At 39.6% G+C, this 144,179-nt stretch overlaps 1 protein-coding gene across 7 annotated transcripts; it reads right to left on the bottom strand.

The window, feature by feature from the left end:
* Positions 1–33,741: 33,741 nt before the first annotated feature.
* BDNF (brain derived neurotrophic factor) lies at positions 33,742–93,091 on the bottom strand. Of its 7 annotated transcripts, XR_001623118.2 has the most exons (3): positions 85,204–89,038; positions 36,081–36,166; positions 33,742–34,763 (listed from the first exon to the last, which is right to left on the bottom strand). XR_001623118.2 is itself a non-coding variant. In XM_007497200.3 (2 exons), exon 2 carries the CDS (start codon positions 40,205–40,207, stop codon positions 39,467–39,469), a length of 741 nt encoding a protein of 246 aa, XP_007497262.1. In that variant the 5' UTR covers positions 40,208–40,228; positions 92,792–93,091; the 3' UTR covers positions 39,138–39,466. The 7 variants fall into 7 exon arrangements, 6 of the variants coding, with proteins under 6 accessions (XP_007497262.1, XP_007497266.1, XP_007497259.1 ...); XM_007497200.3 differs by lacking the exons at positions 33,742–34,763; positions 36,081–36,166; positions 85,204–89,038 and adding exons at positions 39,138–40,228; positions 92,792–93,091; XM_007497204.2 differs by lacking the exons at positions 33,742–34,763; positions 36,081–36,166; positions 85,204–89,038 and adding exons at positions 39,138–40,228; positions 91,195–91,557.
* Between the last annotated feature and the right edge of the window lie 51,088 nt (positions 93,092–144,179).

Here is a 144,179-nt window from a genome sequence, read left to right as displayed (position 1 = left end):
AAGCAGTTTCTGTGCTACAAATTCTGGCCACAGAGGAATGATGAGGATCTATAGGAATTTTCAGGAGAAGGTTATCTATCTAATTCCAGCCCTGAAGAGATGAGATGAGATGAGTCCTGGTGGCTGGCAACTCCCTGCTGAAGGGTACTGAGATTGTCATGTTTCAACATGACCTGAACAGCTGGGAGGTCTTCTCTCTTCTGTTTCTATCTGGGATGTGATGGCAAGTCTCCCAGACTTGTCAAAACTGATGAATAGCACGCACGTACAGTGATTTACATGGAGACAAAAGATACCTTAAGGAGAGGAAGTGTAGTCTGGCAGAAAGACCTGGACTTTGAATCAAAAAAGATTCAGATTTGAATCCCACCTCAGATACTTGCTACATGCATGACGATGAGTGCATCACTAAATTTTTCCCTGCCTCAGTTTCTTCATCTGATACTTAGAGCTCCTTACAGAGCTGTGATGCTCAAATGATATACAATTTATAAAACTTCATACTACATAAATGATAATTACTAGGATGTTGGTGTTATCAGAGGATGGGATTTGATCTTCTGGTTTAAGGTTTACAACATAGACTTAATATATATATGTATATATATATACATATATATATATATATATATTTTTTTTTTGGTGGAGAAATTGAGTAAGTATCTGAAGTCAGATTTGAACTTAGGAAGATGAGTCTTCTTGACCCCAGGCCCAGTACTCTCTCACTGTGCCACTAAATGACCCCAGACTTACTACCCATATCCCTTCCACATCACCAGTGTTCAGGGCATGATACCGATGATCTGGAAAATCCATGGAAGATTTTTTTTTTGCCTTCCCTTCATACCAGAGAAGTCTGAATTTTCTCTTTTTCTTTCTTATGAGGTGTTTACAGTACCTTATTGTAAAAACTGGGCTAAATATTTGGTCATAATGGGTTACGTTGTGCATTTCTGAGTTTCTAAAGTTTTTCTGTGTCATCTGCTGGCTTTCACATGTTGTCTGCAGCATCTGCAAAACTCCCAAAGAATTCCCACTTAATTTCTTATGCTGACCTGCGAAACAGGGAAACTGTAATGTGGAAAGTCATGATGTGGAAGGGATACCTGTGTATATATATATATCTTGTCTCATTGCCAAGAATGGAATGCATCTAATTAGGGAGTGGAAAGCATGTATTTGCCTGAGGACTGTGGATCTGATGGCTTTAAACTGAAAAAGAATCAATTTTCATGCTAATCGGTAAGCATTTAGAAAGTCCTTATCAAACAAAAGGCATTGTGCTAAGGGTTGAGGGTGCAGAGACAAAGACAGAATAGTCCCTGTCCTCAAGGAGCTTACCTTCTTCCAGAACAACAGGTATGACATAGGAAAAAAATAGCATTGAATATCCTCAATATCACATGAGATAGTGACCTGGAAGAGGGGCATTCATAATGCTTAGAACTTTAGATGGCCTTGCATAAATGTGACAAGTGTATAAAAATACAGTCAACTATAAATCTTAATCCAAGAAAGAAAATACAACCTGAAAAGTTATAAGTGATATGTGGTAAGATGTGACCTATGAGTATAATATAGCGATGAATGAGTTTGTTTAAGAAGAAAAGATTACATAATCAAGATCAGAGTAGCATTAAAAAGGAAGAAAGAAAGAAAAGAAAGGAATGAAGGAACAAAGGAATGAAAGAACATTTATTAAATGTCTTATGTGCCAGATACTATTAGTCTCTAGAGAAAAGAAATTAAAAAATGAGACAGTCCTTGCCCTCAAGGAACTTGACATTCTAAAAAAAGGCTGGCAGCATTATATGATCTGTTTTATCTCATATAGGGGAGTAATTTTGGTTTAAGAAACACATTGATACTGAGAGGACTCATTATAAAATGCCATGTCTTTCACAGAAGAAATAGCAGTATTGGAAGCATTATTGTTTCTAGAACAAGAGATAGAGAGTGGGTATGAGGATGGTGATGGTATGTATGTGGCAGCAGGGCAGATATCAAGATGTGTGGAGTGGATGTTTATGGAAAGGATGTGAAACATGGTCTTGAGCCCATTACATAGAGTGAATCAGGTATCTTCAGAATTTAAAAACTTAATAGATTGGCTTCCCTAGGGTAGATGGAGTGGGTCATGGTTTCTGGATGTTTTGTCTGGGAGGTACTATTTTAAGTGAGGAGGACAAATTAAGAGGATATATTTCTGTGTGGAGCTTCACAAACTGGAGGATGAAAGCTTGGTAGAGAGCACTTTGGTGAGAATCAATAGAAGGAGAACAGTGGTACTGTGAGTATGTTATAGACCACATGGACAGAAGGAGGAACTGGATGATGAATTCCAGAAAGAGATTGAGAAACTGGTAAAGAGGGATGATAAATGGTGATGGGAGACTTCAACTAGCCAGAGGTCTACTAGTGTTTCTCGTTTGTGAAAAAGCAAAGTAGCAGAGAAATCTTGACTTATCTTAATGAAAATATCTTCCCTTGAATTGTAAAGGGTGTAGTAAAGATAACTGCCTTTTTGGACCCATTTCTGAATAGTAAGGAATGGCTGATTCCTATAATGGAATTCCTATAATGGAAATGATCAGAAACTTAGGATACTGTGATTATGCCTTCTTAGAGTTCATGATAGTTAAAAAGAGGAGTGCCAGGAAATATATTCTGGGCCAAACTAATTCTTTTGCTTTTTTGACTGTTCCCTTTCTTTTTACAGACTTAAGTTTATTATTTAAATCTTCTTCTTGCTTCTCTGTTCATGGTCACTAGATAGGGTCTCAAATTGCCAATTTTATTTCTTTTTAGTTTCTCCATATGTTTTATTTTTATTTTTTAAAAGCTTTACTTTCCATCATAGAATGAAGGCTGTGTTTTGCTTCCAAGGCAGAAGAGCAGTAAGGGCTAGGAAATAGGGGGTTAAAGTAACTTGCCCAGGGTCACATAGGTAGGCAATAACTGAGTTCAGATTTGAACCTAAGACCTCCCATCTGCAGGCATGGTTCTCAATCTATTTAGCCACCTATCTGCCCCCTCTCCACATGTTTTGATTGCTTCTTGAGTATCATCTGGAGTTTTTAATGCATGGTACTCTTCATCTCCTTTCAGCAAGCACATCAACATATACAAATTTTGATGTCACTGTCAAAATTTTCTTCTCAATAACACATGTAATCTTAAGGAAATTCAATTGGTTTTAGACCATTCTATTCACATTATAACAAATCATAAAGAAAAAATATTTTCCAATATCTTGAAATCTGGCAGTTTCATGGACACACGATTTCCATTCTTTCACAAGTTTCTGTCAAAATCCCTAAATAAATTCTTCTAAAATAACTGACCCATAGTCTCAGTCACAAACTTTGAAAAGATATACCTTGTATATTGGATTATGGAAGAGCTGATTTCAGAGTTCACAAAAAGTTATGGCACAAATCCATGGCCTAAGGCTCTACTGGGGAAGTCAGTTGGTGGTATAGTTCTAGACCTAGTGGTCACATTTGTCCTTAGGCACTAGCTCTGTTACCCTAGGCAAGTCATTTAATATTTGCCTCAATTTCCTCAAATGTAAAATAAAGATCATAATGGCATCTACCTCCCAAGGTTTCATGAGGTTCAAATGAGATAAAAATTTATAAAGTGCTTAGCAAACTGCCTGGTATATAGCTTGCTTGCTTGCTTGCTTGCTTGCTTCCTTCCTTCCTTCCTTCCCTTCCTTCCCTGCTTCCTTCCTTCCTTCCTTCCTTCCTTCCTTCCTTCCTTCCTTCCTTCCTTCCTTCCTTCCTTCCTTCCTTCCTTCCTTCCTTCCTTCCTTCCTTCCTTCCTTCCTTCCTTCCTTCCTTCTTTGATATTCTCAAGAATAACCAAGAAAGCAGAGTTTCTCATATCTTGTTTTTCTTCTTTCTGTCATGGGCCTAAAAAAGGGAAAGCAAAAATGACTAATAGAGAGTCGATACTCATTGATAAATAAGAAAGTAGTAAGAGGGAACCTATTTGCCCTTGATGAATTAAAGTTGCTTGATACAGAAGAACCACATTCTTTAGTTCTGAAAGATCAGTAAGATGTGATTAGAGACCAGGGAAAGAAAATGCAGGACTAGAAAAAGAATAAATGCCCCTTAAAAAAAGTGTGTGGGGGAAATGGAATCTGCAAACCATAGGCCAGGCAAAATTAATTCTTGGCAAAATTCCGTAATGTATTATTAAAGGGATGATTAGTGAACACTCTTTTAGAAAAGGAGGCAGTAATCATAAAAAGCCAGCACGACTTTATCAAGAATAGATTGTGCCTGACTAATTTCATTTCCTTTATTAACAGGCTTACTAAATTTGTAGACCAGAGGAATCTTTTAGATAGATTTGATTCTGTTATTTATTTATGATAAAGTTTTATCAATATTTTCATTCTTATATCAAATTAATTTGCCAATATCAACCTCTCTCCATTTTAATCCTATATTTTAACAACAAAAAAGTTAAGTAAAATTTATCAACCAAGCAACTGCATTTGACTGTCCCCCATCTCTTACCAGGAGAAAGGAAGTATATTTGATCACCTGTATTAATTTTAGTTTGGCTGTCTATTAGCATTTTTTGAAATAGTTTTGATTGCTGTAGTCATTTGATATATATAATTCTGATGCTGCTTACTTCACCCTGCATCATTTTATACCAATCTTCCTGTATTTTGTTGAATTTTTCATGTTTTTTATTCACATATAATAATTGCTGACATTTCCCAATTGATGGGCAAACTTGTTTCTATTGTTTTATACTGAATATTTTGATATATGGAGAATTTTCTTTTTATTCTTGATCTCAATAATGGAATTGCTCAAGAGATAACACTAGTTTTAAAAACTTTTCTTGAATAATTACAAATTATTTTCCAAAATGGTTATAACAATTTTCCACCCACTCATCAGCATACATACATACATATATTGCTTCTTGGCCAATTAATAAAAAGAATCCTAAAAATTCAAAATATATATAGTGTTACTGTATGTGTGTACACACACACATATAATATTTCTATTGACAACTTTACTAAGACTTTTTGAGATAAATTATTTCTCTCCCATTAGCTTTGCCTATTTGAAAGCTGTTAGGTAAAACCTCAGATTTTTTTGTTATTTTAGTTTGTCTTATAATTAGTGATGTAGCAACTTTTAAACCTAATTTTATCTATTTTACCTAAAATTCCAGCAATATATTTCATTAAGTCCTTTACATTATTCATGTGGGAAATACTGAGATATGGTTTAGATGCTGATGCAATTAGATAGATTCAGAACCAAATGAATGGTTGGATGAAAAGATTAATCAGGGATTTGATATTAACTTGGCTTATTTATTCTTCAAGCCTTACTAAAATTAGTTCCTAAATTGAGACAATGTTATAGGGTCAGATTCTGTACATTTCCTTGTGTGATCTCGAATCTATGTTATATGGCATTTAGCTGTTACCTTCTCTGGGTATTAGGTGCTTTTTTCTACAAAACTCTCAGGGACAGCTGAGACTAGAAAGATGCAAACTTTTGGTGGACCTTAAGTAATTTTATCTAGGCCACAGTCTGATCACTGCCAAATCTGTCTGAATTTTTCAGGTTTTTGACTTCATTTTGGGTCTAGACAATACAATTGCAGGCTTGCCCATAGTTAGATCTCCAGTCAACTGTTACTGACTACAGACCCTGTTTACTAGTTTTAAGACTACAGATTCAGAGCAACAATTCAATTCGATTTATTAAACATTTATTAAACTCCTACTATGTGCCAGGCACTACTAAGCACTGGTTCACTCTTGGTTCACAGTCCACAGTCCTTGCTTTTTTTAATTCAATCTAGGTCTGCTGGCTGAATCCACAACCCTTCTCTAGGGTTAGAGTAGCAAAGGTTGTAGGCTCGCCTATGGTCATAGTCTCTGCCCTCATTACACACCTCTGTTTTGAATCCAATGTCTTAGGCTGGAAAAATGACCCATTGTGAGTTTTCCTTGGATTCCCAGCCAATACTTAGTCTGGTGCTCTTCCTTTATCTCTGATGAAATAGCTCTAGGAAAGAGCTGAGCAGTATTGCTTCCTCTTTCTCTGCCATCTTTGCCAATCTCCCTTCAATGTTCAATGTCAACTTGGAAGAAGGTCTCCAGGGGAGTACCCCAGACACCTGTGCTTGGATCCCCCTGCGCTATTTAACTCACTCTCTGTCTCTCTTTCTCCGTCTCTGTCTGTCGTTCTCTCTCTTTTTCTGTGTCTCTCTCATTCTGTGTGTGTCTCTGTGTCTCTGTGTTGTCTCTGTGACTCTCATTGATTGCTTGGTTCAAGGAATGGAAAGTCATGTTTATTACATAAGAAGACAACACAATGCTGTTGAGGGTAACCAACACAATGGGTGTGTGAGTCTGGCTTAACAAAGATCTTGACAGTCTCCAACATTACTTTAAAACTAATCAGGTGAAAAGAATAGGGATCAGGGTGTAAAGTTTTACCTTTCAGCCTAAAAAGTCAGTATCACAGAAACAAGATGTAGGGGAGTTAGCAGTTTATCTGAAAAAAAAAGAGGTGTTTTCTTTTCTTTTTCAACCCATACTTTCTGCCTTAGAATCAATACTAAGGATCAGTTTCAAGGCAGAAGAATGGTAAGGGCTAGGCAATGGGGATTAAATGACTTGTCCAGGGTCATACAGCTAGGACATGTCTGAGGTCAAATTCAAACCCAGGACCTCTTATCTCCAGACCTGGCTCACTATCCACTGATTCAATGAATTATCCCTCAATTGTGAGTGTTTTTATTGACTACAAACTCAATATGAGTCAACAGTGGGATATTTTAACCAAGAAAGTCAACATGAATTTGACCTTCAGTAAGAAAAGTGTAATTTCAGGACAGCTAGGTAGCTCAGTGGATAAAGAGCCAAGTCTGGAGATGGGAATACCTGAGTTCAAATCTGCCTTCAGATACTTCCTAACTGTGTGACCCTGGGCAAATCACTTCCTCTTCCTTATAGGTCCCTATCTTATTTAGTCTGGAAGTTCAGTGGTCACACTGACTTGACCTTACTGCTGATAAACATGGGAGCTCTGACCTGCTCCATTTCTGATTCCTGGTTCTGTTCACCCCTCCTTAGTCAGCCTGGTCATCCCACCACTCTCAGGGCATCACTGTTTGATGTCAGATTTAGAGTGGACATTCATTTGGATTTATCATTGCTGCAGCTCAGAGCTCCAAAACTCAAGCAATCCACTAATCTCAGCCTCCTCCATTCATGGAGATTACAAGCATGGACCATCATGCCTGGCCTCTCCTTGGAGGCCAGACAACCATTTGTCAGGTAGATTGTAGAGGGGATTCTTTAGCAGGCCTGGATGTCCCTGAGGTCCCTTCCAACTCTGAGATTCTGTGAGTCTGTACATTCTAATGACAAAAACAAATGATTCTGACAAAGGGGGAAAGGGAGAGCTGTCTGGGTAACTCATCGGTGACTCAGATTTTTTAAAAAAAGACATGGAAGCAAGAACAGAGAACAAGGAATGAATATAAAAGAGTGGATAGGACTCTAAGAAATGTCAGGAGAGTTGAAGCTCAGAATGAGCAGTGGCTTGCCATGAATGCTAAGGAGAACAAGGAAGACCTCTTTTAGCCATTCTGGAGACAAGAGGAAGGTCAGAGAAGGGATGGGTTTGCTGCTTAGGTGCAGAGGATGATGATAATAGCCAGTGGACAGAATGCAGAACTGCTTCATTCCCCCTTGCCTGGAAGGCACTCCTTCGCCTCAGTCTCTAGGAATTCTCTCCCTGGAGAGCTTATTTGAGCTCTGTTCCCTCTGTTAAGATTTTTTCCTTCCCTCCTCTACTAATCTTTAATTTACTTTTCTGTGCAGATGGTATTCTCTCATCCAACACCAAGGGATTGCAAGTTCCTTGAGGGCAAGACAATTAAACAAATGTTGTTTTGGCATCCCCAGTACTATTTACATGGCGGGCATCTCGTTTAATTTTGGGGTTGAATTAGAGGTCATGTGCTAAAAAGGGAAGACTATTGGATAGGGAAGCAAAGGGCATGAGTTCATATCCCTCAGGCAAACTATTTAATCTCTCTGGGCCTTGGGTTTATTGATTATAAAATGAGGAAGTTTGATCAGATGACCTCTCAGGTCCATATATTAGTTTTCAACCTCTCATTCTGTGAATTGTATGACAGTTCCTAGTAACTGCCTTACCTTTCAAGGATTCTTCTACTCCATTGGTCTTTCCAGTCACATAGGATTTTATCTTGATTGTAAGAAGAAATGCCCCTGGAAATCCAGGGAAAATCCTTAGTTATTGGTCCCCAAAGAATTCCTTTTTTTCCCCATCCTCAATAAAATGTCACTTATTGGGCAGGCAAGTCACTCTAGCTGAAGCAAGGAATCACCCTAAGGGGAAGCAGCTTGTGCAAAGTAAGTCAGATTTTCACTACCAACATCAAAATCTCCCCATAGACCTAGAAAATGACTATGAACTCAAGGACCTTGGAAATAACAATGCCCCACAGACCATCACTTCCACTTCCAGCCTGGGCATCCTCATAATCACCATGGAGAATAGGTCTACCTTCCTCAGCACCACCAATACCAAATGCTGACCAAAAGACACCAACTGGCAGGTCAGTCCATGAGCCCCTGGAGAGACAGTGCCACCTCACCCCATCACTGTTCATAAACTCTACTGCCATCATCAACAACTCTAATCAGCTTGACAACAGCTTTTGTTGGTTGGTTAGTTGTTGTCCTTAAGGCTCAAAGAGGACCAAAATAACATTACTGGTGATGTCCTTTAACTCATGCATAAATTGAATTTAAATGAGTCAGGGTCACCCAAAATTGTCAATCTCACTTCTTCTGTTGGTACTAGAGTCATGGCTACTGAAGACCAACAAATTGGTCTTACCAACAAAGTCCTTGGCACTATCCAATTGTTTGATACCCAAAACTGATATTTTTATATCAATGAGAATGACATTAAAGAAGATTCATTCCCATTGGCTTTGCTACCATGCACTAAGGACCATGGGACTTTTTCATCCTACTTGCTGTTGTACTATTTCCTCCATTCAAATGTGAACTCATTTAGAGTAACGATTATCTAACTTTCCTATTTTTATCACAAGCTTAGCACTTTGTATGTAGTAAGTACTTAATAAATGTTTTTCAGCTGTGCGACCCTGGGCAAGTCACTTAACCTTCATTGCCTAGCCCTTACTTCTGCCTTGGAACCAATATGCAGTATTGATTCCAAGACGGAAGGTAAGAGTTTTATTTTTTTTTAAATAAATGCTTTTCACCCATCCACCCACCCATCCTCACTACCATAAATCTATCCATGACCTCAGAGGAAATCCAAATCTTAAAACTCTACTCAGAAATTCAAAGGGAAAAGTAAAATGAAAAAATACATACATGCAGAAACATGGATATGCTAAGTATGCTTTGATTTAATCCTGATTGGTTTTATCTCTGGTTCCCTTCCCATTCTCTCTTCCTGGGCTGGTAGGTTGGCATTCTGCCAAGGTCCACAGAATTTAGAGCTAGAGAAGTATTAAAGATTGCCAGGACCAACATCCTCATTTTATAGGTAAGGAAACTGAGGTTTACCAAGGCTAAATATTTTCCTAGTGTCCTTCAGTCAATAAGTGATAGAGCCAAGATTTTCACCCTCTTGACTTCAAGTTAAGCATTCGATCCACTAAGTCACACTATCTCTCATGACTCTGAATGATTCTGTCACTTTATTATTTTTTAAACCTTTACCTTCTGTCTTAGAATCAGTACTGTGTATTGGCTCCAAGGCAGAAGAGTGGTAAGGGCTAGGAATGGGGGTTAAGTGACTTGCCCAGGGTCACACAGCTTGAAAGTGTCTGAGGCCAGATTTGAAGCTAGGACCTCCCATCTCTAGGCCTGGCTCTCAATCCACTGAGCTACCCAGCTGCCCTTGACTCTGTCACTTTAAAGTCAGTAACAGTTTACTGTGATTCCTTCCCCAAATATAGGGCCCATGGCAAGGTCTACTGATCTGGAGAGTACAGCAGAAGGACAGAGGTTAAATCCCAGGTTTAGGGAGTCTTAGAGCATAGCAGCAGAGGAAAGACATCACTAGAAGGATAACAAAGTGCTTTTACAAAGCACTAATCTCCATGATGATTCTTTGAGAGAAGCTTTGCAAATATTTTTATCTTCTTTTAACATAAGAGGACATTGAGGTTCATATAGAAATAATTTGGTCAGTCACATCACTTATCAACCTATTAGTAAATAGAAGAGCACATCATCTTTATCATTATTATTATCACCATCATTATCATCCTCATCATCATTATCACCATCATTATCATCATCATCTGCATCCTCCCCATCATTATCATCATCATTATCTTCCTCATAATTATCTCCATCATTCTTATTTTCACTATCCTTAACATCACCATTATCATCTTCATCCTCATAATCATAATTATCATATCATCATTACTATTATATTCTTCATCATTATCACATTACCATCATCATCATCATCGCCATCCTCATTATCATCATCCTCATCTTCATCACTAACATTATCATCATCATCATCACCATCCTCATTATCATCCTCCTCATCCTCATCACTATCATTATCATCATCATCATCCCCATCCTCATTATCATCCTCCTCATCTTCATCACTATCATTATCATCATCATCATCTCCATCCTCATTATCATCATCCTCATCTTCATCACTAACATTATCATCATCATCACCATCCTCATTATCATCATCCTCATCTTCATCACTAACATTATCATCATCATCATCACCATCCTCATTATCATCCTCCTCATCCTCATCACTATCATCATCATCATCATCACCATCCTCATTATCATCCTCCTCATCTTCATCACTATCATTATCATCATCATCATCTCCATCCTCATTATCATCATCCTCATCCTCATCACTATCATTATCATCATCATCATCTCCATTATTCTCATCCTCATCACCACCATCATCACCACCATGAAAAGAATACATTTGCATAGCATTTTAAAGGTTACACGGTGCTTTCTATACATTGTCTCATTATCTCACGGATCCTAATCCCAGGCCTTCTGATGCCAAATCTGTTGCTTCTCTTCTCCCACCACGGCCTTTCTATGATTACCTTGGAATCCTGACAAAAAGGGCGCATATAAAACAGAGGAAAGATTTATGTGTTGGCCTCTTGCCTGACTTGCTGGTTGGTGCTTTTATCCTCTTTATTTAGGGGTTTTGTCTTCACCTCTAGGAGGTAGGCACTTTCCCAACAAGGTGTGTCTTTGCTTCTTTTGAAGCACCTGGAAATGGTGCTGTGATCAGTCCATTTGTGCTGTGCAAATAGACACAGGGGTTTTCTGTTTGTCAGTCTTTCACGACCTCCCTGCAACTATCTTTGACTTAGCCTGGTAACCTCCTGACAACAGAGGTGAAAACCTTTGAAGAGTTGGAGGAAAAGCATCATTGATTGTGTGTATGGCATTATTCTTGCTAATGCCTTGAAAACTGTATTAATAGAAATGATAATAAGAAATTGAGAAATGAACCTGCTTTCATTTCTCCTTTAGTTATCTTTCTGTTGGGCAAACAGGGACAATACCTCCCCCCCCCCAAAAAAAAAGATAATTTAAGCATTTTGTTATCCTGGGGCCTTAAGGCAACCATTTGAAAAATCAAAAGGGAAGGAAAGAGCATCTCAAGATTCAGAACCATAACCTGTTGTTAAGGCTAGAAGGCATCTAGTTCACCTCCCCCTGCCCCCACCTCACCATTTGATTGGTAAGGAAGAGTAGAAGGAACACGGATTTCGGAGTTAGAGGACCCCAGTTTAAATTCCACCTCTTACACTACCTATGAGACCTTAGGTAAGCCTTGTGCCTTCCCTGGACCTCAGTTGTAAACTTAGTGGATTGGACTGGAGGACCACCATGGTCTCTTCCAGTTCTGGATTTGGGATCTGATGATTTTATGGCAATGAGGGGAAGACATTTGCTTCAGGTCACGCAGCTAGTTAGGGGGCAGAGCCAGGACTAAATTCCAGGCTTCAATGTTCTCTCCACTAGGAAAATGGAAATCAGAGCTCTAGCAGACCCCAGAGATCATCTGATCCAATACTCTCATTTTGCAGTTTTGGAAATGGGTTTAGGAGGAAGAAGGCACTTCTCCAAGGCCACACAGGAGTAAGTAATCCCATTCTCATTATGCCTTGGCTCTGAAGACCCTGATGTTTTTAACAGCATTTTCTTGGGAAGGGTAGGGCAAGTGTTGTTGTTCAGTCACATCTGACTCTTCATGACTCCAAGGACCACAGGACACCAGGTCCTTCTATCTTTTACTCTCTCTCAAAGGCTGTCCAAGTTCCTGTTTGTTGTTTCCATGACACTCTCCATCTCATCCTCTGCCATTCTCTTCTAGTAAACTTTAATCCAAAGAGTTCAGTCCTCTGTCCATTATAGAGATGAGGAAACTGAGGAAGGCAGAAAGTAACTCAATGGAGCAAGTGCAGGGCAGAAACCTCCAAGTCATTAGACATGTAGGATGATAGATAAAAAACTAGAGAGGATTTCAGATGCCACCTAGTCCAACCTCTTTCATTGTTCAATTCCCTTATTTTGCAGAGGAGGAAACTGAGAATGGAGGAAGTCAATCAATTTTTTATTAGAGACAGGATAGAAACCCAGATCCTACATCTTCATATCCAGTGCTCCCTCCCCCCATAGCATGCTATTTCCTGTTTTCCTGCTCTAATCAGTAAAGTACGTTATTGTTGTTCAAATAAATCATCTTAATGAAGAAATGCCTTCAACCGGAGTCTTACTGGAAGAACCTTAGAAGGATCTTTGGCAGCTCCCACATCTGACATTCATAGTGATTCCTTTTCCCTAAATGCTGGCAAAAGAAGCCTTGAACAGCTGGACTGTCCTGCTGACATGCTGTTTCAGTTCATTCAAGGCCCAGGGACATTATTCACCTGAAGGGAAGGGGCTGATCTTGCAAACTCCTCAGCTGCATATTTTCTTTCAAGATTAGGAAACAGGGGGACAAACATTTGTGGCTGGAATGTGGAATGGATTAAAATATTTAAATTCAAATGTAAACATATGTATTTCTTGTTTTTCACTCTCGAGGAGTCAAGTCTACCTAGAATCCCAATTTCATTCATGAATTTTGGGAAGTGAAGTTTGATCTTCATTTAATTCTGTTGCAAATTAGATTTAGATTCTGAACTTCATAAAAAGTTGTATCACTGAAAAGAGATTTTGGAGAGCCAATTTGGGCCAGCTCTTCCTTCTCTTCTCCTCCCTATCCCTTTCATGTCTCTTCTTCATGGTGGGATGCAAATGGAGACTTGAGCATCATGGAACTGAATACCATATATTACATATGAAAGGCAGAAAGCCCTGGTAGGAATAGTAGGTAGTTTGAATGTCTTGAAGACAAGAAGAGCTGGGTTCAGGTCTTGTTTCTAGTATGTATTGGGGAAAACGACCCCAATTAACTTACTTAATCTATCTCAGTGTCTTGAGAACCTTTCCAAGGTCATCAATTACAGATGAGATAGATCTTCATCAGTGAAGGATGTTTCCACACTAGGGAGTTCTCCACACGGATGAAATCACAGTCTGCATGCTATCTCATGCGTTTATTTCTATGTATCCGGGTATCAAATCTCTGTCTCTCTCCTCTGTCTCTCTGTGGTCTCTCCCCTTTGTGTGTGTGGGTATATGTGTGCTTTCTCTCTCTGTGTCTTTTTTTCTGTCTGTTTCTCTCTCTCTCTTTCTTTCTCTGTCTGTCTCTCTGTCTCTCTCTCTTTCTGTCTCTCTCTGCCTCTGTCTGTCTGTCTGTCTGTCTCTGTCTCCATCTCTATCTTTCCCTCCCCCCTCTCTGTTTCTCCTCTCTCTTTCTCTCTCTCTGCCTGTCTCTCTCTCTTTTGCTCTCTCTCTCTGTTTCTGTCTCTTTATCTCTCTGCCTCTGTCTGTCTGTCTGTCTGTCTCTCTTTCCATCTCTATCTTTCCCTCCCCCCCCGTCTCTCTCTCTGTCTTTCTCTGTCTGTCTCTGTCTCTGTCTCTCTGTCTGTCTCCTCTCTCTCTGTCTCTCCCTCTCCTCTCTCTCTGTCTCTCTCTCTCTCTGCCTGTTTCTCCTCTCTCTCTGTCTCTCTCTCTCTGTCTCTCTCTCTCTCTCTCTCTGTTTCTGTCTCTTTATCTCTCTGCCTCTGTCTGTCTGTCTCTGTCTCCATTTCTATCTTTCCCTCCCCCCTCTTTCTGTCTCTCTCTGTTTCTCCTCTCTCTGTCTCTCTCTCTCTGTCTGTCTCTCCTCTCTCTGTCTCTGTCTCTCTGTCTGTCTCTCCTCTCTGTCTCTCTGTCTCTGTCTCTGTCTCTCTGTCTCTCTGTCTTTCCCCCCTCTCTCTCTGTCTCTCCCCCCTCTCTCTCTGTCTCTCCTCTCTCTCTCTGTCTCTCTCTGTCTCTGTCTCTCTCTGTCTCTGTCTGTCTGTTTCTCTCTCTGTGTCTCCTCTCTCTGTCTCTGTTTCTCTGTCTCGGTCTCTCTCTGTCTCTGGGTCTGTGTGTGTGTATGTGTGTGTCTCTCTCTCTGTCTCTCTCTCTGTCTCTCTGTCTCTCTCTCTCTCTCTTTCTACCCCCCCCCCCCCCAAGAGCAGTATGGTAACTGGGAAGGAAAGAGGACAGGAGAGCCAAAGGTCTAACTGTGCTTCAGCCACTGCCCTGACTATGACCTTGTCAGAAAGAGAATGTCAGGAGGAAAAGGGTAGAGACTGTAGTTGCTCCCTTCCCCTAAGATACATGATAATGAAACGCCTGCCCTTAGGAGACTCTGGTCTTTTAAATTGTCAGTTAATTTTGTGTATTGGCCAACTGTTTACAAAAAAGATGATTTCTCAATTAATAACTTTAGGGAAGGTAAAGGATATAAAATGAATCTATACCAATCATTAGAGTTTAGGCAGTTAAGTGGCTCAGTGAAGTGAGAGCCAGGCCTAGAGATGGGAGGTCCTAGGTTAAAACTTGACCTCAGACACTTCCTATCTGTTGACCCTGGGCAAGTCACTTAACCCCCATTGCCTAGCTCTTACCTCTCTTCCATCTTAGAACTAATGCAGAGTTCTGAAGATGGAAGGGAATGATTTTATTTATTTATTTTTGAAAATTTTATTTAATTAGTCAACTTAGGACATTATTCCTTGGTTACAGAAATCATATTCTTTCCCTTCCACCCTCCCCTTGGAAGGGAAGGATTAAAAAAAAACTTACCTAGCATTTTATAATTTATAATTATTTAACAACCTATTACCAAAGGCAGCTAGTGGTACGGTGGATAGAGTGTTATGCCTGGAGTCAAGAAGAATGGACTTAGAGATTTACCAACTGCATGACTTTGGGCACGTAATTTAACTTTGGATTGCCTCAGTTTCCTCATCTGTAAAATAGAGATCATAATAGCACCTACCTTTCAGAGTTGTTGTAAGGATTAAATGAGGTGATATTTGTAAAAAGTACTTAACACAAAAATTGCATAGCACATAGTAGGGGCTATTAGATGTTTATTCCCTACCTTTCCCCTTATCTTATCTAACCTTTGTAGATTTAGAATTAGAATCAATTAGGAAAGCAACAGACATTTATTAATTATCTTTAGGTTAGGCCCATGAATGAAAAGACAAATGGAATAATCCTTCTTCACAAAGAGTTTGCATGCCAAAGGAGGAAATAGATGAATACGTACATGTAATTATATATTATATATAAATGTACATTTACATATATATGAGAAATACAACATTGATATCTATGTATAATACATATGTGTATATATAAATCAATGCAAAATGAACCTGAAGTAATTTGTATGGGGAGATAGTAGTAGCTAGAAGGAATCAGGAAAGGTCTCCTGGAGGAGAAGGTGACATTTGTGAGGAGCTCTGGAGGTCACGAGGAAGTCTAACAGGCAAAGGTGAGAAGGAGATGCATTCTGGACACAGCAACGGTCATTCCAAAGGCATGAAAATGGAGGTGGAATGTTCCAAAGACCTGAATGACTGGACAGAAGAGTGTGGGAAGGGCATCATAGATAATGAAGCCATAAAGACAGCTTGGAGCTCGTTTGTGAAGAATGTTAAGTGCCAGACAAAAGAGTTTGTATTTGATCCTAGATGTAATGGGGAGCCATGGGGGTCTAGTGACCAGGGAGTGATGTGGGCACACTGGACCTTGGAATATCCCTTTGGCATCTGAGAGGTGAATGGACTGGAAAGGGGAGAGATGTGCCAGGGAAACCAGTTCACAGGCTGTTGCAAGAGTCCAGGCAAGAGGAGAAGGACAGAAGCATAGATTTCGAGCAGGGATGGATGTGAGTCAGTGCCACCTTTTATGGGAAGTCCTTCTTGGTCCTTCCTAAAATGCCTGGCTTTTATTTTGGATTTATTCTTTCTCTATGTATAGATGAACATATTCTCTTTTATATACATATATACTTCATACTAAACATACTTATATATGTAGATATGCTTTTATACTATATATTTATATATGATTTTATGCTATATACTTCTATGCTTTTATACTATATACTTATATATACTTTTACACTATATATTATATATGCTTTTATGTTATATACTTCTATGTTTTTATACTATATATGCTTTTATACTATATCCTTATATATACTTTTATACTATATATTTATATATGCTTTATACTATATACTTATATATACTTTTATACTATATATTTATATATGCTTTATACTATATACTTATATATACTTTTACACTATATATTATATATGCTTTTATGTTATATACTTCTATGTTTTTATACTATATATGCTTTTATACTATATACTTATATATACTTTTACACTATATATTATATATGCTTTTATGTTATATACTTCTATGTTTTTATACTATATATGCTTTTATACTATATACTTATATATACTTTTACACAATATATATTTATATATGCTTTATACTATATCCTTATATATACTTTTATACTATATATTTATATATGCTTTATACTATATACTTATATATACTTTTACACTATATATTATATATGCTTTTATGTTATATACTTCTATGTTTTTATACTATATATGCTTTTATACTATATACTTATATATACTTTTACACTATATATTATATATGCTTTTATGTTATATACTTCTATGTTTTTATACTATATATGCTTTTATACTATATACTTATATATACTTTTACACAATATATATTTATATATGCTTTATACTATATCCTTATATATACTTTTATACTATATATTCATATATGCTTTATACTATATACTTATATATACTTTTACACTATATATTATATATGCTTTTATGTTATATACTTCTATGTTTTTATACTATATATGCTTTTATACTATATACTTATATATACTTTTACACAATATATATTTATATATGCTTTATACTATATCCTTATATATACTTTTATACTATATATTCATATATGCTTTATACTATATACTTATATATACTTTTACACTATATATTATATATGCTTTTATGTTATATACTTCTATGTTTTTATACTATATATGCTTTTATACTATATACTTATATATACTTTTATGCTATATATTTATATATGCTTTTATACTATATCCTTATATGCCACACATATATATGTATAGATTGTCTTATAGATATCATAATTCTTATATACTATACTTAGTATATTTACACTATTTATTTATATGTACATATTGTCATATAAATATATACATTATATATTCCTATATGCTTATATAGTATATATATACTTATAAAGGTATATATTGTCTTATATTAATGTACTCTATATTCTTTTTTTTGACATTTTCATTTAAGTAATTTAGAAATATTTTTCTGTACTACATATTCTTTAAAAAAAACAAACCTTACCTTCTGACTTAGTATCAATTCTAAGACAGAATTGCCGCAAGAGTTAGGCAACAACATTGGGTGACTTGCCCAGGGTCACATAGCTAGGAAGTATCTGAGTTCAGATTTGAGTCCAGGTTTCCCCAACTCCAGGTCTGGCGCTCCATCCACTGTTACCTAACTGACCCTTATATATTCTTATTCATATAGTATACAGACGATCTATACTTATATGTGTACAAATTGTCATATATACACCCCATATGTTCTTATATGTTATATTTCATGTACTGCAAACTATATAGTTATATATATATAGGTATACGTCATCTTATAAACACATTGTCCTATATATATATATATATATATATATATATATATATATATATATATATATCCTATCTATTCTTACATGGCATATTTATGTAGTATACATACTATATTTACTTCTGCATGTATTGTCATCTATTAATATATGCTATAAGTTATATATATAATGTCTTGTGCATAAATGTATGTGTGATAATATGTACATACAGAAGTAAAATACTATATAGTCATATACTATTCTTATATAGTATACATACTATATATACTTATATATGCACATATTGTCTTCTATAGATACTATATATTTTATATACTATATTGATATAATGTAGATACAATATTTACTTCTGTATGTACATATTATCACAATACATTTATGCACAAGATATTATATATATTATGTATACTATATGCTACATGCATACTATATATAATAAATGCACACAATTATATATACATATATATTTATACACACATACCACATACTCTCTATACATATATGTGTGTATATATACATACTTATACATACAAATACATATTTGTATGTATTGCCCAGTAAGGTGTTTTATCCTTGTCTTTGTGCTCTTGGTGTCCAGTATAATGCTCAGCACATAGTAGGTTCTAATAAATGCTCTGGATGGACTGATATATCATGTTACCCATTTGCCACATTCCTGTGAAATGTTAGGTAATACCAAGACTTTCTTCCTCATTTTTAAAGATGAATAAACTAAGATTATTGTGGAAGGTCCAGCCTCACACAATTAGTAGTAAAAGGGCAGGAAATCCAGATCTCCCTATCTATAGACCGATTGCTTTTCTTGCTGTACTAGCAAATATAAAATCTAGATCAAATTTGACATCCTCAATTTGGTTTTTAGAGCTTCTCATAACCAATTCCCTTCTGAACCTTTCTGATTTTCTCACATTTAATGTCCCTTCACACACTATGATCCAGTGACACTGACCTGCTTCTCAAAACCCTCCATCTTCCAGCCTTTTTCCTGGCTGCTCCCCATCCCTGGCATATTTTCACACATTTATTAGTGTCTTCTATCCATGATGCTCTGGAGGAGCACAGCCAAATGGTCTGACTTCCTCATTTTACTGATGAGGGAAAGGGAGGTCCAAAGAAGTCAAATATCCAAGGCCACAAAGATCCTAAAGGGCAGGGTGAGAATTTGAATACAAGTTATTTGTCTTTGAATCTATCCTTTCCATCACATTGTATTGGATGCTATTTAGAGATCTTCTTGGTCCACAGGGCTCACATGGCAACTCTCTGAAGCCAAACCAGGTTAAAACAGAACTGGAAAATATTTAATAAGACAACTAAAAGTATGATAAAAACATAGAAAAAACATATATACATTTTAAAATTAAGTCAATGTGCACCCTACTGGGATCCTGATGGACAGATTTGTGGTCCCCATTTCTATTTGAGTCTGACACCACTGATCTAGTCTAATGCATTTAATTTTGGGGGTAAGAAACTGCTCCTTTCTTATGTTGACATTTTAGTTACTGAAAGGGAGAAAAAAAGGGCTTTTTCGTGTGAAAAAACAGAGAGAAACAGCTTGAGGAGGAACAAACTGTTCTGAGAACCTGAGAGAAAGGCAGCTTGTCAGATAAAAGTGTTTTGAGGAAGAAACATAACTGGAGTGAAAGCATTCCGCTCCCAGGAAAGGGCATTGATGAATGGTAAAGTTGGTTTCACTGCATTTTTTTCTCAGAACATCATTTACATAGAACTGGTTTCAGGACTTGGAAGTTTCTTGCTGGGAGTCTCTAAATCACAAAATTGCTTTGTAAAGGAGTCATGTATGGCATAAATGTGGATTTGGGGTTTTCCAGCCTAAAGTAAAGATGGGTCATTATGTATAAGAAGACACTGATGGGATGCAGTAGAAGCATCTTGTGAAAGCAATTTGAGAAGCCACAGAGAAGTTGATGAAAAAAATTGAGAAAAGTTGCTTATCACATCCAAGGTACCAGAAGACAGAAAATACAAGCTAACTAGAAACAGTTGAATTTTTCCATTGATGCAGGGAGCTGATCTGATTGGAAGGAAAGAGACAGGAAGTACCAAATATTTATTAAGCACTGAATGCTAAGGATGCAAATAAAGAGAGAGAGAAAATGATGCCTGCCCTCAAGGAACTTACATTAGAATGGGGAAATATGACATAGAAAAGGGAACTTTAAAAGGGGGAGGAGGAGAGAAGGTAGAAACAAGATGGCAAAGTCTAGAGAATCAGACTGGGAGTCACAAAGGCTGGTCAGTCTGAGTCCATCCCCAAGATGGAGGCACTGGAAGGAACTCGCCAATAGGAAGACGGTGCTGGCTTGGCAGAAGGATATTTTAGATGGAAGTAATTAGAGAAAGTGTCATTCTTTACTGTGTGAAGAGCTGGTGGTGGTCCCTAGAACCATCTATAACTTAGGAGAAAGTAAAGGCTTGCTACCAATACCTACATTGCCCATCATTATTCTCTCTGAATCAAGAAGGAAAGCCCCTCAAAGCTAGATGACTTGAATAGCTTTGCTGATTCCAGGCTTAAAGGGGAGTGATGCCGATTCAGCAGTTAGCCAAGGTAGCCAGACACAAAGAGTTCTGAAGACCTGAGGCTGTGGTTAGCTAAATGGATTTAATATTGCTTCAGGGACCCAAGAGTACTGGAGAGGCTACTTCATCCAGGAGGAGAGCAGAGAGGGTCAGGAGGGGTACCAATCAGCAAGTGAGATATGCTGTAGACTGTTCCCTAAGGAGACCACAGACCTCCAGGTCTTAGGCACATGAGTTTCTCTGCTCCTATGCTGGGTTTCTGTAAGTTTGTGCCTGCTTTTCTTGCCCCCTTCCCTCTCCAATGTACACTGTGTGCAGAGGTGGGAAAATGTGTGCTGTGTTTAAGGATAGAATATTACATTTTAGCTGTTCTTGCTTTTTTCTCTTATTTGGGAAATATTATGCTATTATTCTTGCTTCTGCCTTCTTGTTCAGTTAGTGCTTTATGTTTTTTTTAAACCTTTACCTTCTGTCTTGGAGTAAATACTGTGTATTGGCTCCAAGGCAGAAGAGTGGTAAGGGCTAGGCAATGGGGATCAAGTGACTTGCCCAGGGTCACACAGCTGGGAAGTATCTGAGGCCAGATTTGAACCTAGGACCTCCCATCTCTAGGATTGGCTCTCAATCCACTGAGCTACCCAGCTGCCCCCATGTTTTATGTTTAAGAGTTAATTGGGGGGGGCAGCTGGGTAGCTTAGTGGATGGAGAACCAAGCCTAGAGACAGGAGGTCCTAGGTTCAAATTTGACCCCACACTTCCAAGTTGTGTGACCCTGGGCAAGTCACTTAACCCCCATTGCCTCATCCTTACCCCTCTTCTGCCTTAGAACCAATATATAGTATTCCTCCTATCTCAGTACACAGGAAGAATCCTGGCAAAAGACCCTGGTAGGAACTTGAAATCATGCTGACTTTGCTTTTTCTCTGGTACCATTCATGTATTTCCCTCCCCACAATTCCTGTGAATGAAGGCTAAGTCTAGAGAAGCTTTAACCAAGACCTTACTCTAAGAGTCAATAGTTAATAGTAGTCTGCAAAAGCTCCTGAGCTTGGCCATGACAATGTATCAAAAAGGAGCTAGAGTGAGGAGAAAAAAATGGCGCCCAAGATGGGTGATATTGAATGCTGGAAGAGCGTTTCTACCATAGTGCTTCTCTAAGCAATTTAAAGGGAATGCTTAGACTTTAGAATGTCTTCTTGAGGGCAAGGACTATTTTTGTTGTGTAGCACTAGCAATTAACAGTATTTGGCATAAAATATTTTTAATTGCTGGTTGATTGGTTGGATTTCAATCTGCACCTGCCTTCAACAGTCATTCTAAATATGAGCGAATCACTCTTCTCCCAAACCTTCAGTGGCTCCCCTTGTGAAAGGTAGTTTATATCACACGTAGCATGAAAAGATGGAGCCAGGATTGGCTTGAGTTCTTCCTCTGACTCAAGTTCTAAGCACCAGCTTCTTTAGAGACAATGATGAGGTTACTGATGAGGTTACTCAAATGAGCTGGTGTCAAAATGTCTTCTTAAACATTTTTAAGTTCATGTTGAAATCCTTAAAATGCTGTATAAAATTTATTCATTATTACATAGATAAGAAACTGGAATCCCCACAGGTGAATTAATGACTTGCCCATGGTCTAGTAGCTAGATGAAGTGGGACTTGAACCCCTACAAGAGGGGCTTAAACTCATCAATATTTCCACTATACTATACTTCTCTCTCTTTTTTTTAATAGCTCCCACTCAAGGTAGTCCAGGAAACAACAAGTTTCTATAAGGGTCAAAATCAGAGCCAGGATTAAGTGTAAATCTTGAAATTTCTCAGACTTTTGAATGTTAAAAATTTCCCCATCGGGGAATTCTTAATTGGAACAAATTCCCTACTGAGAAACATTCCCCATTTTGATGTGAGAACTCACCAAGATCAGAAATGGGAGGACCTTTACTCCAACTGTACTTAAGACTGCTTTAGGAGAGAAAACTCCTTGCTAAACAATGAAAGTACTTGGACCCATGCTTATAATAAGGCAAGGAGTTCTTTGAGCCATGCCTATTTTTATAATTGATACAATGGGATGCTAAGTACTTAAAAGGGTCGGGCAGGTTTTCTCTTAATGAGATTAGTCGACTCAGCTGTGTTTTCTCTTGTTCAGACTTACTGAGGAGATTGGTTGACACAGCAGCATTTTTTCTGATTCAGACTTACTAAGGAGATTGGTCGACTTAGCAGGAATTTAGATGGGCAGTCCTTTGGAAAGTGTCTACAGTGATTGGTAGATGTAGGGACTTAGGGGAGGTGGCATGGGAGAAAAACCCCTATATAAGAAAAAGCAGAATCTCTTGAGGAGATAGATATCCTTTTGGAGAAGGAATTCCTTTTGGAGGATCTCTGATGAGGACCGCTTGGGAAGAATCTCTTGAGAGAGGCTCTGGAGAAGGGAAGCTCTTGGAGGACAATTTCTAAGGAGGTCTCGCTGGAGCTCCTCTAAGGGGACTCTGTCCCTCTGGAGGCTCTGGAGAGAGGCCCTTTGTAACAGTCTCTGGCTGGAAGGCTCTCTGGTGAAGTCAGCTGAGATGGAGCTGGCCTGGTGTCACTAGAATCCTTGTTTAGGCAGACCTTGTGGTGAGTGTTAAAAGACTGACTGACTGATTCTCTCTCTTAAGACTCAGGTCTAGGCCATATTGGCTTGAGGCCCTTCATAATTATTCCTTTCCTACTTTTTCTCTCTTTCTCTAATTCCTCATTATATTATTAATTAAAAATCTCTATAAAACTCAGTTGACTTGGGTATTTGAATAATTGGGAATATTTCCCTGGTGACCACCTTATATTTGATTTAAAAACCAAGACACTGTAGTGAAACATATTTTCTGCGGTCAAATTTACTCACCCTCTCTTATATCTATCACAATTTATAACCTCAACCATTTTAACTCACTACAGTTTATGGGCTTCACTATTTTAAATCTCACATAAGGCAGTTGCTTAGAGTGATCAATGAGATTCCCTTATGGTATGAGACCTACCCTGCATCCTCCTAAATCTAATTCTGATCTTATTTTTTTCCTTCTTGTGAACCGGGTCTCTAAGGCAGAAGAGCAGCAAGGGCCAAACAATTGGGGTTAAATGACTTGCTCAGGGTCACACAGCTAGGAAGTATTTGAGGGCAGAGTTAATCCCAGGTCTTCCTGACTCCAGGTCTGGTGCTCTCTCCACTATGCTACCTAGTCCAGTTACCCCTCTGATCTAATTTTTAAAACCTGATAGTTTTTGGTTTTATATTACATTTATTTCCTAATATATCTGTCCCTCATCTCCAAGAATAAAAAGAAAAATGAGTGTATGTGTGTGTGTGTGTGTGTGTGTGTGTGTGTGTATGGAACAGTTTAGCAAAATTAACAAATACAACTGGGTTTAATGGATATGTAATGTTCCCCATTCATAGTCTTCCACTTCTGGAAAGAAAGGAAAAAAGTGCCTTTCCTTATCAAATTCACTTTTAAAAATAAGCCTTTTGTAAGCAAATTATTTTTAACCTCAGAAAATTCTGCTCCTCTTCCTAGAAATTTATTATGTGGTCAGTCATGTTTTCTGCGACAGCAAAGTCTCAAAATCTCAAATAAACAGCAACATCTGGGATGTAGGTTGCAAACCTTGCCCCGGGGCACTCTGGCTTCAGCTGTAACACATGCCATTAGTTGCATCAGAATGGAAAACCTTCCTTCACAATTCTTCCTCCCACAGACAAGAGCTGACACTGGGGAGTTCCTCTCTATTTAAATCTTGTTTTTGTTTTCAAAATCTTACCTTCACTTTTGGAATTAATACTATGTATAGGGTCCAAGGCAGAAGAGTGACAAGAGCTAGACAATTGGGATTAAGTGCCTTTCCCAGGGTCACCCAGCTAGGAAGTGTCTGAGGCCAGATTTGAACCCAGGACCTCTTATCTCTCTGGCTCTCAATCTCCTGAGCCATCTAGCTCTCGTCACATTTGAAGGTTGTATAAATGGGACACCTTGCAAAGACACAAAGATGAGGCGCATCATGGTGTTTTCTGAGAAATCTCTAAGGGAGATTAGCTATAGAGGAGTAGATGAGGTCAAAAAGTAAATCCTGTGAAATGCATCCAATCTGCATTCTTTGAAGCTATAATTACATAAAATATGGTCACTTGTTTGAGCCCAGTGGAAATATGCAGGGTAGATTCAGATGATGGGACCATTTGCATTTATTATTCTCACTAATTGAGACCTGGCTATATCTGTCTTTGGTCAATTTCCTGAAACCCAACTCTGTTCATATTCTTTCCTTTGCAAAGCCAAGAACCATGGCATAAGGGCGTGGAAGGTCAGGAAGCCCTGGGTTTGAATCCTGCCTCATATAAAGGAGAAGAAAGATTTCATTTGAAGTCAAAAAGACTGGATTTGAATCTTGGCTCTACATGGGACAATGAATGGCTCCTGCCACTACTCCAAGCCTCAATTTCTCCATTTGTAAAGGAGATAGCAGAACATCTTATATGTATATATACATATATATACATATGTATATATATATATATAAATTTAAGTTTTTTTTCCCATGGTTACATGTTTCATATTCTTTCCCTCCCCTTTTCCCTCCCCCCTTCCAGAGCTGACAAGCAATTCTCCTGGGTTATACATGTATTATCATTCCATATCTATTTCTAGATTATTAATATTTGTAATAGAGTAACCTTTGAAAAACCAAACCCCATATCCAATACCCATATAAACACGGGATAAATCAAATGGTTTCCTTCTGTGCTTCTGCTCCCACAGTTCTTTCTCTGGATGTGGACAAGGTTCTTTCTCATAGTTCTCTCAGGATTACACTGGATCAGTTTCAGTTTCGGTGTACCATGTTCTCCTGGTTCTGGATAGCAGAACATCTTACCCTTTTTGGTGTTAGAGATCCCTCTGGCAGTCTAGCGAAACCTACGGACTCCTTCTCAGTATGATGTTTTTATGTGCATAAAGTAAAACACCTACAATCATAAAGAAAACCAAAGATATTGAAATAAAGATGTGCATTTTTTCTCTCTTCAAAGACATGGACTTCTTGAAATCTATCCATGAACTCCTCAGGGATCTGTGGATACCGGGTTAAGTACTCCTGGTGTAGATGATCTCTAATTCTTTGAAGCTATTGAAACACAGGCAGGATCATGAGATCATAGAATCAGAGATGGAAGGGAACCCAGAGGCCATTTAAGTCTAACCTTCTCATTTTACAGGTGAGGAAATGGAGGTCTAGGGGAGATGAAATGCCTTGCCCAAAATCACATAGGTAGTAAGTAGATAGACAAGAAATCCATCTATTGATTGGTCTTTCTGCCTCAAATCCCTTCCTCCCTCCCAAATTATTCTCCATTTATTGGCCAAGTGATTTTCTTAAAATATAGCTCTGTCCATGTCACTCCCCTACTCAATAAACTCCAGTGGCTCCCAATTGCCTCCAGGATTCTATTTGAAATCTTCTGTTTGGGCATTCAGAGCACTTCATGACCTGGCCCCCTCCTCCTTTACCAATATTCTTATACATTACTTCCCCATACTCTTCAGCTCAACCCTGTTCTCTTGGCTATTTCATAAACAACATACTCCATCTCTTATTAGCTCTGGGCATGTTCTCTGACTGTCCCCCAAGTTTTGAATGCTTTTCCTCCTCATCTCTGCCTCTTGGTCTCTCTGGATTCCTTTAAGTCCCAACTAAAATCTCATCTTTTGGCGTCAGTTGGGTGGCTCAGTGGATTGAGAAACAGGTCCAGAGATGGGAGGTCCAGGGTTCAAATCTGATCTGAGATACTTCCTAGCTGTGTGACTCTGGGCAAGTCACTTGACCCCCATTGCCTAGCCCTTACCACTCTTCTGTCTTGGAACTAATACATAGTATTGATTCTAAGATGGAAGGTAAGGGTTTAAAAAATAAAATAAAACCTCATCTTTTCAGGAAGCCTTTCCCAACCCTTCTTAATTCTAATGCCTTCCCTCTTTTAATTATTTCCCATTTAACCTTTTTGGTCTTATGGATCCCTTTAGCAATCTAGTAAAGCCTATGGACCCCTTCTCAGAATGACGTCTGCTTGTTGTCTTCTCTGTTAGATTGGAAGCTTCTTGAGGGCAGGGTCTGTCTTTTGTCTCTTTTTGTAGCCCCAGTTCTTAGCAAGGTACCTGGCACGTAGTAGGTACTTAATAAGTGCTGATTGATTAATTGGTTGCAGAGCACTCTCTTGCCCTCAAAGATCCTGGAATACTCTTTGGTTTCCTTAGGCTGCCAAGAGTGAGGGAGGTAAGGTAGCTGACCCTTGGAAGGAACAGGCTTTTCTGATTTGTGGCCAAAAAGCACATTGGCTTGAGTTTCCTTTCTCGTCGGGAAATAGAAGATCAGTTAGATGCTACATCTTGAATATAAATACCTAGGTACACATGGATGGAGGACTAATCTTATCAATTTCCTCATTTTCAGAAACTAGTCTCAGGGTTTGGGAAGAGGCTTATGGAGAGGGTAAGAAAAGCCAGTTTCTATTTTGAGACTCTGGTTACTTTCTGGGCTGAAAACTTCAGACCTCAGCTGGACTTTAATAGCTACTCCTGGGCATTAATTCAGGAAGCCTATTTAATTTGTGACCAATATAGTTCCATTTTATAGACAGAAGAACTTGGTTGGCAGGTATAGGGACAGGCTCTCCATGTGGAATAATCTTTTCCTTATTAATTTGCTGCATATTGCATCCTATTTTTCTAGCCTAGTTCAGTTAAGTTACAAATGATTACACTATCTGTGCCTTGAATTTATGAAAGCTGTGCAGGAGCTTTGGAAAGAAAAAATACTAATTTAGCTCCATTTCTCTCTCCGGTACTTTTCAGTTCTGACTCTCCACAGAGGAAAGGTCTGAAAGTACAGGCATTATTTTCCCTATTTTAGAGATTAGGTGAAGTGATCCTCATGGCTCTAAGTGTCAGATCTGAGAGTTCAACTCCAGACTTCTGATTCGGGGGTCAGGGGGACTTTTCCACTGGAGATCTCACCTAGAGGCATCTGGCTGTCATAATGGATAGAGTGAAGGACCCAGAATCCTGAAGACTGCATGTTCAAATGTATTTGCTTCAGATGCATTAGCTATAGAACTCTGGGAAGGGTCCTTCACCCAGCTTAGCTTCTCTTCTCTCAGCTTCAATTTTCTCATCTGTGAAATGAGGATAATAGCACCCTCTACACAGAGTTATTGTGGGGATCAAATGGGAGAATATACCTGTCAAGCACTATAGAAATGTTAGCTATTATTATTATATTCCCCTTACTCCACCCGCCAACAAAAACTCATCCATTTTCCAAAGCTCCCTACTTCTGCTAAAGATCTCACAGTCCTTTTATTCACCCAGGGTCACAATCTTGGAGATATCCAGTGGGGCAAATAGGTGGCTAGATGGCATGAGGGATAGAGTGCTTGGCCTGGATGGAGTCAGGAAGATCTGAGTTCAAATCCAGCCTTGGGCATTTATCTCTGTTTGCCTCAAGTAGGATCAAATGAAATAAAATTTAGGAAGCACCTGGCATATAATAGGTATTGTATAAATGCATTATTATTATTATTATATTATCATTATTAGTAGTAGTAGAAGTGATAGTAATAGTAGTAGGAGGAGGAGGAGGAGTAATGGTGGTGGCGGTGGTGGTGGTGATGGTAATAGTAGTGGTGGTAGGAGTAATAGAATATAATTGAAACACCAAGTAGATTTGGAGTCAGAGTATTTGGGTTCAAATTCCAACTTTGCCTCTTACTATCTGTGAGACTTTGGACAAATCAATCTCTTTGGGTCTCAGTTTACTCATAAGTAAATTGAAAAGAGTGGATGTGATGACTTTGAAGGTTCCTCCTAGTTCTAGGTCTAGATCTATGAATCTTTCATCTCCTTCTAGATCCATCCAGATCCATGATTCTTTCCTCTCCTTCATCTCCAGATCCAAAACAGTTGATCCTCCCTGTCATCTCTTACATCTATCCCCTCCTCTCTGTCACTATCTGCATAGGTCAGCATATCCTCAGTTCTCACCCAGACTATTGCAATAACCCCCTAAATAGCATCTTTGCTTCTAATCTCTCCTTTCTCCATCCAGACTTTCCCATGGCTGCTTCCAAAAATCATAGTCCTGACCAGGTTATTCTCCTACTCAGAAATCATCCGTGCCTCCCTGTTGCTTCTGGAATAAAATACAAATACTCTTTCTCCACTGTATAGGGTCATACTGATCCCCTTTTACCTATTCTCTGCTCTGGTCAAACTGGTCCCCTAGCTACACCCCATATTTGTCCCTGTGCTTCTAATCAGGTGAGCCCTCGTGGCTGGGATAGGCTTCCTCCTCACCTCCAGATCTCTAGGGGTTTTTTCAGGGTATGGTTGAGGCACCCAGTGTTTTGTGAGTTTTTTTCTGATTAACTGCACCCTCATCCTCACCCTCATCCCTGCTTTGTCTTCATTATTAGGGCTCTTTCCTTTCTGAAGTACTTCTAAGATACTTTGTGTTTATTATCTGTATTCCTGTTGTTGTCCAACCTTCCCTCCCTTAGAGGCACCTAAGTGGTGCAATTGGGTCTGGACTTTGGAATGTGAATCCTTCCTCAGATACTTTCTTACTGGTTGTATGATCTTGGGCAAGTCACTTTACTCATCTGTAAATGGGCTCATAATAACCCTTACCTTCTCTTTAGAGGTTAATTTGGAGATTAAATAAGATAACATGTAAGGGATGGAGAGGCTGCTAGATGTTGTAGTGGATTGAGCGCTGGATTTGGGGTCAGGAAAATCTGTGTCCACATCCATCCTCCAACACTTATCTGATGTTTGATACTGGGCAAGTCACTTGACTGCTGTTTGCCTCAGTTTCCTTATATGTGAAATGGGGATGATGATAATAGCACCTGTCTCTCAAAGTTGTTGAGAGGATAACATGAGAAAATTAACATGGGTGCTGGTGCTTAATAAATACACGTTTCCTTTCCATCATCATTCCCTATAAAAAGTCAGAACTCTTTCATTTTACTCTTTGCATCCCTGGCCTCCAACATGGTGCCCGGAACCCAATAAAGGGTTGTTACTGAATTGAATACACATTGCCTTTGCCATAATGAAAAGCCAAGCCAACCCAGATGCTTTGAGGTAGACACTCTTATAATCTTTAGTTCACTTGCCTAACGCAAATCATAATTTGGAGGTGGGTGGAAGGAGAAGTGCTCTTCCTAAATGGAAAACTAGATATTTTCATTAATGAGCATTTATTAAGTACTTACTATGTTCCAGGTGTCCTGGAACCACCCTGGGGTACAAAGAAAGGCAGAAACATGGCCCCTGTTCACATTCAATGGAGGGAATAACATGCAAACAATTACGCAAGGGGAAATGGAAGGAGCAGGAAGGCTGACAAAGAAAGGCTTCTTGTAGAATGTAGAACTTAAGGTAAGAGATGAAGAAGCCACAAGGTGAAGATGGAGAGTAGTCTAGACATGGAGTCGGTCACTGAAAAGGCATGGAGTTGGGGATAGAGTATCATGTTGCCAAACAGAGAATTTTATTCTTGATCATGGGGATAATAGGGAGTCACTGGAGTTTACTGAAAAGGGAAGTGACATGCTTAGACCTATATTTTAATAGTTTTCTTGGGGTCTTTAAGGTTTTGAATTGATGAATTCTAAACAAAGGATCTTAGCTTGGCAGGGTGGTGACTGAGCCAGGATTCAAAATTTCAGTTCCAGAGTTTTAAGTGCTAGTGACTTTCTATTTACTGGAATATAGCAAGGATTGATTTATTTATCCAAGGGCGTCTCCTTACACTAACTAGAGAATAGCTTGGAATTGCAATCATAGAAAAAAGTATTTAGTCATTCCTCAAGGAGTCATGGATCATTGGTCCTGGAAGAGACCTAACTAGCCATCTCTTCATTTTATCTTGTCCAATCTAGTCCAATCTCTTTATTTTATTTTGTCCAATCTAGCCCAATCTCCCCATTTTATTTTGTCCAATCTAGTCCAATCTCTCCATTTTATCTTGTCCAATATAGTCCAATCTCCCCATTTTATCTTTTTCAATCTAGTCCAATCTCTCCATTTTACATAGGAGGAAACTGAGGCCTAAGGAGGTTAAAAGACGTAATTAGTTAGGTACACAATGAAGACTCAAATCCAATCTTCTAGCTATAGTGATGTATAGACCACGAGCTAGGGTGCTCTGAGGAAACATTCTTACATGCTCTTTCCCTAAGGGAGTGCTCCATTAGGATGTGCCAAGTATACTGACACTTTGTGCATGCCTGTTTTCCCAATGGTCCAATGGTCTTCCATTCCACTGCACTGCCGCCTGGTGATGTTGTCTACAAATAAATCTGTTTTGGTACCCACTGGAGTCAATTTTGGTAGCATAGGGATTTTTTTTCTGCTCTGTAATGAATTCCTGCTCTGAGGTTTATTTAATTCAACTTTGGCTGTTTATGGAAAAGTGTAATAGACTTGACTAAATAGACTTGAACTTGGGGTAGGAATGCTTGACAAAGAAATTAAAAAGAAAACCATGATCCCTTGAGATATACCAATATGAAAATCAAATCACAATCTCTTATAGATTCTGCAATTCAACAGTGAGTTTCTACCCAGTGGCTTCTTAGGAACCCATCAAAGTGTGACAGGGTATCAAAAACAGTATTGAAGAAATCTTTGTGTGTGTGTTTTTTTAATTGGAGAAAACTACATCTCAAGCTCAGCATTTTAACAGGGACTCAAGGGCTTTTATAGGCTTAAGGCATGCCCTATAATTATCTGAACGTGCGTTTATCGGGTGGGGGTTGGGGAGGACATCCATATAGAAAAGGGCTTATTTTACCAAAAGGAAAATGCCTTCCAATTTTAGCCAGATGCAAAAAGATTAGCAGCTCATCATTAATGAATCTATTGAGCTACAAAGCTTCTAGCCTTTGTGAGATTGATCCCATTCTAATTAGAAGAGTAACCTCACCAGTACCATGTCACCATAGTATATGGTACAGGAGGTATTGTTAGTTTCAGACAGCCATCATGTTAGAGGTTCTCACCTGGTATTTTACTTTCATTCTGGAGTTTCTAGGTTTCAGGGAGCCTTCCTGAATTCCCAAATGCTTCTTCTTTCAAAAATTAGAAAAACAATATACCATGTCTCATGTCAGTGTTTTCTCTGTCATCTCTACCTTTTGGAATCTTGGGCTTCCTTCAGGATTCAGCTTGGATGTCACCTTCAACAGAGGGACTTTCTTAGTTCCTTTGGCCACTTTTCCCTCCCCCCCCAAAGGTTACCCTTCTACCAATTTTTGTAAAGATTGCCTGTCCCATTATAATGTGAGTTCCTGAATTGTAGGGACTTATATTAAAAAAAAGTAATCTAAGCACTTAGCACAGTGCCCGAAGCTTAACAAAAACTTGTTGAGGAGGTAGCTGGGTTGCCCAGTGGATTGACTCAGGCCTGGAGAACCTGGGTTCAAATCTGGCCTCAGATACTTCCTAGCTGTATGACCCTGGGCAAGTCACTTAACCCCCATTGCATAGCTCTTCTGCTTTGGAAACTTGATTCTAAGATGGAAAGAAAGGAGCTAAAGAAAAACCATTATTCTTGATCCCCCATTTCCCACTGGATCCCCCCTAATCAAGTTCACAATTAAACATGTGACATCCTTGGAAGGTAAAGGTCAATGACTTGAAACAAAAGGCAAGAACTTGAAGAACAAAAGGTTAAATCTACAAGCTTTCCCACATCTCCCATTTTCTAAAACTTCCTTTTTACTCCTCTAATTTAGGAGGAAATAAATTTACTTATTTCTACTTCTTACTTGTCTCATCCTTGCATCTCTGCCAGTGGGGGGACCCAAAGGATGTTCATGACTTGCCTGGGGGATGATTGCTCTAACCTCAAAGTACTGTGTCAGCCTGAGAGGATTGGCAGTGAGTCTTGTTACTTCCTCTTGGGACCAGGTAAGGAGAATCACCTACTGCTGATGCTTTTCCTGAGTGCTGACTCCTTCTGAGACAGCCTGAGAGTGCCACCAGCATGACCATTGGTTAGGTATAGAACTCCTCCTGTTCTACTCTATCTTCCTGGCTCTAGCATTTTTTTTTTTTAATTTGGCCTCCGTCTTGTTAAGTTTTTTTTTCTTCATAAAACCTTTACCTTCCATCTTAGAATTAATACTATGTATTGGTTCCAAGGCAGAAGAGCGGTAAGTGCTAAGCAATTGGGGTTAGGAGACTTGTCCAGGGTCACACAGCTAGGAAGTGTCTGAGGCCAGATTTGAAGCCCAGGACCTCCCATCTTTACCATTCTTTTAAATTAACTAGCTCTCTGACTATGGGGGAAATGGCTTAAAGTCTTGGGGCCCCAGAGTCTTAATCAGAAAATGAGAGAATTGGGATATATATAGATATATAGATATATATGTATATATATATATATAATATATATATATTCTAAAGTTCTTCTAGCTCCAAGAGTCAATGTTAATAATAATTTTTCACATGTATATAGACCTTCAGAATATAGCATTTCAAAGTGCTTCTTCTTCCCATAATCCTAAAGTGGGTGGTACTGATAATATTCTACCCATTATAGAAATGAGGGAATTAAGAGTCAGGGATGGAGGTTAAGGTAGGATGCTCAAGTTCATAGGGATAATCAATGTTGGAATATTAGAAGCCCAGACCTACTTTTCTGACCTTCTAACTCCATACCCAGTGCCTTTTCTTATTAAAGCAGCAGCATTAGCATTAGGGGAACTAAAAATGGAAGACATCCCTACCCACCCCCCAGCCTTCACCCCCAACCCTCTCAAGCAGGTGTACTTTTCAAAGAAGAGAAACAAACCCTCACAGAAAGTTGCTGTAACTCCAGGGTTTATTGGAAGCTTATAAACCACTAGTGGACATACTTACTCATACAGGAAGGGTTCAAGGTGCCATAGGCATTCTACCTTATTGCTACTCTTTGGCTCCTTGTCTTTTTCTGGTTTAGGGAAATTAATCTTTTTGTAGAAAGATTCTGAGGAAATCAGCTTTATCCAATCATAACTGACTCTTAGATGGGTGAAGATATTGGAGGCTATAGGGTTTTAGATTGAGGTAGTCACTGAAAGGAGATAGGATTCTTTGAAATGCACCAGTGTAAGGCAGACAACCTCCAAATCCTTTCAAGAAAACCAATCCTGAGGACTCAGATAAGGCTAAATATGATATTTGGTAGAATCATTTGGAGACAAGGGATAATCATGGATATTTATGAGTCATTCTAGCCATCTCTAGCTACATTCCCTCTTTCCTTGGTTGGAGGGTTGGGGAAGGTGGAAGGGGCCCAGCCTAACCCATCAGCATCACCAGGCATACGTAGATCTAAATTTAACCCTGTACTTTTGGAGTATTTGCTTCAGATTCTCTCCCCAGACTGAATTATTGTTCCAAGTGTCTGTCTAGTTAGACACTTCAATGAATCAGTGTATCTCTCTGTCTCTGGAACTACTACAGGTTAAGAATGAAACTTTAGTAGAAGACTCCTCTGAAATGGCCAATAGGTACAGAGACCTTTTATCATTGGGACAAAACCCACCAGATTCAAAGATCCAGGCACTGCTAGATTGCTAACAGAACCCCAAGAGAGTGCAGAAATCGATCATGAAAGATGGCCCAACATTGGTGAATTCAATGGCTATCAGAAGATACTTTTCTTTCTCTCACTTCATCTTGAGGAGAACTTCCTTGGTTACTTCCCAAGCATCCTCAGTCTCAAGCAATTTGGAAATCAGGGTTCATTCTCTTTCTTTACTTCACTCTTTCAAAATACTTGTCTTCCTCTGCTGTGAGAAATAATCAACCTTGGCAAAAGTTTAGAAAAGATGTGATTCACAGACTGGCTAGTGTTATGATGAGCTACTCAAAGACTTTTCTCTTCGTTTATAATACTTGGTGAATTTCTCATAAGGATTAGAACCTAGTGATTAATCTTCTAGTTACTTTTCCATCTACATAACAACACAGTTCCAATGTTTGTTATAACTTTCTTTATCCTTATTTATAAGGAAAGACAAGAGGGAACCATGTGTCTGTATTTGAAGTAGAAATGATATTGTTCACCACATTCTGGGAATAGATGGCTGGTCTTCCCTCTAATGGGAAGCCCAAAGAGTGGGAACAGATGACTTTTTCTTTTTTAATGGCCCTTCTCTAATTTAAAACACTTCCATTTATTTCTCTGAGATTTAGTGATAACTTTAAATGCTGACTAATTGCCCAGAGGCTTGGCAGCACTCATAGGGGCCCATCTTCTTAGAAATACTAGCTTATTATTGTTAGATGATGGCTACTCCAACCTTGGAGTCCTGCTCCCTAGCACACAAATTAAATCAGCATAATGGATATAAATAAATAAAGTCAATGGCACCACTTCCAAATGAAGGGCACATGACCTGGTTCTAAATATTGAATTTGTGTCTCCATCTTTCAGCTATTGACTCTCCAAACACACCAATTTACTCTCATTACCGTCAAGTAAACTGACTTTGATTTTAACAGTTACTTTCTAATTGAATCGAGCCAGCCATATTTGATTCATGGGTCCTGTTGTTGCTAGGATACATGGTTTGGAATTAGATGAAAAGCCATAACCCCAAAGGGGAAACTTCCAAAGTGTCAAAGGAAAATGACACCTACTCTTCCAATGCTGATGACAGGCTTGATCCAAGGTCCTTACCAGAGCCCTAAAGCCACATGGCTATTCTCCATTGCCCTCCCCTTGAAATAAAGCAGCCTTTGCTGGGGGTAGGGTGGTATTTTATCACTAAAACAAGTCAGGTTGGATCTTAAAGCAATGGATACACTTCTTTTTGTGAAATGTTTTCATGTTCGCTTTACAGTGAAGAGAAAAAACCCAGAACCCCCAGATTTTATGTATTTTGAAAATATATTTAAAAACATTAAAAATTTTCTATATTTAAACATATATTTATGTTAATTAGTACACTTAAATAGAACTTGTATTTACAATAAGATTCTGATGCTTTTAAGTTTTAATGCCAATTTTCTCAATAACAGAATTATATAAATAGACTAAAAATACAATAAATATTTATGTTTTACATGGTGAATAATATCTCTTTACCATAGAGAGAACAAGGCCACAGACATTTACTTACATTTTCAATGAGTTTCACCATAACAAAGCTTTAGGCCCACTGCCTGCCATGCATGAAACACTTCTGCCACAAAGACCACGGCAAGACTTAAAAAACAAAAACAAAAACAAAATGAAGAGTAACACAGAGAGATCTTTTTTTCCCCTTTTAAAACAAAAGTCTTTAACCAGTTAAGACCACCAAGCCTGTGAGTATGATGCTTTAGCTTGGGGATGGTGAGAGCCAGGGTGAACAATGGTTGAATTTCTCCTGGCATTTTTCGGAGAGGGTCAGTATCAACACACTGAGAGATCACGAGGGACTCCGATGCCAAATAGAACGTGTTCTCTTGTTTTGTTTTCCCCAAGAGGAATTAGGAGGGAATTTCATGTACATTAGAAAGTCTGAACACTCACTACGGTGTTAAGACACCATGACAAAGATGCATGAAAGGAAACCCACAAAACAAACCTAGGACAAATGGGGTCTTGCAGAGACTTTAGAAGACCAGTAACTTTCTTCTTTGAGGGCAGGTGTTTAGAAATAGTTCTTATGAAAGGTTCTCCTGAAATGAATGAGCAAATGTATGGCTCTATTAATGAAAGGATGGACAGATAGATGAGAGAGTAGGTAGACAGATGGATGAAAAGAAGTGTGGATGAATGGGTGAATAAATGGAATGGATAGATGGATTGACATTTTCTTTGCAGGTATTCTTTCCATCTTTGAGTTGGAAGTCAATGACCTTAAGTCCCAATGATAGGGTGCAGCTCCCTTTCTTGTCTGTTTTGTTCCACTACTAAAACAGAATAATACTTAGGGTCTTGTTTGGGTTTTTTTGCAAGCCAGGATATCAGAGAGAGGATTTAGGGTGAGAGGACAGAAGTGAATCCTAGCATTAAGTTTTCTAGGAGTTGGTTATTTAAAGGGCTAATGAGGTAACAGCCCAAGCTCCCAGTTTCTGAATTGGCTGTTGTATTAACTCACACTGAGGTAAGAGGGCTGAGTAGGTAGTGCCGATTTAGGGAAACCTTGCTATTGACCAGAAAATAGTAGGAGTTGAGGAAAATTGAATAGAACTCTGTGGGCATACTTGAACCGCTTGGAAGCATCAAAGTCATGTCAAAGTCTCTTTGGCTTCCTTTTGGAGGGGGCAGTGTGGCTTGGGATCAGAAGAGCTGGATTTGAGGGTCCAACGTTATCAATTTATTATCTCTATAACCTTGGACGAGCCATTTTACCTTCTGAACATGAGTTTCTTCATCTGAAGAATGAAAGAGAGATGGGGAAGGGCGGAATAACAACATTTGTAGTCCTAACCTCACAGAGCTGTTTTAAGAATCAGATGACATCATAGGAATGTTGTAGTGTAGGGGGCAGCTGGATGGCTCAGTGGATTGAGAGCCAAGCCTAAATAGGGAAGGTCTTGGGTTCATATCTGGCCTCAGACACATCTTGGCCATATGACCCTGGGCAAGTCAACCCCATTGCTTAGCCCTTACCTCTCTTCAGCCTTGGAACCAATACACAGTATTGATTCTAAGAGGGAATGTCAGGGTTTTAAAAAAAATAGTGTGGTGTATTTGGTAAACCATAAGCTGTATAGAAACATCTGTTATTGAGAGTTAGGCCTTTGGGAAATTGTCCTTATTTGTGTCTCTGATCATTCTGCCTGAGTCTTGAGAAATCATGTTCAAGGGTTTCTAGAAATACAGACTTGGGGTTTTGCTGAATGAACCCAATTTCAGAGGTGATCAAGATCTTCTTGTAGCAAATATTGTATCTCTCTTTGGATCTAATAAATTATAATGCTACAGCCAGATCTCAGAGTTCATGTCAGGCTATCCAGGTTTCCCCAGAATAAAAGGATATTTGGGGTGTGTGTGTGTGTGTGTGTGTGTGTGTGTGTGTGTGTGTGTGTGTGTGTAAAACTGCCTGAGCAAGGTCCTGAGTAAGGACCTCTTAAGCATAGTTAGATAACATAGGCACTTGAAGCATGAGGTACAAACAGCTCTGCCCATTTTGTTCCAGAGGAATTCCTGGGGAGTTCTTCAGGTCCTGCTCCTTTCTGAATGTCTCAAATGCCACATCTCCACCCTTGCCTAAATCCCAAGGACTACATGCAGTTTAGGAATTCTTTCCTCACCACACATCAGTAACCTACCTGACCCATCTATCCCCCAAAGGGGGGATCATTCCCTTTATGGGAAGCCTGCGCTTTATCGCTTCAATCTATGGGGTTCCTCAATGTCTATCTCAGGAAGCGTGCTCCTCCTCTGGACATTTCTTACTCCTATATTCCTGATCCTAAAAAAGTCTCACTGTGTCCCGCATGTGTAAGTCTTAGATTCCATGAGTTGTTTTTGTTGGAAAAGCTGTGGCTCTCCTTGCTTTGTGTGATGGACTTGATAGAACAAGATATTGTCATTAACTTACAGGTTTAATGCTTGCAGCAGATTTTTCTTCCTTGGGAGGAAAAACCAAGAGGGCATCCAAAAATCGGGTAGGGATGGTGGGAAGGTAACCCAGAAGCCAGAAGTAAAAATGCATGTGCCGTCAGCAAAATTAGGTCTTTTGGAATGAACCGGCCCCAGAGGAGTGTGAGGAGGATTTCCCAGAGGCCCAGAGATAAGGGGAAGATGAATATTAGCTTGCCCAGTTGCCTCTTTATTCATGTTTTCCAATAGGGTGGTCTCTATAGCAAATACCTTTACCATATAACACACAGGGTGGGGATTGCTTCTTTCCCCATCCCCTCTCCCATTCCCCTCTGTGAGAACTTTAAAAAAAAAAAACAAGCAAACAAAAGAAAAGGAACCCAATCCCTTCCCTCCACCCACCCACCCACCCCTTCCCCCAAAGCCAGGAAAGCTATGACAAACAGCACCTTGACATTGTTTTAATTCCAATGCTATCAGAAGTCAAAAGCATTAAAACAGAGAGAATACTAACAGGACTGAAGATACTTTACTGTCTAAAATGGAAACGGAATGTTTGGGTTCAAATTTGTTGTGTATGGATGTGTGTCTGTGTGTGTGCATGTGTGTGTTTTTCTGAAAGAGGACAGTTTATTATCAATTCACAATTAAAGCAGCATGCAATTTATTTATTTTTTTCAACTTTTTTTTTTAACGTTTTCAATTCTTGGCAACGGCAACAAACCACAATGTTATCGAGGAATGTAATGCAGACTTATTTTTTTTTTTCAGTTGTGCGCAAATGACTCTGTTTCCCTTCAGGTCATGGATATGTTTAATAAATAGATTGTAGAACCACTGTACTGTATAAACTTCATTTATACATGCAGTCCATAAAATTATTTTTTTCTTACTGAATAATTTACCCTGTTATGTATATATACAAATAGATAATTTTTGTCTCAATATAATCTCTACAACATAAATCCACTATCTTCCCCTTTTAATAGTCAGTGTACATACACAGGAAGTGTCTATTCTGATGAACCTCCAACCGACTCTCTTTTTATTATCCATGGTGAGCGCTCGCACGTAAGACTGGGTAGTTCGACACTGGGAGTTCCAATGCCTTTTGTCTATGCCTCTGCAACCTTCTTTTGTATAACCCATGGGATTACACTTGGTCTCGTAGAAATATTGCTTCAGTTGGCCTTTGGGGACTGGGACCTTTTCAAGGACTGTGACCGTCCCCCCCGACATGTCCACTGCAGTCTTTTTATCCGCCGCTGTGACCCACTCGCTAATACTGTCACACACGCTCAGCTCCCCTCGACGGGCAGGGTCAGAATGGCGACGGACCCTCATGGACATGTTTGCCGCATCCAGGTAATTTTTGTATTCCTCAAGGAGAAAGAGCAGGGGGGGTTCCAAAGGCACTTGACTGCTGAGCATGACCCTAGATGTGTATAAGTCGGCATCCTTATTCTCTTCCCTCGGCTGAACGTTCTGGTCCTCATCCAGAAGCTCTTCTATCACATGTTCAAAAGTGTCAGCCAATGATGTCAGTCCCCTTGAACCTGCCTTGGGCCCATTTAGACTCTCCAGAGTTCCGTGGGTCCGCATATTCGGGTAGGCCAAGCTGCCTTGTCCTCGGACACTGGTTTCTTTCATCGGGGCAGCCTTCATGCAACCGAAGTATGAAATAACCATAGTAAGGAAAAGGATGGTCATCACTCTTCTCACCTGGTGGAACTGTAGGAACAAGACAGAAAAGAAAAGGAAACGAGACTAGTTAAGGCTTTTGCTGGGACCCAACGTGGAAGCATGGCCCTCGTTTGGCTCAAGACTCAGTGATGCTCTGCAGGGTCAAGGTTTATTTATGCATTGGCCATAAACTCCAGCTGCGCACAGACACAAATTACTGTCAGTGGTCCATTATATTTAGTTTAATATGAAACAGAAATATGCAGTGTTTTCCCTGGGATTAGATCCTCGGATGAAGTATAAACCCAAGATTAGACAGCTGCTAAGTAAGTAAAAAATTGGATAAATGAGGATCTTTCTTTTCCCACCCTTTCATCCAGGGAGTTGATATTTAATGATCTCTCCTGGTGTTCCCACTATAAGAGTGATATCAGAAATGTTACTAAGCAACAACTGCAAATATACTAAGCAATGTTTTCCTGCCCCTTGCTTTAAAGTCAGTGATGTGCTGCTTATCCTGGGGATAGGAGATGGAAATAGCAGGGAGCCTGAGGGTCTTTCTGAGGACTCTCCTGAAGACACCATTCAGGCAGGCACAACAAGATAAGGAAGAACTACAGTTGGCTTCCCTGTTCCCAGATTCCCTCTCCCATATACCAGTTACCTTGAATTATAGTTGTTTAGCACTTGAAAACAAAACACAACAAAATTCTAAAGACTACCCAGTCCAATCCCTTCATTTTAAGAGGTGAGAAAACTGGGATCCCGAGGCGAGTGACACACCCAGGGTCACACAGCAGAACTGGGGCTAGAACCCTTGTCCCCTGACTCCTTGTCCAAAGGTCCTCTTCAGTGATAATACTACTTGGCATTTCTATGGAGCTCTCTATACACGATCGCATTCCATCCTCACATCCATCCTGTTAGGTAACCATTTTACAGACAAGGAAACCAAGGCTGAGGCAGCCCAAGTGACCCATCTGAGGTTTCACCCCCAATATGTGTCAGAAGAGAGATTTGAACCTAGGTCTTCCTGATTCTTAAGTCCGGCACTCTATTGACTACCACCGCATGCTGTTTCTCAAAGGGTTACCTCAGGCATGATTATGAATGTTGTGATGCTTTCCACCCCTGGATTCTGATGAAACATCCCCTACACAAACTGACATCACAATAGCAGTGTTTCTGTGTCAGAGTGAACTTGGAAGGACCAGGGTTAAGGAGAAATGTGGTCATTTCAGATGGATGTGATGGTCACTGAACCACATAGTCACTGAGGCAGAAGAAGACATCTGGCTTATTTTAACTCCCTGCCTGATGGATGACCCCTTTCTGCCAAACAATGAGTGACCCAGGATTGGCTTGGAGTCCTCTGGGGACTTGCTACCCATGGGAACTTGGGCTAGGAAGAGGAGTTTTCTGCCTCTTGCTTTAACCTCTCTAGGCCTTAGTTTTCTCATCTGTAAAGTGAGGAGATGGATTAGAGGAGCTCCAAGGTTCCCCTCCAGCTCTAAACCTATGACCCTACAACCTAGCACTTAGTGTCCTCAAAGGCAGCTCATTCCCCTTGTGGATAGCTAAAATTAGTACATTTTTTTTCTTAGACTAAGCTGAAATCTGCCTCTCTGAAACTTCTAATCATCCCTCACTCTTGTCTTCTGGAATCAAGAATAAATAAAACTCTCTTCTTTATGAAAGCCCTTCTAATATACGAAATGTCCACTGCCAAGTCTTTTCAATTTCTACATTTCAAGTTCAAGAATCTGAATTCAAATTCCATCTCTCCTTCCTGGCTGTGCTGTATACTATGACCTTGGGTCCTTAATCTCCCTGGGTCTTACTTCTCTCATCTATAAAATGAAGGGGTAAAGAAGGAAACACAGGTTTAATTGAGCACTGACTATGCCAAGAGCTTTATAGATATTTGAACTTCAAACCCACCCTGGCAGCTAGGTTCCATCATTATTATCATCCCCATTTTATAGTTGAAGAAATGGAGGTTATGTTTAAAATGAAGATCAAGACCCTTAGCTAGGATCACACAGCTAATAAGTATCTGAAGCCAAATTGGAATCTGGGTCTTCCTGACCCCAGACCCAATGTCTTATTCATTGGACCAACTCTTAGTTGACTTTTGGGATCTCTTCCAGCTTTAAGTCTATGATCCTGAGTTCATCTTCTCCCATTCTCATGTGGCATGTCCTCCAGGAAGCCTCACCACCATCCTTATTTGGATCAGGTCCAGCTTGTCAACATGTCTCCCACAATATAGTGTCCAGACCTTGACCCAGGGCTTCACAAAGAACTAGCATGAATTGCTGAAGGGCTATCAACTTCCTTGCTCCAGACACTAGACAAATGTCAAAACAACTAATCTCTAAAAGCCTCAATACACCATTAATAAACATTGAATAAGACATCCACAAAAACGGATCATTCTCATAGATATATCATTGTTTAGCTCTGGTGATCCCCTCATCAACTACTTCCTAATACTTTACATACTAAAAGCAAAAAAAGTCAACACCCTAGAAATGGACTTTTGGGGCTAATAGCCCTTTTAATTAGGAAATCATAGATTCAGAGCTGGAAGGGAACTCCAGGGTAAGAGAAATAAACACCCCCAAAACATCATCTATTACAGTCAGTTAGTCTACTTCCAGCCCCTTGTACAGATGAAGAAATCTGGAGTTGGAGGGGATCTTGGAAACCTTTTTACAGATTATCATTTTAATGGTGAGCAAATTGAAACCCAAAGAATTGGAATGACCCGTCCAAGGTTTCTCATGGGTGGAAATCGAGGTAGGACTTGAACCTGTTTTCTCTGACCCCAAAGGTTGTTCCTTTTCATCGTACCACCCCAGGGTGGATTTCTAAATTTCCATCACGGCTTCCAAAAAGCAGCCACATTTTGCTCATTTCTGCAAAGCTAGCTAAGGTTTATTTATATGCCTTTGAAGTTTTCGGGGAAGTCCCTTAGCAGCACACAACATTGCTTGTCCTTTCCCAGCTTGCCAGAGGGCTGCTCTATGTTTGGCTTCATGTCCTACAATCGTACTCTGGGAAGCCAATTAGAGAAAAAGAGCTAGAGAAGAGAAAACAATTGTACGAGACTGAGACCAGATTAGCATCTTGCAGGGAAGGACATCAGATTTGCTGACCTGAAACACTATGTCCATTAGTCAGATTTAGAAAAGGCTTCCCCAGGCCCCACCATCCCACAGGATCATTTCTGTTCTCACATCCACTGATATATGACTGGAATAAAGATGCATCCCCAGCATTCGCAGTAGCATAGATTTGGAGCGAAGAGGGTCCTCTGAGGCCATCTGGGTCAAGTCTCTCATTTTGCAGGTTAGGAAACTAAGGTTCTAAAAGAGGATGAGTGACTGTCCTAAGAACTAGACAGATTTTAAGTATCAGAGAGGATATTTGAACCCGGGTCTGCCAATTCCAAAGCCAGAAGAATTCTTTCCACTATCAACATGCTGCCTTCTCAGCATCTCATAAATGGAGAGAAAATGGGATATAATCTAAGGACAATTCTGAGAATGCGAGCACTGGCAAAGATCTTGGACATCGTTCTGTCCAACCTCTCCATTTAGCAGAAAGTGACCTGAGGCCTAAAGAAGTGAAGTGATTATTTTAACTTCAGAGAGCAAATTAGTGGCAGAGCTGAGCGACAAGAATGTTGGTTTCCTGACTCAGTCACTTCTCACCTTGTCTATCATAATAGCCTACTAGCTGCTCTCCCTGCTTCCAATCTGTTCATTTTCTTATCCATCCCATACCTTGAGGCCAAATTGATATTCTTCAAACACAGATCACTCCCCTTCTCGAGAAACTCCAGTGATTCCTTCTTGTCTTTAGGGTTAAGTACAAACTATTATTTTGTTTGGCATTCAATGCTCTATGCCAGGGGTTGGCAAATTATAGCCTGTCACTTATTTTTCAAGCAAAAACCACTCTAAGCCTGCAGGCAATACAAAAATGGGCACTATTTGGTCAGTTGACCATAGTAAGCACTTGTATACTTGTTGACCATCCAACTGATCAACTCATAATGGCAAGGCTTTGGTTCAGGGGCCACTGACTCTAGGGTTCTAATAAAATCTTTTCAGGTTTATTAAATATGATTCTCTTTCAGGAATTGTGTTCTGGTCATATCAGGCCTTTTCAATTTTCCTTGTATACAAACAGGTCATCTCTTGTCTCCATGATGCTTTGTATAAGCAGTCCTCCCTGCCTGGAATGAATTCCCTTCTCACTTCCATCGTGAAGCATCTCCAAATTCTTTCAAGGCCTAGTTGGAATACCACTTCCTAAAGAAAGCTTTTCCTTATCCTCCCAGTTGTTGGCAATTACTTTCTTTTGATTTTATATTTAGTTTTCTGTATATATAAACTGTTCCCCTTCCTCTATTCTATCCCCTAACAAAATATAAGCTTCTTGTGGGCAGAAACTTTTTCATTTTTTTTAATCTTTGAATTTCTGGTGCTGACACGTAAACTACAATGAATAAATGCTTAATTGAATTGAATTATTTCAATTCTCTTGCTGGGTTGTCTGCCCTCAATCCCATCCAGGAAATGTAAGAGGTAGGGGCAAAGGGGCAGAGCATACTGGATTTGGGGAACAGCTAGTACAAAGACAAGGAGATGGCAAAATGACATGTCTAATTCAAGGAACTCAAAGTAGGCCAGTGTTGAATCTATGGAAGGGTATGAAGTGTAAGAGGACCCATGAACCAACATGATGTTCTAACTCTAGTCAACAGGTGAAGACAAGAAGTGAAGTGTAAGAGGACCCATGGACCAACATGGTGTTCTAACTCTAGTCAACAGGTGAAGACAAGAAGTGAAGTGTAAGAGGACCCATGGACCAACATGGTGTTCTAACTCTAGTCAACAGGTGAAGACAAGAAGTGAAGTGTAGGAGGACCCATGGACCAACATGGTGTTCTAACTCTAGTCAACAGGTGAAGACAAGAAGTGAAGTGTAAGAGGACCCATGGACCAACATGGTGTTCTAACTCTAGTCAACAGGTGAAGACAAGAAGTGAAGTGTAGGAGGACCCATGGACCAACATGGTGTTCTAACTCTAGTCAACAGGTGAAGACAAGAAGTGAAGTGTAAGAGGACCCATGGACCAACATGGTGTTCTAACTCTAGTCAACAGGTGAAGACAAGAAGTGAAGTGTAGGAGGACCCATGGACCAACATGGTGTTCTAACTCTAGTCAACAGGTGAAGACAAGAAGTGAAGTGTAAGAGGACCCATGGACCAACATGGTGTTCTAACTCTAGTCAACAGGTGAAGACAAGAAGTGGGTGAATCAGGCCACGGGCTGCTCTTCCCACTTTCACAAGGAATGACGTGGTGCCTTCCATCATTAAGAAAACTTCTGTATCATTAATGAGCATGCACCAGTGTTCTAGAACATGCTGGTCTCACGTTGTACTGAGAACATGCTTACACAGATCCTCTCAGGTTTCACAATGGCCTGGTATTGCCATGTCCCTGGGAGGAGTGAACAGGTTTGGATAAAACAAGTAACCCTAATATTCTGAGGGTCAGCTTTTGGGAAGATTCTGCTATCAGCTTGGGAACAACAGATTGTTTTCTCTGGTGGGGAAGGATGGGGGGAAATGATGCATATTGTTTTTCTCAGTTTTCTCAGCCCCAATTAAACTACCTGAGGGCCAATTTACACTCAGATCTGTATTGGGTATAAGAAAGTGAGGCTGTAGATACTCCTTCTAGTCAGTCCCCATTGGAGAACTTCACATCAATTGGAATCCTTCTCTTGTTTGTCTTCTATTTATTCTATCTTCCATGACACCAGTGAACAATTTAGTTGTCTCCTTCTTTTATACCTCCCTTAAGGAATCAGTAAACACCCAATTAGGGATTTCTCTGTCACATGCAATGTTTTAATTCAATTTGACAAATATCTATCAAGTACCTTTTATTTCTCTGAAAGTCAATTTGAACAGAAAGCCAGCTCTAGAGTTGAAGTCCCACCACTACTAGCCATATCTTGTCAGTCACTCCCCAAGCATTTACTATGTGCCAATCACAATCTAAGGGCCAGAGATATAAAGAAAAGCAAAACACCACAGTTCTTACCCTCAAGAAATGTAATGGGAGACACTGCATATTAATAATGAGGTGTCTGCAAGCTACATGCAGAATAGATGGAGGTCATCTAAAAGGAGAAGCCATTAGCAATTGGGGGATTTAAGGGCCTCCTGGTGAATTTGGCATTTAAGCCAATCCTTGGTGTAATCTAGGAAATCTAAGAAGTAGAGGTGAAGGGGCAGAGCATTCCGGACTTTGGGAATAGCCAGTGGTAAGACAAGGAGATGGAAAAATGGTGTGTCTAATTCAAGAGGCTGAAAGTAGGTCAGTGTAGCATGTACAGAAGGGGACAAAGTGTAAATAAGAGCACTGGAAAGGTCAGAAGGAGTCTGGCTATGAAAACTGTAAATGACCAAAGATATTGGAGGTTATTGGGAGACATTGAAGCTTAGAGAGAGAGAGAGACAGACAGACAGACAGACAGACAGACAGAGACTGAAAGACAGAGACAGAGAGAGGGACAGAGAGAGACAGAAACAGAGGTGTGTGTGTGTGTGTGTGTGTGTGTGTGTGTGTGTGTGTGTGTACTAGGAAACTGTTTTTAAACTATAAATTGCAAAACAGTTGCTGAACTGCTCTGATAGGAGTTTCTTCACTGAGTTCTCTTCATTGATGACCAAATAGATTCCTGCACACAATTGCTAGCTGAAGGGGGGAATCTTTCTCGTCACCTCTTGGTTGAATTGATGACTATAGAGATGTAGAAACTGTAAAAATCCTTAACTCTCAACCTTAATTTGTTACTCTATACTTGGACAGATCTGAGGGTTCTCTGTGTGGGTACACGTTCCACATTTTCTTATCCAGTGTGGTTCTTGCCCATGTCTTTTCATAAATCCTGGACACCTTGAAGGTCTTCCTCTTAGTCTTTAATATCTTGGGTCATACCAACATAGCATTTAGGGTCTTTACTTCTCAATACATGATTGGCCTGCCTCCTTTCTGAGGCACATGCATCTTTTACATGACTTCTCACACACACACATGCCCTTGCAGGTAACATGCTACAGTCTACTTCTCCCCATCATATCGCTTCCCTTTGCCTGTAATTTTGATTCTCCCAAGAATCTAGCTGCTCCATGATTCACAAGTGTAGGATATAACCAAGGGAGCAAACTGTTGAGTTAAAGAAATGAAAGGGGAACAGTTTGGGATCCCCAAAATCATTGTTTGCTTCTCAACATATCCCAATCTCTTACTTCCTCTCAAATATGGCCACAGCTTACTATCTACTTGCAGTCCTCAAACAAGATACCCAAACTGATTAAAAAACACTAGATAAGTTGCTCATTCAATGATATGCCATAGTCTAAATTGAGGGGTTGGCCAAATTGGACTCATCTCTCGTTTTCACCTCTGATCATGTTTTTAGGTTAAGAATGGCACTGGACCATTTTGGCCCATTAGCCATGATCCCTTGGTCTAAGCTATATATATATATATATATATATATATATATATATATATATATATATATGTTTCATCTATTTTGATTTTCTCATGTTGATGATTAGACTAATCCTTTGCACATTTCTTTGGATTTATGAAGGAGTCTTTAAAGTATTCTGGGATAGAGACTAGACCTTCACTAGTTTGCGTACCCCACCTTCTAATCAGGCCAGCAGTTCCTCATCTTGCACTTCTTCCCTAGAACACTGAGAAATTAAGCTAATGATGTTAAGCATTACATTCATGAATATCTTTAAAATTATGTTGCCCCTAACATGAATCTTCTTCGTTGGCAGTTGGCTTCAGATTCAGTTAGTGTATTGCATGTTCTAGTGGGTCAGGCTCTGGCTCTGGTCTCAAAGGACCCTAGTTCTCATCCATATTACCTGTGTTACCTTACACAGTCAACTATCCTCTTGGGTCTCACTGTCATCATCTAAAAGGAGGAGTTGTACTTGGTCTTTAAAATCATTAAAAAGAGTATAAAAATTACATACATAAAAAATGCCATCTCTAAGGAATATGACCCTCTGGTTCCTGATGTCTTCTTCTTAAGTGCTCACATAATGAATCAGGTTCTGAGGTGGCTACTTTACCTTCACCATTAAGGTTTGTTTTTTTTTAACCCATAACTTCTGTATTAGAATAGATACTGTGTGTTGGTTCTAAGGCAGAAAAGCTTAGATGTTTCACATTCATCTTAGATGCAAGATGTCTAAAATGAAGCTCATCATTTCCCCCCAAACTACTCCTCCTCTCAGCTTTTCCATCTCTGCCAATGGAACCACCCAGTAACTCCCGATAACTAAAAACCTTGGATTCCCTTCCTTTCCTCTTGCTATCCCACTGCTACTGACCTTGTTCAGGCCCTCCTTTATCTCATGAATTGAACACAGTGATGATCTAATAAATGCTTGTTTACTGGCTGATGCCTAGTTCATTCAAACCATTTATTAAACATTTAATAGAGTATAAAACACTGTGCTAAGAGGTGGGTCAAATAATACTCTGAACCTCTTAAACAAGTATAGATTTTTCTTTTTTTTTAATTGAAATTTTTTATTTAATTAAATAATTTAGAATATTTTTCCATGGTTACATACAAGCATAGATCTTTTAAAAAATCTTAGTAGCTTAGAGAAGGGCTTAAAGCCCATACAAACACTCCTGGGGCTTCATGAATCTACCTGCTGTATAAAAGCTGACACAACACAGCATGGCTCACAGCAACCCAATGGGAGTCTCAGAAAGTCACTGGGAATAGTGCTCCCAGCCGAATGTGAAATTTCAAATCCTCTGACTTCCTTTTCCTTCCTTCCCTACTCTCTTCAATTAGTAGGCAGTCAATTCCCCAGAAAGTAGGACCGATTAACTAACAGCCTCCATGACGACAACTCTCATATTCCCAAGCCCTACTGTAGGCTGCTCAGGCCTTCTGCATGACCTATTTCACTGTATCATAAGAGATGTAAGGCATAAAGGAGAAAGGCATTATTGCTAAATATATTATGAGTTAATGGTATTTATCTATATCTATACATTTATAATGCTTTTATATACATAAAACCATCATTATATACATGTAAGTGCATAATTGTCTATTGAATTCCTTTAAAACCTAATTTGATTGCTACCTCCTTCTCGAAGCCTTCTATATCCCCGTGGTTGGTAATGAGTGATCTTTCCTCCCCCAGAAAATCTCTAATGTAATGCTAGGTATTGCAGTTTGAATGGAATGTTCTGTGTTTGTGTCCTATCTCCTTACTAGATTTGAGAGTTGGCTCCATTAGGAATTATTGGTTTATTTTAACTTTTTATCCCCCTGATTCAATAAATATTTATTAAACACCTACTATGTGTAAGGCTTACACTGTGTCAGGTGCTGGGGACAGATACAAAGACAGAGAAATGGATGGCAGAGTTCCTGCCGAAGAGGAGCTGTCATTTTACTACACTTAGTCATTGGTTTAATACAGCTATTCAAGAGATGGAAAGCTGATCTGAGACCAGGAACCCTGGCTTCAGATCTCACCTCTGACATAGCCTGGATGTGTGGTCCTAGCTAAATCACTTAAATGTTTGATGCCTTTAAAGTCATTGTTTTTATTTTTGCAAATGAGGAAACTGTGACATAGGGAGGTTTTAAGTGATTTGCCCCAATACAGAGGTTGAGACTTGAACTCAGGGTCTCTGGCTCCAAAGCCAATGGTTTTTTCCTCTGTACTACTAGGCACTGAGTGTTCAATGCCTTTGTGAATTCTCTAAGACTCTTAAACTGTAGAGGGGTCCATCTGCATTAGTAAAGGAAGCTTCCTCATCTGGGAGTTCCCCATATCATTGAAAATCACAGATAATCCCTATCCCTACTCAACAAACATTTAATTGAATATCAGAATTTTAGGGAGTTGGATGGGAGCTGAGAAGTTATCTAATTTAACTTGATCATTAATTTTCCTTTGTTAAATAAAGAGACAACTTAACCATGACCATATATTCTATGGAGGTTTCCATCCTTGGCCAACCCTACGCTGAAAAAAAATAATTGGGTATTATGTAAAGCTAAAAGGAAAACCCAAAGAAAGCTCTAGGAAGAACTTAGCCTGTGACAGCTGCATGCCTCAGAGGATTCCCCAAGGTGTTGCCTTGAAAACCTGTACTTGCTTTAGCATGTGTGTCCAAACTATGGCGCCTTCCATTCATGTTTTGTGGAATGCCTTCCCAGCCGTTGCACCACTTGATTCTCCCAATCACTCTTGGAGGTTGTCAGGGCAGGGATTCTTCTCTTTCAAGATGAGGAAAGTGAAGGACCAAGACATGAAAACTGACCCTGGCTTACATAGTTAGGAAGTGGCTGGCTCTCTTGCCTCCCAAATGAATATGCTGCCTACATGAGAATATGAGTTTCTATGGGAAGAGACAATATGATTGAGAGGCAGTGTAGGGTAGTGGATGGGATGTTGGTCTGGGGGTTGGTAAGACTTCCCTTTGGTACTTAGGAATGGTTTGACTTTGGGTAAATGACGTAACTGTTCTATGCTTCATTTTCTTCACCTCTAAAATGGCGGTGATAATTCAAATGCCTCTTTATAAAGTTGTCATGAGGTTTGGATTAAGTAATGAATGGGATGAATTAATGAATTTACTTTGCAAACATTAAAGAACTAAATAGCTATTATTATCATTAATTAGCCAGAGGGCATGGGTTCAAATCCTGATGCTACCATTGACTACTTCTTTGACCTCTCTGGGCCAATTTTCTTGTCTATGCAATGAAGAAGTTGGATTATAGAGGCTCTATAGTCTCTGGTACAATGGAAAGAACATTACATTAATGCTTTGGAATCTCACCTCTGATGCTTTTGACATGACGTTGGGGATCGAGTCAATTAACCTTGTGAGGGTCTCAGTTTTCCTACCGGTAAGGGTGGGTTTGGAGATACCGTCCAGCTCTGGCTCTATGGAGCCTGTGATCCTTAATCCATAAGTCACACAGAATAGTGGTCAGGCCATTAAATTAACTTGGACCCCAGGATTGGGAAAGATACTAGAACTGATTTCGTTAATATAGAGAAGTCCTAGATAAGAAAAATCCCTCTACCAATGCAGGTTGGCCCCTTTGCTGAAACTCAAAGCTTCAGTGAGTTGCCTTGAGCAGTGACTTGACTTGCCCAAGCTCTTCTTAGAGCCATTTTTTTCTTTTAGTTCTATGTAATATGCTTTGTGTATGTGTATGTGTATGCAGAGAGGGAGTTGGTCAGGGATGGAAACCTCCATAGAACTAGTATGGGTCAGAAGTAAGATTGGAACCCAGGTAATAGACCAACTATCTATCTGCTACTCTCAGAAATACACGTCTAAAACCAGGCAAGAGACCTTAAAAGTCCCCAAATGAACCTGTCTCTCAAGCACAGCACATCAGGTAAAAGTACCATTTAATTCAAGATTCGTAGAAAGAGCCTCTCACACAAAACGAATAGGTAGGCAGACACACACACACACACACACACACACACACAATTTGCCAAGCCATCTCCCAATTAGTGAGATAACAAATCCCTGAAATGGTATATTTCTGTCAGGCTGGAACCAATGACTCGATTTTCCATAATAACACTTTTGAATAGTGCACATTCAAAGATATACAACCACTTTGTGGGGATTTATTATTAAATTGGGACCTAGCTATAGCCTCATTATACCAGATATTATTCTGCAAACTGGTTACAGGATTCAGAGACAAAGCTCCATGGCCAAAACCAAGGATATTACTGAAGCGGTAATCGATAGAATTCAGACCAAAGGAAGGGAAAGCCTGGTTTGCTTTCATCTACCAGGTAACCTATAGGCTAGGCAGACAAAGAAAGTACAACCCAAACACCACAGGTGCCCAGGAGAGAGGACATGGCCAACAAGAAGGACCACAGAACTCCTCACTCATGACTGAGCCATTGAAGTTGGCCATCACAGGCTGTTATGGACCAACGTTCAGTGGAATACAGTTCACCTGTGCAAGTAACCCAGTGTGAGTTCCTCTCCTTATTGCTCCCTCTTCTAGAGATGTTTTACAAAGTTTCACAGTCTTGTGAGGAAGGGTAGATAGGTACCATCCCCCTCACATTACAGATGGGGAAATTGAGGCACCAAGGTGAGACTTGCTTACAGTGAATGGCAAAGCCAGGACATGAACCTGTGTCTTTGGATTCCAAGACTAGAGCTCACCAGTATGCCTGTCTTTACTCCTAAAGGCACTTTTAGGAGCTTATGTAGAGTTCCAATCTCTTCCCTGGGCCCTAATGTAATAGTCACATAGTCTGGTGGACCAAATTCTGAGCCTGGAATTAGGAAGATATGGCTTCAGATCTCTCCTCGGGCACTTATTTGCTCTTTCCTAGCCTCAATTTTCTCATCTGGAAAATAAGAAAGTTGTACTCCCTCACAGGGAAGAAAATGGACAAAAAACGCAGAATGAAAACCATCTTTGGATGTGGCCCACGTAGGAGTTTGTTTTGCTTTGTTACAAAGGCTTTTTCTTCTTTTTTCTTTTTAGTAGGGAGAGGAAAATGGGGGGGGGGAGGATAAAAATACTTTCAAATTAAAAATATTATACAATAAAATAAAATTGGGGGTAGATTAGATGTACTCTGGGGTCCCTTCCAACCCTAAATCTATGATCTCATGACCTCAGCATGCCTCAAACTGAGCTTATTATTCCCCCTCTAATCCAGTCTACCCTTTCTCATTTTCTTCCCTTTCTCCTGGGCTAAGATCCTCAAAATAATCTTTGACTCTCCTTTTTCCTGTATCCAATCAGTTGTAAAATCTGGTTAATTTTATCTTTACAATACGTCTGGCATCTGTCCATTCCCATTTTTTCCCCTCATCCTGCCACTACTCCAAGTCAGGTACTCCTCATCATTTGTCAAAGTTTTTCATTAATTCATTCAATCATTGAGCAAACATTTATTAAGAGCCAGCTATATACAATAGTTTTTAATCCATCTTCTTGCTTCATCCAATCCTTCTTTAAAAAAAAAAAAAGTCCAACAAACCTTAATCTCTTAGAATCGATGATAAGGAGCAGCGAGGGCTACACAATGGGGGTAAGTGACTTGCCCAGGGTCACATAGCCAGGAAGTGTCTGAGGCCACATTTGGACCCAGGTCCTACTGACTCCAGGCCCAGAACTCAATCCATTGAGTCACCTAGCTGCCTCAATCAATCCCACTTTCATATGGCTGAAAAAATTGTTTTCCAAATCTACAGATCTGATCATGATCTTCCCTAGATCAAAAATGATTAGTGACTTCCTAACATCTAGGTCAGTTCAAATAAAAATTCCTTTGCCTAGTATTCGAGGTCTAATCATCAACTGGTTCCTCCTCTTCCAGCCTTATTTCCCACTCCCCTTTCCCTTTCATGACTTTTCTTCTAGACAGACTGGACCAGCACAAACTAAACCCCAAGATCTTCTTATAATATCCTCACCTCACCTTAGTCTGATGAAATCTTCCTTTGAGACTCAGTTTGGATGCCACTTTCTACATGAAGTCTTCTCCATCATTTCATCCTCATTCAATAATCCCACCCATCCCTGTCCCAGCTCATGGATATCCAGAATGGTACTCAGGCTTTAGGGTCAGGATCTCGCTACAAATCCCATTTCTGAAGCTTTGTCTGTGTGACTGGGGGAAAATCTCTGAACTTACTTGGGTTTCAGTTTCCTGATATGTAAAATGAGAGGGATTGGACTAGATGGTCTCTGGGGGCCCTTCAAGTTCTAAACCCAAGTTCCTATGATCTGGATTAAAATTTGAGCTATACCATTGCCTGGTCTTATTATCTTGGCCAATGAACAACTTCTCTGGCCATCAGTTAATTCATCTACAAAGAAATGGGTGTGGGAAGGTTTGAACTAGATCATCTAAGGTCCTTTCCCCCGCTAAATTTATTAAATGCTCCTCTGATGGTCCTAATGCCCTTTCGATGCATCTCTTCTTTGCCCTTATCACATTCTACTTTGCATCTTGCTTACTTGTGTTCATGCCATTGTCTATTTTTTCAAGCCCCTTGTGGGCAGGGGGGAAATGCTTTTTTTCTATCTTGGTAGCACCAGTCCCTGGCATAGGTGCTTAATAAGCATGTGTTAGAGGTAGCTAGGTGACTTAATGGTTAGTGAGCCAGAAATGGAATTGGGAGGACATGGGTCCAAATCTGGCCTCAGACCCTTCCTATCTGTATGATCCTGGCCAAGTCATTTAACCCCATTTGTCTAGCCCTTACCACACTTTTGCCTTGGAACCAACACTTAATATTGATTCTAAGCCAGAAGGTAAGGGATGAAAAAAAAAGCACTTGTTAAATGAAACACTTAATCATAGGAAAGCCATCTAACCTGTCTCAGTCTCAGTTTTCCCCATCTATGAAATGAAATACTTGGACTTGAGGTCTTCTAAGGTCTTAATCTGTGATCTGATGAGTGAATAAATGAATATGATAGAAGGGACCTGGATAAAATAAATGATCACACTATCCCAAAATGCTATGAAGAAGCAGATATTAAAAAAAAAAAACAAATAAACAATACAGGTTGTGTTGTGTTTTTTTTTTTAGGCCAAGGTCCCTAATTACTCACTCCCAACCCCCTTTGCCATTTTTTCATATTTTCAGAACAGATTATTGAGGAAGATATGTGTGTGCAGGGTTTAGGGGTAACCTCCCCGGAGTGAAGAAGAAGGGACCACAAACTCTCATTCCAATTATAGCTGCAAGCGAACTTTGATTCCACTGTTCAGCACTTTTCTTTCAAAGATCTCTAAATGCTTTACAAATATTAAGTAATTAAGACTCACAGGACCCTGGAGAGGCAGGTAACTATAATTATCCCTGTTCCACACAGGAGGAAGGAGAGGCCTAGAGTTTTTAATCAACTTACCCCCTCCCTGGCAAGGCTTCCCTGATAGCGCAAGGTCAGAACCCCCAATTCCATGGTGCAGTCATCCCTTTAGCTACCATTTTCCTCCCTAGCTCTATGCGCTCGCCAAAAGGGGTCATCCTTGGTAAATGCCTTTTATCCTTCATAGCTTGCTTAGCCAAGATGCTATTTCTTTTTCCTTTTCTTTTTTAATCTCCCATTTTACTTAAAGTACAAGGAAAATGAGGCATTTTTCATGCTAAATTGGATTCACATTAAGGAAAACAATGTAGTTGTCTTTATAGTTGTATGCTCATTTCAATGCCCATTCAACCAAAACTAATAGCTCTGGTGACTAACAGCTCCTCATAATAGGAAAGCCACATGGCTTAGAAGGGAGCATTTAAAAAGCTACTTGTCAAAAAATAGTGTTGTTGCAGCTCCAGAATGGACATGAAGGTGCTCCCTCCAAAGGACAGCGCCCTAGAAAAGAGGACCATTTAAAAAGTACCCATAATTCAACTAGGGGTGCTTTGTTGTTGCCATCCATTTGGGTGTAAGATCAGATAAGGGCCATTGGGTCCAACCTGGGGATAGGAATTCTGAATGGCATGTTGTTGGAAGCTTAGGCAGCCTCAGGTCCTGGGACTAGAAGAGCCAGGCATTGTACTAACTGCTATACAAATACAAATATAAGCAAAAAAGGAGAGAGAGAGAGAGAGAGAGAGAGAGAGAGAGAGAGAGAGAGAGAGAGAGAGAGAGAGAGAGAGAGAGAGAGAGAGAGAGAGAGAGAAGGAAGGAAGGAAGAGGAAGGAAGGAAGAGGAAGGAAGGAAGGAAGGAAGGAAGGAAGGAAGGAAGGAAGGAAGGAAGGGAGGAAGAGAGGAAGGAAGAGAGAAAGAGAGAAAGAAAGAGAGAGAGAAAGAGAGAGAGAAAGAAAGAAAGAGAGAAAGAAAGAAAGAAAGAGAGAAAGAGAGAAAGAAAGAAAGAGAGAAAGAGAGAAAGAAAGAGAGAGAAAGAGAGAGAGAAAGAAAGAAAGAAAGAGAGAGAGAAAGAGAGAAAGAAAGAAAGAAAGAAAGAAAGAAAGAAAGAAAGAAAGAAAGAAAGAGAGAAAGAGAGAAAGAGAGAAAGAGAGAAAGAAAGAAAGAAAGAAGGTACAATCTCCCAAGGAGCTTTCATTCTAATGAGGGGAGACAAGACATAAACAGATGAAACACTTGCCTCGCATTGATCCAGTGTGGGAAGTATCACCACCCCTGTTTTAAAGATGAAAAACCCAGCTCAAAAAAGTTAAGAAATTTGCCCAAGATCACACAACTATTAAGTGGCAGGGCTGGATCTCAAATCTAGTCTTCTGACTCCCCCATCCAACACTCTTCCCATGAAACCAAACATCTGAATTCATTTAAAGTTTCTTTGACTCTAAATAAAAACCTTTACCTTCCATCTTAGAATCAATAGTTTTAAGGTAGAAGAGTGGTAAGGATTAGACAAGAGGGATTAAGTGACTTGCCCAGGGTCACCCAGCTAGGAAGAGTCTAAGTCCAGATTTGAACCCAGGACCTCCCATCTCTAAGCCTAGCTCTCAATCCACTGAGCCGCCTAGTTGTCCCCTATTATATAACCTTTGAATTTTATACATCTCAAAACTGATTTGATTAGGGGCAGATAGGTGGCTCAGTGGATAGAGACCTGGAGATGGAAAGTCCTGGGTTCAAATTTGACCTCAGAAACTTCCTATCTATGTGGCTGTAGGCACATCACAACTCCTATTGCCTTGCCCTCTCTCACTGCTCTTCTGCCTTAGAACCAATATAGAGCACTGATTCTAAGATGAAAAGGGTTCAAATAAAACAGATTGGATTTTTAATGGTGCAACATCTGAACTGAGTTTATACCAACCTACTAAATCCAGCATATAGTCAAATAAAGAAGACTCTGCTACCAAGGAAATGTTGTCCAATTTATCCTAGGGAAACTGTTTTTATTGAGTAGATCAATGGACCAAAGATGGAAGAAGCAAACAATCCAAGATAGACAGCCCCTTGCAGTGAAAGTCATAGACTCATGAGACACTGGGTTAAGGGTGACCATCCAATATCTTAAAAATTCATTTTGGGGGAAAGACTTGCTTTTCCTTCTACTTTCCCGTTTCTGAGCTCCAAAGCTGTCCATCCACTCATAGGACATCAACCAGAGTCTATCTGAGGGCTACAAATATAGGCATTCTCTTACCTTAGCAGAGATATAATGTATGAACAGATATCACAAAAGGAACTTATTTCTTTGCTCTAACCCAGAGCTTCAAACTTCCACAAATTTTTGGCTAAAGTAAATTATTCATTAAGTCATAGCACTAATTGGCTGAATGATACTGCGACTAAGCTCAATTTATTACTATAAAGCCTCAGATAAAGAGACTTGGGTAAGGGGGCAAAGTTCCCAGAGCTGTAGCTACGGTAGGGAGAAATTCCCTTGGTCCAGGGGCTAAAAGCAAGATGATGAGCTAAGAGAAGAAGGGAAGGTATTTCATAGGGTACAAAGTCTAGAGTATGACAGAATATTTTTACCATGCAGAGAGATGCTGAAGGAGGTAGGGTCCTGCTATTTATTCTTGGTTCAATTTGCTTTGCTGGGAGATTTGTCATAGGGGAAGCTATTCATTTTATCGTGTCTGTTAAGGGGACTATAAGATCCATTTTATATAAAACAGTTTACCACCAACTCAGCTGAAGGATGTGTATGTCCCATAAATTGTAGGAAATTAGTGATTAGTTTCATAAGATTATATTTAAATATAATTATTATATAAATTGATAATATGTGATGTATAATATGTAATATAAAATATATGTATAATATATGATTATTATATGTATATAATATGCAATAGGATATGTAATGATATAATTATTATATAAGTATATAATATGCAATATAGGTAATGATGTAATTATTATATTAATATATAATATGTAATATGATGTGTATTATATAAATATATAATATGTAATAATATTTAAAAATGCTCCTTCAAATCTAGACTTCTAATCACTGTTTAACTCTCTGCCAAATGCTGGAAGGTATTTAAACCAGTTGTTGAGATGTTGTATCTAGAGCATTTTGTAAACTTTAAGGCACTATAGAAATGTCAGTTATCATTTTTATTCTTCCCCTACACATACTTTATTGTAAATAGTAGCATCTATTATCAAATCTTACATCAGTGCATACTTAGTATATATTTGTTTAAATGAATTAAAAACATAGGTAATAAGTGACAGAAACCACTATTGCTTATTCAATATAATAATCACTTTATAAAAGATTTCTAAGGGTTAAAATGTAAATGGCCAGCTACAAAAGGGGGGGGGGTGTATATCTTCCTTGACAAACTACTATTACTTTATCTTGACTTCATTGGGAAATATCCCCTATCAAAGCAAACTGGAAAATGATATGCAATTTAGAACAGATGAGAGTTGCCTGGGGCAGTTAGAAGTTAGGTTACTTCTCCAGGGTCACACAGCCAGTATATCTAAGAGGGGGACCCTTATATTCAAGACTGGCTCTCCATCAACTAAACCACACTGCCTCATTTGGTGTGTCTATATCACTTTTTCAGCCAAGTATATCTAGTCTTTTCATGAGCTCATTGCATCCTGAGATGGTAAAGATGAAAAACTTAGGTGGGAGAAAACAACGCATGGGCACAGACACCAATGCAATTCTAACTTCTGTCTCTCTCCTAGACCCAGCAGATGCATTTGCCCTTACTCATTTTAATAAAAAAATTAAAAATAGAAATAACTTTTGGGAGCAGTATGGGCAAATTCAAAAAATCAATTCATTCTACCTTGTTGTGATGGAGTCCAACAAACCCACCTTTTCAGAGGCATTTAAGATTGGGTTAATGCAATATCAAAGGATGCCCAAGGGGCTAAAATAAGTTATAGGTCAATGAAAAAAAGGAATAAAAATCTGCTGATATGATGAAGGTAATAACATGAGTGGTAGGGCTAGCATCGAACATTCTATACACACCTGCGGGGTGTTGAGTAGGCACAAAGGGCTAACAATTCAGCATTATTTAGGCCAGTGGTGCTAGAAACCAGCAACTCCCCATTTCCTAGTAAATTAAGTTCAAACTCACTTGCCCAGCATTCAAGGTCCTCCATGAATCTTACCTTCTGAGGACTTATCTCATATTACCTTCCATCACACACTCTGCTCCAGCCAAGCCAGATTGCTTCTGGATTCCTGAAAACATCCAGATGGGACAGTTTCTTTGCCTTTGTTTCAATTATTTCCTGTCCCAGAAATCTCCCATCTCCCCTTCCTTTGCCATTTGAATAGCTTTGTATCTTTGCATAAACCACTTGAGGATACAGAGTGTCCCAGGTGGCCAGGGAGAGAGGACACCCCAAGCTTGAGACTGGCATGAGCTCACTTGTTTTCTTTTCACATCCTGAACTAGTCCTTTGTAGGTTTCCCCTGTCCTTGGCTCTTTGAATCATCTTTTCTTGGAAGCTCATTCTAGACATTTTTTAATAAAGATAGGAATAGAGGTAGGGATAGGGAATGGACCTTGGTATAGGAATTGCCTAGGTAAAAAATCTCTCACTACCAAGGCAGAACAGCATTCTGACTACAACTTAAAGGGTTGCACATTGTATTTAAAAAAAAAAACAAAAACAAACCCTTACATCCCATCTTAGAACAAGTACTAAGTATTGGTTCCAAGGGAGAAGAGTGGAAATGGCTAGGCAATGGGGGTCAAGTTATTTGCCCAAGGTCACACAGCTAGGAAGTATCTAAGACCAGAACATCCTGTCCCTAGACCTGGTTCTCTATCCACTGAGCCACATAGCTGCCCTCCAACATTATACTTTAATATCCAGTTCAAATGCTACCTTCCTGAGCCCCCATCAGTAGTGTCTTCCCCACTCAGATCAAACATGACACTTGGATTGATACTTCTCTAATAATAAGCATTTATTAAACACTTGCTTTGTGCCAAGCTCTAGTGATACAAAGACAAGGAAGAGCAGTCTCTGCCCTCAAGGAGTTTATATTCCAGTGGAAGAAACAACATGTAAATGAATGAGTCCATACAAGATATTTATGGAGTAGGTGAAAGGTAATCTCTGAGTGGAAGGATCTAGTAGCTAAGAGAGTGGGGAAAGGCCTCTTGCTGAAGAAAATATTTAAACTGGGTTTGTTGGCACATCTTTAATCCCTGCAGCTGAGGAGGTTTTGAGGCAGCAAGGGGATAAAGTGCTGGACCTGGAGTTAGGAAGACCTGAGTTCAAATCCAGTCTCAGACACTTACTATCTGTGTGAGCCTGGGAAAATCATTTAATCACTGTTTGCCTCAACCCACTAAAGAAGGAAATGGCAAACCACTCCAGTATTTTTGCTAAGAAAATCCTATGGATGGTACTGCTGTGCTAGGGTCCACAGAGCCACAAAGAGTTGGATACAACTGAACGACTGAACAAGAGTAACATGGAAGGCTAGTGAATTTGGGAGTTCTAAACTGCATTGACCTAAGCTGTCTTGGTATCACACTAGATCTGTCACCCATATGATAAATCCCCCAAAGTGGGAAGGATCCTTAGACTGCCCAAGGACTGGCAAACTAGCCCAAGTCAGAAATGGAGTAGGTCAAGACCCATGGCAGTCAACTTTGGGATGGTGCTCATGAGTGGCCACTAAAATTCCAGCCTAGGAGAGATAAGAATACCCAGTCTCAAGGGGAAAAAAGCAGTATTTTAAGTCTTTAAAAATACACTAGGAATTCTAGGAGGGAGAGCATTCCAGAAATGGGGGAGAACCAGAGCAAAGGAGGGAAATGGAGTAATGTATTCAGAGATAGCAAGTAGGCCAATATAATGATCTAATCCACTTGTCATGGACTATTGTATATTCTGGTTATATTGGTTTCTGGTAGCTTTAATACATCCTTTAGATTGTTAAGAGGCCATATCTTAGCTTTATACCTCCCTGAGGGCCTAGGAGAGTTCTTTTCTCCTAGTAAGGACTGCATATGGTTTTCTGTTATTTTTGCCAGTTTGATTCTGTCTTCTTCATTAAAATGGGCAATGAGGAATTGGAAAACTCCAAGGAGCTTGGAATGCCACAGCCTGAGGCCTATTGCCATCAACAAACTGTGGCATTATCCTTTTGCAGGCAAGCTGTCATACTCTTTTTCTAACTGTACACCCCTGGACTTGATCTTCTATAGCTCCTTTTCCCTGGTGGATGGCATTCCTCAGTCCTAGGCCAGACAAAAGAGAGTTCTGGCAGTGTCAAAGAACCAAATAGGCTCCAACAACCCAGAGGTTTGCTGATGGAGAAAGGGGGTGGTTATGGGGGCAGAGGGGTCTTGGCATTAGAAAATATCAAAGAGCCATCAAGTCAACCAGTACGAGAAACATGCCATGGTAATGGTAATGGCAATAGCTTTTTAAAGGCATTTTATAGTTTGTATACTTATATGTGTATAAATTAGCTCCCTCAAAAGAATGTCCTTTTCTTGAGGGCAGGGATTATTTCATGTTTTTTTTATTTCATTTGCCTGGGGGTTGGCACACAATGGGCATATAAAATTTGTTGAATGACTGATTTGTAAAGAGCTTTATGGATGTTATCTCATTTCAGCTTATCACAACCTTGGGAGGTAGATTCTACAGGTATTTTTTTTACAGGCTCCATTTTAATGAGGAAAAAAGAGTTTCAGGGAGTTTAAGCACTTGTCTTGGGTCACATAGCTAATAGAAGGATATGAACCGAGGTGGTTTTTGCCTCCAGTTTAATTACTCTGGGGACTTGAAAGTATTATTATTAAATCACAAAACCATAAAATCCTAGTTCTAGAGGTAGAAGGAACTGCACAGGTCATCTATTTTCTAACACCTTAATTTACAGATGAGGAAACTGAGATCCAGGGATGTTTTAACAAGAGGTGAGATATAAATCCCGTCATTGTCTCTAGAATCAATGTTCTTCCCCATTGAACCATACAGGTGAGATCCAGAAGTCCTTGGTCTACATTTCCTCCTGTATCATCCCAAGTAATAGCTAACTCCTCCTTGCCCCACCCTGCCCTTCCCCCATAGACCAGCACCTGTACTATCCCTGGGTAGAATGGAAAATAAGGCACACCCCTTTAATGGATCTATTTTGAAAGTATGCCTGATCATGATCTTCAAAGGACCAGAACCCTCCAACAAACACTCTTCGGGTCTAAAAATGTAAGGCTGACTCACTTTTAAAGGGAGGGCTTGGGGCACCCTACTAGGCAGTAACCTTCAGAGCTAGGTTAGACCTAAGTTATAATAGGGATCCCCTTCAGGAAAGGAAGTTTGCCATTATGTGGAGCTTGGGAACATGCCAAGCCAGATATGAATTAAAAAAGAAAAAAAGAAAAAAGAAGTCAAGATTAGAGTGTTATATTCCAGTCCTTTACTTCAGAACTGGCTCCTTTCTGTCAACAAGTTGCCCTGAGGTGGGTCCTGAACTGTTTTAGGAGGTTCTGATGAGGTGGGCAGTGCCTGGACCCCTGTGTGAGCAAATTCCCTATTCTACACCAAGCTATTAAGCCACGATCACCACAGAAACACCCTCTTTTAATGGATAACAGAGCCACTTTAAAAGGCATGCCTTCCCCAAGTTTTCCATAGGCTGGCTCCTCCAGGTTTCCATAGCCAATTTGCTCCTGTGGTTAATTAGTTATCTCTGACAATTTCCACTGTAGAAAATGTATCTGCACACAATTAGATCAACTTAAGGCACAGACTGGCATGTCTCAACTTTATTTGATCAGAAAAGAGCTAAATGATGGAGTGGATTTTCCCTCCTGGTGAAGAGACACACCTACCAAAGAATGCACAAGATTATAATTCCAAACGATAGGATGGAAATGTTGTCAAGAGAAGAGAGGGAGAGGGAAAAGAAGAGGGAGGGAGACAGGGAGGGAGACAGGGAGAGAGAGAGACAGACAGACAGACAGAGAGACAGAGAGAGAGAGAGACAGAGAGACAGACACAGAGACAGACAGAGAGACAGACACACACACAGAGAGAGAGAGAGAGAGAGAGAGAGAGAGAGAGAGAGAGAGAGAGAGAGAGAGAGAGAGAGAGAGAGATGAGTGTATGGAATGGTGAATAGAAGAGGACTTCCATTTCTATGAAATGGACCATAAATGAATTACAGAAAAATAAAATCAGCATGGAGGGGGTATAAGCTCCCATTGCTCACCTTTATGAGACCATTTTCTGGAATCGGTTTGCTCAGTTTCACTGAATCACAAACGAACGCACGCACCACGGCTGTCCAGGCTCTGACTTACTGACTTACACAAGTGTGTGGGTAGATGCCAAAACATGTGTGGACATGCAACCCTTTTTTACAGAGACTTAATGTTCCCTGAGCTAACAAGGATTAACCTTGTGAACACATGGAGGAAGCTGGTGGTTCAACACATCCATCAATTGTCCTTGAGGTTATTTTTATATCCAATGCTATAATTTCTCTTAATTACTGTAAAGCCCAGGGAAGTGCTCATTATTTGTAGCTTGATGCAGGAGAGAGAATAATTGAATGCTCTCCCCCCTTTCCCTTCTCTATAGTTCTAGGGGCTTGAAGGTCATTTGGACATCCCAACTAACCATGCTTCCTGGTCTTGTGGCTAATGAGCCATCAACTTTACTGACAAAACTGGGCTATCATCTAGAGCCACCAAAAGATTCAATGAAAGGAGTCAGTGAGGTGGTTCAGTGGTTTGAAAAGCAGGCCTAGAGACAGGAGATTCTGGGTTTAGATTTTGTTTCAGACACTTTGTAGCTATGTGACCCTGGACAAGTCACTTAGCCCCCATTGCTCCCTGCTCTGCCTTGGAAGCAATACAAAATATTGATTCTAAAATGGAAGGTAAGGATTAAAAAAGATATACAAGGAAAATATTAACATGCTGGGTGATGGAAGAGAGCCTATTAGATAACATCTACATTTAAGTAAAATCCATTAGGATTTACCTATATAGAAAGACAGGGAAATAGACTCAAATGACCTCACACATAGTCTTTCATCTCCTCAATTCATGTCTTTGTACAGACTGATCCCCAAGCCTGGGATACATTCCCTTTCTCCATCAATGTCTCACAATTCCAAGCTTCCTTCAAAGTTCAGTGCAAGATCTCCTTCTTCCAATGAAATCTTTTATGATCCCTCCAGGTACTGGTGCCTCCCCTCAACCCAGTTACTTATTTTTTAAAACTTTTGCTTTCTCTCTTAGTAACATCTCAAAAACAGATGGGCAAGGGCTAGGAAAAGGAGTATAAGTGATTTGCCCAAGGTCACATATCTAGGAAATTTCTGAGGCTGGATTTGAACCCAGATCCTCCCAACTCCAGGCCTGATGCTCTATCCACTGTGCCACCTAGTTGCCCTTTCAATTACTTTGCATTTATTATCCATATCCTGTAGATACAAAGAGGCAGTGTGGAAGAGCGGATAATAGCTGTTCTGAAGAGTCTTTCTAGACTTTCTAGTCTTTCTGGACCCTTTAGACACATAGTGGCTATATAACCCTAGATAAGTTATGTCACCTCTTGGTGTCTCAGGCAATTCTCTAAGTTTGTTAATTGTAGAGTAGATATTGATCTACACTGGTAAAAAGAGTTTCCTCCTAGGAAAGTACCTATTCTAATGAAATCATAAATCTAGTCCAAAAATAAACACAGACATTAACGTATATATGTATGTGTGGAGAGAGATATAGAAAGAAGAAAAAGGAAGGAAGAAAGAAAAGTGGGTAGTTGGATATATGGAAAGAAAGGTCTAATACAGATAATAGATAGATAGATAGATAGATAGATAGATAGATAGATAGATAGATAGATAGATATAGATGACAGATCAATAAATGAATGGATGGGTGAATGATAGATACTAGATAGAAAGGTGTTACATAGGTGGATGTATGGATGGATAGGTAAGTGGGATAGATAATATGGATAGGTAGATAGGTACAGGCAAAGCAAGATATGAAGATATAAATGATAGGTAGATTATTGATAGATGAGTGGGTGGGCGGATGGATGGATAGATGTATGCTAGACAGAAAGACAGATAACAGGTGGATGAATGGATAGATGAAAAGACAAGTAAATGCATGGGTAGACAGCTATAAAGAAAGGTAGATAAGAGATGAAGAAAGAAGGAAATGCTAGGTGAATGGATGGATAGATGAGTGGGTAGGCAGATAGGTGAAAAAGACAGAAGGAAATGGAGAAAGATAGAGGAAAGAAGGGAGAGACAAAGATAGGGAGGGAAGGAGAGAAAAATAGAGGAGGAAGGGAGAAAGAGGAGGAAGAAGAGTAGAGAATTTACTAATATATGTACTTATTATTACCTCCAACAGAATTGGAAGCTCCTTAAGGGGACTATTTTATTTGTGTCTTTGTGCCTCTGGTGTCCAGTATATAGGATTTAATAAATAATTGTTGAAAGATAGAAATCCCCAGCCACAGGCATCCAAATCTCTCTTTTTTTAAAAAAAAAAATGCTAATTCTTACACATGCTACACTATTCTTTGGATCAATATCCTTTTCTAGAATAGATGAATTAAAAGCCTTATTTTGCACTAAAGATCATTCTGGGTGCCACAAAGACCTGTGTTTAAGTCCTCTCTATAATACATACCACCAGAACATGCTACTTCATGACTGTTCCAGGCAGCTCGCTAAGCCCATAAGTTATCAAGCGAGTTACCGATCTGAATTAGTGGAGAGTATTTCCACACTGGGACTTCCTGCCACCCAGAAGAAATCACAAGTCTGACTACAAAAACAAGAAGCCTTCAAAGATACTTTGAACATCTGAGGGAATGGAATGAATAATAATAAGTTTCTCTCCTTTTTTGTTGACATCATGTAAATTTGTTGCATTATGGTCTATCCCTTCTATGCCTGTCACTTATTCTTGATTAAATCCTGGCATGATGGCAATTCTTAGGAAGCTTAATGTATAAATTGATTCCATCAGAGGGGATGAAGTGATTGGTCCTTGGTTACCAAAGATGGGAAACAATGGAGATACAATTTGAACTTGTCTCCACTCAAATTTGCTAACCTCTTCATCTTCCCATCTCTCTTTAATCCTCACGTATCTTTTTACTTTTGCAGGGGCAGCTGGACGGCCCAGAGAATAGAGCACTTAAGATCTTGGACATTAACTAGCTATGTGACCCTGGACTAATTATTTAACCTTGTTTGCCTCATTTTCCTGATCTGTAAAATGTGCTGGAGAAGGAAATGGTAAACCACTTTAATATTTCTGCCAAGAAAACCCCAAATGGGGGGATTAGGAGTTAGACATGACTGAAACAACTGAATAACAACAAATCTTACTCACCATTCTGTGCTCTAGCCATTTTCATCCTCCTCCCCTCCCTCCAGCTTCCACATATTCTTTCTTCCTCCAGCTTTTTGAATAATAGTCACATCCACACTACTATCTATTGGCCTGTGGCTTTATTCACCATCATTGCTGTGACATCCCAGACCAAGAAACTTCTCCTCTTAAACACTCTTACATGGAGTTGTCTTCTTGGGGGTTAAGGACTGCCTTGCTTTTGTATGGTGACAGAAAAAACAGTAAGTGCCAGATAAATGTTCATTCATTCATTCATCCTTTGATACGTTAGTCCTTCGATCTTCCTACCTCATCTTACAAGAGAATAGGAATCATACTGGAGTCCATAACCACCCAAATATCTTGGGCGTGCACATATTGTTTCAAGTGACAGTGACATCACTGAGGATACACTCATCATGCCTTTATTATAACCATGTTATTAAAACTTTCCTTTGCACACAAATATAAGCTTTCATTGGCCTGGATAACTGGATCCCTGGATCTTGTGACCCATCTTATTGTTTTTTTTCACGAAAATATAAGTCTGAATGAGTGAGTTCCGACCACAGAAGAAACCATGGACACCATTCGCTGTCCCTTGAAGCCCCAATTTTTTTCCCAAGAGGCATTTTAGATAGCTGCTCTAAGAATAGATAGCCTGGCATGGAAGAGTAGACTGGCAAACAGACCTTCCTAGAAAGAATGCTAATGAGACAAACCCAATTTCAAAGGTGTAATAACAGTGATGTATAAACTTTAAGAAACAGGATCTTCCCTTAAGTGGATGCTTGACCACTAACCCATCTGGCCTTTTAGGAACATAAATCTGGAGCTCTAAGGAACCCAAGAAGCCATCTGGCCCATTCTCCTTACATTTTATAGATGAGTGAATGAGACCAACATCATACAGCTACTAAGAATCTGAGGTAGAATTTGAACCCAGATCTTTTGGATTCCAAGTCCATGGTCCTCTAGGAAGAACGAAGGAAAGACCAACCCCTAAAAGTCAAATTGAATTGACAATGACATATTTCATTTCATTGTCCACACAAATGGGAAAACAATTTGCTGACACCCATGACTGGCCTTTCAGAGGCAGCAGGCTCCCAGGGCAGCTGCTGGGTGATCGTGAGGAAGAAACTGGAAATGCCTGTTATGAAGGCCTTCGTAGGTATTAACAAAGGAGAATGGGTATTTGTCAATGGTGTGTCATGTCAGGCACCCTCTGGCAGTCTATCTTCTGTGCATGCTCAAATCAGTTCCTTGTGCCCGTGAGACTTCCCCATGGGAAGGCCATCCTGGTTGAGGGGGTGAGGGGAAAGAAGAGCAGCTCCTGGGGATGGGAAGCCCTCTTATCAGACATGCCAAATGGAAAATAAGAGCAGCCACTATGGTTTTGCCAAAAGCAAGGAGGCTGGGTAACCCACAAGCCTGACCCAGAATGTTATGCTTTTCTCGGAAACTGCATAGGATGGAATTTTTCCTAAACTAGGCCCACTGGCCCTCACTTGGCAAGATGCGATCCTGGGCTCAGTCTTGCAAAGTGGAATCACAGGAGTTATCTGAGGAACGCCCGGAATATGGTTTTGAACATGCCAAGATCCTATCATGGCCATAAATCCTCTGGTTGGTCTATGATAACCAACCTTACCATAATTACCCAGAAAACTTGTGGGCAATTCACAAAGGAGAAGAAACCTTAACTTGTGGTGACAACGTCACCACTCAAGGCTTAAATTGCATAATGGGCTGATGAGTTTATCTTGTAAAGCAGAGCCCTAATTAAATAATTACAAATCATGGAAAGAACGAAAAGTCAGAGACGGCAGAGTACAACCCCAACAGTCCCGGGTGCAATTCCCAATTACACTGTGATTTTGGTTAAATCCCTTAATTGCAGGCCCTAGGAACAATGTTAATTGCTTGAGAAGAATTTTGCAGGTCCCCATCTCTTAAGGATCTCCCCTGTTTGGAGAAATGTTGGTCTCCTTTCAGCTCCATTGCCAATGATTCTGTGAATAATGGATGCATTTTCAAATTTCCATTGTAGGTAATTCTACAAGTGGGAACTCGGGTTTATTTCATACATGTCACCAGATCCAGGGAAAGGCCATGGCACAGAGGCATTATTTCCATCAGAACTGATATCTGGCTTTTGGAACTGCCCTGTGTTCCCAGGGCAAGTCTCAAAAGCAGCCAAGAGAGTGAGCCACCATTTTTTAGGGATTAATCCAGGGACATCTCTAGCCATCCCTAACCCTGACTCTGGTGCCTAAGACTCTAGGAAATAATAAGACTCATTGTTCCCCCTTTTCCTTGCCCTTCCACACCCATGATTTGATAGAAGAGGTATCTGTTGTAGTATTAATTCTGTTTATGACATGGGAAATAATAGGATGGGGCACCTCTGAGACTTACTTCTTTATTTTACACACCTCATTTCGAAGCATCCTGGTGATGTAATAAATAAAAAGTGCTAGACTTTAAGACAAGAAAACCTGAGTTCCAATGTATGGTCTCAGACACCAGCTGTGTGACCTCGGGCAAGTCCCTTTACCTTTCTCTGCCTTAATTTCTCATCTAGAAAATGGGAATAATAATAGCATCCACTCTGTCAGGATTGTTGGGAAGATCCTCTGACCCTGGGAAGAATCCTATACAGTAGAGAAAGGCAGATTCTATCCCCATTTTATAGAGGTGGAAACCAAAGTCCAGAGCAGTTAACAGGACTCCCATAGACCACATACCTAGTTCATAGCAAAGGAAGACTTGGGTTTGAATTCTGACTCAGATAATTCCTATCTGTGTAAGTATGGTCAAGTGGTTCAACCTATTTGAAACTCAGTTTCCTCATCTATAAGACAGGGATTATAATAGCATCGATGCAAAGTTGGGAAGGTCAAATGAGATTTTATAGATAGATATAGATAAGAGATAGATATGGATAAAGATAGCTCTCTAAATCTCTAGCCATCTTTTTTGCTGTTTAGTCATTTCAGTCTCAATTGTAACATCTGTAAAATGTGAGGGTTGGATCTGAGAGCCTTTAAGATTCCGTCCTGCCAGTGGCAAAATACAAACATTAATTCATTGCTGGTGCAGTTGTGGATTGACCCAACCATTCTGGATGACAATTTGGAACTATGCCCAAAGGACGATAAAAGACTGCCTGCCCTTTGATCCAGCCATAGCACTGCTGGGTTTGTACCCCAAAGATATCATAAGGAAAAAGACTTGTACAAGAATATTCATAGCTGTGCTCTTTGTGGTGGCGAAAAATTGGAAAATGAGGGGATGCCCTTCAATTGGGGAATGGCTGAACAAATTGTGGTATCTAATTGGTGATGGAATACTATTGTGCTCAAAGGAATAATAAAGTGGAGGAATTCCATGTGAATAGTACGACCTCTAGGAACGGATGCAGAGTGAAAGGAGCAGAACCAGGAAAACATTATACACAGAGATGGATACACTGTGGTACTATCATATGTAACAGACTTCTCTACTAGCAGCAATGCAACAATCCAGGACAATTCTGAGGGATTTATGAGAAAGAACACTATCCACATCCAGAGGAAGAACAATGGGAGCAAAAACAGAAGAAAAACAACTGCTTGATCACATGGGTCGATGGGGATATGATTGGGGATGAAGACTCTAAACAATCACCCTAGTGCAAATATCAATAATAGGGAAATAGGTCTTGATCAATGACACATGTAAAACTCAGTGGAATTGCACATTGGCTACGGGAGGGGGGTGGGAGGAGGGAAGAACATGAATCATGCAACCATGGAAAAATGTTCTTAATTAATCAATTAAATAAAATTTTAAAAAAAATAAATTAATACTGCCAAAAAAATTCCTTCCTGCCAAAAATGTATTATCCTTTCTACAAATAGACTATCTAATATATGTATTATCCCATTCTAGTATTCAATTTAAAATAATTCAGCAAAACATTTCTAAAATGCCTAGGATATCTCAGGGACTGTACTAAGTAGCAGAAATACAAATAAAACTGTTACAGTGTTAGTCTCCAAGAAGGTTACATTCTGGTAGAGGAACCCCACATATATAGATAAGTAAATACAAATTCAATACAAAGTAAATACAATATGTATTTGTGGGGTGATTTGTAGAAAGCCAGTAGTAAAAACAGGGAAGTGGGAAAGACCATGGGTAGGAGGAGGGAGCACCTGAACTGGACTTTTATTAAATGAAATTTTCTTTTTTCTTTTGAACTTAATTATCAAATTCAAAAATTTCACTATCCAAAAAAAGGAGGATGGAATATGAACCTGTAAACTTTTATCATGTATTATTTGATGTTTTAAAATGGCATATTAAATTAAACAAATGAAATAGGAGCTCGGGATCCTGAGAAACAAAAGTAAAGACAGAGAACATTCTAGTATGGGGGGGGGGTCAGGGAATTATCTATACAAAAGCATGGAGGTGGGAGACAGAAGGCCCTGTTCAAGGAATAACAAGTGGGTCATTGTGGCCAGAATATAACTCACAGACTTAGAGCTGCAAGAGTCCTCTAGGTTCACTCCCCACCCCCGTTTTACAAATGAGGAAACTGAGGCTTGGAAAGGTTAAGTGATTTGTCCTAGGAATAAAGGGTAAAGCCAGGATTTGAACCTATACCTTCCAGACTCCAAATCAGCATGCTTCCCACAGTTGTCCACTGCCTCCTAAGGAATGATTTATATGCTATTGGGTAGACCAGTTTAAAGGCTTTCTCCATTTACAGAAGCAGAATAATAAATAAAAGGGGAAGCTTTTAAATGTGTTTCTACATCGAAGGCATCTTAATTATAACTATTCACTGTAATCCTTTGGCATTACAAGAAAACTACAGGATTTGGCTCTGGCAAGAGCTAATAGCCTCAACTTTCCATCAATGACTTTTATGGGAAAAGAATTTTCTGCCTGATGCCCATCAGGGGCATAGAATTGGACAACTCTGCAGTCTATTTTCTAGAGACCAGAATTCAGATTAGCTAAATTGCTTCCAACATCAATGATCTAATCTCTCCCTCTCTCTTTTTTTTTTTTAAAGAATACTTTTTTTTTTAAGTGAGCATAGGGCAAATGCACTGAAATAATTGGCTCTGGATGGTGTAACAGGGAGGTACGTGTGATAATACTTCTTTTTTTTTGTCATGTTGAAGGTCACAACTAGCTGTGTTATTGCTTTCTGGGAATTTGATTAAAAGGGAGACCTGGCTATTTTCTCCTTTGCTACGGGGAAACCCCAACTTCCAATGCTATCTGGATATTATTTCTGAACTTGTAAAATCGTAAGATCATCGATTTAGAGTTAGAAGAGACACTTGAGGTCATCTAGTCTAACCGGCTCATTTTACATAAAAGGAAACTAAGGTCCAGTTTGAAAGTTTAATGATTTGTCCAAGGTTCCTGGAGTAGTAAATGGGTATGTTGGAGACAGAGTTCCTCAGGTTCCAAATTAATTTCTCTTTCCATTATCCCATACTACCTCCTCCAAGAGGTACTCTGTAAAACTAAAAAGTGCTTAATGGGTTAATTTTCAAGAAATAAAAGGAAGGTCAAGGAAAGGAGGCTATAATCCCACCGAATGTGGTTTCAATTGCACGTCCGCCTGCTCCACTCATCTCCTGGCACCTCTGACCCAGAATGCCCTTTGAACAATTGATGAGGAGTACAATGTCAACCAAATGACCCATCTACATTTACCTTGAGCCCAGTCTTGTTTCTGCCTGAGGACTTTCGGCTGGGTGTAGTCAACCTCTTGCCAGCTAAGGCAATGTCCTTGTCTGTAGTATCCTTCTCACGATGGAAATAAATGACTAAAAACCAACCAACATGTAGTAATTGAGCATTTACTATTCATCCAGCATTGTGCAGGGAGAGAACTGAATTTGGAATCAGCACAACTCTGTTATTTATTGATTGTGTGGCTTTAGATGAATTATTTTACCTCCGTTTCATATGTAAAAATGAGGAGGGTCAGGCTAGATCTTTAAGATCTCTTTCCAGAACTAAAGAACCTAAATGGTCTTATGATATGGTTTCTGCCCTCAAGAAGCCGGTAAGCTAGTCGGGAAGATGGCTAACTTAAAAGATAATAATAGATGATGGAAACTGGATTGTACTGAGGCGCATGATAGGAAAACATTAGTGTGTGTTAAGAAAGGGAGATTGTGAGGACCTATAAGGTCATGAAAGGTTGTTTTGTTGTTTTGTTTTGTTTTTAAACCCTTACCTTCCATTTTGGAATCAATACTGTATATTGGTTTCAAGGCAGAAGAGTGGTAAGGGCTAGGCAATGGGGGGTCACACAGCTGGAAGTGTCTGGGCCAGATTTGAACATAGGACCGCCCATCTCTAGATCTGACTCTCAATCCACAGAGCTACCCAGCTGCTCCCCTCTCTGATTTATTTTAACCCTTATTTTCCGTCTTAAAATCAATAACGTGTATTGGTTCCAAGGCAGAAGAGTGAGTGGTAAGGGCTAGGCAATGGGGGTTAAGTGACTTGCCCAGGGTCACACAGCCAGGAAGTGGCTGAGGCCATCTCTAGGCCTGACTCTCAATCTACTGAGCTACTCAGCTGCCCTCATGACAGTTTTTTTGAAAGAGGCAGACCTTGAAAAATGGATGGGATTTGGATAGAAGGTCAGATATAGGGAAGCTATGAACAAATAAAATCAAAGACATGATGGCTCCAACAAAATGGTATTCTGGTTTTGCCCACAATAATATAATGTAAATAGGGAACATCCTCATTGAATTACCAGATATCAGATCTGGAAGGCTATTCAGTTTGGCCCACACCTGAACCAGCATCCTCTCTACAAAATTCTAAACATACGATTGGTTATTCAGCATCTGCCTGAAGAATTGCTCTAATTTTGAGGACAATTTCCCTGACAGCAAGGCTAAATCTTTTTTATGTTTTGCTTTTCAGTCCTGTCTGACTTGTCATGACTCTGTTTGGGGTTTTCTTACCAAAGATACTGGAGTGGTTCACCTTTTCCTTTTCCAGCTCATTTGACAGATGAGGAAATTGAGGCAAAGAAGGTTAAGTGATTTAACCCAGATCGCACAGCTAGTAAGTGTCTGAGGCCAGATTTGAACTCAGAAGAGGAGTCTTCCTGCCTCCAGGATTGACATTCTATCCATTATGTCACCTAGCTGTGCCCAAATCTAAATCTACCTCTCTTTAATCGTTCTTTTTATCCTCTGGGGCCAAGTAGAACAAATCTAATCTCTGCTCCACAGGACAGCCATTTGGATACTCGAAAATGGCAATCATGTCCTTCCTAAGTCTTTTCTTCTCTAGACCCCATGACCTAGAGCAGAGTGGACTTTGTTTCCTGTCTTCACAAGAGCAGGAATGAATTGCTCACAAGAGCAATGATCCTTGCTTCTATAGAGAATGTCAAGCCACCAGGTCATCAGGGTAGAGGAGCAGGTCCTCAGATTTACTGTTCCTATATAAAAGTTTATTCACAGTAGACATCCCCTAATCAAAGCCCCTCAGAGTAAAGCAATGTCCTGCTTTAGAAAGAAGGCAATGAACTAAAATAACCACACCATTCTATATGTGGTGTATAGGGGCAGCGAATAGAAGGAAATCCCATTCCTGAATCCTTAGTTTGAATAGCTAAAGTCCTGCCTGTTGACAGTTTGGCTTGATGGAAAGACTCTGGGCTAGCTGTCCTTCTTGCCAGTCCTTTCTAGGTCTTGATGTCTTCCTTTCTGGGCAGCTGGGTGACCCAGTGGATAGAGAAGCAGGCTTGGAGTCAGTAAGACCAGAGTTCATATGTGGACTTGGACATTTCCTAGCTGTGTGACCCTGGGGAGGTCACTTAACCCTGTTTGCCTCAGTTTCTTCATCTGTCAAATGAGCTGGAGAAGGAAATGGTAAATGAGCTATGCAACCCTAGACAAATCACTTAACCCTGTTTGCCTCAGCTTCTTCATCTGTCAAATGAGCTGGAGAAGGAAATGGTAAATGAGCTATGCAACCCTAGACAAATCACTTAACCCTCTTTGACTCAGTTTCTTCATCTGAGCTGGAGAAGGAAACAGCAAACCACCCCAGTATCTTTGCCAAGAAAACCCCTTTTGAAAAAACACTTTTGAAATGAACAAACAACAAAGGTCTTCATCTGCAAAAAGGGGATAGTGTTTATGTTTACGTTCCCCATAATTTACTCAAAGCTAAGAATGAAAACGTTTCCCAATGAGATAATTATAATAGCCAGCTTATATGTAGAATTTTCATGTTTGCAAACACGTGCTATCTTACTTAATCCTCACAATGATCCTGTAGGTACTGTTGTTACCCCCATTTTAGAGAGAAGGAAACTGAGGCTGAGATTTAGGTGACCATTTATAGGCAAGTCAATAGCTGGAAATCAGGAAAAACTTACCAAGTTCTTATAAGGGCAATGTATCTCTTATCCAGAATGCTACTGTTCAGTAGTTGTCTGGCAGGATGTTTTCATAATTGCTAAGACCCTCATACCATCTGCTCAGCATTTATTCTGTAAGTGAACTCTTTTTGAGAGTCGGAATATAAATGGGTGATGGGGTCCGTATAAAGATTAATCAAGGAAGCACTAAGTCTTGCAGAACTTAGTGACTTGCCCAAAGTCAGCCAACTAGAAAATGCTAGGGGTTGGATTTGAATTCAGGTTTTCCTGACTCTAGCATGGTCCATTACCAGATGTAACTGGGAAATGTTTACTAAAATAAATAAAAATACAATATAAGATAGAAAATGTTAATTTGAGGTTTTTGAAGTCCATATGGGGATCCATTTCATTTTGAGTTCTATATTACTGCATTGAGACCTACTAAGTCACCCATCAGCTTCAAAATATGCAACATACTTCGCCAACTGTAAAGTGTCATTGATGAATGTTAGCCATTACTGTCATCACTACTGTTGTTTGAACATGACAAAAGTGTTCCCAGCTGTGTGACCCTGGGCAAGTCACTTGACCCCCATTGCCTAGCCCTTAACCACTCTTCTGCCTTGGAGCCAATACACAGTATTGACTCCAAGACAGAAGGTAAGGGTTTAAAAAAAAGTGTTCCACAAATGTAAATCATTATTTTTTAAACCTTGCTGTGTGACCCTGGGCAGGTCACTTAAACCCTCTTTGACTCAGTTTCTTCATTGTCAAATGAGCTGGAGAAGGAAACAGCAAACCTTCCATCTTAGAATCAATACTGTGTATTGGTTCCAAGGCAGAAGAGAGGTAAGGGCTGGGCAATGGGGGTTCAGTGACTTGTCCAGGGTCACAGGCCAAATTTGAACTTAGAGCTTCTTATCTCTAGACATGGCTTTCAATGCACTGAACCACCTAGCTGCCCCCAATGAAAAACATTATTATTGAAACTTATTGCCTTTACACAGGATTTCACAGGGATCTTAGCATAGCAGAAAGCTACTCAAATCTCATACCTAATATAAGTTCTAATGTCAAGAGCCTCCTGTCAAGAGCTAGTAAGCACTCATAAAGTGCCTACTATGTGCCAGGGTCTGTGCTAAGTACTGAGCATACAAGAGAGGCAAAAACACAGTCCCAGAAATCTTCCTGGGCCAATGTGTTCATTGAATCACAGAAATGTTCAGAGTCAAGAGGGCCTTCAGAGGCCACTGAATGGTCTGCTTGCAGGGCTGGATGGACAGCCTGGTGGAAGCGAAAAGACCCCATTTTATAAATGGAGAATGGAGGTAAACAGGGTTAAATGACCTTCCCAGGGTCACACAGCTGTTAAGTGTCTGAGGCTAGATTTGAACTCATGAAGATTTCAGGGTTACCTCCTGACAAAACGTGGAATGGAAGCCATTTCCCTTACTTAACTTCTAGATTTCCCTGGTCTCTAAGATGGAAATCTATTCCTACTCCTTAGTTCATGGGATTCTGAGCAGAGTTTTTGCCAACCATAATCTACCATAGAAAGGTGGGGCTTGTAGTTAAGAACGTGCTCCATAGATCAGAGCCTCTGAATATCTACGCCCAGTCTCTGTCCATAGTTCAGCACATCTCCTCAAGGGTCTAGGAATGACCAAAAACACCCTTAAAAACCCCAAACTATCTGCAGATCAATTTTTAAAGTATCGATTTTAGGTCAAAGAATGCTTTGCCATAGGAGCATCTATCAATCAATGAGCATTTAATGAGTCGTCACTATGTAACTGGTGCTGTGCGAAATGGTGGAGATACAAAGAAAAAGCAGCACTAGTCCCTGCCCTCAGGTGCCCTCTGATTAGAGCTAGAAGGGACCTCAGAGTTCAAGCACAAAACCCTTCATTTTTTTACTAAAGAATAAAAGGAGGTTAAGTGACTTGCCCAAAGTCATGCAGGTAGTAGGTGATTTGTTCTGTTTGACCCTAGAAGGGAGAATTAAAAACAAAGGATAGAAACTACAGGAGAGCATTTTAGGCTTAATGTCAGATTAAACTGCTGAGTAATTTTGTTATTGACTTGTCCAGTTGCGTACAACTCTTTGTGACCTCATTTAGGGTTTTCTTGGCAAAGATACTGGAAGAGTTTGCCAATTTCTCCTCCAGCTCATTTTATAAATAGAGAACTGAGGTAAACAGGGTTAAGTGATCTGCCCAGGGTCACCAAGCTGTTAACAAGTGTCTGAGGCTAGATTTGAACTCATGAAGATGAGTCTTCCTGATTCCAAGCCCAGTGCTCTATTCACTAGGACACCTATCTGCCTTGCAATTAAAGCTATCCAAAAGTTGCCGGGGCTGCCTCTGGGAGTAGTGAGACCTCCCTATTAGTTTTACTTCAAAGACCATTTGTTGGGTATGTTATAAAAAGGAATCTCCCTAGCATAAAGACTGGGTTAAGTAGCCAATGAGGTCCCCTGTATCTTTGAAATTCTGTAATAAGTGAAGAATACCATAGTGAAGAAAACATTGCAAATAACTTTCAGAATTCTCAACCCAAGAAACTCCTACTGTAACCATTTCTGCAAAGTGGCCATTGGCACATGGGTTGCCCAATCAACATACTCAATGGGAAGCAAGTCCTAAACTTTCAAAGGCTCTATTCAAAGGCAAGAAAAAACCTGGAGATCAGGAAGAGAACAACACCAAGCTCTTACAAGAGTGCCATGTCTTCTACCAGAATGCCGCTCGCCTGGCAGGGCATTCTTATAATGGCTAAGGCCATCATACCATTTGCTCAGCATATTATTCTTTAAGCAAGCCTCTTTCAGAGTCAGGATATGAATGGATAATAGAATCTGTGTACGGAGCAATCAATGAGGCACTATGTCTTGTAGTACTTAGCGGCAAACTTATGTGATAATACTTCAGCCTTCTTTTTTTATGGGAAAGCATTAAAAGAAGAGAGGATAGAAAACATGCAAAATGTATCAAATGTCTCAAATTCTACAGGACAGAGAGAATATTGACATTAAGATACAGTATAACATGAATGAAGCATGAGATTTTATAATGGATAAATATCCCCACATTATTGCAAGATGATGGGCCTCCCATGACCTTAATTTGCCTCTTAGAAACTCTGCGAAGCTGAATACTCTACAAATAATGGATAGAAGAAAAAGAACAAATTGGGAACCATGTGATGCTACTCATATTGCAACTCCTATCTTCAAGAAGGAGCAAGAAGGAGAAAATCCCAAGAATAAGATAATGACATTGCAGACCACAGAAATGCTCACTGAGGGATGGTAGTGTTGGTATAGTGGTAATGTCCTTGGAATGTGACCTAAAACAAATAAACTTTTCAAGAAGAAGCCCAAAGCTGAAGATCTGAAGGTATTATGGAATATTGTATCTTCTAGACTAAATTGTACATCTCCACAAAGATTCTAGAGCTCAAAAAGACGATTTCTTCAGCAAATCAGGTACCTAACTTTGAAAATTCAGCTTTTGTCAGGCTTTCCTTACTCAGTAGCTTGTTTGTTTTAAAGCTGCTTTCAGGACTAAAAGTATTTCCACTTACAAATAGAGAATAAAGTATAGGGAATGACTTTACTAAGAAATGGGAAGAATTTTATTGGCCAACACCCAAAGTCACAAATCTCTTGGATCCTATATTCAAGGAAGGGATGGATCAAAGAGTGTTGATATTACTATCATTTTTGAGTGAATTATAAAACAAACACATCTATCGTTATAGAATCTCAGAATCCTAGAAAGTACTTTACAAGCTGGCTATTCCAACTCTCTGTCCATTGAAAGGATCCTTTGTAACACATTTGTAATCAAAATCTAAGATAGTCTGTTTCACTGTTGGACAGCCCAACTATTAGAAAGTTCCTCTTTCTATTGTCTCCTTTTGAGTCCTACCCATTAGGTCCAATCTTCTCAAGCAATGCAAGAGGAAGCCTGCTCCCCCTTCCCAATGATAGCTGTTCAAATATTTGAAAGCAACAGTCATGGACTCTTATTTTCCTTTAGGCTAGACAACCATTCCTTACATGTGACATGGTTTCCAGGTCACTCACCATCTTGGTTACCTTCCTTTTAGATATACTCCAGTTTTTCCATCTTAAAATTTTCCCTCTTGAAGAATAGGTTCCCCAAAATTAAACATGATGCTCTAGATGTAGTCTGACCAGGGTGGCATATGAAGTGTGTCTGTGTCTTGAGCTAGGCTGGATGTTCATGCCACATGTGTATTCTTGTCCACTGGGGAGTCTCAGCTTTCAATGTAACACATTTGATGTGACTTATGATCCAATTAACACCAATATTCCTTGTAGAGAAGAATTTTCAAGTATAAGAGTGTTAGACTTGGAGTCAGGAATAGCTGGGTGCAAATTATGTCTCTAACATTTGTGATCTATGTCACCTTGGGCCACTCTGCATTTAGCTTTTCTGAACTTGAGTTTCATCATCTACAAAACTGATATTAGTCGCACCTACCTCATAGAGGTTTGGTGAATAGAGAATTAGATAATGATAGGATGTGAGCTCCTTGAGGAAAGGAATTGTTTCATTTGGGTCTTTGTAGCACTGTGCCTAGCAGATCATAAAACTCTGTTGACTGATTAAAGTGTTTTGCAAATCTTAGACAGACATATAAATGCCATTAATGTTTTTTTTTTAATATTCCAAAGTTTTCCCAAAGGGACTGTCTTGTCTGCCCTAAAAAGGGTTCAGCTAGGTACTAGCTACACATATTCACATGGCCAAAGAATGTGATAGGTTTGGTGTTTTGTTTTGTTTTTAACAACTCAGCCCCCCCCATACTGAACTTTGAGTCCACAAAAATTGCTGATCTACTGTTAAACCATATATCTCTCATAACGTCTTTGAGCAATTAATTTTTTGTCCCTATGTGTGTGAATTTACATTTATTCCTTTTCAAATGCATTTTGTTGATTTTGGCCCAAGGCATCCAGGATCAATCTATGAGTCCTGAGTCTGTCATCTGACATATTAACTGTCTACATGGCTTTACTATAAAGTGTCAGCTGCACATTTTATATGCCTGCATCCCAATTGTTTATAAAAAGGCTGGCATTAGAAAGGAACTTCCAGACATGGCATGATGCCCACAAGTTCCCTCCCTTTTGCCTCTCCTCTGATCCCCATAACCTCAACACTAAGGTCTTCACTACTCTCTAGCCTGAATTGTAAGAATCTTTTAAATGTTTTCCTTTCACACAGCTGCCAGTCATTTTCCTTATGTAGATGTCTAGTCTTATAAATTCCAAAGTGCAAACATCCTCATCTTCTGAATAAAACTAGACTTCACCGGTCACCTCCAGCACTAAAACTGAAGTAACTTTTGATCTTATTTTACTCTGATTCTTTATTTTCATCAAGGGGGCTATATTCATCATTTTCAGGTCTGGTCTTTACCTTCTTCCACTTGTATACATTTCTATTGACTATTCCCCATGTCTGGAGTGAACTCCTTGAATTTTGTTTGGATTTCTCCTTTACCTTTAACATGGCAAAGAATACCTCCTTGGGGGTTGGCTGCTGTAATGTCATGGAATGATTCCTGGGGGTCAGACTCAGAAGACCTGGATTCAATTGAAGGAGTTATAGACTAGATGATCTCTAAGATCCTTTCCAGCTGTGAAATATGGTGATTAACCCGCAGTCTCAGGGTAAGATTATCATTCACCTCATGAAAATTATGCCATCCGTGCTATAATTTTGTGTACTTCATATCCATATAAAGAATTGAAAGAAAAGAAAACTCTCCAAATTTAAAAAATAAGCTTAGTTTCTTACACTATGTGTGACTTGGGTAAGCTGTCTTACCTTGTCTTAGACTCAGTTTCCCTATCTGTAAATGAGAATAGTGGACCAGATGACTTCAAAAGCCCCTTATAACTCAAAATCCTAGCATAGGATTTTGCTAAAAAAAAATCCAAAACCTAAGCATAGTTCATATCTCACTCCACTCCCATTAGGCTGAAAATACTCTTAGTTCTTTGATGATGGGTATTCTCTGTAAGGGAAAGGAGATGATCAAGACTTGTGATTTATATAGGGAACTCCCAGTGAGAAAAATCCCTCTTCCAAGATAGTTTCATAAGTGCCCAGAAACTTATAGTCTGAGGGAGTTGCCCCTGGCATGGAGAGGTTTGTTGATTTTTTTTTTTATGGGTTAAAGAACCAGCCTGTGTCAGAGACAGGAGTTGAGCCCAAGTGGTGTTGAAGGACTCCAAGGCCGTTTTATGTGGCCTTTTATATACAGCACAGCCTGTAGTAGGCACTGCTGAAGTTAATATGGAATCATCTTTATTCTAAGGCTACAATCTGGGATTGCCAATCATAGTGCTCCCATTAGTGTGGTCGCAAGGACTTTGATTTTTTTTCTGTTTCAAATGCTTCCATCTTCTGCATGATAAAGAAGGAATTGGTCTATATTGGGGAATTCACCAAATCAAGAAATACACTAGCAAGAAGATCATCCCAATCTGGGCCCACTTTTAGGTCATCAGCTCACAGATGCAGAGCTGTTCTTGTTGGCCCCCTCATGGTACATTGTGACTTTCCCAAGATCACACAGGTAGTATCAGAGGCAAGATACTTGTAGAAACAATTTTTTAAAAGAATTATTTTCTGACATTTTGAGATCCAGATTCTCCCCACCCCCCATCATTCCCCTCCTCTCTCCCCAGAAGGTAATTAACCTGATATAGGTTTGCCCTGCAATACATATTCGAGGCAAGATACCAAGTCATTCATAGAACCAAATGGTGCCTAGCTCATTTAAAAAAATACATACTGATTGAACAGTTTATTCACTGATAGTTATATCTGTTTTATATGAATGTAGGTGACTAGTCTCTCTCCCTACCCCATTTCTCTTAAATTCGCAAAAATAAAAAGCAACTAGAAGATATAAAGTTCACCAGCTAAGGTCCATTTGTAACCAAAAAATAAAAACACTTAAAAGCAAATTCTTTCTTTCTTTTTCCTTTCTTGTCCAGACAGACCTATGATTTGGTCTGAGTAGGAAATTCTCAGTGCACAATCTCCCTTTTCTGTAATTCTATATATTATTTCTATAATTCTATCTTTTCTACAATTTAACCTTTCACTTCCCCCAGGCAATCTCTAATTTAAAAAGTATATGTAACAAATATTTGCAATTGATGTCCGAACAAATCATATTTTAGAATTTCACAAGCTAAGCATGATTTTTTTTAACAAAGAAAGTTCCACGTGATACTTTTTTAATCTCGCTAGGCTAACAAAGTGACTTTACATAGTAAATGGGGCTGGGGAAAAATTACTGTTTATATTTCAATTTCCCTTAAAACATATGGTTTCACCCCTAACCCCCAAACACAGTTTGTTTGGGTTTTTTTTTTCTCTATAGTGTTAACATTTTCAGGAATGTCAGTCCCTTGTGTAACAGTACTAAATTTGTAACCTTGGATCAAAGAGTCGCATTTTTTTTAGATCAAATATATTTTGGGCGGGTGGGTTAAAGAAAATGGAATGGGGGGGACATATGGTTTCACCCCTAACCCCCAAACACAGTTTGTTTGGGTTTTTTCTCCATAGTGTTAACATTTTTAGGAGCCTCAGTCCCTTGTGTAACAGCACTAAATTTGTAACTTTGGATCAGAGTCATATTTTTAAGATCAAATATCTTTTTGGGAGGTGAGTAAAAGAAGCTGGGATGGAGGGGGAGGAGAAAGTCTTTGTTTAGCACATGGGTACAGTTATATTTCTTTCTTGGTTATTAAATGCCTATGACATGAGACTTTTCATTATCCTCTTATTTTGATTAAGATCTATGATTTCACTTGTGTAGAAAACTCATTGTGTGACAATTCCTTCTACTGATGAAGACTGACAACTCCTCTGCATTTTATGGTGGGGTCATCAGCTCAGAGAACAACACATCTAGCCCAACATACCCATTATAAAGATGGGGAAACAGTTTGCTCAAAAATGGGGCCTGAAAGGGTGAGAAAATTTGCTCAAAGACACACAGGCTTCAGAAGTGAGATCTGAGTCAGATCCTTGCCTGGTCCCCAATTGATAGCACCTCCCCAACAAACCTTGTATTATTTATGTATATAGTTAGATTACAAATCTAAAGTTGGGGGGACCTTAGAGATCATCTAGTATAGGAATAATTAACTTTTTTTGGTGGGTCATAGACCCTGTCTGACAGTCTAGTGAATCCTAGGGATCCCTTTTCAAAATCATAGGTCTGGACAAGAAAGGAAAAAAAAATAAAAAAAATTGCTTTTAAGTGTCTTTATTTTTTAGTTACAAATGAACCTTAGCTGATAAACTTTATAGCTTCCGATCTCTTTTTATTTTTGTAAGTTTAAAAGAAGTGGGTTGGGGAGAGAGAGACTCATCACCTATATTAATTTAAAACAAATAAATATTAAAAATAAAGTTTTTAAATAATTGAAGGAAATGCTTAACTGAAATTTAGTTAGGGTTTAGTGAAAACCAAAAGCTAATTCCCACCCCATTCAAGTTCTGAAATCTGTCCATGGATCCCAGTTAAGAACCTCTTGACCAAGCACAACCTCTACATTTTCTTTTCTTTTTTCTATACCTTTATCTTCTGTCTATTAGAATCCATACTACGTTTCAGTTTCCAGGTGGAAGAGCAACTAAGAGTAAGGCAATTGGGGTTAAGTAACTTGCCAGTTACATAGCCAGATAGTATCTAAGGTCAAATTTGAACCCAGTACCTCCCATTTTATGGTTGAGGAAATCAGAAGCCAAAAAAAGTAACCTGCCTAAGGTCACAGAGGTAGTGAGAGTTAGAGCCAGGAATATGTAACAAGACTATAAATTCCTTGAGGGCAGAGACTTTCAGTTTTGTCTTTGTATCCTTGGCACCTGACACAATGTTAGTTTTTGTTACTTCATCATTGTTGTAAGAGACTCTCCTAACCCCATTTAGGGTTTTCTTGGCAAAGGTAATGACTAGAGCAATTTGCCATTTTCTTCTCTTGAGGAAACAGAGGCAAACAGGGTTAAGTGATTTCCCTAGGATCACACAGTTATTAAGTGCCTTAGACCAAATTTGGAATCTTCCTGACCTGGGCCCAATACTTCATCCATTGTACCACCTAGATGCCCAATATATACAGTAGGTGCTGAATAAAGGCTGCTTCATCTATTGTCTGCGACACTGAAAGGTTGTGACTTGCCTAGGTTTATATAGCTGCTATGTATCAGAGGTTTCCATTAGACTGTGAGCTCCTTAAAAGGAGAGATTATTTTTTGTTCTTTTTGGTATCCCAGGGCTCAGCCCAGTACTTCTCAAAGTAGATACTTAAATGCTTGTTGACTTGATTTCCTGACTGACTCCAACCTTTCAGTCATTCTTGCACCAATAGGCAATACTTCCTCTTTTCTTTTCATCCTTAGATCTTCTCACATCATGCCTTTTTTCCAAGTTAAAAGTAAATCATGGGAGCATAGAAACTCAAAAGTTTTCTCTCTCCCACTTACTTTCCCAAACCTTAGAAAGTATAAGAAAATACTTCAAGCAAATGACTAAAAGCAGTACCTTTCTCTAAAAACTTCCTTGGAAATACATGTAAAAGCGAAGCCGGTCTGTAGATATAGGGAGGCACCTTTATGTTGAGGAAATGGCCACATTTAAACCACATCAGAAAGTTCTGCAGATAGATCAGTGAGATTGCAGAATCTCTTCTTCAACAGCACTCTGGCTTCCAACTGCTTGAGAATACTCGCCTACCCCTTTGCTCCCCAACCCAGACACATACCACACACCCCACCAGTGAACCAAAGCGAAAGCTGCCTTGAAATCCTAGAGGCTCTAAAGTATTGAGTATCTGGTCATCTCGAAGCCCATTGGAGCTGTTGGCCTTGTCTAGATGAGCTGGGGCTTTCTTCTTTAAGTGGATCTAGTGTTTTTAGCTCTCTGGGCAAAGGGCTTTATTGGTGTGGACTTGTTTCTTTCATTTTCCTAGAGGTTCCTTTCCCACAAACCTTCATTTCACCCCTGTAAATACCTTTAATTAAATGGTAGGCTCCCTTCTAGGCTTTATGCTAATAAGCCTATTTGAAATTCAGAGTAGTTTCCATAACATTTCCAAGCACTTCCCTAGAGGAATCAGAAATCCTACCTTGACTGCTCCACAGTGAGAAGTCATGCCTAGAACGCACAGAAGGTAGTCATAAAATTTCCATCAGCCCAGAGAAAGTAAGATAAAAGCACACTCCAGAGCAGCTAGATTCTAGGAGCTCTCAGAGCAGTAGGTGGTTACCATGACAATGGAGAAAGCATTCTTTTAAAATTAACTTCCAGGAGAGGGGGAAGCTCCATCACACAAGTAGATTTTGGGGGGTTCCTAGTAAAATCAACTTTCACTTTAGTATAGCTCTCAAGGAGGATGGTACATTTGCTTGTTTTGCTTTTGGGGGAAAAAAATCCAACTCATCTAATGGAACCCAACTCTCAAATTTTGCTTTGGCTATGAATGGGGAATATCAGACCTGGGGTTCTAAAATCCCACTTCTTCCTTCAGGACATGGGATCCAATCCCAGTTCTGCCAGTTAACTATCTGTGTGACTTGGAGCAAGTTACTTCCCTTTTCTCAGCCTCAGTTTCCCCATCTGAAAAATGAGATTGAAAACAATGGTGTCTGAAATCCCTTCCAACTCCATTATCTCATGATCTCTGAAGTTACTCTGAGATCTAGACTCCTGATTCTGTGATCTAGCATGAGATTCATGAAAAAAAAAACAACACTAATGGACCCACCCTTCTTTTTTCTTTTTTTTTTTGAAGTGAGGCTACCTTCAGTTGAATTTGGAGATCAATTGCCTTTCTCCAAATTGGCTTCAAAGTTAACACATTCCTATTCATCAGTCTTCTTGGATGGAATGATAATAATAATTGACTTGAAAAGTACTTTAAAGTTTGCAAATTGCTTTATATATAATCTCATCATGTGAGATTCATAGCTATTATTATTTTCAAAATTTTTACAGATGAGGAACTGAATTTTAGAGCATTAAGTGACTTTCCCCATAGTCATCAAGCCAGAGATGAAGAAGTTCTTGACCTTTTTGTGTATGCCTTGAGTTCCAGAATAATGTTTGTTGCTTACATACATAATGAAAGGAAATGCCAAATTTCAGGTAGAATCTAGTGAAAATAAATTTGCAATGTTTTTCCCCCAGCCAACTTCACAGCCAACCTGAAATCTATGCTTGGATTCTTTGGGGGAAGTTCTGTGAATCCTAAGTGAAGAATCTCTGACCTGGTGGGATTTACATCTGATTTTCTCCATTGCTCAAATCTTCTTCACATTAGAGCCTAATACTCATTGTATATATTCATTAGCTGGTGTCCTAATTTTAATAATAACAATAGATGGCATTTGTTCCTAAAGTGCTTGATAAATATCTCATTTTATCCTCACAACAACCCTTGAAGGTCAGTACTACTATTCTCCTTATTTTATAGAAGAGGAAACGAAAGCAGAAGTTAGGTAACTTGACCAGGGTCACACAGTTATTAAGTATATTTGATCTAGGCATTCTGGAAAATGAGTGATGTGTGTAACTTGTAAAATTAGGTGGAGGATTTCGAAATCCTAGATCATAAATAGAAATCTAAGGGGAGTCAATTGCTTATGTACTTAAAAATACTCATTTTCCTTTTCTGTTACTGAATCTATTGGAGTTGAACATAAGGATTTAATTTATCAACATAATATGTTGCTTAATTTGACTCTGTACAAAACAGAATGACTGAACGAGTGGTGTAACCAATACGTTTGTTCGTTCACTTTTGAAGCACATCTATGTGGTTCATCCTAATAAAGAAAATGTATTACAATGGAAGGTGATGTTATTTTTGTCATCCACATGGTTTCCACCTCAACTGAAAGTCTTCCATGAAGCACCCTAGTTGAAAAGCTGGAATTGCATTGAATTCTCTCCCTGCTTCCTGTTTAAAATGCACTTCACAGTTTGAGATCACAGAGCCTTCCAGGGTCTGAATTGCTTCACTAGATGATTGAGAGTCTTTCAATTAAGCAGCAATTTTGCAATTAGTGGAAACTGAGTGCTCATAACAATCGTTTGAAAACAAGTCTAGACAAGTTAGTAATTACCCTATTAAAGGGATATATCCGCTTACAATTGAGCCTGGGCTGCTTCATGAAAACTGAAATCTTCCATGCAGGGAGATCTAAGCTGAAAATTACATTTTAGCCATTTAAATAAATCAATAGTACAGCTGTCTTACTAAAAGAGGGGAGCGACTTTCATTTTAAAAGGAATGCTAAGCTTGGCCACTGTGCCAAGCTCTACTATCACTGTTTACATACAGGAAGTCTGAAATTTTTCATATTTCCTCTCTTGGTCTCCTAACAGCCTAAGCACCAAAATTTCAGTGTTATCATGATGATACTTTTGAACCTTATTTCTATGGATCTTGTTGTTGACGGAGAAATAGAAATATTCTCACAAGTCTAAAGTTGGAGGCTGTATTCAGTTTCATAGTTTTACTACCTGCCCAACTGTAGATTCTTGAACAGAGCAACCATACACACACACACACACACACACATACACACACACACACAGAATGAAATACATTTGTTGAGAATTCTTACTATGAATGGAGCAAAACTATTATTATGCCCTTTCATCTACTTCTAGGTGAACCCGCTCAGCTTGCCATGTGGGGGGAGGGCAGCTATAAATGAGGACTGCTTTGCTTTGGAAAGAAAAAAAGTGTTATCAGTCACTTCATTTTAGTCATTGAAGAGCTTAGACGCTCAAGTATTCCAGTAAGAGGAGTACAGAATAGCCTGCATCCTACTGGCGCCCCCTATTAAGCTGGAAATCCAATCACTCGTTGAAGGATTTCAGAAATGCACATTAGCTGTCCTTAGTTTAAAAAACAAAACAACACGGAAATGCGGACTTTCAGTGAGACATTTTAAAAATGAAAACTCTCTTTTTCTTTGTCATTATTAGGTTTGTACAATTAACCTGCAGTAGCAAAAACAACTCAAATGAATATTCAATCTCCATTCTCAGTTAATGACAATTTTCTGAATTGTTTTCGACTTAGCTACCCATGTGTACTAGATTGAAAAGGGCATGTTAGGATAGATTTCCTGAATACCTGAGCTGTCAGAGGTTCAGATGTCTAATAGCTATTGATTTTATAATGGTAACAATCACCTGAACAAAAACAAAATTTAAGTGTCTTAACTTTTCTTTAAATGAGGAAAAAAAAAAGCTCTTGCATTTTGCTTTTAAAGAATGCAATGCCTGAGGATGCATGCCACTGTATAGTGGTCCCCAAAACATGCAATCATCTGGAAATAATTCTGATTTACTTAATGTGCTTAGAAAGATAAAATGCTCTCTATAAAAATCTCAATCATCAGACAGCACTAACCTGGTATCTATTTTTATTGCTGTATTTATCTTTTTTTTTTTGTTTTTCATTTAAAACAAAAGGAGAAAAGGAGTAAGCCTTTAGGGTGCTGGAATTCCAGTTATGATAACTAACATGTTTTAAATTCCACTCCAGGTTATGGTTACATTTCAACAAGTGTCTCCTTTTCCTTTTCACTTTCTTCTGTTGCTAGTCCAGGGGTAAGCAAGCTTCAAGGAACAATTTTCCATTATTACATTTGCAAGATCAGACAATATGGTTTCAGTGAATGTTATACATAGACTCTAATGCATACCCTCTGCCAAAACTTCCTGGTGTAATTTCTACATGATATATGAGCTATAATAGCTTGAAGCTGGCCATGTCACATCCAAGTAACCTTCAACCTAGGAAATTTTATGTTGCATAAAGCAAACAATGAGAAACTCCCATGTTTATACAAATTACTTCTTTTATTATGCAGCAATAACAGAGGATGGAAAACAGACAAGATCAAATTTTAGGACCAGAAAAAAGGAGGAAAGCTTTGACTCTACAAGTATAGATCTCTCTCTCTCTCTCTCTCTCTCTCTCTCTCTCTCTCTCTCTCTCTCTCTCTCACACACACACACACACACACACACACAAGAAAGGAAAAAAAAAAACCGTTGTTTTAGAGGAGTTTTGTTTCTTGGGAGATCCTTCAGCATCCCAGTCCCATTTTCATCCAGTTAAAAACCAAAGTACTCAAGTGTATACAATATTGCTTTCCGGAAAGAGGTACAGTGCTAGGTAGCTTAAGCTTCTGAAATAAACACTTAGAAATATGCTTTCCCTAGCTCCCAGCCAAGAACATTCCTTCACTCTTGTCAGAAAATGTTCACTGGTTACTGTTGATATGGGGGGGGGGGGGGGGGGAGGAGGAGAGAAGCTCCTCGGACCCTCTAAATAAAGTTCAGTTAAAACAAGGTACATTGGCGGGCATACACTGGCTAGGGTTCTTTGAAGCCGTACTGAAGGTCTGGGGAAGCCAGGCTTCCCTTCTAAATACGTCCCAGACATCGCAGCACACGCATCAGAAGCCCTCCTGGGTGCATCGCATTGTTGGATCCAGTAGAACTACTCGACCCATCTCACCTCCCCTTGCTCCTAGGGATGCCTTGCCCAGGGCGGAACGTAACTGAAAGAGACGCCTGGGAGCCCCCGCCAATCTCTCCTCCTCCCTCTCCCAGTCTCAGCCTACGAGGTGAGGGAGAAGGTGGTGGGGGGGGGGGAGGGAGGGGGGAAGAAACCCAGGAGTCCCTCCCTCTCTCCTTCCCCCGGCCTAGCAGTTGAACTTCGACTCTCTCCCGGCAGAGGGCACCCTCTACCTTCCCTAGCTTCGCTGTCCCCCGCCACCCCCATCCCTCAATAGCTTCCCCCCTCCCCCAGCTCTCCACCCCACCCACCCCCGTCAGCAAACACAAACCCAACCGCCTGCACCGCTCTCTCCCCAGAGGCGCGCACGCAGGCTCCCCATTCCGGCACCCTCTTCGGTCCTTTCCCCCAGCGCCCCAAGCACCCCGGGGACTCCCCCAATTCTAGTGGACTCCTCCTCCTCGCTCTTCCCTCCCCACTCCCATTCATGAAGGCAGAGGACTTTCTGAGCTCAGCCACATCCTCTCCTCCCGTGGTCCCTCCTCTCCCGGCTCCGCGCTCTCCTGCCGCTCACCCCCTTGTAGCAACCCTAAGATCACTCCCCTCCACCAAACAGAAACTTTTGACCCCCTCCCTCCCCTTCTCGCACTAAGGCGACCAGTCTCGGGCCCTGGAGTCTTGCAAAGGCTGGTGCTGGACTTGTGGGCAAAGCCATCTTCGGAAGGAGCTCAAGGAGAGGGGAGAGGGAATTTCGAGAGTTTTTGCTCCCGGAATCCCCCCCCGCATCCCGGGGCGGGGCCAGGTGTGGACCGCCAGGAAAAGAAAGCGAAGTTTTGAAAGATACTTTTGCCCCGGACCTGTCCATTTCACTTGGTATTCAACTCTCGGGAAGCAGGTGACTGCAGCCCAAGTGACCCCACCAGGATGGGGGCCCGGGATGAGGGAGGCCTGTCAGCTTCATGGAGGGGAGAGGGTTCGAGAAGCGGGGCTAGTCTAGCTCTTAGCAAGGAAGGATCGCCTTCTCAGCCCCATAAATCCCTCCTCTGGTCGCGCCAACAGAAGCTGCAGTCTCTTTCTCCCCCCAATTAGCCCTCGGTCCCCTTCTAGCTTCCTAATGGGATCTCCGACGTCCCTCCTCGTCTCAAAGAATCTGGAGACCCCCCCACCCCCACTTTGCTGGCTTCTCCTGGATCCCCTCTTCTAGCACTCGCACGTTCCATTTCCTCCAGATCCCCTTCGGAGTCCGGCTCTCGCTCCTCAACCCCTTCTAGAGTGCGCTCTCCAAGTGTCCTCTCCCGGGGTCGAAGTCCCAGCGTCCAGCTCCCCCACCCCTCCTTGGAATACATGTTTCGTTTGTCGGGAGACGGGAGATCCCAGAACTTACTCCGACGCTCCAATCCTTAGGGGAGGTCCAGAGAAGAGCAAGTCACCCCTTCCTCAACTGGGAGGCCCCTGAGCCCTGAGTTCGCGTCCCCCGACTCCTCAAGCAACTTTCCGGGGGGAACAGGGGCTGGTCCCCCACGGAACCCTGTCCTGCCCGCCCTGGCACGGTTCGACTCTGAGGCCCTCCCCTACCTTAAAGTCCACACAAAGCTGGTTGGGTCCCCTGCTTCGGAGAGTCACATCCTCCTCTTCCTCCTCCTCCTCCTCTTCCTTCTCCGCGCCCCGGAGCCCAGTCCGCGCCCCAGTTCCAGCCGCCGCCGGCACGACCAGCAGCAGCAGCAGCAGCTCAAGTGTCTCATCAAAGCTTCATGAGGGGGGTGGCGGGGGAGGAGGGCGGGAGATGGTGGGGGGGCGAGCCTGGCTCCTTCACCCCCCAGGATCCCGCGGCTGCCTCAGCGTGTGTATGTGTGCGCGCGTGCGTGTGTGCGCGTATGTGTGCGCGCGTGAACTTGTGTGTGTGTGTGTGTGTGTGTGTGTGTGTGTGTGTGTGTGTGTGTGTGTCTGTGAGTGAGTGTGAGTGAGAAAGAGAGGAGAGTGGGAAAGAAGGAAGGCGAGAGGGAGAGACAGACTAGCGCCTGCCTTCGGCTTTTTGTCCGTCAGAAATTATTTAGATCCCTCTTTGGTCTTCCATTGGTCAAACTAACCTCAGGAGTAGCAGCGCCAGAAACACCAGCGCTGGGCCGGAGGCTTAAAGGGAAAGCGCCGTCTTTTTCCCTCCCCAGGTTCAGCCCCAGCCCCAGCCCCGGCCCCGGCCCCAGCCCCAGCCCCAGCCCCCTGGTGAGTTTCAGGGCTAGTGTGATAGGCTTTTCCCACCCGAGGATATAGGCACCAAGCATCCCTTCCAAAGGTAGCAGGTCTGTCTCACTCAGATCTCCAGTCCCCCAAATATAGGGGTGGTGGGTCCCAGGCCGGGCCAATCTCCCTCACCCCCGCTGTGCCGCCACCACCACCACGACTTGTCACATTTGGCTGAAACGCAGAGACTGAGCGCTCTGGCTTTGCTCCCTGAGGCTGGGTAGCCCAAGGATGGGACCTGAGCCCCAGGCACTCCCGAACGGTAGGCAGTGGGGAGGGGGAAAGGGGTTTCAGGGCCAAGAAGAGTCCTCGCCCAGTCGACACTGGACGTGGGTAGTCCACAACTACGCCTCGTCTTCCTTGTTTATCCCTAATTCTGCAGCGCGCTGGGGGTGAGGATGTGTGGAGAGAAGGGGCGCAAAGGAGGTAGAGAAAAGCCAGGGAAGGAGGAGAAGGGGAGCTGGAACGTCCACAGCTCCACAGACTTATGCGACCCCCCAATTTTCAACTTTGCTTCTCCTGCCTGGGGCAGGCAAGCTGTGTTCGCAGAGTCCCAGGGGAGGGAGTCCGTCGAATCTCCTAAGAAAACTGTCCCCTCTCCAACCCCTACAGCCTTGCTCCCTGGCAGAAGGACCACTGGGGACCTCCCCGTGGGACGTCCACAATCACGTCTCCCAAAGGGTGGCTAAAAGTAGTTTACTCGTTGTCTTAAACACCCGCCCGCTTAAATATAGTGCGCTTGCTGACCTCTCCATCGTTTGCCTAATAGGAATTCAATCAAGATAATAACAGCATTTTTTATTAATGAATGCCCCGGATAACGTTACGCTAAGTTACTTTCTGGAGCCACGCAGCAGCCGGAGGCGTGACGGGCTCGGTCCTAAATCCACACGCTGCGGAGCCCTCACGGAAGAAGGAAAGGAAAGCAACCCACCTTCTCAGTCACTACTTGTGAAAGTCAACATCGAGACAGCCACGCCTGGGGAGGGGGGAAACTCAGCCCGAAACTCCCAATTATCACTCCCTCCGGTTCCCCTCCGTCCAGATCGGTCTTTGGTGCCTGCCTGTGCTCCTTCTGTTCTTCAGCAAATTGATTAAATTATTGATAGTGGAAATTGAATGGTCCAGGTAATAATGACATCCCCTGATTGAGTGGCTCCATTTGATCTTGGTCGAGGCAGAGAGATTTCATGCTAGCTCACTAGGGTTAGCGAGAGAGCTGGAGCAGACCTCTCAGGCTCTGAATGGGAATGTGGGTGGGAATCCACGAGAGGGCTTCTCAATTGCCTTGACGTGCAATGTCATATGATACCTCCGCTGCCTCTAAATAGACACTCTCCTGCACGAATTACCAGAATCCAAATTCAGTGCATTGGGAAGGATGCATCTTTTATTAAAAAGAGTTCCGTTCCAGAGCATTGCATGCTTTTGCAGAAGCTCATTTCTCCCCGCCGTGCTACCAAACATGCATCAGGACAGCCCTTTAGAAAATCCACGGCAGGAGAAAAGGAGAATTCCTCTGGAATCTCGCTTTTAGCCAGCTAGTTTGGGGGAGCTTGTGTGACCCCCTTACACCGAGAAAGCCATCATTTGCCGAGGTCAAAAGGAACCTAAGATGTATAGATGTGCTTTCAATTAAATCAACAAACATTTTCTGAATAGCTACAACAGCCTAGGCACTATTTTAGGCTCCGGCGATTCGCTGATGAAAGGAACAAACAAACAACAAAACAATCTCTCCCCCTCCCCTCCCCTTCCCTCACTCAAGGAGCTTACCTTTGTCCCTTTGAAAGAGTTAAAATCCTTTTGGCTGGCTTTTTAAGCCAGATCACTGGAGCCACCAAAAAGGCTCGCAGGCTACTGTGTCCAGAGGATTATCTTCAATCAACCATTTGACATAGTTTTTTAAACCCCCTACCTTGGATTCTCCTTAAAGGTGATCCTGCTCCCAATAGTTATAAAAACAACCTGGCAGCAGCACGGGGTGCTAGCTAGCTCTTCAGGGAGTTAGTTAAAGAATAGTGTTCTAGTAATTTTCTCAGGCTAGCCAACTTCAAACTGGTTAATGGTCAGGGAAGGGAAGAGCTCCCCAATGGACTCACTCCAAACCAAGAATCAATACAAAGTCTTCAGCATTCCACTGAGGAAGCCAAGAGGAAGGTGGACTCTCTCTACCAGAGGTCAATGAGCCTGCTCTCCTAGCTATTTTGTTCTTTGGGTGTGTGATAGAGAACTCCATATGCTCTGGTGGTTAAGCTAGATCGAATGTGTAATTATTCAAATATATGCACAGCCCCTTAGAGTAAGTACGGCACATTTAGCTTGGTACCCATGTCAAAATGACTGATCACACAGCCAATACAAACAAACCAGGGCACCTACGGGGAAGTTGATGTGGGCAATTAGACTATATCTTAAAGATGCCTGCTAGCCAGAGTCCTATAGGCCAGTAGCAACCAACCTGACCTGTCTATTCTGAGCACTCCTGGCATGGACTCTTGGTGGAGAATTTTAAATGCTATAGATCCCAGAAGTGATTTCATTGGCCATAGTCATAGGATTTATACTCTATAAGATTTTACAAGCCAATTTCATTTTGTGGGGGGATCAGAGATGTAGAAATTCTGCCCCAGTACTTAATTCGTAAAAATAATTTATCCTTCCTCTAATGCCAGCTCCAAAAAATGCTTATAAATGAAGCCCAGTAATGATGGTTAAGTCCAAATATCTGGCCTTAGAAATGGGAGGTCCTCCTCCAATTTCCTACCTGTGGACCCTGGCCAATTCACATGCCCCAGTTGCCTACCCCTTAATACTTAGTATCAATTCTAATAGAGAAGGCAAGGGTTTAAAAAAAAAAAGAAATCTGTGGGGCAGATACTAGAGATAATTATCTACACCATTTTACAGAGGGGGAAACTAAGACAGATAAATTAAGTAACTTGCTGAAGGTCATAAAGCTAGTAAGTTTCAAAGGAGATATTTTGAACTAAGGTCTTCCTGATTACCTGGGCAGCTAGCCCTGAAGTCAAGAAGACTCATGTTCCTAGGTTCCAGTCTGGTCTCAGACACTTATTAGCATGTGATCCTAGATAAATCACATAACTCTGTTTACCTCAGTTTCCTCATCTGTAAAATAAGCTGGAGAAGGAAATGACAACCTATTCCAGTATCTTTGCCAAGAAAACCTTAAATGGGTTTGTGAAGAATTGGATCCAACTGGAAATGACTGAATAACACAACTTCCTAATTACAGGTCAAGTACCAGAACCGATTGCTTATACCGCCTTTCATATAAAGTAGGTGAATGTGGTCCAGTTAAAAAGCTCACCAGAGATTCTCAAATTCTTTTCATTAGAAATTAGATCATCTGCTCAAATCACCTCACATAGATCAGTATCTTTGCTTTGGAAATGCCATGTTCACTTCCTAAGCCTGTCATGGTGACTGGAACCAATTCTCTTTCCATCCCTAGCCTGACCTCATGGGAATCATTTTGTATCTGTAATGTCCAGTATATACTGTGGTTTTACAGAGGGTGGGGCAGAGACATACTTGCAATGAAACTACCAGGAATGGTATGAATATTTAACAAACGGATGGGAAACGAACTTCCAATTCAAGTGAATATTATTCTGGGTCAGAAAGTGTCCCTTTGGAAATCCCTGACACTTTCTTGGGGTCCTGATCAGAGCATATCAAGTCCATAAAAGTAGTTTACTTTGAAATATTTACCCCCTGCTTATTTTCTCTTAATAGCAAATATAAATTATATAAGAACGCGGGACTACAAAGTTGTTGGATTTTAGTAGTCAACTGAACCAATATTCTTCTTAAAACATGAATTCCCTACATAGTATCTTATAGAAATTATAGTACATAGTATCTTATAGATCTTATAGTACATCGTATCTTACAGATCTTATAGTATCTTATAGAAATTTTAAAAAACTCTCTTTGATTACCTTTAGTAATGGGGAGCTCATAACTACCTCATGAGAAAGTCCTTTCCATTTTGGGATACCACAGATTATTAGAAAGCTCTACCTCATAAAGATCTCAAATTTGCTTCCTGCTATGGTGTTGTCCATGACCTGGCAGTCATTGAGTACACTGGGACCATCTTCCCTCCTTGGAACTCTTTTTATGTGTCTAGCCCCTGTAATTCTCTCCATGTAGGGAGAATTTCTGGTGTGGAATTTCTCTACACTGATGCATATCAGGAACTGGCAAAATTAGAAACTGTCTGGGGGCACTGAGAGCTTGCGTGATTTGCTCAAGGTCACCTAGTATATATCAGTAAAAAGAATTGAATATAGGCCTTATGACTCCAAGGCCAGCTCCTCTATCCCTTGAACCATGCTGGCATCTCTTGTACACCAGCCTTCCTCTTAATATATTCCAAGACTGCTTGTGGGTAGATAAAATTTTAAAGTCTATATCTCAGTCTTCCCACAGATTTTTGAATAAATATTTTCCCTTCCCTTTTCATTTTATCTTGGTGGTATCTATGAATTATATGTAAAGATCAAGCTTCTGACTGTCTTTTTAACTATGACCATAAATGATGCCAAAAAAAAGCATAAATTTCTGGGTCTGCCTCTTCCAGGACTAGACATACATGCCTGATGATGAAAGCAAAGACTTAAGAGTTATATTCTACAGTTTGTGGTCTCAGCATTTCCCCCCTAAGTCAAATGAGGGAAAGTCACACTTTAGTACACTAAAACAGACCAGCTCTGAGGGAAGGGGAGTTGATTCAGAATCATATATCAAAATCTTGTGGGTTAAGAAAACAGCAACAACATCTTAGCTTGTGGTTGAATCTTAATATTTGATGCTGAATGTTCTTAACCTGATGTTTCAGAAGAGCTAAAGTCAAGAAGAAACATTTTGGATTCTCATTTCTACTTGTCAGGAAATATAAATGAATCTACATTACACAAGTGGGAATAGTGGCAGGAGGCACCAATCTGACACCAACATATTTTTTTCTATTAATAATTTTAATTGGCTGAGGTCAGTCCCACTCTCACTACAAGCATTTGATGTTTAATTATGTTTATTCAAGTCGCCTAGTTACTTCTGCTCACGATCTCCCTTGTAGAAAACGAAAAAAAAAAGTTGTCCGGAATCAAATGGACTTGACTTCCAAAGATGCTACAAAGCTGAGTAATTAGTATGGAAGAAGGAATGAGTAAACAGAAACATTCTCACCCTAGTTAAGGTCTTTTCAAACTCTAGATTTGAACTATCCCAAGTTAAAGTGTGTCATATATCTATATCTATATCTATATCTATATATATGTATATGTATAGTTATCTATCTAGACACACACACACATACACACATATATCAGGGTTAGGGAGCAGACAAGTGAAACCTACTAATATCATCCAAGAAATGGAATGGGGGAGAATTACCCATCTTTGCTAAGTTATATCATTGGTTCTCAAGCATTTTGGCCTCAGGACCTCTCCTCACTCTTAAAATCATTGAGGTATCACCCAAAGAGCTTTTGTTTATGTGGGTTATGTCACTGATATCTTAGATATCTATCTTAGAAATTATAATATCTTCATGTTATTATAAAGATAGATGACTTTGTAGATTGCCATAAAAAAGATCCCTGGCTAACTCTGAGAACTGTGGCTTTAGTTTATAGGGTCATAGATCTAAAAGTAGAAGGAGTCTTCAAGGTAGCCATCTACTATGACCTTCATTTTACAGATGAGGAAACTAGGCTCAGGATGGTTATCTGACTTGCCCAAGGATACATAGCTAGCAAATGGCAGATCTTAGATTGAATTTTCATTATATGACTCCAAATTCAGCACATTTTTATTATATTATGATGCCTGAAATCTAGAAACTCCCACTGATTTGGTGTATCAGCTATCTCCCCACCGTTATTGCAACTGATTCTTTTTACTCTTTAATTGCAACTATAACTTGCTAGATAGTACTGACGGCCATCTGGGTTGGGGGACAGACTTAAGGTGGAACTAGTTCAAGATGTCCAAAAAAGAAAGCCAAAATAATGTCAACCCTTGGGAATCATATCACTCCAATCACAGGTTTTAAAACTGAATGGAACCTTGGAGATTATCTAGCCTAATCTCATTCTGCAAGTAAAGAGATTTTCCCCTAGTGACTTTGTTAAAAGTTATACAAGTCAGTATAAACTAGTTATACATAGCTAATAAGTGGCAGAGCCAAAATTTAATGCCTTAAAGATCTGAGAACTAGGAGGATCTCACTCCATCAGGTATTGTCCCGACTCTTTGTTGAGACTAAGTATTCCTCTGTTTAGCATCCAATCTCATTCAGTAACCTCTGAGATTTTTATGTAGTTTAATTGTTTTTTAAATTATTTTTTGACCTTATATTCTTAGTAAAAAGGTCATTTGTGTGAGTTTCTATAGCAAAAGAAAATTGTTTTATTTCTTGGTATTCTTTCTATACAATCTGATTCAAGAAATGAAAGTCTGGGACGTGAAAGGGATGGGGGGAAGATCCCATGCTCCAGGTGACCAGTAGGTGGCCCTGGCCAAAGGGAACCAGCAGTTCTAAACTAGAGAAAGGCTGCCAAGATAATGAGCTACAGCTCTGGGAGTGGAAAATTGTAGCATTGATGATTCCTTCTTTCTGCCATAAGAACTTATTTTCTCATACTCCTTAAAGGTTTACAGAGTACTTTCTTCACAACTTCTCTGTCAGGAGGGCAGCTATAATTATCTTCATTTTACAGATTTTCAAAGAATAATAGATATTGACTGAAAGTGGCACAAATGTATGTTAAGTATAAGAACTCCTCTTTCCTGGGCATCCAAACTCATTCAAAAACCTTTGGGATTCATCCCTTTTGGACTTTTACAGCTTTCTTTTGTCCACCCAGTACCAGAGCTCAGTGGTTTTCTAGTCTAACTCCACTTGCCATCTTACAAATGAATAAACTAAAGCCCAGGAATCCCAAGTGAGGTCTTAGATGTAATTGTCAGAGGCAGGATTGACCCCAGGTTTTCTAATTCTAAAGCCAAGACTCTATTCATGGTATCCTTTTTCACAGCAACGCAAGGAAGTTAAGTGACTTGGCCAGGGTCACTTTGATAGTAACTAATGGATCCAGCACTCAAAACCAGGCATTCCCACCTAATTATCTTTTTTTTTAAATTTAATTACTCCCTAAGTATTGGTTCCAAGGCAGAAAAGTGGTAAAAATAGCTGGCACCCAATTGTCTTTTAAGAAAAACAAAGAGGGCTTAGCCAGATTGCTCAATAGTCCCAGGTCAAGAGATGGGAGGTCTTGGGTTCAAATCTAACCTCAGATATTTCCTAGCTGTGTGACCATAGGTGAGTCACTTAACTCCAATTGCCTATTCCTTATCACTCTTCCTTGGAACTTCCTTGGAATACTTAATTTTGGTTCAAAGACAGGAGGTAAGGTTTATTTTTTTTTTAGAAAGACAAAGAACATTTAAAAAGAATAAAACAAGACTGATGGCCTTGAAGAGAATATCAAGATATGGTATCTAGGTCATCTCCCTATTATTGGGTCTACTATATTGGATCAAAGAAGGGACCTTTATTAGGAGCCCATTCTAGAATTGATTAACTACATTAAATAAATATGTATATACAATTATATATATTTATACAATATACCCATAAGTATATATATATATACATATATATATAAAACTGACATTTTTCTTGCTTATTTTATCTTGTTCTAATAATATTGAATAACTGACTATTGACTTCCTTCTATATTTAAGGGCCACTATGAAGTCACTTCTCAGTTGTCTCAGTGCCAAAGATCAGATTCCACAACCTTTGTCCATAACATCCAACTTCTAACCCATTAATCATTTCCATGGCTGTCTCCTGAACCAGCTCCAAGTTCTCCATAGTCTTCTGAAAATCTTGAGCCAAGAAGAGGATGTGTATGAAATCATTCAATACTAAGGCAGTTTAAAGAATTGGGAATGATCTAAATGCAACTGTGAGAAAAGTCAAAAGAGATTGATATGTCCAGGACCATGACAACTATTCTTCCACCTAAGAACTTGAAATCTCTAATTGGGAAAGTTGGAAGGAAAACTAGAAGCAACTCTTTAAAAAGACAGTGAAAGGTAAGCATAAGGTTCTTGATAAAAAGTTAGAAGGCTATAACCTGGTAGAAGAATACCAGAATGCCAGACTTGGTGTTAGATTTATGTTTTGGGATCCATTAGTTCTGTAACACTAAGAAAGGCATTTCTCTTCTATAATTCTTAGATTCCTCATCTATAGAATGATCCAATTGGTTTCAATGACCTCTAATATTCCTTCTAATGCCCCCATTGTGAGATTTCAAATAATAATCTATTTTCATGACATCAGATAAAGCCTTGGTAATTTGAAGCTTTTTTCAATGAGATGTTATAAAAAGAAAAGTGACTATGATCCTTCCATGGATTTGTGTGGGCTCCCATGTGGACATTCCCTCTAGCTATATAGTACACAACAAGTCCCATGAAATTCTTGTTTTTATTTCCCCCCTAATGTTCTACTGGAGTCTATCCAACATACAAGGAATCTGTCCCATCCTCCTACTTCCCTTTTTGAGTATCCTTCTTGGAAGCCTTCAAGAGATTCTGAATTCAAAAGATCAATCTCCAAAGGAGATTCGCTTGTAGGTACCTTCCAAGGTCCTTGTCAATGCTGAACATCATGGATAAGAAATATAAATATGGCTAGAAGTTTAAGGAGGAGATCATATTGGCCTGGGTGGACAAGGCCAATGCAGTATTGTCAAAGGATTGGTGGTAGTTGGAGCATGGTTGGGAAACCCTAGGGGCAGAAATTAAAAAAGATCTTTTTCATGAAACATGTTGTAGGGGGACCATATGAAATATAGCTAGAAGGGAGCTCAGAGGTCATCTAGTTCTCTTTTCATTTGACAGATGAGGAAACTGAGGCACAGAGACCTCATCGAATCATAGCCTTTCAGATAGAAGGGACTTCAAAGGTCATTTCATCCAAACTTATACTTTATAGATAAAGAAACTGAGCCTCAGCAGAATTAAGTGTCTTACTCAGAGTCATACAGGTATTATGGGGCACAGTTGGGATTTAGGCATAGGTAAGTTCTTTAGTTAAAACTGTGTTCTTTTCCTTGCCTCTTACTGCCTTCTCTCTTCCTCACACACCCCAAGGAGCCCCCTTATTTTGGCTGCTCTGGAAATAGCTCTGACGACAGAGAAGAGGCCTAAGGCTGGGCTTTCCCTTTTGGAATTCAGATGTTGTTGCTGTGACATTAATTAAATACAGTTCTAGAAACCAAAGGCAGACCACAGTCAGCCCTCCACAGTTCAGTGCCCATGATTTGTGTGGCCAGCAAGACTTGCCTGAGTTAGGTGAACTGAGATCTAACCCTTTTCTTAAAAAACAAATTAAACAGAATGACTACGGTTTAAAAATTATTATTAATAGATGGGTTAGGACATAAGTATGTTTCCCGTAAGGCACTCTGACCAGTGAACTGAATAGCTTATTTTTCACTGAAACTTTAAAGGAACAATTCCTATTGCTGATATCCAAACTAAGTTTGGAATCTCTATTTTTTTATATTTACAATAACAGGCGACACTAATTTAGCAGTTTACAATGACGAAATACTGCATGCTGATTGTCTCATTTGGTCCTCATATTAAACTTGTAGTCTAGGTGTTATGAGACCTTATTTTATGGATGAGTAAACTGAGGATCTGACTGATTAAGCCACTTTCCCGGGGTCACTGAACAAGCAAATAGCAGAACTTAACTGGAATCCAGGTCTTTTGACTCCAAACTCTGTGTCCTTTTTACTATAACACAGCTGTCTCTTATTAGTCTTCTTGTAATGAATGCTGAATTAAGCCATCAGCTTCACATGGTAAGCATTATTTTCCAGAAACATTATTTTAAAGCCAAATTCTGGGACTTTTTAGGACTCATAGGACTTTAGAACTGAAAGAAAACTTAGAACTCACATAATTCACAGCACCTGCCCACATTAACAGAAGAGGAAACCAAGGCTAAGAAGTTACATATTTTGCTTGAGGTCATACAGGTAGGAAGTCGTTAGTACAGACAAGTGTGAATCCAGATCTCTGTCTTCAAGTTGAAGCTAAAATTCTCATTACACTTACATGGGAGTCCATTTCAAATAAAGATTTGCCTATGAAAAGATATTGAAATAGGTTCCAGTGAATTCTAATTGTCTTTTTTTTGGGGGGGGGACTGATCATTTAGCTTGGAATATTTAATTCTTAAATTACTTTGCATCTTGTCTTATTTATATTTTTTTGCTCTTTATTACTAAGAAGCTTTTTATATATGTTCAGTTTTCAATGGTTTTTCCAAGCTTCTATATCTACTTTCTCCATTTGGTCTGTTGGTTCTCACAAGAATTGAGATTTGGAATATTTAATAGCTACACTGGTGCACTCTGACAGCATGTTACATTGCCTGGCATATGGGAAGAGTTTAATAAATGCTTGTTTATTGATACCATGAGCTTTCTTTGTTATTTTATCAGTGTGGGGAACTCTTAGTGGGGAACCTCCTTTACCAAAATGAATTAGCATTGCTCTGGAACTTTCATTTTCTGGAGCAGAGATAAGCCTCTCAGGTCAAATGTGTGAGAGTAGGACTTGAAGCCAGGTTCTCCTGACTATGAATCCAGACCTTATTTATTTAATAATCCCTTTTTTAAAAAATCACCTAATCTTCTAGCCTTCCATCTTAGAATCAATATTAAGTATTGGTTTCAAGGCAAAAGACTGGTAATGGCTAGGCAATTGGGGCTGAGTTGCCCAGTAACAGTTAGAAAGTATCTGAGGCTACATTTGAACCCAAGACCCCCCATCTCCAGGCCTGGTTCTGAGCAACCTGGCTGCCCCTAACAATCCCTTTGAGGAATTTGATGATTTTTGGAGTGTATTGTCCATGGCAATGAAACACAGGACAGCCCCTGCCCACAAGAGGCTGGAGAATCCACCCACCATTTGTTTGAGGAATTTGATGATTTTTGGAGTGTACCTAACAATCCCTTTGAAAAGAAAATTTCCACCCCCAACAGTCTCCATACCTTGTTTTCCTTTAGATAGCTTGAAGACTGACCCTTAGGACCCTCATAATTATGTCACCTCCAGCACAGCCCTCTTCTGAATCTACTTGGGTGGGTCCAATACTTCCTCTCCCCCCATCTTTCTTCTATTCTACCAGAACTCCTTATAGCTTCAACTCATGGATCATGATGGTCATTCAGGAAGAGGAGTCACCTACTCTGAGGGCAAAGGACAAGTATAGGGTGTGTGAGAGTAGGTAACAATACCTTTGAAACATGAAATTATAAAGGAGGAAAAGATAGCTTGGAAAAAGTGTATAAAGTTAAAAAAAAAAAGAGAGAGAGATAGACTTGTTACATGGCTAGAGCAAGAGATAAAAATTTGCAGACAGCCTGCCCTCTCCATTGAAGTCTTCACAATGGCTACAAAGGCAAGGAAAGACCTGAAAAAGTGGGTGGATCCCTTCTGGCAAACATATAGAAGGAAATAGAATTTGTGGAAGAACATGGATGGAGGTTAGACAGGTTAGACAGACATGGATGAGTGGCGATCTGCATTACTGGGGGAAATGCCACATCATGGGATCACAAATTCATTGGAATATTTGACCCCAAGTAAAGAGAATTAGGAATGATTTTTAAAAGGAAATAAAGGGCAGTGAGGTTCTGTGATGGAAGGTCCATAGGATTTGGCATCAGAAAACTGACATATGAGTTCAATTCTACAATTTATGAACTATGTGGCTTTAGGTAAGTTACCTTTGTGGGTCTCAATTTCCTTACCTGTAGTTTTACAGGGAGGAATGCTTGTAATATTTATATTATGGGACTATCAGGAAGATCACCTTTATAATTAGAAAATGTTATATAAATGTAAACTAGTATTTCTCCCTAGATTTTAAATAAGAAGACTTTGAAAGGAGCAATTTAATCTGGCACTTTTCCTCTGATGTTCTGAAAGTCACAAACTACTTAATTGTAGTGCTATGGGTTGATTTTCCTCATTCGAATCATTTTGTGCAAGAAAAGTAGCTTATAAGGGGACAGCTAGGTGATTTAGCAGATTGAAAGCCAAGCTTAGAAATTAGAAGTCATGGATTCAAATTTGACCTCAGGTACTTCCTAGCTTGTGACCCTGGGCAAGTCACTTAACCCCATTGCCTAGCCCTTATCTCTCTTATGCCATGAAACCAATCTACAGTTTTGCTTCTAGTCAGAAGGTAAGGGTTTTTTAAAAAGTAGCATTTAAGACTGAAACAAGAACTGGAACCAAAGATGACACCTTTCCTACCCACCAAAAGTAAACACCTCATTGGGTAGGAGACAATGAAAACTTTCACTTCAAATTCCTTTTGTTTGCTAATTTCTTGGTATTCTTTCTCAAGCCAATGGAGTATTTAAGAAGTTTATTAGGGTAACTAGATATCTTTCCATTTCTTGGTACCTTTTTAATTGAGAAAGGCCTTATCTGCATGCTGTTAATTTCTGATTAATTCTAGTTTTAATTTTGTTAATTTAAAAAGTTTAAATTGACTATCAAGATAAAAGGATTCTAGACCAAGGGTGGCTTGAGTTATCAGGAAAAGTTTTCATTGCCCTTTCTTCATTTCCATCCATACAGGTAGTTTAACTAAAGTATTTCCCATTGACAGCATTAGGACATAACCACTCCTGCAAGAGACCCCACTAGAATAACAATATCTTTTTACCATTTATATTCCACACCATCACCTGCCAACATATTAATGGGTATATTCATTTCCATATAAAAACACTCTTCTAAGTTAAAGGTAGTGGCATGATGGCTAGTATTTATATAGTGCCTTAAGATTAGCAGAGCACTTTATATGTATTAACTCATTTGATCCTCATGATCAAATAAATGCAGGTGCTATTATTACCCACATTTTACATCTGTGGAAACTGAAGTAGAGTGAGGCTAAGTGACTTACCAAGGTTTATAGCTAATAAGTTAATAAGGACAGGATTTGAACTCAGGTCTTCCTGACTTTAAGTCCCTTACTCTATCTACTAGTTGCTCTCTGAGCAAAGGACAATCCAAATCCACCCAACTCTGAATATGGTAAATGCATTTCTCCATAAATATATATTTATGTCATATAAAAGTCATATAAAAGAATGTCAACACAATGGATTCCTTATTTTATTTCCTCAAGGACCAGTTTTTAAGTGGCTACTAGGTGCTGAGCACTGTGCTAGTCATTGGGGGAGGGTGAATGTCTTGGATCGATCCCTGTTTTTAGTGAAGTGATATTCTTTCCAACAATGCAGACCACAACCATTCATACCTTCTCATTCAGTGAGTATTTTTACAAGGGGGGGGGGCTTCCAATATGCTGAGGGATATCCTCTAGAATAGGGGTTTTTAGTCTTTTGTTTGTAACCCCTTTGTGCACACATTTAAAAAAAAACAGACACTGGGATATGGGAAAATAGGGACACTGATATACCATTGGTGGAGCTGTGAACTGATCCAACCATTTTGGAGAGCAATTTGGAATTACACCTAGAAAGTTATCAAACTCTCTCTCTCTCTCTCTCTCTCTCTCTCTCTCTCTCTCTCTCTCTCTCTCTCTCTCTCTCTCTCTCTCTCTCTCTCTCTCTCGATATATATATATATATATATCCCTAGAGGTTTGGGGTATATATATATATATATATATATATATATATATATATATATATATATCTTCTCTTCTTTTTTTCCTTTAACTTCTTGGGAAACTGGGTTTGTTTCCCAAGAAGTTAAAGGAAAAAAGAAGAGAACATATACATGCCAAAATATTTATAGCAGTTCTCTGTGATGGCAAAGAACTGGAAACTGTGGATATGCCCATCAATTGGGGAATGGCTAAACAAATTGTGGTATAGTATTGTAATAGAATATTACTGCACCACAAGAAATGATGGAAAGGCTAATTAAAAAAAAAAACTTGGAAAGAATTACACAGGATAATGAACAGTAAAATGAGTAGAACCAAGAGAACATCATACATAGCTACAGATTTAATACTTGAAGGATAATTTGTCAATGTTACCTCCAGAAAGAGAAATTGAAAGGTGAAAACATGAAAGACATAATTTTTATGAAAATATCTCTCTGTTGATGCCTTCTGTGCTGTGGGGAGGGCAGGTTGGGGCTGGGACACTTGTGGATATATTATGTTGATAAAAAAGAAAAAAAGTTCTTTCTCTAAAAGAACTCTTAACATTGTATGGATACCAAAAGAGTACAAAGATTCTCCCTCAGCTATCTCTTGCATTTCCTATATGATCAGTCTACCTTCTCTTCTGAGCATTCATGTTACCTCTTCTCTTACATAGCTCTTCATTAGTAAGGTATCATCAGCACAGTGTCCATCTGCCAACAGGAATATCCAAATACCACCACTTAGGGAGTCTCTTTTCCATTTGAGCTCTCTGCTGGACAGCCCCCATGATGTACCCCAAACCTCTAGGGAGCATATGATTCCTTGTTTTATGACTAGCTTGATAAGGGCTTTGTTTGCTTTTTTTCTTTTTTGTTTATGGGATGGGATGGGATGCATTGTGCCTTATGACATCACTTTGCTCTACTTAGCCAAATGCTTTTTTCTATCTGACAAACCCTAAGCACATTGATAATTGGGCATTTACATACCTTTCAATCAATTGCTTGATCATTAATATGTGGTCTTCTATGGAATCAAGGATCAGAATGAGACCTATGATTTCACTGTTATAGGAAATTCTCAGAATAAAGAAATTCCCTCAGTCAATGCAGGTGGATACCTTCATTGTAACAAGACTTCAAGAGTTATCTGAACCACTAACAATTTAAATGACTTTCCCAAGGTCACACAGCAAATATGTGTCAGATGTGGAACATGAACTCATCTTTCTTGCCTCGAGGCCAGCTTTTTATTTATTATACTTTGCTGATGTAGAATATCATTTGAAAAATTCCATCTATACTCTCCTTGTTCAACAAGATCCTTTCTTAATAAAGAGTACTTTATTTCAGGGATTTTTAACTTGGCTTCTTTGAACTTAATTTTTCCTCAATATTTTGACAATTATATTTCAATATAATTGGTTTCCTTTATAATTGTACCTATTCTATTTTTTGCATTTACAAACATTAAGAAAAGGGATCCAAAGACTTCACCAGATTGCTAAAGAAGGACACATGACATAAAAGGTTAAGAACTCCTGTTTTACATGCATATGTCGATTATTTTCATAAAAAAATTTAGGTGGGAAGGTAGAAACATGTCTAAAGTTCTTGATATTCTCTTTGTAACACAATGCAAAAGATTAAGTAAAATAGGTTCCATTCTCATGGAGTTTATACTCAAATCAGAGAACACAAAGAATAATAGAAAAGAATTTTGACAAAGAAGAGAACCTGATCAAAGCATGATGGAGGTAGAAAGTATCATGAGGAAAAATGAAAGGTAATTCAGGAATTATGGAAAATTTTATTAATTTACTAAATGAAAGACCCCAAGGTCAAGGCTTGAATTTGGGAAGGAAGATAGAAACTGAATATCTACATTCTTCATTGTTTATACATTATGCATTTATACCTATACATTGCTAATATTGCCTAACTACAATTGTGCCATCCCAGGATTATGATCACATCTCCTTATGGCTGTAAACCACTTTCATCTGAGTATTACCCTGATGAAGAGAGGAGGAAGAGAATTCATAAAGAAGAGGATCAGTTTGGTGCACCCATAGTGTTCTTCCAACTCTGAGTAAATATTAAGACTCTAGGGCTGCTCAAAGGTCTGAATTTGAGAAAAAGGTTGAGTCCCATCCAGAAGAAGTTGATATTCCAGAAAGATTCCAAATCTGGAGTAGGACTTCAGCAGAATAGGTACCTTATTAAATAAGGATTACCAACAAACATTAGAATTATTGTGTGTCCAACTCTTTAACTTGTAGATCAGTAAACAATATATTCACACTGGATGTTTGTAATTCCTGTGTTTGTTTGGAGAGACCCTTCCTCAGGTAAGCACCCAGAGTATTGGTCAATAACAATTTGGAGAGGATAAACTTAATGAAATAATTTTTAAATACTTGAAACCCTAATCTAAACATAAAACATTTGTTACTCCATAACTCTCAGTGGTCAACCAAATCTGAACTTCCCAAAGCCAATTAAGAAAATAATACATCACTTATATTTGAATAAATTCAATTAAGTATTGGGGGGGGGGAGGAGGAACTACAACCAAAAAGGTCTCTACTAGGAGAACCTTTTGGCAGACAACGCTTACAGATTGTTCTTAAATTATTGGCAAGTCCCTTCTATGAATAAAGATAAATAGGGGTTTGAAACATTTGAGTTAGTAAATGTTGACTTCTTAAACTTTTCAGCTCTTAGGGGAGATCAAAGCAAGTTGAAAAGTTACTACATTTATAAACTGAAAGCTTTATTTGCAGTTTAACTTAAGAATATTTGCATTGATTTCCTTGAGGACAGAGACTTTTTTCACTTGTTTATTTGAATCACTAGCTCAGCATGGTGCCTGCCTAGAACCTATGTGTTTAATAAATGTTTGTTGATAGGTTGATAGAAAGGAAATGATAAACTGAGGTTGAAGAAGGAAGAATTATGTGTATATATATATATACATATATATGTATGTATGTATATATGGAGTCACAGAATCACAGAATATGAGGGCTGGAGAGTACTTTAGATACCATCTAGTCCAAATCCTATCTGAACAAGAATCCCCTTTCTATCATATAGTACAAATGGTCATCCAGTCAATAGCTCCAGTGAGGAACACAATACCTCCAAAGTAAGCCCATTTTACTTTTAGATCGTTTTAGTGATTAGGTAATTACCCCTTATATCAAACCTAAATTTATATCTTTACAACTTCCACCCATTGTTGCTTTTAACTCTGCCTTCAAGAATAAGTCTAGTCTATCTTCTGTATAATAGCTTATCTGTATTTGAAGATAGGTATTTCTTATTTAAGGCTCCCCTTCTCCAGGCTAAATATGCCAACTCCTTAATTTGCCAGATCCTTCCCATAGAATGAACAAAGAATGTCCTTTACAAGCAACCTTGGTTGTTGATTACTCTGGATGTTCTGTAGCTTATCAATGCACTTCCTAAAATATGGTTCTTACATCTGAACTCAAGACTCCAGATGTATTATGACCAGCAAAGACTACTGTGGAATCATACTATCCCTTGCAAAATGCAGCTCAATATTGAATTAGCATTAATGACTATAATATCATACTGTTGACTCAGCTTGAGATTTAGATTCACTTAAACACTCAGATCCTTTTCAGATAATTAAGTCTAATCACATTTACTCCATTATGTCCTTGTGAAACTGATTTTTTGAGCCTATGTGAATGTTTACATTTATTCCAATTAAATTTCAAGTTAGTAGATTCAGCACAATACTCTTGCCTGTTGAAATATTTTTGCATCCTATCATCAATTGTGTTAGCTAACTTTTCTAGATTTTTGTAATCAGCAAAATTATTAATGGGAAAACAGAATTGAACATTTTTTAGTACCATATAATTGTTGATTGAATTTTCCCCCTTTAAACCAATTAGGAGAAGGGAACAAAACCAATAAGTTTTAGGTTATCAATATTCTATGGACAGACAAGTTCCATGATAACAAGAATGGTAGTAGGAGAGAACAAGAGTACCATCCTCTTAATTCCTCTGTCAACCAATGCCCTTCTCCTTAGTAGTTATTATAAAGATATAGCAGCAGGTTTCACAGGAACTGTGGGTTTGAGAGTTTTCTTTTATCCATGAACATCATAGAAAGGGACACCTAATAGCTACTCTATAAGAAAGGAACAATGGACTCATACATCCTTTCCTAGGTTTTCTGACCCATTATATTTAGGACAAAGCACTAGATATTTGCTATTTGAAAAATCTTCATATCCACAAGTGGGGGTTAGAGGCTGATCAAGTAAGGTGACTTTTCCTTTGACTAAGCAACACTCTGAGTGGGCTAATTCTAGCTTGGTTACCTATGACAGATTTGGGGACTATAAATGTTTCAGTTGCCATGATGAATACAATTAACTTATGATTCTCTGTAGTTTGGGGGCCCAAAGAGAATTTTAGTAAGGAAGTACAAAAACAATAGGCAGTGTTGGGAATTAATTGCTAGGATCTTAAGGGTCTCCAAGCTGTATAGACTGTTTTGTTGTAGTAGTGGTGGTGGTGATGGCTGCTCTATCTATCAGAACATTTCCTAATGGAGATGCCTGGGAGCAGTGAAAGGATCCAAACACAGAGAACAAAATAGCAGTCCTATAATCCTTTTGTTTAACATTTTCATTGATGGGATCCCACCGTTTCCTAACAGCCTGTTCCACATCTGAATTGCTCTAATAGTTTTTTACCACCTAACAGTAGTCCTAAAATTATCTTTTCCCCCAACTTCAATTCCGTACTCCTGATTTTTCTTTGTGGGGCCAAATAGAATATATCTAATGCAAACTCCAACAACTATCCTTTCTGTTTCTTGAAGACAGTTAACATATTCCTCTGAGTCTTCTTTTTCCGGGTTACATCCTCATTTCTAATTTACCTTCATATGACATGGACTCAAGGCCATTTAACATCCTAGTTGCCCTCCTTGGAAGTGTCTCCAGCTTAACAATGTCTTTCTGAAAGTATTAGAAGGGCAAAGTAATCTATAAATTGCATATTCTTCTGCCACTGAATAAATAAAAATTTCCTGATGGCTTAAAGTCCTTAAGGAAGATATTTGCATCCAGGTTAACCCATAATGCTTTAGAGAATCAAGTTGGATGGGACTTTGGAGATCATCATATATAATTCTCTAAATTTACTGAATAGGAAACTGAGATTCATGCCTGGAAGGGAATATAATGCCAAAGATGCACATTTAGAACATTGGCCTATAAGTTGAATGCAGAGATTCAGGATCTGGCCAATTCAAAGAATGACAGTAGTGGCCCAAAATTGGGAGGTATAATCAGTTATACACTGGGGGAACAGAGTTAGGATCCAAAAGGATCTTGACAAGCTAGAACATTGGGTTGAATCTGGTAAGATGAAATCCATTAGGGATAACTTAGGTAGAACATATACACCCAAGCACAAGTTGGGGGAAGTATAAATGGATAGCAAACGATTTTGTGGATTGAAAATTAATATGAATCAGCAGTGTGATGTGGCAACCCCGAAAGCAAATTTGAATTTGGGCTGTAGTAAGAGGGGGGAAGCTTTTAGGAACAGGAAGGCATAATCCCACTGTATTCTGTTTTCATCAGACTTCATCTGAAATATTATTTCTATTATAAACAAAGAACCAAGGTTTAAGATGCACAATGATAATCTGGAGAGCCAGGGAAAGGTAGGTATGATTATCTATTCAGGGAAGATGAGGAACCTGTTTAGAGGAGTTTAGGTTTTTTTTTTTAGGTTTAGAGGAGTTAAATGATCTGATAGACAAAATTATTAAGCATCAGAAAGAGTATCCTAAAGGAAGCCAGACAGGATGGTGAAGAGTCTTGAACCCATTTCATATGAGTGGTTGAAAAAACTGGGCCTGATTAGCCTATAAAAGAGAAGAATTGGAGGTGAGAGGTGATCATCAGGAAACATGAGAAGTCTCTTCTACTATATTCAGGGATGTCATGTGGAAGAGAGATTACACTTGTTTTGCTTGGCCCCAGAGACCAGAACCAGGAATAGTGGGAGAAATGGCAAAGAGGCTAATTTAGGCTTGATGTTAGGAAAAACTTTCCAGTTAGAACTATCCCAAGGTGGAATTGGATTGTGTTGATAATTAGCAGGTTCTCCTTCCTTGGAATGATTAAAACTAAGGTCGTAGAGCTGAATAAAAGAAGTTACAGTGGATTTTATTTAGGTGTTTGGATTGGAAGACCATTGACATCCCTTCCAAGGTACTTTCTCATATATACCTACTCTCCCTCTCCATCCATTCATACTCAGAATACCCTATCACATTTGAAGGCCAAAGTTGTCAGCAATAGTTTCAGATTTTAGAAATCCGAGTTGCCAGTGTTCTAGTGGCAGGAGGGGGACCTTGATAGTTGACTATAAGAAGCAAATTTTCTATGGGACTTATTATCTTGAGGACTTTATAGATCTTTGATTAGGATCACAGAATCATAGAAATTGAGAATTGGAAGGCACCTCGAAGAATGATTTTGCTCTACATTGTACCTAAAACAGGAACCCCCTCTACAAAAGCATTTGCTAATGATAACAATAAAATAGAATTATAATATAGAATATTAATAGTGCTTTGCATACACTATTGCATTTGAGTTTCATGACAACTCTAACAAAGGGTCATTTATTCCCCCTCTGAAGTTTTCATACACAGGGAATTTGTGTACTAAGGCAGCTTATTCTACTTTTCAATAACCCTAATGGTTAGGAAAGTTTTTTCTTCCATTAAACTGAAATCTTCTTCTCATCCCTTATGTACTGGTCCTATTTTTGCCCTCTAGGACCAAGCAGAACAGCTCAAATGTTTTATTTTTTGTTGAATGGAATTGAAATGAATTCCAAAAACTCTCTCTCCCACATTTTTTTAAACCTTTACCTTCCATCTTGGAGTCAATACTGTGTATTGGCTCCAAGGCAGAAGAGTGGTAAGGGCTAGGCAATGGGGGTCAAGTGACTTGCCCAGGGTCACCCAGCTGGGAAGTGTCTGAGGTCAGATTTGAACCTAGGACCTCCCGTCTCTAGGCCTGGCTCTCAATCCACTGAGCTACCCAGATGCCCCCTCTCCCACATTTTCTAAGCCTTGAGAGCCAATGTAGAATCATGGATAGGAAAAGGGCTAAGCTTATATTCAGGAAAGATTTGGATTTGAATACTCTTTCTGATGTTTACTAGCTTGAACTATCAGGTTACTTAACTTCTCTGAACCCCAGATTCCTCATGTACTCCCAAAAGGATAATCATACCTGTCTCACATACTTCCTATGAGGGCTAAGAGAGGTAGAGTATATATAAAGGACTTTGAAAAATCTGAAGCACTATATAAATATCTTATCATTATTGTTCTGGACCCCAGGGCAGTTACTACAGCTTTTACTGGGAATGATAATTCCATATAGCTATGAGGACCATTTATTTTATTGCTTCTAATCCCTTTAAGTTTTGTGAGTGTCCTCTAAATCCCAATGGGAGTAAAGGAGTAACAACGAGAAACTCAATCAAAAAGCATCAATTGCTTCCTCTTTGTATAGTACTCTGCTACACCATGAGAGCAGGCTTACAAACTTTAGGTAAGGCTGACCTAAGCTTTTCTGGTATTCACTCTGGAGTTATTAAACACAATGAAATAGAGAAGTAAGGAGCATAAGGTCAACAAAAAGACCATCCATCATGGAATTGGAAGTTTTGGTTTCTAGTCCTGGTTCTACCACTTATATTATAAGCTGTAGAAATTCAGGACAACATTTCTGAGCTGAGTCTTAGTTTCTTTACCTTCAAAATGGGGGGAAGATACTACTACTATTACTTGAATTACCCTTTTCTCAGGGACTATGTCAGGTATAGAATATTAAATGCTCTATAAAAATGGAAGCTATTATGACTTTGGCCTCCAAGTTTCCTGCCCCAAGGGAAGAAAATCCCAAATATACAATTGGGCAACATATTTCTCAAGAGGTCTTTTAGTGTCCCTGGTGTTATCCTGGCAGGGCTAAATAAAGGGGCCACTTGCTGTTAAGCTGAGAAATAACCATTAAAGTTTTGGGAACATTTCAGTCTATATTTTGGCATTTGTCTTAATTATAGAATTGAGAAAAGAAACCTGTCATTCCCCTGGCTTCAGAAGTTATATTAAAGATGGCATCTTTATAAAAGTCAATAGTTTCCTCTTGAAAGGGCATTCATGTCCCGAGTGGGTGGTTGTGTCGATTGTTTTGGAACCCCTGCAGTAAATCTAACCAGTCCTGGTGAATGGCTTGCAGGCTTTCGACACCCACATTTCTTCTTAATTATCTCCACCAGGCTGAGTTAGTTAAGGACAGATCTATAGCATTTCCTGGATGTCAAAATGCCCACACACCTTCTGCAGTCCTTGGGCTACCAGCCCCCCTTTCATGTTCCTCTTAGTTGGTCCATCTAATTATCTATTATCATGTCAGGTTCGTGCATTATTCATGAAGCCCAGGGAATTTCCAGATGCAGTTCCTTGGGATTTAAAAGGAAACCTGTGTAATTAGAACTTCTGCCTGCTACCAAGGAAATAAACATGGAATTTGATCATGTGATTCACATTCCCATTTCTCCATTAACAATGAACTGGGGCATTTTGACATTGTGGTGAAAGTTGAACCTCTCCAAATCATTACTTCTTAGTAAACAACAGATTTAGCCTCTGGATGTTGGTTGGTCTCTTTTAGAGGGTGAAATGACTGTTTCTCTTTTCTGTTATGTCTTTTTCAAAGCAATAACAGGCAAGTGAAAAAGGTAGAGCACAGGGATTTGTGACTCAACCAGTGCAACCATCAAAGGTCAAGGTGAATCAGGCCTTCCATGGCAACCAGGAATTCTTTATCATGCATAATGCTTTTAAAACCATTTCAAGCAGGTAGACTGCCTCCCTCTTAGTTTAAGTTCTTCACCTCTCTACCAGATTATTGCAAGAGTCTCCTAATTGGTCTTGTTTCCAGTATCTCCCTTACCTGATACATCCTTTGCATAGCTGTTACACTTATATTACTAAGACAGAAATCTCACGGTGTCATTTCCCAACATCTTCAATGGCTCACTGTTGCTGCTAGGATAAAATATAAAATCCTCAGCTTGGTATTTAAAGCTCTCCACAGTCTAGCTCCTGTTCACTTTATTTATAAAGCCCTTACCATCAGCCTTGCACTCAATACTGTGGACTGGTTCCAAGGCAGCAGAACTGTAAGGGTTGGGCAATGGGGGTTAAGTGACTTGCACAGGGTCACACAGAAGTCTCTGAGGCCGGATTTGAACAGACGACCTCCTGTCTCTCCACCTGGCTTTCAATTTATTGAGCCACCTAGCTGCCCTTCCTATTCACTTTATCAAATCTTATTTCATATTACTCCCTTTTATGTACTTATTTTTTTCTTCCATCTTTATTGGAGGTCTTATTCTTCCAGGAGAATATAAGCTCCCTAAGGGCAAGGACTATTTTTTTTTTTGTCATTGTATTAGCTAAGGAGGTTAAAGCCATGAAAAGATACTGATGAATATTGGTACCTTCCTTCTTGGCTCAGGATGATTTTTGTAGGTCTATAATGTCTTAGAACATTTTTACAGTTTGCATTTCAAAAGTATTTAAATGAGGATAAGAATCTGGAGGTGGGGCATGTGTAATTATATTGAGATGTTTGTAATCATAGTATCATTTTTGATAATTTCTTCAAACACTCATCTTAATTTAAAATACTCATTAATAGATTTTCAGAACTTCTTAGGAGGACAATGATTTCAAGCTTTCCTTGTCTGTTTCATAGTTCTAAGGGCACAAGTTTACACAGAATTACAGAATGTCAGAGCTGAAAAATATTAGAGATGATCTGCTCCACCTTCATCATTATACACATTAGAAAACTGAGGGTTACATGAACAAACATATCACCATCTTTACCAAGCTCCAAGACATAGACTAGTTCAAGTATTCTACATATAGTAGACGAATGGACTCATCATCAGTAGTTCTGAATTCAAATTATGATTCTAATACTTATCAGCTGTGAGACCCTTCACCTTTATGAGTCTCAGCTTTCTCCTCTAGAAATCAGCCTTAATACTACTTGTACTATCTATCTCAGAGGGCTATTATAAGCAAAGTGCTTTGTCTAGTCCTAGATCTATTGGAGCAAATATTACTGAAGAGCAAGAAAAGAGATTCCACATTCTTAGAAATCTGGCCAGTGAAATAAGGACATTTCTTTTTCACTATGATTCCAGGAATTCAACATTTCTTCTTCTAAAGACTCTCCATGCACATTACACACAGAGGTTAAAAGTCTCAATGCTTATTAAACTCAGAAGGGGGGGGGTGGAGTATTAGGCAGCAGCTGAACAGAAGAGTAGAGAAGAATCTGGCAAAAGAAAGACCATTTGGGAGAGAGAAATCTGAGGTAGCAGTTGTAAAATTAAAATAGGCAAGTCATTAAATTATCCATAGTGGGAAAAAATGCTATAAAAATAGATATTTCTTGGCAAGTCAGTACTGAACAGAAACAAATTTAGTTACGGAAGAAGCTAAGTTTTTAGTCAGATCAATTCAGTTCATATTTATCAGAATAATATTCATGGTTGGATCAGTTCTAAATAAAAGCAAATATATCTTTATTGATCTTTGATAGAAACCTATTTGAAAAAATATGTTCACTCTAAGATAATTTTAAAGTGACAGCTTATTAGCACATAAAAATTGGTATCATAAGAGAATTTAGAACGAAAATTAAGATTTAGAGATCATTTGTTCTACTCCATTCATTTATTTTACAGGTAAAGAAACTGAGACTCTACTCTCATAAGATATTGGACTTGCCTAATGTTACAGATGGCAAGTAACAATAACTGGATTTGAAGCCATATTGTCTGATTCACAAAACCCTTAAGCTGGTTCACATACCTATGATTTTTTACTACCAAGGCAATTAGTGTTGTAAACTTTCCATTTAATTGGATACAAACTATCCAGTTCATTTAATAGCTGGGTCCCCCCCCCCAACCTCCTTCTTTCCTAACCTGCTGCTGAATGAAAACTTCCATTGGAGGAGAGGGAGGGAAAAGGAAAGTAGTTGATGGACTCCCCTCCTTGAATGTGAGAGAGAAAATTGAATCCTTGAGTTGGAAAATGAGGTCTGTGCTTACCTGTGGATTTCACTTCAGAAGGTTTATGTAGACATATAATAATAAACACTCTCTCGTTTGTGTAGATATCTGACAAACAAAATCTCATTTGACACCCTCTCCCTCGCGAAAAATAACCCCCAAACCAAAAACTTCCTATAGGTAGTCATTCACTTCACTTTCATCATTTGTCTGTGACAAAAAGATTCTTGCTATTCGAGGGTTCTATTTAGGTTAGATGAAAAAGATTAGGAATATTTGCCTGAAGGATGGGGCGGGCAAGTTTAAGATGTGGAGTAGATACTCAAATTAAAGCCGGCATATTCCAGTGGGGGCGCTAGACCAAACTATCATACATGAAAAATGTAACTAAGGGGCTCAGGGACTTAAAGAGGAATCGTTTTGTTTTTTTTTTTTTTGCCGAAAGAGGTAAAAAATATTTTTCTCCTCCATCCAAGATCCCCCACCGCACAAACCCAAACCACAGCCATTTCTTCTACCCTTTCTTGTTCATCCCAATCAGAACAACGGATATCTGTCTCCATTCAGTGAGGCTGCGTATGAGTCTAAAGAAAACAGTAAATATGTTAGGTGCACCATTCCTAAAGTCGTATTCATCTCTAGTGAGACTTTTCCACGAAACCCTTGTTATCGCACCCAACCAGAGGTGTGCGCCTTAAAGAGGGTGACATGACACTTTTGAGGTTTATTTAAGTTGTTAAATGTCTGGAGGTTCCAAGAATCAAGCTGTTCGGAAATTTCCCCTCCCTCCCAGAGACGGGAAGCTCTCTACAATTTTCTCGGTTCAACTGTCAGATAAATTGGCAACTCTGCTAAAAGGATAGTACTCCCTTAATGATGCATTCATTTGAAACCCTAGCAACTGTATTAGGCAGAGGCTACGATTCGCTAACAGGGCAACAACGCACGCACGGGGAAGGGGAATTCTACAATGTAGAGTGACAGCTTTTCTCCCCCCTCCCCTCTATCAAGCCGGCTCGAAATGTCACAATATTTACACCTCTTCCTCCGTGAATTAGAATGTCGGGGAGAGGGGTGGGGAGGGAGAAGGAAAAATCCTACAGATTGCTGCCAGAGAGCAAAGTGGGCTTTGCGCCTTTAAATTCTGCTCCCCCCTTCAAGCCTCCCCCGACCCCCCTCCCCCACTACCAAGAGTTTTTTTTTTTCTTTCTGTTTTTCTTTCCGCAATAAATCTCTTGCTTCGGCGTTCAGCCCTGCAGATCCGTATTTAAAACAGCACCATCTGGAAAGGGTGGGTGGCGATGGTGATGGTGATGCGGGCGCCTCGGAGTTCCTTTGCAGCACGCTTGGAATTGCATCAGACTGATCAGAAGCCCTCCCCTCTTCCACCCTCACCCTCCCTCTTCTCCCCTCTCCCCGTTGTCGTCGTCCTCCTCCTCTTGCTCCCCCTCCCACCTTCTCGCTCTCCTGCTCCCACTGCCCTTCCCTCCCTCCCTTTCTCCTGCCGTAGATGAGACAGAGAACCTGCCTGGGTCTCCGAACGATCCGGGCTACGTTCGCCACGGGCTTACTCCTTGGTGAAATCTTACTTGGCTTTTCCTTTGTGTGTGTGGCGAGCAGTCTAAGACTGTCATCTGATCCTGACACTTAATTTTTTTTCTTTCTTTTTAATAAATCATTTCCACACTAGCCTGGCGCGCCCAGCAGATCCCTCCCTTTGGCAGGCGGGCAGGCGGGCAGCTGGACTGGCTGGCTTTCTTCCCCCCACCCCCCACCCCTCCCTAGAGCCCCCGGGCCTGGGAGTTTCGAAAATAGATTCTTTTCCTCCAGATCCCGCGGTTTCTAGATGGCCCAGCTCCTCTCCCCTTGCTCAGTCTCCTCCTCCTAGAACCCTTTCCGTTAATTTAAGGGAGCAGCTCCAGAAGGCGAGGTGGTGAAGCTTTGGAGGGCAGTAAGGGCGAAAAGTAGCTTTGGCCTGGGAAGACAGCGCCGAGGCCGGCCGGCCCGAGCCCTGAACAAAGGCATGGGGGTGGGGAAGACAGCCCAGGGGGGTGGGGGGAGCTCGGGGCGGGAGCAAGGCGGAGAAGCGCCCGCGCCCCAGCTTCGGGAGGACGGGAGGCGGACCGACCCTACAACTACTAGTTGTGGCAGCCTGTCCAGAGGCAACCAGGAGCCGGAGGAGAAATTGGGGTGGGGGAGACAGCAGGAGGAAGGAGGAGGTGGGCCAGGCCAGGCCAAGGGGCCCCAGCCTCGGGCGGGGGCGGACAGCTGCGGCCGGCTAGCTCTTGGCGTCCTGCCCGGCCCGCGCCCGCCGCGCCAGAGGAGAGGTTGCCATCAGGACGCAACCTCGCCAGTTCAAAGCGACAGGAGCGCCCAGCTGATTGGTAGCTCCGTGGTCTGCCTGCTTCGGAGCCACCCAAGTCCTCTCCTCATCGTCTTCCTCCTCCCACATCGGCCCCACAGACAACCTTGCTGCCTCTTCCACCCTCAGCCAGACCCACCCCCGCCTCCCGCGCTCGCTGCCTTCCAGTCCCAGAATTTACCTTCTCCTCTTAAACCGGGCCCCCCTTTCCCTGAGGTACACGGATTAATTCGGACCTGGGTTAAAGAGGACTCGCTTGAGAGGAGACATCCGGCAAAGGCAGAGGAGGCAAGCTCTTTAGCGGTAGCTCCCCTTTTGGGCAACCGCAAGCCCTCTAATTAAGTGATAGGAACTTAAAGGAAAGGAAGAAGCACCCAGAGAAGCAGAAGCGATGGAGAAGAGATTGCGGGATGTGTTGCTGGGTGTGTGTGTGTGGGGCAGAGGAATGGGGAAGGGAGGGGCGGAGAGAGGAGGGAGAGAGAGAAGGAAGGAGGGAGAGAGAGAGGGGGGAGGGGAGGGGAGAGAGAGAGAGAGAGGAGAGAGAGAGAGAGAGGAGAGAGAGAGAGAGAGAGAGAGAGAGAGAGAGAGAGAGAGAGAGAGAGAGAGAGAGAGAGAGAGAGAGAGAGAGAGAGAGAGAGAGAGAGAGAGATATTCCTATCCAAAGGATATCTCCTTTAAGGAGCTGGAGACCCCAAACCTAAAATACCTGTGAGGATCCGAGCCTTAAACTGCTGACTTCCCAGAGCTTATTTTTAGCTCCGAGACTAAATATTATTAGCTACATTTCTACGTAGGAAGAATCGAAGAGGAAAGAGAGAGAGAGAGAGAGAGAGAGAGAGAGAGAGAGAGAGAGAGAGGAGAGAGAGAGAGAGAGAGAGAGAGAGAGAGAGAGAGAGAGGGAGAGAGGAAATCGAAATTACCTCGATTCGATTTTTGTATTAAGGTTGACACAGCCCCCCTCCCCCACCACTCCCCTCCTTTCACTACAATACACACCCTTTTTTCCTCCTTAATGGCAGCAAAGTGGGATTTTAGGAAACTGAGTGCTAGGCAAAATTCTCACATTCAGTAATAAATTCACTGTTCTCTCTCTCTCTCTCTCTCTCTCTCTCTCTCTCTCTCTCTCTCTCTCTCTCTCTCTCTCTCTCACACACACACACACACACACACACACACACACACACACCGGCGGAGAAAAAGGAAAGCTAGAGGGAGGTGAAGGAGAGAAAAAAAAATTCTTACATTCGAATCAGACATCTGCAGCTCCAAGTTAACCAAACTCATTAAATCCGCAGAAAAAATCATGCATTTTTGCCTCCCTTCCTGCCCAAGGACTGACACTCGGGGTAATCTGAACTCGGCAAATAACAAGGAACAACCCCCACCCATGCTCTCCTCTTACCACCCCAACCCTCCGCCCCCCATCACCCCTCCTTTCCGGAAGAATGAGTGAATAGCTTCAGATTTTGGACGCAGGGAATTATCTCCCCACCCCCCATCTTCCCACTCCCACATCTTTGCTTACCTTATTCGCGGGAACACCACAATCAGTGGCTAGATCCTCTCGATAAACACTTGCATTTCCCAAAGTTAATACAGTATACCAACCCGGAGCTTGCAAAGAATCTATTCCAGCCCACACCGCTAGGAATTCAACTTCAGCGAGCTCAAAAGGGGCGACCAAAACTGGGGCTCGGTTTCGAAAGGCTCCAGCTCCCAAATCTAACTCTCTCCTCCAACCCTGATATCTCTGTGAGTCGAGTCTGAGATAAGGCGCTTTTTAAGGGCGACAGTTGGGCAGGCTTTATTCCGGGGTCGAGGCAACTACCTGGGGCACTTCCACCTCTAGCAAACCCATCGCCTCTGTCCAAGGTGCTGAAACGCTCATTTCCCAAAGCTCTCAACGACACACCCGGAACAGTGGGAAGATAGGGCTCAAATCTATACTTTAATTAAATGATACTTGATACTGCTCCAGCCGATTCCTTTCACTTCCTCACGCTTTGTCACGTGAAGATTGCCCTGCCAAAACCATCCTGTTAATAGCTGATCACATGTTGACAAGACCCTTTTCTCCAAGAGAGAATCACCAGTTTCATTACCGGCGGCTACATGCACTTCTGACTTATTTCTCCCACCCCCATCCCTTATCCCCCAAACTCCCACCTTCCACCTCATCCTTACCTTACCCCATTCCACCTCACTCTCTAACCCCAGCATCTAAGGGAGTTATCATTTCTGATATGGGAATTAACCCCCTTGGAAATGTCAACTCTATGCCCACATATAAGTCATACAATATGCTACCTCACACACATACACCAACACACTCGTACAAAAAGAACTGAATGATAGCAGACCGTAAGAGAAGCAACCCCATTGAACAGTCAATATACCCCCCCCCCCCATCTCCAGCTCCAAGTTTGTTCCACGCAGTTCTACGCTGCAGTGTTAAATCACAAATGATTTCAATTTAAGTTGCACTATCTAAAACCCCATTCAACTGGCTGGAGTGGCTTCTATTCTTTGGCGTGTGGAGTGCTAGAAAGAGGAGCGTGATATGAGATCCTGTTGTTAAGCAACATGTCAGGATTTTGCAATTATCAGGCAGGGTTTTATTGGTACTCACCATTTTTCTTTGCTGTCCTGGAGACACAAGTGTCTTAAAATCCCGTCTCCCCAACAGATGCAGGAAGGTAATGTGTCTTGTTTGAAGTCATCATGTGAGAACTTCGGCTTTGCTCAGTGGATCGCCCACCACTTGGTGTGACTTATGAATCTAATAACCCTTTGCAATATCCGCAAGCTCAAACTCTTAACCACCTTGGTGCCTACAGAAGACAAAGCAACTGCCAGCGATTTTTAAAAACCTATAGATTTACGCAAACGCCTTAGCTCAGAGACACGTTTTCCTTTGAGTCCTTACGTGATTCTAATGAATGAGAGAGGTTACCAATGATTGTCCAATTGTCCTGGAATAAAGCAGGGCTTCAGGTCCTGCCTACCCACCTCCAATAAATAGACACTGGAACAGAAAGTTCCCAGGGAAAGTGAGTAGTTTCAGGACACTACACAAAATAAACTCAGGCTCAACATCACTTCCTTCCCCACCTCTCGATTCACACCTGGGTTTCTGGCAAGCTGAGCTCCGCTTGAGGAGATTTCACGTTGCCAGGTAAGGAAACATTCGCCTTTTAAAAAATGATGTGCTCTCTGGCTAAGGCAGGAAGACCGCCGGGGGGACTTGTTGCATATCAAGGACAGCAGGCTACTGCTTAAAAGAAAGAGATGGAGAAGGGAAAAAAAAAGTGGGGGAGGGGCGGATGAGGGGAGTGGGCGGGGGACTACGACGGTCGGTGAGTCTTCATGACCAATTCACTCTGAATCCCTTGGTAAAACAGAAACTTCCTAGAAAAAGTTCATCCTCCTCCCCCTCGTTTCCCCCCAATGACTAAGATTCTATTTGTTGAAAGCCCAGTTGTGATAGTGATAGATGAGCCAGTTGGGGAGGGGTGGGGGGAGGTGAGTGAATTGTCCTCTTCCTAATCACTGTAGGTGACCCGACTCAGAGCAGCAGCGCACCGGGCCAGGTAACTTTTCGGCTCACATCTTAAGGGACTTGGGACTTTATGACAGAGAGAGCCACTAGTTGCAAACGCGAGCCTGTGAGAACCGAACTCTCTAGCGGCTAAGTTGAATGAAGTTATGACTGCGTATGCGCTAATGGGCTGTTGCTTCTCAAATGTGAGTAACAACTCCCGTGTAGCCAATTCGGCGTCGTGCGCCCGCCCGGGGTGGGAACAAGCAGAGCGGAGCAGAGCGCTGGAGAGGGGAGGGGAACCAACTCCTCGGCGCTCCGTATTAGCATCACCCAGAGAAGCATTCCTGCATCACTCTGTGTCTCCCCTGCTGCTGGGCTGAGGAGACGCGCGCTGCTGGGAACTAGAAGCCCTCAGCATGCAGATATGGAGCTGAGATTTACTGGCGACGCCTGTGCTCCCTCCCTCCCTCCGGAAATCCAGCTGGTGCCTGGCGCGAGCGCGTCCTTGCGCCCAGCCTGGGAGAGGATGCGCAAGCGGAAAAGTTGATAGATCACGTGTTGGGGGAAAAGTAACTTAAAAGTGATAGGGTGAGCTTTTACTGAGGGGGGAAAGCCCTTAGTGTTTGAAATAAAGTCGAACCCTGTGATGGGTGTATGAGACTGGAATAAGAGGGAGAAGGGTAGGGAGAGAAGGCGGGGTAAGGTGAGATGGCCTCGCTGGTGGGGATCCAAGGAACGGAAAGGCAGGAAGTCAAGTGAAGAGAATGTAGCTAGGCTGAGGGGATGTCTGTTTCGTCAGATTTAGGAGAAAACCAATCGACAGATCCTAGTATATATAACCTACTTTCTCCACACTAGGGATTTCAGACTACCAAACGTATCCTGGATTAATGAAAATGTTATTTTGAAGATACTGAGAGGCTGGTGTGAGGAACTGAAGTGTTCAGCGCTGTCCCTATGCACACTGCAGGCATCAATACCATTGTCTCTGTTGACTCAGAACTCCCAGAGGAGCAATGGCTACTGCCATAGTAACTGGACAGTGTAGAATTAATGCAGACGTTGATTCTGTGGCGAATGTTCCTCATCCGGGTGTAATGTTAGAGACCACCCAGCCAATCCTGATTCACTTTACTAATCAAAAAACGGTTCAACACTAGAGTGTGTGTGTGTATCACATACACACTTATTTTGCAAACAAATGCATCATTTACAGGATTTGAATGGTTGCAACAACAGCTTCCATTAATACTAGAAGGGCAGCTTGATCTCCATACCACAACCATGGCTGTCTGCTAGCTTGTTTTATTCTAGCAACAACAAGATGGATGTTACGTTATCAAAGAACGAAGCATATTGCATAGGGGATGTCCTACTCCAATTGTTTCCAGAGTGAGTTTTCAGTTGATCTTAAGCTCCAACCAAAATGTGTCCAAGAGAACCCCACCCCCACCCCCACTCCAATCCCATTGCTACATTTCCTAGGAAGTTAGGCATGCCTGGGTCCTTCAGTGGTTCACTATGAAAAACTGCTGATTGGATTTTGCATCACTCCTTCCATACTTCTCTGAAACCACCGTGACATTCACTAGTGCACCATTTACCTATGCCTGGGAGGACGAAACACCACCAGAAATGACACTTTTGTCGATCCATGTATTAGCCAGCAGATGCTGCCCTAAGACTGGTGCAGCTGGCACCTTCCTTGTTCTAAGGTCTTGGGGCACAATCATTGTGGGAAAATCTGATTTCCTACTAATGCAACCCATAACACGGTTACCAAGCTACTGACAGATTCAATGAATGCTGAGCTGTCCTGTGAGCTAGAGCTGGCACAGGGACAGAACTAATTTATGAGTGTTCCTCACTATTCATTTGTCACATAGGACACATACATGATATATGTCTGACTTGTTGACTAGATATATGTTCCATTTGTATTGTATCAAATTTTCCTTTGCTGTTTTCTTTTCCTTTTTTCCCCTAGAAAATTCTGTCCATTTTATAGCTTGATGCTCTTGATCACTGACCAGGGCACCTGAGGATTCAGGACAGGAATGATTGATGACTTTGATCTAATTTAGATAACTTATTATTGCACTGAAAATATTTCCCAAGGAATATCTTTGGCTATGACATATTTCCTGGTGCCACTATAAAAATCAGCACCAAAGGCCCATAGGAAGGAAATTACTAATTATCTGGAAAGAAAAGGTGTTTACGATCCACTGGTTCTTCCTCTTTAATTCTCAGTGTTCTTGGAAAGTGTCTTCTTTCATTGATGCATTATCACTTTTCACAGCCCCTTATTCTCATCCATTAATGTTCATTTTGCCTCTTCCATCCAAAGAAACCTAATGTCTAATTGAGGCAAAGACTCTGATTGGTCCATTTTTAAAGACAGGTGCCAAACATTGTTACCTGCTGTAATTTCATTCTTAGCCTGTTCTTGTTTCTGAGGTCATTTTATCTCCTTATAGTCATCATTCTGTCGTAATATGAATATCACACATCATTAGGGTCATCTTACCCTTACTGTTCTTGGTGACCTTAATGGTAAGAAGCTTTCAAACAGAACCCTCTCATTTAGAAACATCACTCAGTACTACAACCTACAAACCTTATGAAAAAAAATAAGATAAAGAAAGATCTAAGTTGTGGCACTTTTTTCTTTCTAGACTTTCGAGTTATGATTGGTGTAACCCTAAATGGTATGTCCATATCCAAATCTCACTCTAAATGCTTTCCAATTGTCTTCCTCTCTGTGATGGACTCAACAAAATATGATAGTTATTTTGGTCTAGATCTGTGATTTCATTGATGTGGGTAGCCCCTGGGTAAGGAAAGGACTTTAGCAAAGCAGCCTGGCAACTTCTTTGCAATGCAACGTCTTAGAAAGAACTTGAGGGTACTGAAGGACTGAACAGCATTCCCAGGGTATGATGCCAGGATGTCTCAGATGTAGGACTTAATCCTAGGTTTTCATAACTTTGAGACCGGGTGGCTCTCTATCTACTCTGCCATGTTGCTCTCAGTAGAAATAGTAATAGCAATAACAATAGTAATAGTAACAATAAGCATCGTAGATATGGAGCTTCTATTGGAGCTATGAAGACCTGGGTTCAAATTCTACCTTTGTTACATAATAGCATTGTGGTTTTGAGCAAATCATTTAATCTCTCAGTGATGTGGGTACCTATCTAAAATTATAAATTATAGAGAAGCTGCTCTATAAGGGCAGCTAGGTGGTACATTGAATAGAAGACTAGGCTTGGAGTCAAAAGAACCTGATTTTAAATCTAGACTCAGACACTTGCTCAATGTGTGATCTTGGGTAAGTGACTTAACCTCATCTGTAAAATGGAGATAAGAATACCACCTATCTTCCAGGTTTGTTGTTAAGAATTAAAATAAGGTATTCAATATAAAGTGCTTAGCCCAGTGTCTGGCCCATAGTAGGTATTATATATATGCTATTATTATGCTTGTTTTTGTAGTTATACGAATGAGTAGAGTTTCCTCATCTGGGAATTCTTCATATCAATAAAACCGTAGATCAAACCCATATCCCCATCCCATTCCAAATGAAGAAATGGATAAATCTCTAAGATTCTGAGTTGTAGAGAAGATGCCTGAATTGGTACAGGAATTTTCCTTATTGAGGAAATTCTCAATATCAATGAAATCATAGGTCCTATACGCATCTCTACTAGTAAAAATAGTAGCTATAATAATAGATAAAAAATTCACAGTTCAAAGATACATTGCATTACAAATACAAAATAATCCTCAAGAAATTCAACAAGTAAATTGGATTGGATCCAGAAAATTAGACAAAACTATTGATCAATAATCACTCAGACATAGTATTGATTCATAAAAATTAAGGACATCATTTCAAATAGATGTCTCCATGACAGCTGCTTATTATCTCCAAACCACATGGAATGAGAAGCTTTCAATATATAGAGATCAAGTAGAAGAAATAAAAATTGTGTGGGAATTTGATGGGATACCTATCATTCCTGTCATCCTGATTATGATTGTAATTATTTGCTTCAAAGATGCTAGAAATGAACTTATAGAAGGTGTGCTGACATCATGATATTTATATTTAATTGCAAAAAATAGCTATTTTTTCATGTGAGCAATGATCATCAGAACAATAAATATAAAAAGAATAATGGAATAATGGCATATATATATATATCCTAGGAACATTTCTATATGAACTTTATTGAAAAGAGGAGCTAAAGGAGATAATTATAACAATAATTAGAGGCAGCAATGGTTTAGTACAATGGCTCTAAAACATTTTGGTCTCAGAAGACCTTTCCATTCTTAAAAACAATTGAGGATACCCACAAAGAGCTTTTTTTGTTTTATCTATTGATATTTATAATGTTGGAAATTAAAATGCCTTAGAATTATTGACCTTGCAGACCCAATGAAATGCTCTCAAGAATCCCATTGGGGTCTTCAGATGACACTTGAGAACCACTGGTATAATTGATAGAGATCTTGGAATCCAGAAAACCTAGATTCAGGTCTTGCAACTCATACATGTTACTTGTGTGACACTAGGTAAGTGACTTAACCCTTTAGTGCCATAGGAAAATCTGCAAGATGAGGTTGTAAAGCAAGTCCTGATTTGCATCAGTACAGTGTGTTTCTTTATCAATAGTTCCCTAAGCTGAACTGGAAAAAAATGCATTTATATAAGTGGCTTAAGGCTTACAAAAGACTTTCAGTATATTATTGCATTGGGTCCTCACAACAATCTTCTATTCTCTCCATTTATTATTTCCCCTATAGAATAGGAAAAGGGAAATTGGAAAAGACTATTTTAAAAATTAAGGGAAAGTAAAGGTTGCATCTTAGAAATCATGAGTAAGGGATACTTCAATGACCACAATTGAAACCAAAACAAGAAATGAGAGGTAAAAGATTAATTTCTGTATCCAATAAATTCAAAATATGCCAAAGAAATAAACCCTTGAGATGGAAATTTGGTTCTTTACATTTGTAATATGAAATTCAGACAGTAACCTAGGTCATATCAGAGCAAACAACTTTATTCCAGGGTGTCAACTGGTAAAGATAGAGGTTCCAAATCTTCTTGAACATAATTCAGATAGAAGTGGTGATATGAAATTTACTTGAAGGAATTCAGAACATGTTGTATTTCTTTGTTCCCTTAATTCCCTTCATTGTAGTTCCTGAATCCATCACCAGACATCCTCCTCAGCTTGTTTTGTCGAGATTTGCCCAAAGTTGCCACCGAAAAACCAGTGGATGATATTACTGAATACTGTAAAAATCTGGAGATTGTAGCTTCACTCAGGGGGAGATTTCATAAATATAGGAAGACTGTCTTTTTTCCACTCAGATTTATTTACTTTAATCGATTCAGATAGGAGATCCATAAATGGCTCCTAATGGTGAAGTCAGGAAATAGAAGGAGCTATTGAAGACCTCTTTAGTACTTTAAGGACTCATGATTTAATCAACATGGGCATCTTTTCCACCCATATTGATTACATGTCTTCCATAAGTGGTCCTCAAGAGTGGTGTGACCCCAAACTCATAACCTTGTGGCCAACTGTGGTGACAAACTTCTCTGAATTTAGTTGAACAAAAGATATAAAGACTTTTGTCAGGCTTATACTTAAAGTCATCCCAGACCAGAAGTAAATGGGAGGGTTTGTACTTTGCTGATCTAGTCTTTGAGAATCCAGAGACACCTCCATATTCATCTAATCTAATCCAATCCAATCAAATGATCAATCAATAATCATTTATGACTATTGTGAGGCATTGGAGGAGGATATCAATGAAGGATCAAATTAAATCAAATATTAAATGAGATAGCATATGCAAAGCACTTTGCAAACTCTAAAGTGTTTTTTAAATGCAAGCTATTATTATTATAGGAGATGGAAGGAGATTCAGGGAACCAAGAGTCTGGGAAGCTTTCTGAAAATCATCCTGGACAGGATTGGTGAAGCATGCCAAGAAACTTGCAAATACATGTTTTAAAATGACCTAAGGAGTATTCTTTGTACATGCTTAGGTATATCAGTGAAGAAAATTCTAGAAGCACTAATCAGAAACAACTTAGTGTGGACATTTGAAAAAGTAAAAGTTTGACTTCAGATAACTCCGTATACATTTCTAAAACCTTAACTGAATTTCTTAAAAATCAAACAATTATCTTTTGCATGACTATACCTATATAATCTATAACAAATTGCCTGCCTTCTTAGGAAGAGGGGAGGAAGAGAATTTTGAACCAAAAACATTTTTAAAGGAATGATAAAAATTATTTTACATGTATTAGAAAAGATAAAATATGTCAATACTTTAAAAAAGAAAGAAAATCAGAAAACCACATAATGAGGATGAATAAGAGCATGAACACACAATATTGACTATGAACTATATGGATGCTACCAAACTTTATCAAAGAAAAAGAACAAATATTTATTAATTCCTTAAAAATATTAAATGCCTATCATTTTATTTTAAAGATCATCAAAAAAATTCCTTTCAGAGCCATTTCCTGTTATATATTATACATATACATTGATATCTCCTATGTGAAAACATGCACAGACACATACATACACACTAAGCAAGATTGTCAAAGATGACAACTCATATATCACTCTACATGAGTAAATCCCCACTCATCTACTAAGAGGAGAGAAATGTGTTTGTGTATCCATTCTCTATAACCAAAACTAATTTTAAAAATCTATATGTGCCTACCTTTTAGCATTCCTTTCATTTGTATTTTTGTAGCCATTGAATATATTCTTCTTTCTCTGCATCAGTTCATGGAAGTCTTTGTGTGCTTCTCTGCATTTCTCATGTTTGTAGTTTCTAATGGTACAATATTCCATCATATCCATATTCCACAATTTGCTCAAAGAGTGCTGACTTTGTCTTCAGGTTTTTTATGTTGTTGCTAACTTGCTGCCTGCTTTCTAAAATTTTATTAAATTTATTTTTATTACATGTAGAAACAATTTTTGACAATCGTTTTCTGATATTTTGCAACTCAGATTCTCTCCCTTCTCCCTGAGGTAGTAAATTATGTAATTTAAGTCTTGCCAGTGCTTTCATGCAATGCCTATTTCCATATTCCCTATGTTGTTACTGAAGACACATATCACACACACACAATAAAAAACTCCTGAAAGAAATGAAGTGAAGGATCACTTGCTTTGATCTGTAATCAGATTCCAACAGTTCCTTCTTTGGCTGTGGAGAGCATGCTGTGGATAGCATTTTTGATCATGTGTCCCTTAGGGTTATCTTGGAACCTCATTTCGCTGATAATAGTTTAGTCCTTCACATTTGAACATTGTACAATATTTCTGTTACTGTATATACTTTTTCTGGTTCTGCTTACTTCACTTTGCATCAGTAATATAAATGTTTCCAGGGTTTTCTTAATTCATCCTATTCATCATTTCTTAAGGTAAAACAGTTTTCTATTACAACTATATATCACAGTTTGTTCAGCCATCCTCTAATTGAGGGATACCCCCTCAATTTCCAGTTCTTTTCCCCTACAAAATTAGCTGCTAAAGATATTTTTGTACAATTAGGTCCTTTCCCCTTGTTTCTGATCTCTTTGGGATACAAAAGCAATAGTGTTATTGCTGGGTCAAAGGATATGCATAGTTTTATGGTCCCTTGGGCATGTCTCCATGTTGCTCTCCAGAATGATTATATCAGTTCACAGTTCTACCAATTTTCCCACATCCCCTCTAACATTTATGATATAAGCCACTCTGATAGACATGAGGTGATATTTGGCACATGTGCCAAAGATGACATGCGGTGACCTCTCTGTTGGGCACACAAATTGTCACCTGCCAGAGTTAGTTTCTAGAAAAGCAGAGGGACTCAGGTGGAGTTGCTCCCTTATCCCTCTTCACTGCTCTTCCCCATCCCTCTGCCCAGCAGCCTAATGGAAGCATACTCCCTCCCCTGAGTGGAGGACCTGGGCTACTTCCTCCCTTTCTCCTACCCCTGCCTGAGGTAAGATGGTGGCAGGGGCACTTGGTCTCTTGGAGGGGAGGCAGGGCACAGCACACAGTGTCTAAAAGGTTCTAAAAAAAGGCCATAAAAATGTAGTATTTAAAAACTATTTTATTTATTTATTTGTTATATTCATTAATTTTCTTTATTTCCAAATTTTCTCCCTTCCTCCAGATCTTCTCCTACCCATTGAGAAGACAGACAAAATGATACTCATTATACATGTGAAGTCATACAAGACAAATTCCATATTAGTCATGTTGCAAAAAATCCGAGAAAAATAAAGCGAAAAAAGTATGCTTCAATTCTCTCTCTGAAAGTACATAACATTTCATTAGTTCTTTGGAATTAGAGTAGCTAAGTCTGTCACAATAGATCATTGTTACAATATTGCTGTTTATGTTCTCCTGGTTCTACTCATTTCACTTTGTATCAGTTAAATCAATCTTCCCAGGCATGAGAAAATTATTGTTGAAGGAGTTTGTTTATATAAAGTGGGTTGGGAAGAGACTGAGTGGCTATACCTGAAGTTCAATTGGAACTCATGTTTGGAGAGGTGCACATGTGGTTGAGGAGCATAATGGTGGTCAGAGACAGAGAGAGAAGCCCTTGTAGGATTTTTGTGAGGTTAGCTCAGAGACTAAAGTTTGAGAGTTGTGACCTTGGCTCTTGAAGCCCAAATCTTTGTTTATTATTAATTTTTTTTTGTTGGGGAGGATGAAATGGACTGAGGCTTCTGGCTATTGTTATTCCTTTGAGATCAGTTTAAGGACAGTAGAAAATCTAACTCTCCTCCCTTCTCTCTCTCTCTCTCTCTCTCTCTCTCTCTCTCTCTCTCTCTCTCTCTCTCTCTCTCTCTTTGCCTACAACTGGTAGGCATTTTTCTACTTAATTTCCCAATTCATTAAAGCTGTTTCTAATTTCTTATTTGCTTCATATAAAACTATGATCAGTCATTACTTCTCTATTATTTGTTACATATTTAACTTAACATGATCAAAATTGAAATATGGCTTCCTAATAAAAGCCAACCTATGAATACTGATAGAAAGGACCATCACATACTCATAATGGTAGAATAGGATAGGGAATAGGGATTGAACTGATTTATTGGTACACGTAGGGAACTCCTGACAAGGAAACTATCACTACCAGTATAGACTGCCATCTTCTCTTCATCTTTTAGTTTTAGAGTTACCTATAGGGTGCCTAGGTGGTTCAGTACATAGAGAGCTAGGTCTAGAGTAAGGAGTTCTTGGGTTCAGATTGGACTTCAGACACTTCCTGTGACCCTGGGCAAGTCACTCCAATTCCAAGAGCTGTTATTGCTCTTCTGCTTAGGAACCAATACTTAGTATTGATCCCAAGACAGAAAGTGAGGATTTATTTTAAAAATAGATTTTAAAAAGAGAATTATATCTGGATAATTGAGCAGTTGAGTAACTTATCCAGAGTCTTTTAATCAGTATGTGTCGGAGGCAGAATTTGAATCCAGATAATCCTGGTTTTCAGGACTATCCTCTATTTACTATATTATACATTGCCTTTCAATGATGTAATATAGCTCCATTATGGGTGGCTGAACACTCTGCTTTGCCAATATTCTTAATCAGCTCATAGTTCTAACTTTCTTGCTGCTTCTGGCCAGGAAACCAAAACACTACAAGAATTTGGTGATTCCCCAATTGTGATCTATCCTGATCTCCTACTTTTTAGTCTGGAACCAGTTAATTGTTCATCTATAACAATGATGAATAATCATTGTTCATCTTTGATTATTGAGGAACATCTGTCCAATATATCCATACTAAGAATTAACTCAATGAATTATCAATTCAATTACATATAATCTGGGCATTGAATTATTAGATCACAATCATATTGATTATGCCACTCTCTTTTAAAGAACTATGAAATTCATTGGGGATACTTTTTAGTGTTCCATGGACTAGTATGATGCTATCTGGGAATAGGATCATTTAGGAATCACCTCTGATAAGGAATCCATTTTTAGACTCAAGGCAGGATATTCTCTATGATACTGATAAACCATTTAGGTGAAAGTATTTTCTTTACTTTATGTTGGTAATTGATGGAGTACTTAATCGAGTTAAACTAGTACTCACACCTTTCCCAGATTTTAACATACTTAAGAGAGACAACTTATTAGAAGGCTGCATACAATTAGATGATTTTAGTTTGTACTATTAAATCAATAAGATTTATTAAAAAGTTAAAATAGATAAATACAGTAGCATCTTATATTTCCTTTGTCAGTTGTGTAAACAAAGATGTGATCTGTTGTAAGAAATCACGTTTGAATCCAAGATACTTTAGATGTATGCATAGGCTATCCTATAAAGATGAGAAAGTAGGTCTATGAGTTGGAAGTTACGGAGGTCATCTCCCTCTCTTTTTTTTTAAGGTATTAATACAAACTATAATTAAAATAATAATTACAAGCCAATTGCTAATTTGCATCAGCAGAGGGAGTCTCCTCCAGTATGGACCAAAAATTTCTCAAATACTACCTCCTACACATGAAAAGATACATGATTATTTTTCATACTTTTTTGGAGTTTCCTCCACATAATGGTATATTTTGGCATGTCTAACCACTATTACCATATTTATCTTCTTATATGCCATCTCCACTTTCCTCATATCAGTTACTCTGGATGAACAGTAGAAATATGTTGGTCCCTTATGGTTTCTGAGAAGAGTAACTTACTGTAGAAGTATCTATGTCTCTGTTTTATCATGCCTGTTTGTAATTTTCATTGATATTATCTATAAATGTTCTCTGTTGATCTGATTTAGCTATATTTTCTACCCAAGTTTCTTTGCACCCATAACTTTTTGTAGTTTTATCTTTTTAATTTTTTCTTTTTTGGTTTTACAGTAGTTTAATGAAGTGATTACCATTATCCTTTGTAAATAATCTTGGGCTCTAAAGTGGCATTGCTGTTGGCTGACATGCCTCTGGTTGGCAAAGAGATAAAATTTTTTATGGTTGAGGTGGTTTTTAGATTCTTGGCCTATTCATTGTGGCATCTACTTGGCATCTTCTAAATTTCTCTAATAAATAGTAGCAGAGTCAATGTCTTAACTTTTGTTAATTTCATATTTTTCAGAGATCTGGCATCTTATTAAATAGGTTAGGTTTGAACTGTCATCATGGCATACAATACCTTCTCATCTTTCTCCATTCTCCTTATTTAGTATTTCTACTAATGAGTTGAGTATTTGACTGCTGACAGTGAGCTGATTGTGAAATAACTGTTATGTGAGTAATTAGTTGTTGTTTTATGCTGAGATATAGTCAGTTTTCAAGTTTTGGGGTAATTAAGGAAGATAGTCATATTAACATACCCTTGGTGGAGGTATAAATTGGTATAGCCATTCTGGAAAGCAGTTTGGAACTATACCCCTAAAGTTATTAAACTGTGAGTATCCTTTGATGCAGCAATCTGAGTATTAAGCTTATACACCAGAGTGATTTGAAAAAATAAAAGGAAACTCTGTATAGGAAAATAATGTTAGCAGCTCTTTGTATGATATCAAAGAACTGGAAACTAAGGAGGTACTTTTCAGTTAAAGAAGGACCAAACAAATAACGCTATATGAATATAGTGGAATACTATCATACTATAAGAAATGATAGTTTCAAAAAAACCTGAGAAAGTTTTACAGATTGTTATAGAACAAAGTGAGAAGAACCTGGTGGGTAATTTATAGTATTTGAGCAATCTTTTAGAATCAAGCAACTTAAGTGATATTATTTATAACTTGCCACTCTATTAATGATTGCCAGTGGAGACCAGAGAGCTCTATGTCTTTTTGCAGATGATGTCAGATATTTCACTGTGTGCTGGTGGAACATGGAATTTTCTAAAACCATTAATATGATGGGAAATCATTCTGATCTCTGGTTTGTTGTGGTTACAGTAATAAAAAGCTAACTAAAAAAAATAAAATCAAGCAACTACAAAAGATTAAGAATTCTAATCAACATAACGACCAATGCCATTTTCTATTTCCAGAGAAACAGTGATAAAGAATATTACCCAGAAAGAGAAGCAATATCTTGAATATTTGGAGTGAGATACATATTTTTAGGATGTAGTCAGAGAGAATTTATTTTGCTTGATCATACATTCTTTTAAAGTTTAAATTTTTTTAAAAACCATACCTTCTGTCTTATAATTGATACTAAATTTTAGTTCCAAGGCAGAAGAATAGTAAGGACTAGGCAATTGGGGTTAAATGACTTGCCCAGGGTCACATGGCTAGCAAGTGTCTGAGGATAGATTTGAACCAGGGAACCTCCCATTCCCAGACCCAGCATTCTATCTACTCAGGCACCTAGCTGCCCCAATTATGCCTGTTTGTTACTATGCTTTTGTTATTTGTTTATTTGTTTATTTATTTATTTGTTTGTTTGTTTGTTTGTTTTCAGTGAGGACAGGGAGAGGGAGGAATAAAATATAAAATCTTGTTAATTGAAAATAGGAAGAAACCTATTAACAATCAGAAAAAATAGAGGAGAGGGAAAATACATAGTTAATTCGAATTTGTTGTGACATTATTCTTTGGTTGTAATGCTCTACAACTATGAACTCTCTTCTTGAAGAAAGAGTTCATGAACTACAGGAATGAGACTTTTAGCTTTTGGCCCATTTTATCTTTCTTTACATTGAACCAAATTTTGAAATATAGTTTTTCCCTTCTTCCCTGATTCCCATCTTTGCCTTGAAGTCATCAAGCATCCAGCTATATGTTGATTTGATTTGGAGAACCTTGTCCACATTTATCAACTGCATCCCTGAATAAGATAGATGCTGACATGTTAGTTGCTATGACTTTCATGACTATTTACTCTTACTCACCATGAATATTCCAAGGTCAAGAAACCATGCCATTTGAAAGGATGGATCTCTTTCTCTTTGGATCTATGATGAAATAATTGCATCAACTTCTTTATTCAGCTGTCCAAGGAGAACTTGTGAACCGTATTGCCATTTGGTTGTAACTTCTTTATGTCCTATGGTTTCATTTATGGTGAAGATGTCCAAATATGGTTTTGTTCCTCCAGTAGTGTGTCATCACTCATTGACTGTTGAACAAAGATCTTGAACCCAGAGAGCACAAAAATATTTGTAGAAAATTGAATACCTATATGACTCTGAGTGGGTTCCTCTGCCTCCTTTCCCACTATTTTATTCTCATCTGTAATTCAGCAGGCTCATATAAGACTGAGGGCTGTTTTGTGTTTTTATCACATGGATAGCCATCAAGTCATCACCTGCTGATCAAACTTCTGCTTTTCCATCATTATCTAGACTGATCCTTGGACACAAGACATTGTTTTTCACTAGACCTTATACTTGGTCATAACATATACACTGGAAAAAGAGAAAATCATCCTAGGATCTCTTGGCTACAGAGTGAAAATAAACAGAAATCAGGAGAAATTATTCTAGTAATATAAAAAGGACTGGTTAAGTCATAGTATGATATAAGTACTGAGCTCATTCTCAGTTCCTTTCTAAAAATAGGATATTGTTGAGATAGAAAAGGCAGAGCAGAAGGAAACCAGAATGACAGAGGGATTTGGGGAATTTGCTTATGCTGAAAGGTTAAAGAAACTAGGTCTGTTTTCTTTTGTAAGAAGCAGAAAAGATGGGACTTTACTGAGATGACATAATTCCAAAAGGAATGGAAATAATGGGATGTGGCAGAACTACCTGAGCTCATGTCACAGTCAGCAACAAAAGGAGACTTGTGTTAAGGAATGGGACCATAAAGCTTACTGACTTTTTTTCTGCAGTGGCCCAGTCCTCTAAAGCTCCCATTTGCAAACTTCCATTGGCTGCAGGACAGTGGATCCAATAGAAGAAATGAGAGAAAGCAACAGGGACCTTGTTTCTTCCTTTGCATCTTCATTTATAAAGCTTCCAGGTGAAATTTTGTTAATCCTCTTCATTTAGTCGAAGCATGAGATGAACTTTACCCAAAATCCCAAGGCTGAGCTCCAATTCTCTTACATGGCTTCACAATCTTCATTTTATCCATAGTGATGTTTTCATCAATATAAATTTTTTCTAACCATTTCCTACCACTTCAAGTGAAATACCTGATAACAATTAAGTTCTTGACAATGTATGGTAATGGGAAGAATTTTTGACTTGGAATCAGGAAACCTTCAGTTAAAATTCTGCCTCAATTACTACATATGTGACATGACTTTTTTTTATCTCGGTTTCTTCATCTGTAAAAGGTTAAGGAAAGGGGTTTCATCTCTGATTTTATTGACATAGGGAATTTCCAAATGAGGTAACTTTCTGTACCAATGCCTGGCAACACCTTCTCTGCTGTGAACATTTTTAGAAAGTTGTCTAGAGAACTTAGAGGTTAAGCAACTTATCCAGGGATCATCTAGCTAGTATGTGTCAAAAACGGAACTCTAACTCAAGTTTTTTGGGTTCTAAAGTCAACTCTCTCTTGCTCATTTGTAAAGTATAATAGCCTCTGTCTCATGAGAGTGTTTATAAGGAACAAATGAGATAGCATACATACAGGGCTTTGGAAATCTTAAAGTGTTATATAAATGTTAGCTATTGTTAATATTAGAAAATAAATTAAACTTTCTGAGCTTTAGCTTTCCCACTTATAAATGGGGATAAAATACCTGCAGTAAATCTAATATGCATCAACAGTTCTAATGGAAATTGACCCAATGGAAAAAAAACAACCTTTTCTTCCTCCTCTTCCATCATCATCACTCTCATCTATCTCTCTTTACATTGTTTTCCTTATATCTCCAGTATTTAGCACAGTGACTGGAATGAAGTAAGTTCTCAAAGTATATTTTTCACTCATTCATCCATACTGAGTGGACCCCTGATAGAGGATTTAAGTAAAGAAATAGTACGGGAGGGCCAAATATAAGGAGGGGGTCTCCAGTGATTGAAGTCACAAATCCAATGAATCATTAAAGTATTATTTCATAGTATGTGAGGGTCTTTCCTCTTCCAAATATAAGTAATATAGCTCAACATTTCTGACATTTTCAAAAAGCCTGGTTCATTTTATTTGGGGGCAAACTTGCATCCTCACTTCATTAATACCTGGAATATAAAGCAGGATTGGAGCCAGGAGCACAGGACTCCAAATATCCTAAAGACAAAGGATGCCTGAACAAGTTATGTTGTGTCACTTTGTATAATATCTACCTCTTTCCTCTGCGTCCTGTTACCTGGGACAAGAGAACAGTTGATGCATTTTAGAAAGGAATCCTATTTGGAAAAAAAGCCCACCTGTGTTCAATGGATACAGGTTCTTCTTGGGACCCTGGGAGCCACAAATCAATGATGGGTGAAGACTTCAAATTAGGACATGTTAACGTGATGACTCAGAATCTCTGAATGGGTCTGAGGTTGCAAATCATTGGGGAGATGTTCCCAAAATCTTGACAGGTCTATGTGAAAGAAGAAACAAGGAAATTGAAGTCTCTAATATTACAGTGATTCAGAGTCTAAATAGTGACCCGAATATAAGAAATGTCAGCCAAGAAATGGGGAAGGAAAAGAGCAGGCCAAAGAAGACTTGGATGAAAATTAGCCAGCCAAACCACTCCAAATGGGAGATTGCCAAGAGCCTGAAAAGAAAAGAACTAAGGAGGGAGGGGGTAATGAGAATAGGAGTGGAGGACCTGAGACCACTTCCTGGAAATCAATTCCCATTTCTATTGCATTTTGAGTACAATGACCAACTTAATGGGATATTAAATGTTTCAGAAACTGTTAAGCAAATACTTATGGTCATATTAATATCATCTCAAGCCATATTCTTAATTCATCTCATACTTCAGTGGAGTCATTTTGTAATAATAAGCAAAGAATAAGGTGTATAGGTGAAATCTGCATTCATCTGTGTGGCATATTTCATTCAATAAGTCTTGCCAAAAAAGATCTTGCTCCCCAAATCCAATTGGTGGGGGAAGACTCCATTGATCTGTTATGGTTCTTCACACTTCATCATTAGAGATACTTTCCTCTGGAGTGGGTCTTTTAAATAACAAATATGAACACAAAAGGGTCAATGTTTAATAACAATTTAAAATGTGTAAACTTTATGGTTATTATAGGTGAAGCAGAGGGGACCATGGAAAGAGCACTAGTTTTGGAATAAAAGGAATTCGGTTTTGATTCAGGTTCTGCTACTTACAATTGCTATGACCCCTAGGGAAAGCCTCAGTTTCTTCAAATGTGAAATGAGAGGGTTGGACTCAATGGTCTCTAAGGTCACTTCCATATATGAATCTAAGAGGTTATAATTGACAGAAATTATATCATTGAATGCTAGAGCTTGAAGGGACTTTGGTGAATATCTAGTTGAATACACTTTTAAAAATTTCTTTCTTTCTTTCTTTATTAAATATTTTTCCATGTTCACGTGATTCATTTTTCTTTCCCTCTCCTCTTCCCTTCCCCCTACCAGAGATGACAAGAAATTCTACTGGGTTGTACAAATGTTATCACTTGATACCTATTTCCATATTATTCTATTTTGCAATAGAGCAATCTTTTAAAGCCCAAACCATCAAATCATATACCCATATATATATAAGTGATAAGTAATAAGTCATACAGGTTTGTGTGTGTGTGTGTGTATGTGTGTGTGCGCGCGTGCACGCGCACATGTGCATGTGTTTCTACTCCCATAGTTCTTTCTTTCAGATGGATAGTGTTCTTTCTCATAAGTTCTTCAGGAGTATCCTGGGTTATTGCATTGCTACTAGTAGTAAAGTCTACTACATTGGATAGTTCCACAGTGTTTCACTTTCTGTGTATAATATTCTCTTGGATCTGCTCATTTCACTTTGCATCAGTTCTTGGAAGTTCTTCCAGTTCACGTAGAAATCCTTCAGATCATCATTCCTTTCAGCACAATAGTATTCCATCACCATCAGATACCACAATTTGTTCAGCCATTCCCCAATCAATGGATACCCCCTCATTTTCCAGTTTTTTGCCACCACAAAGAGTGCAGCTATGAATATTTTTGTGCAAATATTTTTCCTTATTATCTCTTTGGGGTACAAACCCAGCAGTGCTATGACTGGATCAAAGGATCAAAGGCAAACTTTTAAAGCCCTTTGGGCATAATTTCAAATTGCCTTCCAGGATGGTTTTAATCCATTCATTTTGTAAAGGAGGAGAGTCAAGAAAACAAAAGTGACTTGCTCAGTGTCTTAAAGTGAGAGCTAAAGGCAGTCCAGTGTCCTTGGAGTGTCCTGATGTAAAAAGAAAGTGGATAAACAAGTTTCGAAGGTGGTTCAGGTTGGGGAAAGGTTCAGAGCAGAGACTTTGTGAGTATGGTTTAGATATGGAGAGAAAACAAGGGTGACTTAGGAGGGCACTATGAGTGGGGTTAGTGCCCAAATAGGGTAAATTGGAAGATGGTCAGAAAGTGGGATAAAGACTCCAGAATGGGGGTGGGAGGCCTTTAAAGGCCTGTTTCACAGTTTTACTGAAGGCTCATCCTAAGTGAGGGACATTGTGTAGGTAGGAGAGAGAACTACTATGCCTTCATCCAGAGACCATGAGAAGGGAGCACTCGACTTGGGGCCAGGGGGCCCAACTAGTTCCATCTCTGCCACTAACTTGCTTTATGACCTTCAATACGCAAGACCCTATCTGAGCATCAGTCTCCTTATCTATCCATGGGAGGGTAGGACCCGATGATCTTTAAGCATGCTTCCAGCACTATGAGTCTATATTCATTGGCCCAATGGACAAAATAATATCTCTAGACCCTGCTCTAGGCTGATCTCTAGAGTTGGAATCTAATCTGAAGACCTTGCATTCATTAATGAATCCTGTGGCATTTTCTGGAAGTGTCAGATATTAGCTTGACCAAATTCCAGCACAGATAATTGCATTCTGCCAACTTAAATTCCCCTTGGAGTTTCAACTGGATGTGAGGTAGGTCATCCTTCCTCTCCCAAATTGCTTTGTGGAGCTATTCTGTGTTATTTCACAAAAGCAGCTCAGCTTTGGGAAAGGTATGTGGCTCTTTCTTGTAAGTGGGTGTGGGTTTGTTTGACTGGATGCGAACAATTATTTTTAACAGTTAAAATGTTGAAGGTCCATCAGGCTCCTTCATGCACTCCATATGGCCAGCCAGACTGATTTACTTGCTTATTCCGACCAGGTTGTGGCCTTCAACATTCCTTTTCTCACCTTCACATCTTTGTGGAAGCTGTCCTTCATTCCTGAAAGGTACTTCCTCTTCCCTAAATCTCTGGTTTTCTTATGAATCTCCACCTACTGGAAATCTCCCCAGATCCCCTTACCTCTGAGTGCTCTCTCCCTCCCCAAATAACCATGCCTATATTTTACTGTTTAAGCATTATTTTTTCCAGTGGAATGCGAACAGGGGCAAGAGCTATTTTTGACTTTGTCTTTGCATCCCCAATGCCCAATACAAAGCTTTGCATGGAGTAGGTATTTAATAAATGTCTATTGGATTGGGTTGTCAACCTCAGTAAATTTGTAGAATTGCAAATAGTTTACAACTTTATTATCTGTAAAAGAAAAATACAGACTGAGAGGAAAACGTTGAATAATAGAAAAGTTTTCCAGCAACTGTTCTCATCTCCATCATGTGATCAGAACCAGAAAAAAGGAAAAATCTTGGAGTCAGAAAGACCTGGGTTCAAAGTCTACATCTAACACATATTACCTGTGTGATCCTGAGCAAGTCACTTAATCTGTTTGCCTCAGTTTCCTCACCTGTAAAAGGAAGATAATGATAGCACCTACCTCCCAGGGTTATAATAAGGATCAAATAAAATAATAATTCTAAAGTGCTTGGCATCTAGTAAGTGCTGTGTAAATGTTAGTTAATATTATTATTATTACTTAATCTCTTAACACTGCAGGAAACTCTTAGAGAGTACAAGTTATAATTCTTAATAGAATATAAGCACCTTAAGGGAAGGGACTTTATATCCTGTATCTCCACAGTCTAGGATAGTGTCAGACACATACTAGATGCTATGTTTATGCTTCTTTATTGATTGATTTACCAATAAATTGATTTATATTTACCAACATATTGGTAGAGAATGTTTCTTACACCTTTGAAATCACAGGTTAGAACCAACCTCTTTTCCCAAAAACGTCAATGTTATTGTACAAAGATGAAAATCCTTTTTTGATTAAAAGAATATTAAAAGTGACAAAAAATCTGATCCTTCCTTAAGAAACAGAGTTGTAGAGTAGAAAGACCTCTCACCTGGGAGATGGGTAAATTGACATATGGCTGCCTAGAGGTGGGACTTTGACAAGACAGTTCACTTCTCTCAGACTTAATTTCTTCATTTGTAAAGTGAGGGATCTGGTTGATTTTAGATTATTGGTCTTTTTTTAATGAATGGATCCTTCTGGTAAGCTGGTGAAGTCTCTGGCTCTTCTACAATATTTTTGTTTTATCTTATTTTTTATTTATTTATTTTTATGAGAAAAAATATTTAATTTATTTAATTGATTAAGACAATTTTTGCATGGTTACATGATTCATGTTCTTTCTCTCCCCTCTTTCCACCCCCCTCCCATAGCCAACAAGCAATTCCACTGGGTTTTACACATGTCATTGATCAAGACTTATTTCCATATTATTGATATTTGCACTATGGTGATCATTTAGAGTTTAAATCCCTAATCATGTCCCCATCAACTCATGTGATCAAGCAGTTGTTTTTCTTCTGTGTTTCTGCTGCCACAGTTCTTTCTCTGGATGTGGATAGCATCCCTTCTCATAAGTCCCTCAGAATTGTTCTGGATCATTGCATACAATATGTTTAAAAAAACCCTCTTACCTCCTATCTTAAAGGAGGAAGTATCTGAGGTCAAATTTGAACCCAGGACTTCCCATCTCCCAGTGGGTCTCTATCCATTGAGTCCTAACTGCTTCATCCAGTATGGCTTTTTTTTTCCCTTTTCCTAAAACTCTTACTTTACATCTTAGGATCAATAACCTGTATTGGTTCTAAGGCAGAAGAATGGTAAGGGCTAGGCAATGGGTGTTAAGTGACTTGCTCAGGGTTACACAGGTAGGAAGTGTCTGAGTTCAGATTTGAACCCAGGACCCCCTGTCTCTGGGCCTGGCTCTCAATCCACTGAGCCACCCAGCTGCTCCCCAGTGTGTTGTGAAATGCATTACATAGGAAACTAATTAGACCAAAATTGACTTACAAATTTTTAAAAATCCACAGATGAAGATCTGATTTAGATAATCTCTAAGGTTCCTTCTTGCTCAAACATTCTATGATATTTTCTCTCTCTTGTGCTCTAATTTCTAACTTTTATCCTCAGGTTCCTTCCAAATAAGATATTCTGTGATTCTTTTATGAAGGGAGGACAAGTTCTGCTCTGAGCAATTGCCTAGAGCATATACATAATCACAACTAAGGCTTATTGGGCCTTTCATGCCATTGCAATGCCTTTCAAACTAGGAGAGGGTCATACGTGTAGGAAAGGGATTTGAAAATAAAAGTATCCTGTCAAAATTGGGATCATGATTATTATGACTCTTTCTGTTTTTCCTTCCATTTTTGTCACTGTGCTCATTTGGGGAAGAACTGATGGCTTGCAACTGGCTGTTACATTAGGTTGCTGAGAGAAATTTCTGAAATTCCATTTGCTTAATATCTAGAAGGTAATTTAACCCATTTTATGAGGCTTTATTTCATTAGAGGTTTCTATAATGGGCTTGCAGATGACTGCCTTTCCCTGGCTATCACAGCAGCCCTTTCCTAATAATGATGAAATTTACTCCATTCCTTTGATGTTTGTGTTAATTGCTATCTATTGTAATATTTAAATTCAGAATGAAAATGAGCTCCTTCCTTGGAACTGTTTTTTAAAAAGGAGATAAGTTATGTACTTTTCAGCTTTAGTCATGAAGATTAAAAAAAAGAAGAAGAAAAAAAAAACCTTAATCAAGAATCCAGGTCTATAAAGCTCTGGAATGGTTTATTAACTGCTCTATTTTTAAATTTTTTTATTGGTATCTTTTGTTCTCATATCACCTAAATTTTCCTCACTATTTTTTCTCCCTTTTATTTGTACATCACCTACATTTCTCCCAGTACTCCTCTCCCTCCCCATTGAAAATAATTCAGATGTTGAAAATAATATGAAAATATGTGCATTGTTTGACATCCGGTCTTTCCATCTCTGCAAAGTAGTAGGGGAAAGTGTCTTCTCAAGACTCTTCTCTGAGGCAGTGTTTGTTCTTGGTGATTCTACAAGTCATTCTGTAGGTGTGTGTGTGTGTGTGTGTGTGTGTGTGTGTGTGTGTGTGTGTGTGTGTGTGTATTTTTTAATCTTTCCAAGAACATTATGGT

Source organism: Monodelphis domestica, chromosome 6, assembly GCF_027887165.1.
Source record: "Monodelphis domestica isolate mMonDom1 chromosome 6, mMonDom1.pri, whole genome shotgun sequence".
Lineage (NCBI taxonomy): Eukaryota > Metazoa > Chordata > Mammalia > Didelphimorphia > Didelphidae > Monodelphis > Monodelphis domestica.
The sequence above is the reverse complement of the archived record's forward strand: the minus strand, read 5'-3'. Positions and strand labels throughout refer to the sequence as shown.

Bases quoted from the DNA above. Each gene is read 5' to 3' on its own strand.
- BDNF (XM_007497196.3), bottom strand. From the start codon at position 41,330: ATGTTTCATCAGAATCCAGGGGTGGAAAGCATCACAACATTCATAATC. The intron at 40,229-41,273 runs GTAACCCTTTGA...TTGTTCCTACAG, and splicing joins CATTCATAATCATGCCTGAG to TTCCACCAGGTGAGAAGAGT.